The sequence below is a fragment of the Orcinus orca genome, chromosome 10 (assembly GCF_937001465.1).
Source record: "Orcinus orca chromosome 10, mOrcOrc1.1, whole genome shotgun sequence".
Lineage (NCBI taxonomy): Eukaryota > Metazoa > Chordata > Mammalia > Artiodactyla > Delphinidae > Orcinus > Orcinus orca.
Window position 1 is genome coordinate 90527859 of NC_064568.1, and position 138314 is coordinate 90666172.

Below are 138314 nucleotides of genomic sequence, written 5' to 3' on the forward strand. Positions count from 1 at the left end.
GATGTGGGATTGACTGAACTCTCACATGGACTCATATCAAAGGCAAATTCTGAAAGGCAGCTCAAAGCTGAGCAGATCCTAATGTGTCCATATATCTTTGAGATGTGACTCTTCCTCAGCTTTCTGGCAGCCTGCCCAGTTCTCTGAGGGAAACTCAGTTGGCCAGAGTTCACCTGAGTTTATCAGCCTCCCAGGGGAATCTGTTTTCTCTGTGTGCTTCTTTTGTTATTCTGCGGGAACTGGGTCAGCTTTTCAAGAGTGGAAATGTCAGAGGAATAAAGAGGCTCCCTTGAAAAGATCTTTTCCACCACAGAAAGGAAACATCTCAGCATATCCCTTAAATAACAACATACAGTGTGACAGCCTTGCTTCCGACCCAAAGAAAGAAAAGAGGCCGAGAACACTGGGTAACATTTACACACACATCCCTTTGCTTGGGAGACAGCTGGGCTGAGGCTGTGTCATCCCAAACACTGAATTAAAGAAACGGAAACATCAACTCTGTGGAATCTTTTGGATGGCAAACTAGGCTAGAAAGCAGACAAAGGAAGGCTTTCAGCAAAAGCCTAGTTTTTATATTGTAGCACACTTGGAACGTAAGGCTGCTGCCCTGAGAAGCAGGAATCTGTGACTTCTGGGGAGAAGCCCATCCAGGCCGCTGTCTCCCGCAGACCCCAGCACAAACAGAAGGTCCCTGTGGAGGGCAGTGAGCCGTGGATGCGCTGGTCCTTCCAGTTGTTCCAGAAAGATGCCACCACTGGTGAGACAGAGTTCGCCATATTCATTGGGCAGTTAGGAAGATAGACAGCGCAACAGTCTGGCTGAAAGAATCCTAGGAAAACACTGACCGTGAGTTCACCTGCGCTGTGGGAATGGGCATTAAAAAGACTTAAGCCCAATTCACAAACTCATATATGCTGAGCTCCTTCCAAATTACAAAACCGTTCACAATGCCCCCAAGTTTAGCGGCACCGTCAGCCAAATATACCATCACCCAAACAATCAACACGGCCGTCACAAGCAGGATTGACGGTTATTAAGAAACAAGGGGAGGGCATGCCAGTGGTGTTGCTTTCAGGGTCTCAGCCAGTGTTTGTTTTTCCTCTTATGAACCTTGATATTATATGAAATGCAGTATCAGCAAGTCTTCAAAAGCCCCTGTGTGTCAGGATTCTTCTGCTTTGGCAGCAGGGGTTGTACTCAAAAAAATATCCATGTCCACCCACAACGTCCAGTGTAAATACAGTGGAAATGAACACCAAGGTTTCACAGACAGAGCAAATAAGGGAAAACGAAGGAATCTTAACTCCAACTAAGTTCTCTAGGATAAAAAGGGATTATAGGAGGTCATACCAAACCCTGGCCACACCTAGGAGGCAGATCCGGGATGTCTGTTACAGACCTGTGCCCCCTAGGCTTTTGTATCCTAATTTTAGTACCTCCTTTCAAGGTACCTTCATCATTGCCCATCCTTAATCCAAGTCTTATTAATGATGCATGATGTGCTATTACCTCAAGAACTGACCCTCTGAGCATCTGAAGAGTATTTCTCAAACCTAGATTCATGTAAGAACTGGCTGAGCAGCTTTTTAAAAGTAAAGATTCTGGGCTACAACTTCACGATGGGGTAGGATCTGTACTTCTCAGAAGGTCTAGATGTTTGGGAAATTTTGCTGAGTAGCAAGGATGCATCAGAATCATATCAGATCCCGGGACAACAGGAGGGGCGGGACATGGGACAAGGCAGAGGTGGTGGTGGTGGTGGTGGTGGTGATGGTGATGTGACGCTTCAAAAAGAATTCCACGTGATTCTGATACGCAATTCTTCTCCTGCAATCCCCCCTCTATTTGAGGGCTACTAGCATTTTGTTTGGGTTAAAGATGCCTTGGACTACTCCTGACTGCCACTCATGAGCCCCTAGGCTATCACTTTAGTGTCCTAGATGTCACTTTGTAAAATAAGAGCATTTGTCAGTTCAGTGGTTGCCAACTGTCACTGAGCCTCAGAATAAGCGGGTGTATTTGTAACACACCAGTGCCTGGGCCCCGCCCACCCAGTCTGACCCTCACGTGGGTCCCTGGCTTTGGTTATTTAAAGCTCCCCAGGTGATGCTGCTATGGGCGCAGCTCTGGAGCTGACTGCTTACCTGGAGCCCTCCACCAATGATTAGCAGCCCTCCATGTGACGTGTCTGCAAGGCTGTTTTATACGCCACGTGAAGAAAGTAAGCAGCCAGTGCTTCAGTTGCCATTTGAGAAGCTAATGTCAAAAGGAAAACAGCAGTTGCTTTACTGGATGAAGGACGAAGCAACAAGGTGCTGCATGGAGTTTTCTGAGCCACGTTAACGTAGTAACGATTCACGAGCAGGGTGGCTTTTCCCAGGCCTTTCTCATAGGATAACTAAGTCATTCTGATTCTAAATCGATTTCTTTTCAGAGAGTGGGTGGGTATCACAACTGAAGTTTGTTATCGTGTGTGTGTGTGTGTGTGAGAGAGAGAGAGAGAGAGAGAGAGAGAGAGAGAGAGAGAGAGAGAGAGAGAGAGAGAGAGAGAGAGAGATTTTCTTGCTGTAGAATAAGCTAACTCATAGGGACTAGAGTTCCGGCAGGGCCTTAGTATTTTATGTAGCCGTGGTTTCCTGTTAGGACACTAGCAGAGAGTTACTGAGTCCTTAATATGAGCTGTGCAGCGCTCTAAGTGCTTCAACCACCTCTCTTATTTTCACAACAACTCTATATGGTATATACTACTAATAGTCCCATTTTACAGATGAGGAACCTGAAAATAACATTTTCAGGTTCACATTTAACACATTTAAATAACTTGACCGAAGTTATTTAACTTCGTAAATTCTAGAGGCAGGATTTGCCCTCAGGCATTTTGGCTCCTGAACCTTTATTACTAAAAGATTACTTCCCATGTAATCAGTAGTTCAATATTTGTACTAGAAAACTGGTAACAAATGCACAATTTGTCATCACTTTCCTATATCTTGCTTACTCTGAGCAGTTTTCAGTAGATGAAAATCCCAAGGCTTTTTAACAACCAGTGTTGTCCTTGATTTTGTGAAGAGTGGAACGAGATGCACCAGCTGTGGTTGAGAACCTTTTGTGCCTGTGTAACTTGCAAATTTATCACCACTTTCCTGTTTCTATGTGAAACCTGAACCAGACTGCAGAACAGCTGATCCGCTCTTTGCAGCCTCCTTCACAAATCACACCTGTTTTGGAGGCTGCTGGATCCCGCCTTGGACTCCATCCATCCCAACGTGACTGCTGTGGTGACTCAGCCTTACTGAAATCTGGGTCTTCTGGTTATACTTCTGCTGCTGGAAAGCCAAGACAAGAAGGTTCACACACCTTTGTTCACTGATGGAAGCTGTGCTGTTACATTATTTTTCAGTTCAGAGAACTTTAGACTTTAAGGAGCAAAGTGACAATACATACACATCCCTTGTTTCATGAGGTTTTGCTCCATTCTTTGCACTGTGGACCCAAACACAGCCAGCGGCAGCACTAAGTGCACAATTATGCATTTCCTTCTTCTTTTTTTTCTTGTTAATGACACCATTCCCTGTATGTGCCATTAAGTTAAAAACTCCATATTATGCACATTATAATTTTAAATCTGCATGTTTTTCTTGTTTTTTTTATTGTGCAAGTCATAAAATGTGAAGGTGGGTTCTCACTCATACTGAAAGTACTTTTACAGTGTGTAGGGTTGAGCCAGGGTAAGCTGGTTACTGGATGATGTGGGGCGTGGGCTCGCGTGGGCTCGCTCTGTGAGGGGGCAGCTAAAAGAACTTTGCACCATAAAAGTGAATGACAAAAAGTCAAGAGTTAGGCATGTGCTTAAGTGTAAACCTTGATGAAATGTGTATTAATTTCTCTCTTGAGTTTAAGCATCACTCAATGTAGAGAGCAGCTATAGAAGAAATTCACTTCCTATTACCCCCACATTTGCCACTCTTCCTCCTAAATACGGATCCGCTTCCTAATATATATCCTCAAATGACTGAGAGTTTACTATGTTGGGTAAGTTTATTAGGTGCCTTGGAGAGACTTCCCTGGGGAAGAAAACATGTATAAACATATAATCCAGGCAGATATTCCTCAGCATTATATAAAGTTTATTGCATATTCTTTGTATATTATATTACATATTACATGTATAGTTATGGCAGAGAGGTAATAGAGGAAAAGTTTACACTTTCCCAATTTGCCTTTATCTTAGGGTTTTTGCATTGGTAATTTCCCCGAATTGGAATGCTATCTTCTCCCTGGAAGTTTGGATCATGGATTCCTCCTTCTGCCTTTTAGATCATAGATTAAATGTTATCTCCTGAAAGAGGGCTTCCCACCACCCCATTAAGATGAAAGTACTTATGAGCACTCCTCAACACATTCATTATCCACAATCTACTATCGCATATCTTGAGTGATCATTTTCTCATTTATTTAATAGTTTATTGTCTGTCTCCACCTTCTAGACTGTAAATTCCAAAAGAACCAAGACCTTGTACGTCTTATTTACTCCTGTAACCCAGTTCCTTAAAGAATGAGTGCAAGACTGAATCAGGAAGAAATAGAAAATATGAACAGACCAATCACAAGCATTGAAATTGAAACTGTGATTAAAAATCTTCCAACAAACAAAAGCCCAGGACCAGATGGCCTCACAGGTGAATTCTATCAAACATTTAGAGACGAGCTAACACCTATCCTTCTCAAACTCTCCCAAAATATAGCAGAGGGAGGAACACTCCCAAACTCATTCTACGAGGCCACCATCACCCTGATACCAAAACCAGACAAGGATGTCACAAAGAAAGAAAACTACAGGCCAATATCACTGATGAACATAGATGCAAAAATCCTGAACAAAATACTAGCAAACAGAATCCAACAGCACATTAAACGGATCATACACCATGATCAAGTGGGGTTTATTCCAGGAATGCAAGGATTCTTCAATATACGCAAATCAATCAACGTGATACACCCTATTAACAAATTGAAGGAGAAAAACCATATGATCATCTCAATAGTTGCAGAGAAAGCTTTTGACAAAATTCAACACCCATTTATGATAAAAACCCTGCAGAAAGTAGGCATAGAGGGAACTTTCCTCAACATAATAAAGGCCACATATGACAAACCCACAGCCAACATCGTCCTCAACGGTGAAAAACTGAAAGCATATCCAACAAGATCAGGAACAAGACAAGGTTGCCCACTCTCACCACTATTATTCAACATAGTTTTGGAAGTTTTACCCACAGCAATCAGAGAAGAAAAGGAAATAAAAGGAATCCAAATTGGAAAAGAAGAAGTAAAGCTGTCACTGTTTGCAGATGACATGATACTACACATAGAGAACCCTAAAGATGCTACCAGAAAACTACTAGAGCTAATCAATGAATTTGGTAAAGTTGCAGGATACAAAATTAATGCACAGAAATCTCTTGCATTCCTATACACTAATGATGAAAAATCTGAAAGTGAAATCAAGAAAACACTCCCATTTACCATTGCAACAAAAAGAATAAACTACCTAGGAATAAACCTACCTAAGGAGACAAAAGACCTGTATGCAGAAAATTATAAGACACTGATGAAAGAAATTAAAGATGATACAAATAGATGGAGAGATATACCATGTTCTTGGATTGGAAGAATCAACATTGTGAAAATGACTATACTACCCAAAGCAATCTACAAATTCAATGCAATCCCTATCAAACTACCACTGGCATTTTTCACAGAACTAGAACAAAAAATTTCACAATTTGTATGGAAACACAAAAGACCCCGAATAGCCAAAGCAATCTTGAGAATGAAAAACGGAGCTGGAGGAATCAGGCTCCCTGACTTCAGACTCTACTACAAAGCTACAGTAATCAAGACAGTATGGTACTGGCATAAAAACAGAAAGATAGATGAATGGAACAGGATAGAAAGCCCAGAGATAAACCCACACACATATGGTCACCTTATCTTTGATAAAGGAGGCAGGAATGTACGGTGGAGAAAGGACAGCCTCTTCAATAAGTGGTGCTGGGAAAACTGGACAGGTATATGTAAAAGTATGAGATTAGATCACTCCCTAACACCATACACAAAAATAAGCTCAAAATGTATTAAAGACCTAAATGTAAGGCCAGAAACTATCAAACTCTTAGAGGAAAATATAGGCAGGACACTATATGACATAAATCACAGCAAGATCCTTTTTGATCCACCTCCTAGAGAAATGGAAATAAAAACAAAAATAAACAAATGGGACCTAATGAAACTTCAAAGCTTTTGCACAGCAAAGGAAACAATAAACAAGACCAAAAAACAACCCTCAGAATGGGACAAAATATTTGCAAATGAAGCAACTGACAAAGGATTAATCTCCAAAATTTATAAGCAGCTCATGCAGCTTAATAACAAAAAAACAAACAACCCAATCCAAAAATGGGCAGAAGACCTAAATAGACATTTCTCTAAAGAAGATATACAGACTGCCAACAAACACATGAAAGGAGGCTCAACATCACTAATCATTAGAGAAATGCAAATCAAAACTACAATGAGATATCATCTCACACCAGTCAGAATGGACATCATCAAAAAATCTAGAAACAATAAATGCTGGAGAGGGTGTGGAGAAAAGGGAACCCTCTTGCACTGTTGGTGGAAATGTAAATTGATACAGTCACTGTGGAGAACAGTATGGAGGTTCCTTAAAAAACTACAAATAGAACTACCATATGACCCAGCAATCCCACTACTGGGCATATACCCTGAGAAAACCATAATTCAAAAAGAGTCATGTACCAAAATGTTCATTGCAGCTCTATTTACAATAGCCAGGACATGGAAACAACCTAAGTGTCCATCATCGGATGAATGGATAAAGATGTGGCACATATATACAATGGAATATTACTCAGCCATAAAAAGAAATGAAATTGAGCTATTTGTAATGAGGTGGATAGACCTAGAGTCTGTCATACAGAGTGAAGTAAGTCAGAAAGAGAGAGACAAATACCGTATGCTAACACATACATATGGAATTTAAGAAAAAAAATGTCATGAAGAACCTAGGGGTAAGACAGGAATAAAGACACAGACCTACTAGAGAATGGACTTGAGGATATGGGGAGGGGGAAGGGTAAGCTGTGACAAAGCGAGAGAGAGGCATGGACATGTATACACTACCAAACGTAAAGTAGATAGCTAGTGGGAAGCAGCCGCATAGCACAGGGAGATCAGCTCGGTGCTTTGTGACCGCCTGGAGGGGTGGGATAGGGAGGGTGGGAAGGAGGGAGACACATGAGGGAAGAGATATGGGAACATATGTATATATATAACTGATTCATTTTGTTGTAAAGCACAAACTAACATACCATTGTAAAGCAATTATACTCCAATAAAGATGTTAAAAAAGAATGAGTGCCTGGTGTACAGTAAGATCTCATTAAATATTTGCCGGAAGGGAAGGGAAAGGAAGGGAAGGAAGGAAAGCAGGGAGGGCGGGAAGGGAAAGGAAGGGAAGGAAGGAAAGGAGGGAGGGAGGGAGGGAGGGAGGAAGGAAGGAAGGAAGGAAAGGAGAGGCTGAGAACTGAGCTTAGTTATTAGTGCTGACTTGCACAGTCAGGGCAAACTAAGAGATGTGACTTGAGTTACACCTTAAAAGATGTCAGAGGTGTGGTTTCACGGCTGGTAGGAGAAAGAGAAGCAGATTTTCTAGTCAGAACCTCTGAACAATCAGTTATACTGGAGAGAGTATACCCACTGGGTGTTACCCCAAGTTCAGAAGAGCTGTTACAGGCAGTGGATCTGGGGAAGTGGCAGGTTGAGGGGCTTTGGGAAAAGAAACTCAGGGCTTGTGTGAAATTGTAGGGACCAGTGTGAGATGAGGAAGGGGGTGGATTAGGAAGCAAACTGAAGGAGGGATACAGTGGGTGACTGCTGAATTCCCAAGAGGGTTGGAGGTGTCTCTCAGTTACTTGCCTAACACCATATTGCAAAGCAGATTGACAGACGGACAGAAACTCAGAGTTGTCTACTACAGATTTAGTGGAAAATGGGCTCTCACGTCCCAGGCTGAGAAGAGACTATTCTCTTGTATTCTCTGACAAGACCAGGGTGTGCGCAGGGCCTGCACTCCTTTGATCTCATCTCAGGTGGTCTCCTAATCTTGACGAGCTTCTCGGGGGCCCCTTGAGTCTCCCTCAGGTCATTTCGTGGCTGCTCCTCCCTTGATTAGCAACTGTTCGAATCCACCCTTTGGAACTCAGGGCAGGTCATGGAGGCTGGAGTCTTGCCTACAAGGAATGGGGGACAAAAAAAGACCTCCATGCTCGGGAGCCCCATACAGCCCCACTCGGTTTCAGTAGCTCTTGATCATTTGAAAACTGAGGCGGAGAACGGGAAAGGCCTTGAAAGTTTAGATGAACAGTCATGAACTGTTCAAAAATACAGATCTTTAGTGTACACAGAACCTGAGATTGCTTTCAAAATCTTGTCAGCTCCTTTAGGAACCAGGGGTGGTGGTAGGGACTTGCCATTACAGTTAAAAGGTACATGCTCACAGCGGGGTGGGTTTTTATTTTATTTTTCTTTGAATTTTATTTTATTTAGATTTTATACAGCAGGTTCTTATTAGTTATCTATTTGATACATATTAGTATATGTATGTTAATCCCAATCTCCCAATTCATCCCACCACCCCACCACCCCCGCCACTTTCCCCCTTGGTGTCCGTACGTTTGCTCTCTACATCTGTGTCTCTGTTTCTGTGTGGTGGGTTTTTAGAAGTTGTCCTCCTGCTGATTCTCATCTTCAAATCCAGACTTAGCTATTAACCTCTTACCCAAGAAATAGGCCTCCATTTCTTAATCTCTTTGATTCTCAATACTCTCTAAGCAACTGGCCTTCTCCATTGGATTCTGAATTGCCCTCTCCATTGATTCCTCTGTCCCAACTATTTCCTAGCTCGTCTGGAACAGGAGTCTACCCTGGACCATCATTCAGCTACCAGCAGCTTGGGGATATCCCTTAGAATCTCCCCATGTGTACCCTGACTTGGCTCTTCATCTAAACTTGGCAGTTGAGATAGTCATTCAAGTCACATAGTCACCTGACTGTCAATTCCTTCACACATTTCTTTCTGAACCCAGTTTATTCAGGCTACCACCATTTATAGAGTCTATTCTTGTTTCCTTTGTCACACTCCCCTGGACACACAGGGGCCTCTTTTGTTAACAATAGCAAATATCAGCATTGTGTCCTGAACCAGTATTGTCCTTTCTTTATCCCTGCTGTGCAAACCCAGGAAGAGAAAGAGGAAAAAGAACTTTCAAAAAATTCATGATCATAGCAGCAGTTTCTTTCCCTTTTTGTTCTAAGTTTGAAGCTTGCTGCTACCTCACTTGGATTAGAATAAAATTATTTACACTAGCTATATTATATCCTCCAAACGAGGCAATGGTAAATGTCATCTGTGACATGAAAAGTTAATTTTGTGTTCTTCTGAAGCTATCTGGCCTGCTAACCATTGTGCAGGGTACCATTGGCACTGGCTCTGGGTGGGGGGAGGGGAAGCCATACTGCCTCCCACGTTTGGGCCTTGGCAGGTTGCACGGTAGTGTGCACAAGGAAACTGAACCACGTCTGCATGGCTCACTGCTTATCAGGAGCACACACTGGCTGCCATGCTGTAGGGCAGCAAAGGAAAACAAAACAACAATAAAGGGAGGCCTTTGTCATGGATTAAAAGGGTTTAGAAACATCTGAGCCATGCAGTTTTCGAACACCAGCACTGCCAATGACTTTATGACAGAATGTTACAAAATGTGCTAACTGGGTTAGATAGAGTTGGTGGGGCCGCCAACGCCTGTGCTTTGTTAACGGCTTCTTATCTGTGTGAGTGTGTGGATGCACAATTCACGAATAAAGTGACCTTTTGCAGAGTGAGAAGAATAAGGTTAATGACAATTACATATTGCTGCTTGTGATTGCAGCTAAGGGTGTCCCTAAAGACTGTCATTACTGGACAAATTCTTCTTTTTACATGTTGGTTAGTTTCATGTATATTCTCAACGTGTTTCATTAGAAAATTCATCACTGACACTAATAGAAGGGTCCAATCTTTATGCAGAAGCAGAGTAGTTGTTACCTATCTGAGTGTGCTTCAGGGCTCAGCAATGATTTCCTCCCATGCCTTCAATTCTATACCAAGCGATTCATTCCTTTGTGTTAATTGATGTCCCACTCCCAAAATTCTTTCTTTAAAAATATAATTATGTGGTCCTCTTCTTTAATTTTGTTACTCAATTTGCCTCTAAGTGTCTCTAGCTGGATTTATTTCAAAATAGAGATACCAATGTCTGTCTCTCAATAATTGATAAAATAATTGGACTGAAAATCAGTAAAGATATTAAAAATTTGAACAACACTATCAACCAACTTGATCTAACTGACATTTGTAGAAAATTCTCAACAAGAGCAGAATAAACATTCTTTTCATGTACACATGGAACACTTACTGTAATGGACTATATTCTGGGCCATAAGACAAGACTCAATAAATATAAAAAAATTCGTCATACTGTGAGCATTTTCTAATTGCAATGGAATTAAATTAGAAATCATTAACAGAAAGTTCTCTAGAAAATCCTCAAATATTTGGAAATTAAGTAACATATCTCTAAATAATCTAATGGGTCAAAGGAGAAATCACAAGGGAAAGTAGTAATCATTTTGAACTGAATAAAACAAATATACAACATATCAGAACTGGTGAGTGAGATGTCCCTAAAGCAGTAATTAAGGAGAAATTTGTAACACTAAATGCCCGTGTTAGAAAAAGAAGAAAGGCCTCAAATGAATGATCTCAGTTTCTTTCTTTAAAAACTAGAAAGAGAAGAACACCTGAAAACCAAAGTAGAAGAAAGGAAATAATAAAGACCAAAGTAGAAATAAAGAAATAGAAAAAGAAAATATAGGGGAAAAGTTAACCCCAAAACTAGATCTTTGAATGAATTTTTTTTTTTTTTTTTTTTTTTTTTTTGCGGTACGCGGGCCTCTCACCGTTGTTGCCTCTCCCGCTGCGGAGCACAGGCTCCGGACGCGCAGGCTCAGCGGCCATGGCTCACGTGCCCAGCCGCTCCGCGGCACGCGGGATCCTCCCAAACCGGCGCACGAACCCGTGTCCCCCGCATCGGCAGGCGGACTCTCAACCACTGCGCCACCAGGGAAGCCCCTGAATGAATTTTTTTTAATTGAGAAAGTTCTAACCAGATTTATTGGGCAAAAAGAGTAATGACACAAATTATCAATAATAGGAATGAGAGTTGATATCTATATAGAATCTACAAATATTAAAAGGGTACGGGAATCTTATAAACTATTTTATGTCAATACATTCGACAACTTAGATAAAATGAACAGATTCCTTGAAAGACACAAACTACCAAAGCTCATTTAAGAAAAAAATAGGTAACTTGACTAGTCCTACATGTATTAAATACCTAGAATTTGCAGTTAAAAACCAACTTTCAAAGAAATTCCAGTCCCTATGACTTCACTGGTGAATTTACCAAACATTTAAGGAAGAAATATCACCAATTCCACAAAAGTATTACAGAAAGTTGAGGAAAAGGGACTATTTTTCAACTCATTCTGTGAGGCCAGCATTACCTGGTATCAAAATCAGATAGAAATACAAGGGGAAAGAAAAGGTCAATATCATTCATAAACATAGATGCAAAAATTCTAGACAGCGTTTTAGAAAATTGAATCCAACATGTAAAAAGCATCATGATAAAGTGGGGTTTATCCCAGGAATGTAAGGGCAGATTAATATTTAAAACTCAATATAATTCACTGTATTAACAAACCGAAAAAGAAAAACTATAGTGTCTCCTCAATAGACATAGAAAAAGCATTTTACCAAAACCAACATCCATTCCCAATAAAGACTCTTATCAAACTAGAAATAGAAAGTAACTTTCTCAACCTGACAAAGGCCATCTACAAAAAACTTATAGATAATAGTATACTTAATGGTAAAAGATGAATGCTTTCCCTCTACCATTAGGATCAGTGCAATGCTTTACCACCTATATTCATCACTGTAGAATAGAATATTTTTCTATTTTATCTAAGGAAATAAGCAAGAAAAGAAATAAAATCATCCACACTCAGAAGGAAGAAGTAAAATTGTCTTATTCATGGATGATGTGATTGTCTAAATAGGAAATATGATGCGACCTAAAAAAATGTTACTACGAACTAATAAGTGAGTTTAATAAGGTTGCAGGAGATAAGATCAATGTACAAAAATCAATTGTATATCTATACTAGCAATGAACAATCTGAAATTGAAATTGAAAACAATCTGAAGGGACAGGTGGCTAAGATAGCTGTCCTGAGCTCACCTCCTCCCATGGGCACACCAAAATTACAACAATTTACAAAGCAACTATTGATGAGAACAACCTGAAGACTAGTAGAAAAGATCTTCTACAACTAAAAATATAAAGAAGGAACCAACCACAACAGGACAGGTAGGAGTGGTGCAGATCTGGTATAGTCAAGACCCACAAACCCAGGTAGGCAACCCACAAATAGGAAGATAAATATAATTGCAGAAGTTCTCCCAAAGAAGTGAGGGGTCTGAGGCCCATAATGGGCTACCCAGCCCAGGGGTCCTTCACTGGGAAGATGAGCTCCCAGAATGTTTGGCTTTGAAGGCTGTGGGACTTACTTTCAGGGGAGCTAGAGAGCTATAGGAGATAGAGACACTACTCTCAAAGGGCTCACACAAAATCTCACATGCTCCGAGACCTAGAACAGAAGCAGCAATTTGAAAGAAACCCGGGTCAAACCCACTTGCTGATGTTGGAGAGCCTCCTGGAGATGCAGGAGGCAACTGGAGCTCACCCTGGGGACATAAATGTTGGCAGCAACCATTGTGGGGAGCTCATCCTACTATGAGAACACTGGGGCTGACAAATGCCCTTTTGGAAACCTCCCCTCTAGCTTATTAGACCTGGCCCTGCCCACCAGCTGTTTGGCATCAGATCTGGGATGTCTCAGGCCAAGCAACTAGCTGGAAGGGGGATACAGCCCCACCTGCCAGTAGGACTCCCTGAGCCCCCAGCCACCCTGGGGTCCAGCCCTGCCCACCAGAGGGCCCAGGACCCAGCCCCACTAAGCAGCAGGCCAACACCAGATCAGTACCCCAGATCCTGATAGTCAGAAACCCAGGACCTGGCTCCACCCACCAGTAGGCCAGCACTAGCCTTAGGATGCCTTGATAACTGAGCCTGCCTATCACAGGCAAACACCGGCTCTGGGAACACCAAGACCCTGCAACAAGAGACTCTGGGAATCAGCTTTGCCCACCAGTTGGGCCTCACTGGCCCCAGAACCCCCTAGGCCCTGGCCCCAACAATCAATGGGCTGACACCAGTTCCGGGACAACTGGCTCTGCAGCCAGCCACCCTGGGACATGGCTCTGCCAACAAATGGGTCAGCACTAGACACAGGTGCCCCAGGGCTCTGTAGCCAGCTACATCATGACCCAGCCCCGTGTACCAGTAGGCTGGCACCAGGACTAGGACTCCCCTGGTCACGCAGTCAACCATGCCAAGACCTGGCCCAGCCCACCAATGTACAGCAACCTCCACACAAGGCAGGGCCAGGCAATCAACCGGACAGGGGACCAGCCACACCTACTGTCATATCCATAGTAGTCAGCCTGCCACAACAGAAGGACCCAGGCAACCCACATAGAGGGCACCCCTAGAGTACACAGCTGTGGTGACCAGAGGGGAGTGTGCTGCTGGCCACCATAAGATGCCTCCTAAATAAGGCCACTTCTCCAAGGTCAGGAAATGTAACAAACCTACCAAATATATAGAAATAAAAACAGCAAATGAGGCAAAATGAGGTGATAGAAGAATATGCTCCAAATGAAGGAACAAGATAAAACCCTAGAAAGAGAACAAAGTGAAGCTGAGATAAGAAATCTACTGGATGAAACGCTCAAAGAAGAACTCAGGAGAAGAATGGATGAAGATGGTGAGAAAGTAAACAAAGAGTTATAAAATATAAAGAAGAACTAGACAGAGTTGAAGAATACAACAACTGAAATTTAAAAATACACTAGAACAAATCAACAGTACCTTAGAAGATACAGAAGAATGGGTCAGTGAACTGGAAGACAGAATAGTGGAAATCACTCAAGCTGAGGAGGAAAAAGGAAAAAGAATTTTAAAAATGAAGACGGTTTAAGAAACTTCTGGGACAGCATCAAGCATACTAACACTTGCACTATAGGGGTCACAGACTGAGAAGAGAGAACGTGTTTGAAGACACAAGAGCTAAAAACTTCCCTAGCCTGGGAAAGGAAACAGATATCCAGGTCTAGAAAGCACAGAAAATCCCAAATAGTATCAACCCAAAGAGGATCACACCAAGGTATCTTGTAATTAAAATGGCAAAAATTAAAGAGAAAGAGCAAAATATTGAAAGTAGGTAGGAAAAAGCAACAAGTTACTTACAAAGGAACTCCCATAAGATAATCAGTTGACTTTTCAGCAAAAACTCTGCAGGCCAGAAGGGAATGGAATAATATACTTAAGAGATAAAAGGGAAAAACATACAACCAAGAATACTCTACCTGGCAAGGCTATCATTTAGATTTGAAAGACAGACCAAAAGTTTTGCAGACAAGCAATACCACACACACACACACAAATCAATGAAATTGACTTGGTTCTTTGAAAAGATTTTTAAAAAAATTTGATAAATCTTAGGCAGACTCATCAAGAAAGAAACAGAGCCCAAATCAATAAAATCAGAAACGAAAGAAGTTACAACTGACACCACAGAAATACAAAGTGAAATAAGTCAGTCAGATACTGTATGATTTCACTTATATGTGGAATCTAAAAAACAAAAGAAGAACAAACGTAACAACACAGAAACAGAGTCATAGATACAGAAAACAAAGAGTCCAGGTGGTTGCTGGGATGGCGGGCAGTGGTAGTGGGAGAATGAGTAAAATAGGTGAGGGAGATTAAGAGATGCAAACTGCTAGTTACAAAATAAATGAGTCATGGGGATGATACGTACAGTGTGGGGCATATGGTCTATAATAATATGATATCTTTGCATGGTCACGAAGGTGATCAAAATGTACAAACTTCCAGCTATAAGATAAATAAGTACTAGGGAAGTAATATACAGCATGATTAATATAATTAACACTACTGTATGTTACTTTTGAAAGTTGTTATGAGTTCTCATCACAAGGAAAAATATTTTTTTCTTTTCTTTTGTTTCTACATGAGATGATGTATGTTCACTAAACTTACTGTGATAATCATCTCATGATGTACGTAAGTCATATCATTATGGTGTATGCCTTAAACTTGGTCAGTGCTGTATGGCAATTATATCTCAATAGAACTGGAAGAACATAAACAAATAAAATTTTTTTAAGTATTAGATAATGATTGACATGAAGAACCAACAAAAATTATCCAACATGAGGATAATCAGCTACCCTGTAGCAGAAAAATAAAACAAATGAATAACAAGTATAGTATGCTCCAAATGTTTTGAAATTATTTCTGTTTATCAGGACCATTTGTGTGTTACATATAAGACAGATGTCTGGAATGACAGGCATGAAATGTCAGTCAGCTATTTCTGGGTGTTTGAATTTGAGGTCTTTTGTTGATTTCTTTATTATACTTCTTACACTTCAGGTTGCTTAGTTTTAAAAAAGAAGCATGAATAATCTTTTAAAACTATGGTAATTTTTTTTAATTTAAAAATTTCTAAAAGAAATTAGAGTTAGTGAAAAAGATTTAAAATAATTATAAACAATGATGATGTATTTAATTTATACATTGTATATTTGAATTCTAATTAGTAAAAATAGTTTATCTTTTTTATTTCTAGGAACTCATTATGAGATATTACGGAGGTTTATTTTCATTGTCTATGGTTTAAACTTATACGAGTTTCACCTAAAACCTTATAATTTTCTTTCTGTTACTATACATTGTATCTGTTGATTGTGAGTCCAGTTGATTTTAAATACATCCCTGTGTCTGCAAAGAAATTTAGTTATCAATCATTCCAATGAGGAAGAGCCACTTTGGCATAGACAATCAGATAGGACAGTAATATAGTCCAATTGCAAGATGGACCATCGGGAAAGAGAGTTGTGCCACAGTTCTGACAACGTGTTGCTGGAAATTGTGCATAATGCAGACTGAGAGCACATCACTACACTGAAAACTGTGAAGTTAAAAATCAGAAGCTAGATGAGCAGATCAAAGATCAATGATCCTACTCCTCAGTGGGGCAGGATCAAAGCTCAAAATATTTATCTAAATAGTGAAGATTAGCTAAATACGAGGCAGAAGACCCACAGCAATATACAATTATCGTGTAGCAACTGCATGCTTCTCCCCTCAGTGGGGCTCTTCTCCTCGGCACTTTGTAAACATCTGGGATCTTAGTTAAAACATTTCAGGCCCACAGAAACTAAACATAAAAAAGGCTAGGAACACCTAGCTTAGAAGCTTTCAAATGTAGACTGGTATAGATATTTAGTATAACTGTTTCAAATTTAATGGGAAAGAACAAATGAGTAGTAGAATAACAAATCACTCAATCACTTGGATTTGCTTCAAGAGTTTATAGTAATTAGACAAAGACAGAATGAAAAGCCTGGGTGGGAGCTGTCATCATTCCACTTTCGGCATTAGTAACATATCATCGTAGTGCTAAAACCAGCTAGTTCACTCATTCCCAAGTATCTCTAGCTATCCGTATGTACATGTACATCTATATCTATAAATAAATATTAACGTCAATTCAGCAGAATAAGAAAATTTGTCTCAGTGGTTGGTTAGTACCTTGTAGACAAATCAAATGATTGAGTATTTCACAGTTCAACCAGCAGTTGAAGATACAGGAGAGAGTTAGAGAAACAGAAAGACATACACACAGTCAGAATTGTCTACTTCTCTCTCGCAAGCAGCCCAAGATGTCTTGATAAATCTAGCAGTTTCGTTCAGCTTTAGAAAAAATAGTTGGAGAAAGAAAAGTGTTGGGCTGAACAAAGACTACCTAGAGTGGCCATGGAAAGTAAAGCCAGACTACAGAATCCCCGGCCATGAGGCTCCCAGAAGAAAGAATCATGGACACAGAAAGGCTGTGGAAGTGCTCTGATTCCCTTCTAATCTGGCTTCTGGTCATGCTCAGGTCCTTGTCCATGTAATAGTGAAGGTACTGTGATCCCACCTGCACTTAGTGAAGAATCCTAAAAATTTGCTTGAAAACTTGAGATAAATTTGACAGCTTGCTTCTCAATCTTCAAAGACAACATAACTAAAAATACACTAAACTACGAGTTAACGTCTAGAACCAAGATATTGATACAAGTACTGAGTCTGGGATTTGATGGAAAAAAGTAGGCTTTGTTGTTTTGTGTGTGTGTGTGTGGTACATGGGCCTCTCACTGTTGTGGCCTCTCCCGCTGCGGAGCACAGGCTCCGGACGCGCAGGCTCAGCGGCCATGGCTCACGGGCCCAGCCGCTCTGCAGCATGTGGGATCTTCCCGGACCGGGGCACGAACCTGTGTCCCCTGCATCAGCAGGCGGACTCTCAACCACTGCGTCACCAGGGAAGCCCTAGACTTTGTTTTACATTTTGAGAATTCTCTTTGTGAAAGATGGCTTGTCCTAAGACCACACCAGGGATCTGAGAAGGAACCTGGTGTGGGCAAAAAAGACAGAGAGCACTAAGTCACTCGTGGTCCCTGATGTAGACTTACAACTCATGTCAGTAGGGAGACGGCATTTTCCAATATTGGCAATTTAGCCAGTGTTCTAATATGAGCTAATTTTCAGGAGAATGTATTCATTGTTTCAAGCTACTTTTGGATCACAGTGAATTAACATTCCATTTTCATTTCCAAGAATACAAGGTACAATGTTAGGCTGTCTGGGAACTGTCTTCTCATTTCTGAATGATGCCTAAGATTCCACCATTAGAGCACTTTCTCTCTTTTATAATGCTTTGGTCTCTATTGAAATTAGGATATCACTTTAAATATTATATTTCTAAAAAGTGAACCTGACGTTATGTTCTAGCACTTAAAATTCTTCATTTGCTCCTTATTCTTTATGATGTAAAAATCTTATACAAGTCATGTGAGGATCTTTCTGAGTAGAGCCCATGCCTGAGTCCTTACCTTTTCTTACCAGACCTTCCCTTTGGTTTAATACCTTATTCTCCAGTCATTCTGTACTACAAGAATTTTCCTGAATGGATCAAGTTGTTCCAACCCTCTCGTTTTCTCACTTTCTAGTCACTCTGCCTGGAGTTCCCTCATTCCTCTTTGCCTAAAATCTCCTGCCTCAGTAGTTGTATTGTGCTCTCTTTTTGGTGATCATTTCCCTGACTCCTTCAGGGTGATTTAGGAACTCCTTTCTCTACTTCTGTCCTTTGTATATCACCTTCGTGATTTTTTAATATTGTATACCACATATGCTAGTCCACTTCTTATTTCTCCTAAAATATTAAATTCCATGAAAACAAAATCATGTTGTTACATTCAAGAATTAAAACAAGTAAAAATGAAATATAAACTATAATAAAATGGATCTTTAGAAACATGTAACAAAAATAAGTTAACCATGAAAAGTATAAAATTGTTTCTATTAGTCAAGAATAAGGGATATTTGACTCCATATGTCTTCGTTTAAGGTGAAGATGAGATGAGTAAGGTAACTTTAGACTTTTATGTTAAGCACATCCCAGCTCCCATGTATATATAATCAAAAAAAGAAAGATGTTTAATTGATGTGAATAGTCTAGGTGGGGGTTTTAGTTGCAAACAACAGAATTCACTGTGGTTACTCTAAGCAGACAAGGAATTTATTAAAGGGTTTTGAGTAACTCACAGAAGCTCATTAGGGCCAGAAAGCCAGACTTTGAGGCTATACAGCCATGAATAAATACCCAACCACACTAAGGTATCTCTTGTAAAAAAATTACCACTGTTGCTGAGCAAACATGCCTCTTAACACTGGGTACTGGTGCTTCAGAAGCAACAACATTCCTTGTCCCTGAGCTGGGCAGAGGTTGATACTTCTACGCAGCCACTTCTTCATGATGGTTACTCCTGAACTGAAGTCTCTCATGGATGTTCTAATTGGCTGGCCCAGGTCAATCTTTATACCCTAGCTACAAGGCATTCTGGGAATGTGAATTCTACAGAACTTCCACCTATGTAGAAAATTAACAAAATATGAGAAGTGCGCAAAAATGTTGGCAGCCAAAAATGACAAATGTTTGCAGCATTAATCAAATGTTTCCAGGTGACTGTTTTTCAAGGAGCTATTCAAAGTGATCTCCAGCATCTATTCTTCCAGAAGGTATCAAATTATCTGGTAATATCTATGAAGTAGTAGGGAAAGTGCTGCTTATCTAATTTTCTCTGCCATTAGACTGGATTGGGAAAATACTCATGAAGATCTTTCATCTGATCCTTCAAGGCTTTCTCAACAAGGTTGAACACATTTCCAACAAATATGACAGATGAGTATATAACCAGGAGGTTCAGACCATGGAAATTGCCCAACTAACCTCCCTAGAGTGTATATCCCACAGCCAGGTTAGAATTACTGTGTTTACTTTGACTTACACTTGGAATACTGAAGGGAGCTTACTTTGTAAGGATAGGCAAAAGATGCTAATTTGAAAAGCCATGTTAAATCATGTATGCCATCCCCAGATTGAAGGTTTCATCCAGAATCACTTGAAGTTTTTACTGTGACTCAGTAAAGTGAATGAGAAATTTTCTTGGCAATAAGCATCAATATGAGACAATATGTTTTTACAGACACTGCTCATCTCCTCGCCTAGTTGAAAAAATAATTCAACATGTCAGTAGGTTGCCCTAAACTGATTCACAATTTTAATAGCTTTGTTAAGTGTTCTTTTTAAATCTTCATGAACGTCTCAGGTGACAAGGACTTCCCTGTTCATTCAAAAGATTTTGCTTCTGGGACACATCTATAATGCCTGAAACAAATCCTCATTTTGAACCAACATAGCATGAGTCATGTTTCTCATCTATGTTATTTTTCCTGTTATTATTTTGTTCATTATGTTATTCCTATTATTCCTATTTTCCTATGTTATTATTTTGTTCATATGATTTTTCACTAAGTTATCAATATCACCCAGTTTCAATTTCTGTATAGTTATCATCTTATAAAACCATAGTATATTTGTCAAAACTAAATTCTTACATTTTTATTAACTAAACCCAACTTTATTTGGATTTCATGAGTTTTTCTACTAAGCCCTTTTTCTGTTTCAGGATCCCATCAGAGATACCACATTGCATTTACTCTTCAAGTCTCCTTTGCTCTGTGACAATTTCTTTGTCCTTGTTTTCATGATCTTGACTGATCACATGTTTTATAGAATGTGCATCAATTTGGGTTTGATGTTTTTCTCATGATAAGATTGGGGTTGTAAGTTTTGGAAAGAATACCACAGGGTGAGATGCCCTTCTCATCACATTGTATCAAGGAGTATATGATATCAACATGACATCACTGGTGAGGTTAAAATTGGTCAATTAAAGCCTCTCCGTTGTAAAGTTACTATTTTCTGCTTTCCAAACTCTATTCTTTGGAAGTATTAAGTCCAGCCTACTGCCACCTAGAGGGGGTGAACTACACATATGATTTGGAAGTTTTTGTAGGGAAAATTTCTCTTCTCCCCCATTTATTTATTTATTTATTTACTAGCTCATCTATTTGTATCAGCATGAAATGATGTATATTTATTTTATACTTTGGATTGTAATCCAATACAATGCTAGTTATTCTACTGCTCAAATTCGTCATACTTTGGCCATCTCCCTTTGACATGCTTCCACTATTTTGGTTTTTTGTGCACTACCTTAATTTCTGGCATTAGACCATGCTCCAAGCTCATTTTGTATTTTCCTTGACACAGCTCTAGAATCAGCCATTTCACCGATGAGCCATGGTTCTTTTTATTGGAAACTGGTATTTACAAACCAAGATATGGGTGCTGGGCATGTCAATATGTTTTTGAAACACACAGAACAAAATTATACAGAACACAATGTTTTCTTAGAATTTTTAAATTATCAGACAAACACCAGGAGATTAGCCAAGTTCAAAGTAATTTTGAATTCATCAGTTTACATCCTCTTGGTTGTACTTGGGATAATTGTCACTACTTAGTTTTTTGTGATGAATAGTTTTATTTCATAGAGACCAGAGATTAATGGGAAGGAAGGGGCAGAGTATGAGAACTCTGGGCCTCAAGGGGAGGGGAAAGAGAGTAACCAAAGTCCAAGGAGAAAAGGTACAGTCCATGGGAAGAGTGGGGTTGCCACCTATAGCCTTCATGCGTATTTCATGTGTTAGATAGGGCTAGCACTCATCACTGCTGTAAGGATATTTGCAGACAATTCTAGGCTTGTCCAAGGAAAGTAATCAATTCAGGTTTGGGATTTTAGTCTGTTTTAAATTACTGGTTATTTTTCATTAGGATCAGGTGGTTAAGACAAAGGATCACTTTATTATTAAAGAGCAAATTATCCTTATTTTAGCTCTAACATGAGGGTCTTTTTTGTCTCCAGCAAGTCTCTTAATCATCCAGCATTCCTGGTGTCACAGTAACATACTATATATGTTGGCCTGTGACTTGAAAGACCACATCACATAGTGTCCAGCAGGACAAAGCAGGCTCTGCAACTTGCACAGTGTGTGACCTTGAGTAAGTTACAACTCTTTTTAAATGCTCAGATTCCCTACCTGTAAAAAAGATGAAAATAACAGTAAGACCCAGCTCCTATAATTGTTGTGGGGATTAAACTGGAGAATGTTTGTAAGCATTTAGTACAATATTGGGCATGTAGTAAATACTCAATAAAACCCGACAGCTGTTATTATTAAGGGGTTTTTTTTTTTTTCCATTTTAGGAGTCTGTGTTATACAGCAGAGTGAGAGGCAGTGCTCACTCCCTCCTGCGTGGATGCGGTGGAGGCTCTGGGCCTTCCAGTGGACTCTCTCATGTTTTCCCTGCTAAGAGCGGCCAAGTGGCGAGTGTTGAGTTCTCCAATAAGTCAAATACAGAACCTGAATTTTATGCAGAAAATATCAGCTGACTCTTCATGATGTGTTACTTTACATCCTTATAAATATCATGTGACTATGCTTAAAAATTCAGCCCACTCTTCCATAAGAGTGATTTCTAAGTGGGTGGGGGTTATCTAGGTGGTCATTTTGAGCTGCTGCAGTTCTGATGTTTATGTAGGTGAAGCTATATGGATTTTCTCTGTTATGAAATAACTTACTATGGTAATAAATAAAAAGAAGTATCTGTTGCTTTTTTCCCCATTGCACCTGAAAGGTTAGGGATTACTTTTGACGGTATGTGTTCCCTGTGTGTATAGGTGTGAGCATGCCTGTGTGTGCGTATTGCAACATTTTCTAGTCCACTCTTAAGATCTTTCCATATTTTGTCTTAAGAACATTGGCTAACGTTTCAGCTTTCAAGTGGTAAGGGTCAGGGGGCCTGAAATATCTGCAGTGTCCTCAGATAGGTCTGCTCTGGCCAGCTCTTACACATACTAAGAGTGCCTTGAATCCTGAGAGCAAACTAATTCAAAAAGCAGCTATCCCATCCACATTCCATCTGATAGTGTTTTACTTTAAAATGTTAGTTTCAAAGAAACAACTGCTCTCTGGCCTAGACAATGTCAAATAAATTATACTCTTGAACTTGCCACTTATCAACAGCTCACTTTGGTACTGTACAAGTTCAGCCATATAATTTTGAAGAGAACAAGCACTTTGAATTCATCCTTCACTTCTAGGAGGGCACTAGTGGGTGTCCTTTCTGAAAACAAGGAAGAAATACCATTCCACTCACTATCTTCCAGGTTTCCTCTTTAATCTAGACTTATGCCAGATTCTAAGAGGAAATCACTAGTTGCCTTCTAGGTTACTGACTGAAAGAAATGTTTCCAAAGTCTACAACCGAACTGGCTTAAACAGGCAAAACTAATATATGATATTACAGGTCAAGATAGTGGTTAGCCTTTGGGGGCCATTGACTGAAATCAGATACCGGGGGCTTCTGTGCTGAAATGGTTTGTTTCTGGATCTGGGGTGCTGGTGTGTTTATTTTATGAAAATTCATCAAGCTCTGCATTGATGATTTGTGTTCTTTACTGTAGGTATGTCATGCTTTATTAAAAATCCTACTTTCTGTGGTACATCCAGACAATGGAATATTATTCAGCACTAAAAAGAAATGAGCTACCAAGCCAGGAAAAGACATGAAGGAAACTTCAATGCATCTTACAAAGTGAAAGAAGCCAAGTGAAAAAGGCTATATATTGTATGATTCTAACTATATGACATTCTAGAGAAGGCAAAAACAAAACAAAACGACACTGGGGAGACTGTAAAAATAGCTGCTGTTACCAGGAGTTAGGGGGCAGGGAGGGATGAATAGGTGGACACAGAGGGCTTTTAAAGCAGTGAAACTATTCTGTATGTAGATACGTGTCATTACGCATCGGTCAAAACCTGTAGACTATGCAACACCGAGTGAACCCTCTTGTAAACTAGGGACTTTGGGTGATAATGCTTTATCGATGTAGGTTCATCTATTAATATAAGTGCCACTCTGGTGGGAGATGTTGATAATGGAGAGGCTCCACATGTGAGAGGCAGGTGGTACGTGGGAAATTTCTGTACTTTCTACTCAAGTCTGCTGTGAACCTAAAACTGCTCTAAATACAAAATCTTTCTTTTGTTTGTTTAAATCATACACTTATATACCAAATTTCCTTCTAAACAAGAGCCTTTCTTTTTCATATTGAATCTCTCAGACACTTAGGCCATGTGGTACAAAGTTGTGTGAAAGTGATCACAGCAAAAGGATCTTAAAGCCAATTCCTTCCTCTTTATGAAGGGCTGGCGTATTAGAAGTGAACAAACATCTTTTAAAATAAGGATCATTTTACCATTGAGTTATTTATTAATACTCATCATTCAGAGCAGCAAACAGAAGACTGGGATAAATCAACACTTCTCTGTATACATTATTGGTTACAGAATCCTTAGACTTTTGCTTGTTTTATAATGACTTAACATAGTTTTAAAATACCTGGAAGAGAAAGTAGATAGGAAAGTCACCCACTATGCACAGAAGCAGATCAATAATAGCAGTAGAGCATGACACATGCTACGACAGGACAGGGTGTTGTAAGAGCTCCTGGGGGCCCTGAACTAAGCCGAGAGAGAGGTCTTGAGAGGCCTCTTGGGGGTGATGGCACCTGCCATGGCCTTTTGCACAAGAGCTGTAGACTGTTCTCTCAAAACACAGTAACAGAGACTGTGGTGACCCTGTATGCACACAGTGGGTCAGAAAGCATCTCTGTGTCCCCTGTGTGCAATTCTAGTTGGTTTCAAGAAAGATATAGAAAAGTTAGAGACATTGCGGTGATGCGGAGAAGAGTAACAAAAGAGATTAACTTCTATGTGGGGACACCTGTGTTTCCATGTATGAGTCAATGTCATGAATACATCTCTTAATATTTGGGCCCTCAGCACCACTTTCTTCCCTCCCCACCCCAGTCACCAACTGGGGCTGCCTCAATTACTGATGGATAAAAATTGGCAAGCTGCAATTTTGTTTATGCAACATTCTGGAAGAAGACATCCACAGAAGGTGGCCTTAGTGGCAAGACTACTGTTGATCTATGTAGTGAATAGAAGCTAAAATATGAATTTTCAGGTTTGAGAATTTATGTCTATATAAATATACCTTATGTCTTATGATGTTGTGATAGAGTAAAAAGAAATTCAGACTGTTCTTAACCTGAAGCATTTAAAATAAATGTTTGAGGAGAAGATTTGGTTAAATTTTATAAAAATCATGAGAAACAGAATTGACCTGTCTTTCCATGTCGCATAACTCCAGGGGTGCCATGCATCATTTGCCTTGTGTTCAGTACCCCCTGGGGCTCTGCAGTGTGGAGACCCTGGAGATGGCATACATTTGTACGATAAATCTCAGAGTCCTTCAACTAGGGGGCAACCATTGAAGCTGGAAAAATATAAATTTAAGACAAATTAAATAATTTCTATCTAGCACAGCTGATAAGAAAATCCTAAATCTTAATTTCTTAAAAAATTGTGTAGGCTGAAAATATAAAAAATAAATAATATAGTATTGGAATATAGTCCAAAGAATAAAATGAATATCTATGAGTCTATAATGATAACAACAAATGATGGACTAGATAAATAAATAGGGAAAAAGAGACAAATTTTCCTCACAGAAGAATTCTGAATACTATATGTGAATACTTTCCCTCCGGAAAAGGGAGCTTAATTACCTTCCTCTGAAGTGTGGCATGGACTTAGTGACTCATTTCCAAAGAATAGAACATGGGGAATGAAAAAGAGAAACTTTACAGTGGTGAAACCTGGCAGACACAACCTTTAAGTGGTCAAGGTCAACCTCAGCAGTGACAAGCCACGTTGACATCATGTACCCCTAATATCATGTGATGAAACGGGCACCTTATCCTTTGTTTTTCTTTCCCAAAACTTACAACCTTAGTCTAATAATGTAAGAAATATCAGATAAACTCAAATTGAGGATCATTCTACCAAATACCTGACCAGTGCCCTTCAAAAATGCCGAACTCATGGAAAACAAGGCGAGTCTGAGAAACTCACAGACCAGAGGAGACTAAGATGACATGTCAACTCAATGCAATGTGGTCTCTCTAATGGGATCCTGGGACAGAAGAAAAACTGGTGAAATCCAAATAAAGTTGGGAGTTCAGATAATAGTTTTGTAGCAATGTTAATTAGTTTTGACAACTATGCTTCAGTTATATAAGACATCAAAATTAAGGGAAGCTGAATGATTATACAGGAATACTCTGTGCTATCTTTACAACTTTTCCATAAATCTTAAATTATTCCAAAATAAAAAGTGTATTTAAAAATTTATAAATATATTCTAGAAGTATTTATTTAGGTTAATAAATGATAGACACACAATGTGATGTTACAGGAAGCCAGAGATATATGATGCAAATCTTTTATCTTTGGGGGATTTGTCAAGGAGGGAAATCAACCCAGTCAATCACTTATTAACTGTAAGATCTTTCAAAATTTGTATTCTCTTTCCATGACTTCAATTTCTACGTCTTTAAAAACCGGGATGCTACAGTCTACTTTACAGGATTATTAAGTGAATCAAATGAGATAAGACATATAAAATGCACAGTGCCTGGCATATAGAAGGCAATTAATAAACAGTGCTTTCCTTATTTTTCATAATACCTATCCTGAACTATCACTATCAGAATCAGACAGGGTATTGTTTTTTATGTCATGAAACTAACCCCAACTGACAGTTTTTATAGAAGAATATTTTAAGTCTAAGAAGAAAGATCAATACAAAGAAATTTAGTTCTTGAAGGAACTGTTTTAGTAAGACAGACTGAATATACATGAAAATTTCATTTAAAAATAAGTGGAAAAGAAAACCTCTTTAAAAAAGTGGAAATGAATCCAAAATCAACCGAGTGATTAAATGTCAAGGACAGGCAGTGAAAAGTAGAATAAGTCAAAGAAGACTTCCTGGAGGAGGTGAGACTGGGAAAGAGAAAAGGGGGATGTGTGGCAGGTTTGGGGAGGATTACATTAGAGGATGGCAAGTTGCTTCTGAAGCAAGGAAGCTTAGAGGCTTGGGCCAATAACCCATGGGCAAAACTGTGAAAAGTTCAGTGTAACCTCAGTTTTCTCCCTCTCTCCTTTGAGAAGGGCTCTTAATCCCTCCTGGTTTAGCCTTTCTCTCTCCCCTTAGCTTGAAGATCCCTCATGTCACCTCCCAGCTGTTGAGGACCATGCCATGTGGGATGTTATCTAGACTTGCTCATGGACTTCCCAGACCTCTGGCCATTTATCACAAATTATCATCCAGGTATCCCATTCCTGGTGGCTCTTATAGACTTTAGAAGCTAATCTTCATTGTGAATGCCTGAGAATGAATTACTGTGCTTTCCTTCCCAGAGAGCATTTATGTTTAAATATTTGGTAGAGCCAAAAAGACAAATAATTTTACATAGGGACCAAATGTGTAGGTACGTAGGTTGGCTCAAGCCTGGATCAGAGAATGGAAAAGCAATATGGTTAATGACAAGAGAAGCCAGAAAATGAAGAGAGGAGGGGTAGGAAGGCACCGGAAACATTAAAAGTTGGGCAATGTAGTTCATCCAGAAGGGGCTTTCTCCGCCTCAGCACTACTGACACTTGGGGCTGGGGAGGTCTTCAAGGCGGGGGCTGTCCTGAGACCGTAGGACATTTAGCAGCATCCCTGGGCTCTACCCATCATACGCCAATAGCACCTTCCTACTCGTGACTACTGGAAATGTCTCCGTACATTGCCACATGTCCACTGGAGGCAAAACTACCCTTGGTTGAGAACCACTGGGTTAGAGAGTCAGGCTGTTATCAATGTGGATGTTTTTCTATTTGTTGTGTGGGAGACATGGAGTTAATTTCTGGATAATTTCAGAATATCCTGCTCGGACAGTAGTTTGAATCAAATACTCCTAGTTGATTTTTTGCTCTTGTTTTTCTAGGTAGGATCAGTTGATAGAAAGCAGTGAGGTCTTCCATTGGGAGTGTGCAAATTTTCCACACTAACGGGAAGTAGTCACACAGCACCTCTCAGTTTTTTCATCAAAAGCGGCAGCTTCTGGGTGCTCTGTGGGTGTAGTAGAGCTCTAGGTGGAAGGGAGTGGAGACAAGTTCTGGCAAAGCAGATTTTTACATGTGGAGGGGGAGATTCCTGAAAAGCATGCAGTACATCTTCAAGGAGGAGGATGAAGGCACAATGTCATCTTTTAACTCCAGGAGGAAAACATATTTGCAATTAATAAGCAGTTTGGATTGGGCGACCAGTATATTTTAGGGAAATATTGGTTCTTAGGTAGTGTGATCATAATACTCTCACAAGAGACAGACTCTCTTCTGCATGGGGGACAGGATGGGACAGTAAAAGTTGTGGAGGCATGCCAGTGTCCCTCTGTAGGTTTTCTCTTGCAAGGTGTCACCTCTTCTTTTCTTTCATTCCCACCCATATGTGGGAGACCTGTCTTTGAGGTGGCATATGAAAAAGCAGCACAACAGTTTGAGATCTGGGGAAGAATTTTCAACTTATTCTAATTCTTAGCAGGTAATAAGTGTGATGATACAACTCCCCCTACCCCATCCCCTAATGACCTCTGTCCACATTTTATTCCTTTTTTCTTCCCATTCCCTGGGAATTCTTTATATATTGTCACATTATTCTTTATATATTTCTTTTCTTTATATATTGTCACATTATTTATTCGAGATAATTATTGAGTATTTATTATGTGCAGAGCCTGTCAGGCCAAGGACTGCTGGTACCTAGAGACCCCATGCTGCCCTCAAGCCACCAGGCAGTACAAGTGGCCTGGGCAGGTAGCAGCAGTAGGAGAGGGAGGGGTCTGGGAGAGGCAGGCGGGATGCCCAGAGCAGGCTGGCAGCTGGAGATGGGCAGAAGTCCCAGCCTCAGTTCTCTAGCCTGAATTGGGGTCAGGAATCTAGTCCCCTACTGAAAAAAAAGACCTGACAAGGAACCCTCCTGAAAGAACTGGGGTCCTAGGCAACTTATCCATACAGAGACTGAGAAGAATAAGCCAGAGGCCAGTGACAGGGACTGGATGGGGCCAGTCCCCAGCTGGCCACAACCCCAGCTCCTTGCTAAGGGCAGGGACACTCTGATCAGAGGTAAACACCTCTGCTGCTTCTGCTACTGCTCACTAGCTGTAAAGTAAGGCTGATTGCTTCTGAGCTACCTCAGCTTCTGATCTCTGCTTCCAACATTCCAGTGGTCCAGGAGCAGGACTGGTCTCAAGCCTCCCAGAACCCAACATCCAAGTATATCCATGTCCTAAATGTCGAAAAGGCGAGCAGTATAGAACAAAAGAGGAAAGAGAAAGGAGAATGCTGATGGCTTATGGTTCTCAGAACTCTGCTTTCTCAATCACCTGTATCCTTGCATAAGAGTGCTTGGATTATCGTTGTGTGTGTGTGCTTGTGTGTGTGTGTGAAAGAACAACAAGTGATTTCTTTTCTGATATCACATAAAGTCTCACAATATACCTGTTCTCTGAAATAAGTGTTCTTGACCTGAGCTCCACGGCTGGGTTTCAGGAAATCTGTGACTCTGAAACTGTAAGCACTAGTAAATTTTTTTTCTTAGCAGGGAGGTCCTCAGCTGTCTTCAGATCCCCAACGAATCTGTGACCCATGTAGCTTAAAAATAGCTGTGATGTGAGTAGCAGGATCCTGGGAGCCTGATACGTGATAAAGACTTCTCTATTCATGTCACCACCCCTTCTTTTCCTCATTTTCCTCTCTTTTTAAAAGCTCCCCTCCTGAATTTGAATATTCTCTCAAAAATCCACTTTAGAACACAGAGGAGTATATATCAATAATATAGAGTCTGATTCCATCCAAACAACTTTGAACACTAGCATACCATACCAATGGCTTTCATTTACATTATCTTAATTCTCACAACTATTCTAAGAACTAGATGTTAAGTGACTTGCTTAAAGACACACAGCAAGTAAATATTGTGCTGAGACACAAAACCTTTTCCTCTGATCCTGAGAACAGCAAGCTATCTTTTCAACTACCCCATAATCCTGCCAGGCTGGAGCATGAAGACAAAGATCACAGTGATCAGAGATTTACCAGCTCTGTTATATACCACTAATAATTCTTCATAACCACATAAGTCTCTACATCATACCATGCAGTTGCATTTAACTAATACAGAAACTGAGGCCAAGAACGGTCTTTGTCAGCAATGTCAAAAGTGCAGGGGACTAGATTTCTTAATTGTTGTTTCTCCTGAGGCCTTTAAACAAATGACAACAATGGAGAACTGTCACTAAAAGTTAAAATTCAGTGTACAAAAATCTGTGTTGATAATCTCGGAGTTGGACTGTCTTGAATCTCTTTGGACTTGTAGGGACCCAAATGGGCAGGTCTACCCAGCTGAGAACTGCCGCCATTAATCAGATTATTCAAGGTGAAAAAACACTATTGCTTCTATTACCTGGAGACTTCAGACATTTTGTTTTTCTTAAGAGAAGTTTCCTTTGGTCTGGCTTATCTGGATAATCCCCTGGTTCTTAGCTTTGTTTTGCTTGATGCCACTGTGATCATAAAGGATTTGATATTTTTGGAGCAAAACCATTTACAAATATTATGGAAATAGTGCTATGAAAAACCATTTTCAGCAGGGCAAGGGCTTCTGTTAAATAGGCTTCTCAAACACACACACACACACACACACACACACACACACACACACACACTATTAGAGATTCTTTTCCTGTGTGGAAAGAACACCTTTATTTTATCCATAGCCTTCTAAAGCTCCCTTCGCCTCACGTAGGATGCTGCATAATATAAACATAGATCATGTTTATGATCAGCTAATTTTTCCTCTGTTCAGTGATCTCCCTCCCTCTTCTCTCTCACCCTCCCTTCATTTCTTTTTGCCAGTTCAGTGCTTCTAAAAGCCCCAACAAATATCTGAAGAGCTGCAATACCCACTGTAAGTCCTCGTTGTGTTACGAGCTTGTAAGACACACAATGCCAACCCTGCTCAGTAATCTCGTCAAGCCTGCCTCTCCACCTTCCCATCCTCATTCCAGGAGCCTATTAAATTAATGAGATAGAAGTCCGCGCTACAGCGGTCGACATGTTACTGGTGTAGAGCATCGGTGCTGTTACAGTGTGCCTGTTTTCTCTCCTGGGACGTTTAATTTCCGCTTCTCAAATGAGCTGCGAAGCCGTGAGGCCTGGCAGTGCTCGTTCTCGGAGCTCCGTGATGCAGATAATGAGGGTACTGATAGGTGCCTAGGAGACTGTGATGGCTCCAAGCGCAGCCATGGTCTGATAATGCTTTATGCCAGCAGTGTCACAGCGGAACCGCTATCATCCCTTAAGGAATGGTTCATCTTTATGTGTAATACAGCAGCTGTTACCTAAATGGGTAATGGGGAAGCAAAGTAGAACCAGAGAGCTAGTAATCTTTGTCACTTAATAATTTTAAAGTTATCAGACTTCAGTGGCTCCTGCAAGTTCCAATAAAAGTGCACTTGCCGATTTTATGCTATTTGTGGTGGCTTAACTGTAAATTGAGAAATCCGTGGTGCTGTTCTGTGCAGATCTAATTTAGTATAATTTGAATAGCCAAGTAATTAAAATGTATTATAGGTATAAGATGCTGGGATGGTGGAGTGCTTGCATTTAAGAGGAAGATTTATTGGGCTTGCAGCATCCACTGTGAACCTTCTACAACGACATTAGCTAACATCTGTTGGAAAATGTCGAGATGCAGGGCAGAAGACATGCACACAGAATGTATGCTTTCGTGAGTTGGAACAACTAATCGGAAACATGGGGTAGCACTTGCAATTTAATTAGTAATGGGACCTGTGTCTGCACAGGCACACACATGCATGGGTGAGGGGTATATGGGTGTGTGAAGGGGCATGTGTGTGTACTCGTAGGTACATACAAACACGCATCCTTTCTAATTGACTTCCAACTACAGAGAGGGAAGTGAAGTCTGATTGGATTTCAGGAGCAGGGTAATAATACTGGAACAGTTAATACAAAGGATGTCTGTGTTGACACTGTCCCATTAGTATTTCCTGGCAGATTAGTTTGTTTGCTCTGCCTAAATGCACAAGATTATAGGAGGTGAGTTAGTAGGCTAGGGCACTGGATTCTGAAGGCAAGCCAAGCTAATTTCAATCACACCTACAAACCAGAATTAATCTTTGAGGAGTTACGGCACCTGCACTGGCAAAGGTTGAGAGGCGAGAGATTCTAGAAGGCACAGATAGAGCAATTGTCCAGGGGAAGAGGTAGCAAAAGAATGGACCCATAATACTCTTAGGGAATAAATTAACGGACATTTTGAAATCTGAGAACTATTCTCGTAGAGAAGTGTGAGGTATGCCGCCCAAACAAATATAAAACATGTCCCAAGGAAATACTGACCAGGAGACAGTCAAGGTGCTTGCTAACAGATGAGAGAGAGTCAAATGCATGCGAAATACATTGAAGCAGCACTACATATTACATTCTTCTCTTTTCGTCACTGAGTGGTTTGGGCCTACTGTCAAATGTGAGTCCCACTAGGAGAAAAATAACTGGGATGGGATGGAGGAACTGAGGTTCTGGATGGCATTCGACATCTTCACTTCATCTCTGCCTTCCGGATCATTCTGCTATTCTCCTTCTAAATCTCTGGTCAAATGTGAGCAAAGCTAATGAGAAATTTCAGTTCTGTAATCAGCTTCCCTCCAAAGACTGCGCTTCCCCTGCTGAACTCACTTACTGGAGGACCTCAGGCAGTCAGGCACCGGGGGTCCGAAGGTATAAACGTTTAGCTCAAGTCCCTTAAGTCCCCACCTTATTTACAGCACATCTCAGACGATGCAGTCATAGCTGACTGTTTTGAATAAATACATAGATTTTAAACACGGTTTTTAGAAGCACTCTCAGGTTTGTGATATCTGAGCCAAAACCAGGTATCGACACAAGTGTTGGAAGCATTTACTAACACCTGCAGTCTCCTCAGTCGTGTGTCTCTTGGCAAGTAAGAAAAGAAACGCAGATACAACAGAGTCATCAAAAAAAATTAGACTGGTAATGGAAAAATAAAGAAGTTTGCATTTGCCTAATAGAATAATAACACGATGTTCAACATATATTAAAATTGGTGAAAGTTTCTTCAGTATTCATTAGAAAATTGTTAATCACCGTGAGCTCCTTATGGATCCTTATGGATGTGATTAATAAGCTCTATGCAAAATCCACTCAAATTTAGCCTTCTTTAAAGTGCACTTAATATAAAATGTCATATTTTAGGTCAGATCTTCATTTCATTGCCATTTCAATGGGAAGCACTATATTTGTGATTTGAAAATCACAGGAAAGATGTTTTTTCTGAGGTAGGAGTTTGAAAGTCAATATTACCAGCATTTTAAAAAAAAAGGAAGCTAACATCTCAAATGTCTTACTTTTCTCATTTATTCAAACCAGGTTTGAATCCTTTCTGTTTTTGAAAAAACAAAGGTTTTGCTCCACACAGGGCGCAGAGGTAATGATTGTGCATCTGTTGCTGGAATACAGCAAACTGGGAAGAACTAACTACGTGCAATTCAATAAAGTATATTTAGCATATTTTCATTGCACCAAATATCAGCTGATCCACCTCTTATTAGTATAAATGGCATAGATTAGTGTCAGGCATTTTCAACAGTGAAGAAATTACAGGAGTCTGCAAGGCTCATTAGGCTCTGGCTGCATGGTAACGAGGGGCCAGGCCTTATTAATAAGACGAGGAAAAGATAAAACTAAGCTGCGAGGAAAAAAAGGAACAAAATACTCCTTTAAAAATTCTCCAGTATTTAAAAAGTAAGACGACGGCACTGGGTGATTCTTTTCCTTCCTGATTTTCTAGACATTTGTGAAGATCTGCACTGCCCTTTATTTATTTTTTTGCCTTAATGTAAAAAACATTATCCTGGTTCAGTTAATGTCAAATAAATAACAGAAACCGTGTTATTCTAGGCGAGTGAGATGGTTGTCAACTTATGCTTTTGATTAGCCATTCCGGAGTCAAGTTCAGGTTGTGCATTTACACCTCTACTTTCTCCCACCACAATCAGGTAAGGAAGATGGGGAAATAACCTGCCTCGGCTTTCAGAAATAAGAGGATTTCTGACTCCCCCCAGCTTCCACGCCTCACTGTGTTTGAATATCTCGGTGGCAATATTCGAAGAGCAATCCTTCCTTAGAAAGGAAGGTAAAGAAGAGGCTTTGCATAGTGTCACATCCAATGAGGACTTTCTCTGTTAACCCAAAGGTCACTGTGATGAATTCTGATTGGAGAAAAACAACTTCATAATTGGCATTTTGCTTAAATTTTGAGAAATTAATAAAGCCTGACACCAGAGTACAGGGAAAATAAGAGCTACACACAAAACAGTAAAAATAAGGATCTTGGCTAGAGGCCGTGTTGATTCGCAATTGTGTCAAAAGGCAAAGAACTGAGAGCAAAGGAAAACGCTCCAGGCTCAGTACACGCTATGAGATGCTTTTCAAAAAGGGAAAGAGAAAAAAGTTACGTATCTGTCAGAGTATTAAAATACACACACATTCACATACATGCATATATGCACATACACACCCTCACAGTGGAGCAATTTTATTGCACAGCTTTTAAAAGCAACACCAAAATAAATGTAAATGATCAACTTTTAATGTAAAACTTAAAACCGCTCACACTGCACTTCTGCAGAGCCTTTCATCTAAGAATATTTCAATGTTTCTTTTAGGCTACATTGTTATAAAAAGATAAGCTTTACGTTAAAGGAAAGATAACTGGGTTAAAGTAATAGTCTATTGTTGAACAGTCAACGGTAATTAATTTAGAGTTTCAGGATGTTTTGAATCATCCTTCATTAATGTTTATAATATTATCCCAAAAGCTTAAAAATCACATTTCTTTTCTACCCATTTCCCTCCATTCTAATTCATCTATCGATTTCTCCCAACTGTGTTCAAAGTGAGAGTGAAATGACCATGACTCTTGAGGTTTGTTTTGAACCAGCATTATCACTGGCATCCTTCCAGTTCCAAAACACTGCCATGTTTGGTAGGTGACAATTGTAAGGTGAGATGGACAGTTCTCAGCACCAGGCCCATTTTGTATTTGCAGCATGTCTGCACCCTGCGTGCCAACATGGAAATGCATGGATTCTGGGATGTAGAGAGGTGGGTGGGTATTCAATGCCTTCTAACTTCCACTGCCTCAAATTGTTTGGATGATTGAGGCAGTGGTAATTGGCATCTTAATCTGCATTAAGTTTTTTTTTTTAAAGCTTCTTTTCTTTTTTCTACTTCACATGGCTTGTTTTCACAGACCAATAATCGGTTGCAAATTATTGCAGATCTGCAATAATACATTTAGAAGTATTTCCTCCCAGTAAAATTTTGTGTACATACAAAATTATACCCTCAACATATTTGAATATATGCTTATGTAAACACTGTGGTTTTTAGGCACTGGATAAGGCATTTTCTGAGATAGTTAACTCAAATATCTGGGAAGGCAAATTTTAAAAAAATAAGAACTGCATGAATGTGTCCATTTTAATCATACCAGTTTCATCAAGGCAACTTCTGTGAAACAACTCCACAAAAGTTTCTCACAGAGTCAACGTGAAGGAAGCAGTTGTCTCTCTTCTTTTTAATCTTTAATATGGAAACATAGAAATATTTTCTGACCATCATTTTTCCAAGCAGGTTTTACCAACAGAATTGGAATCCGGCTCATGGAAACTTTGAAAATCTCAAACCTCCCAAATCCCCATCATGAAAGAGCGTGTGTATTACTTGATTTTCTAAAGTGAGAAGACATACATTAAAAAAATATTTCTCTTATTGTTACATTTCAGGCACGTTTACTGTTAGCTGCTTGGCTTCATTATGTATCATAGTCTGAATCTACAAATCAAGTATAATTAGACTTAGCAAACTGATTGGATTTCTAATTAAGCTACATTGGAAACAATGCACAATCAGTAAATACTCTGACTAGGTACATTTTAAAGAGCAACTCTTGGGCTTTTTGCTGATGACTAGACACCAGTGTCATTAAATTTGTTGGTGGCAAGCAAATTTTAAAGCTAAAATAGAGGCAATTAGTAAAGATCTTGAAATATTTAATCACGTTTGTCCAATTAGTATGCAATTAGGCAGTGGTGTGGCGTGGGACAGGCATTCTGCTTCTGTGCTTGGTGCAGAAGGATCCCTTTGAAATTTTGCTGTTTAGTTTATTGATATATAAAACGGAAGTTATGGTTGTAATTTCCAATTTAAAAAAAATACTGTGCAGATGGTCTGACTATATATTTAACAATGTTAAACAAATCCAAACAAGGGAAGCATGTTACCTGAAATTACACAGCTGTGATCTGTGAATAAGCTCTGGATCATAGTAGATTACAGCTGTGCTTATCTCAATCCTTGAAACCGCCAGGCATTTTACACTGGAGAAATCTGGAACCTGATAAGCTAGCCCAACAGGTCTTAAAATGATTGGCATCTCCTTACTTGAGCAGATGCGCCCTTCCTGGTGGTTAGCTCAGCTCCTAGGTCTGCACCTCTGAGTTCCAGTGGGTTAAATTTTATGCAGAGGGAGGGATGGGAAGAGATCCTGCAAGAAGTTGATCTGGGAGGTATCAATAAGCTGGACAGCAATGTTACTTGATGTTCTCGTTGCAAACCAAGAGCTCCTATCTACTTAGCTATATCCTTGGGATGGGGCAATGTCAGTGGGAGGTTTGGCATGCCCACTGCAAAAGGAAAGAAGAATGTCCCTTGTTTTAAACACTTAATTTGCATTGCCCTGCCACAAAATAGAGCACTAGTCTCTTTAGTTTTGCTGGAAAGCCAAGGGCATTTTCCTGACATTCTTGTTTGGATGATCTTTCAAAAGGCAATACCATTTCCATTTTAAGAGAAGGCTATGGAAAGGTCACAAGGCCATATGTGTCTCAGGCAGCAGTTAGACCCAGGGCTGACTGACCTCAAAGACACCTGGGAAGTGCCATTCCATGGAGTTGTCAGATAAGACAATGAGGTGATTGTAAGAGAAAACGAGGAACATAAACGGTGGGAGGGGCTGGTTGGGAGTAGGAAGCGGGGCTGGGAGGAGTGGAGGGATGTACTAAGAAGAACTCACTATGTACCCAGGTATTCTGTGGAACTTACTCGGGACAAAGGAATGTCTCCCATTTACTTCTGGGATATTGACTTCATGCTTAGTCAGATTTAACAATCTAAATACCATCTTAACTGGGAAATGAAAAGATGTTTATGGATAAATAAATTTGTCTTTCTAAACCCTGGTAACCTAATAGGGTAAAATATGTTGAATCTCAGGAATCTAAGGAGGGATTTGTGGACGTAGATCCAGTTCTCCTAGGTGCACCGGCATTTCATGTTACCAGATGTAAAATAGTCTGTTGGATAACTTGGAAACCAATGGGAGGAAAACCTCCTAGGTACTTACAAATGTAAAGGGAAGAGTTCAAAAGAAAAGTAAAATAAAAAATGTCCTTGAAAAAAAATGACAGGTGAATTTATGTGGAGGATGGGATTAGAGTACCTAGGAATATAAGACTTTATAATAGGTTTACTGGGAATTTAGTTTAGGAAGCCTTTATCATATTTATTTACATATCTACCTTCTTTCTCTAATTCTGAAGGCATTTTTTTTTTTCCGTCTAACTTTCTGGAAGCAGGTTACAATTATCATAAGTCAAAGCCAGACATTTTGAAAGCTTTGAGTATAATTAAATTTTATACTGAGATTTAATTACATTCTTAATTAATTCTATATTTAGAATTTTCATAAATTTATAATTCTAAATATAGGGAATTCTAAATTTAAAAATTTAGAACATTAGTGAATAAGTTAGCCATGCATTGTACTTCTGTCTTGCTCTTGCCTGAGCAGGAATGGGATTCTAGACTGAAGATGTCTGCTGCTGGGCATGGTCCCAGTGAAGTCTTGAGGGCTAATGCGTTCTCAGGCCCTTCTGCCACCTAAGCTGATAAGGTAGGGAAGATTATGTTGATTTTTACAAAGATGTGGAAGAACGGTCCTTGAGCGAGTTTGACAAGGCAAGTAATTTTGTGCTCGGCATAGCCCTTCTTCGCTTTGTGGGCTTTCTACAGTATTCCTCGTGCCCCCCCCTCGGGGTCTCTATGTTTCTCTCTGTGGTTTTTCTACACCCCACTCCTACAACCTGCTCTTGGAAAGCCTTCTGGATAGGACTGACCAAGTTCAGCAAATAAAAACACAGGATGCCCCATTAACTTTGAATTTCAGATAAATCCATGAATAATCTTTTTTAGTATATAATGGGGCCCATATATTACATGGAATATACTTGTACTAAAAATTATTTGATTATCTGAAATTCACATTTAGCCAGGAGTCCTGTATTCAATCTGGCAATCCTACTTCTGGAACACATTCACACTAAGATATAAGTAATTAAGAAAAGCATCATCTTTCTCCCAAGGACAAGTCTTTTTGTGTGTGTCAATCAGAAACTTAGGCTATAGGTGGATAGCCTAATGTTGAAATTTTAGGCATCCATTAAGGTACTGGTTCTCAATTTTGGTTGCATATTATAATCACCTGGGGAGCTTTTAAAAACTCAGGCCAAAACCCAAAACAATTAAGTCAAAATCTCCAAGGGTGAGACCCAGCCATCAGTATTGTTTAAAGCTCCCTAGTGATTCCAAAGTACAGCAAAATTTATAAACTATTGAACTAAGGAAAGGTTCTCAAGACTGCACATTAGAACCACTGAGAGAACTAAAAAAAAAAAAAAATGCTTATGTCTGGACGCCAACCCCAGAGAGTCTGACTTAACTGGTCTGGGTGGGGGTCTGGCATCCACAGTCTTTAAACCTCCCTGTGAGATAATCACTGAGTTAGAAGACATGCAAAAGGGTCTTTTGAGGAGCAATGGGTCATCCTAGCACTTTATAAATCACACCAGAGTCCTAACGTGCCTGTACATAAAGCTATATGTGATGCTTGGTTCCTGCAGGAAAAGATCCCATCTCTCTCCACAGGATCAAATTTATCTGCTGCCCAATGTAAATCAGGGTCTTATAGTTTGGAGACACTTAGGATGCCCCTGACAGTTGCCTTGGGAAAAAAAATCAGGTGTGACTGTACAGTATTGAAGGCAATTAAAAAAAAAAAAAAAAGAATAAAACTGTATCCTGCTGAGCCAGATGGGTAGATGAGGGAGTTGCCATGGAATAAATGATTATCAGGAGATCTAGACAACCAAAGCGAGAAAGAGGTTGGACATGAAAAAAATGGACAAAGGAAAAAAAAGATTCCACAAAAAGAGTGGGATGGGAATGAAAATATTAAGAAGGATTAATTGAACCCAAATGAAGCTTAGCTTGGTAGGAGATATTTTTGTTTTGTTGTATTTTATTTTTGCCACAAACCAAAACAAACCCTAAGGATGTGATGTGTGTGAGTGACAAGCAGCAACGAGGAGGGACTAGTGACAAAATTGGCTGAAATCATACTAACATATGCTGTTGAGTAAACTCACTCTAGACAGTTGATAGACGTCAGATCCGTATTACTTGTGACCCAATGTGCCCTTACAGCAAAACGTATTTGTCCATCTGTCATAGATTGCACAGTCCAGAAAATGAGAATTCCTCCAAGGCACTGGCCCTGACAAGAGAGTAGCTAGGCTAAAAACAGATGCGGGGGAGGATCCAGAGCAGGTACCAAAGCCCCCAAGAAGAGTGTGAGCAGATCCAGAGCTGGGTTGAGGTCAGGGACTGATGGAGAAGAGCAGAGGCTTACCCCAATGTGTGCACATGAGTACATGTGTGTATTTTGAGGATGATCCCTGGTGACACTCAGCAGGCATTGAGGAGTAGGTAAAAGAAGAAGAAATTGGAAATGTATGCTAAAATTCCAGAGGAAGTTGCTGGGCAGCTTTCTGCTGAATTGAAGCCTCCTTCCAGGCCCCTGTGACCCTCCTCTGAGAGTATGGTCCCACTGCTAGATACAGACGCGGGTCTAGAGGTGCACCAGGATGATTTGCAATGCCTGCCTTGGACAGAGACTCTTTGAATGGAAGTTGACTTCTTCAGAGCCACTGCAGAAGGAGCAGCCTCCAGGCCCATGTTTTGTACCATAACCCTAACCCTTACCCACACTGCCTGTCTCACAGCTAATTGGGACAGGTGTGGGTATCCTACTGCAGAGCAGAAAACTCTCAAATTGGACAGCACCTATAACTCTTCAGAAAAACTTCAAACCGAGTCAATCAGATTTTCTCTCTTGGAAATACGAACTAAGACATTGTAACAAGTATGTTCAAATGGTGGGAAGGGGGACTGCTTGGGGTAGAGCTGGGGCAGGAGACGCCCAGGTGGGTCATGTTTAGGGGGATTGGAAACCTTGACGAAGCAAAGGCAGCAAATAATAGAAAAGAAATAGCAAAAGAGATGGCAGAGATGTGTTGAGAAATGACGAGACGTGGGCAGAAACAGATGATACTGCCTTTCAACGGAGGAGTAGCTGATCCCTGGAGCCTCACTGATTTCTAAAGCGTTTTGCAGTTCACTGTCCAGTTCCAGTCTGTGGGTATCCCTACAACAACACTCTGTCCCCTTTTCTTGTATTCTGAATGGGGCTCTTTTGCCCTAACCACAGGAATCCAACTAAAACAGAAGGGCACAAACTAGTTTGTAGCCCCCAGGGGGAAGAGCTACTAGTAAACAGGCACATGAGAAGAATCCCCCCTCTTCTCAACACCCTTAATGGGTCCCCATCGGACAGGTCCCGAGTGCTATATAGTGGGGCTCTGGGCATCTTCTCAGGACTACTTGTTCTTTAGTTCTTCAGGGCCCCCCTCCCACCATCCTGGCTTGACAGTGCTCTACCAGCTTTCCCCAGGCTTCCAACTACAGGTTGCTATAATTTATAGTCTCACAATAATATTTTAAGCCATTGCTCATTTCAGCCCCAGTCCCGAGTAGAACACCTATCCTGAAGGTCTTAGTAGCTGCAGAGCTGACTCTTGGGTTGACAGGAAAAAAGAAGCTGTCCTCTTGGACTTAACCCTCCCTGTGCCTCACATTCCTTATTTGTAAAATGGGAATCGTAACCATAATTATGAGAAATTAAATGAATTAACACATGCAAAGCATTTAGGAGCGTATCCAGGAAATATTAAACTCAACAGACATAAGTGATTGTGTCCTACGTTCCGTTCTTCTCTCAGGGACTTCCATTCTTTTTATAAACCCGCCTATCTCCACTTCCCTAACTTGAACGCCCATCAGAGGTGAAGCTGTCTCTTTACGGTTGGCCTAATTGTCACCAGCAAAGCCTATTAACAATTCCCGGCAAGTAAAAATAGAATCTGGGTAATAAAGTCTAACCTGTTTTTTTCTCTTCCTTTGTCCTTCTGGTTTAACTTGCTTACAGGGTGCCGCGCTCAGAGGCCTCGGACCTGGCACTTCAGACCGGCAGTTCCTAGCGCAAAATGGCTGCGCCAGACACAGCTCAGCGGGCCGTGTGCAGAAGTGCTGCACGGCACACCTCAACGCAAGACGGCGGCGGGGGGCCGTGTGCAGAGACGCGGCTCCGGCACTGCGATCTGCCCCACCTCCCGCTGCCGGGAGCCCTATAAAGCAGCCCCGCCCACGGCCTGTGGGGGGAGCATGCGCTCTAGAGCTGAGCGCGCACTTCACCATTCTCGGATTCAAGAATGAAGGTTTTCTTTGCTTCTGAAGCAACTCGGTCTCGTTCTGTTGGCTCCAGCAACACCAGGCAGAAGGAGCCTTGTTGGGGGACCGACTAGGAGGCTCTGGAACATGTCTTTGACCAAACACCCTCATTATGCTGCCTACTTCCTCCTTCCCTTGCTTTGTCTCAGGTGTGGAAAGCACTTTAATGTGCTAATGGAGACGATATCCCACCTTTGTTAATCAACCCATTTGGAATTCCAGTGAAGGGAAGTTCAGGCTGCTCAGAGTGGGATTATTTTAGGCGTGAATATCCGAAATGATCATAGAGCTTCACCCCCCATTTAACCTGATGGGAGACTAGAAAGCATGGCCATTGTGTCAGCATCAGAGCTCAGATGGAAGCAGTGTTGATCGGTGTGTCCTATGGTTATTATCTGGGCTGCTAAAAAGAGCAAAAAGCTAAACATAGCAAAATGACTAATCATGACTGAATAACATCAACAGAATCGTAATGACCATTTACTATCCACACCCACCAAAAATAAGGCATTATGCTGACCAGTGTATGCAAATGATCACCCTTAGTCCTTCAACAAGTCTGTGAGGTATATAAATGTTTTCAACTGTATTTTTATCAATGGGAATACTAAGGCCTCAAGAGGTTAAATGACTTTTCCAACAACATAGCTAGCAAGGGATAAAGCCAAGGTCTGAAACCCAGTCTGCGCACCTGTAAAGCCCAAGTTCTTGGCCTCCGTACTGCACGGGACATGATAACCCAAGTGGTTACGACTTGGTGCTGGTTGCAGAATCTCTACCCTGCGTGTGTTCGTGTCCCACGCGGGGGGCCTTAGAATGCACGATAAGGAGAAAAACAGACTTCAGGAATAAACAGAAGTATGTTGAGCTCATCTGCACCTTTTTTTTTTAATGTTCTGTTTTTAAGGACAGCAATAAACAATTGAGCAGATTCTCCTTTTTGGACAGACTGATTCTAAGCTGAAACATTTTGTATATTCTGGGGAAATCCAAAAGGTTCAGAGCAGAGATTTAAAAACAAAGCAGGTCATTGATCAGAAATATACTTAGCTACATTTCATGTGAATTTTATTTGGCTTTGAGAAGTCTCTGTGAATTTCCAGAGGCCTCTTCAAGTAAATGATGGCCCTCTGGAGAGTCATGAAAACAGTCAGGGAATCTTTGTCTCTCCTCCCCCAACCTCTCCACCCCCAGTTGGTACTCCTGTCTTTGCTACACACTTTGGGAAGGGAGAGAGTGATCACGTGCAGTTTAAATTTTATTCATGGAAAAGTATAGTTAAGAAGTAGGTAGCTTCCCTCCTAAGTGTGATGCTTTGTGTAGCTCTGTGGTTTAGTCACCATGCTTCTTTAGTGAGATCTTCCCAGAGGACTGAACACGGTACCCACGAGAACTGTATTTTTTGCTGGTCCAAAACTTTTTGGTGGGGAGATATTCGTGCATCAAACGCAATCTCTCCTGCAGACTACAGTTGCCTGCCCATCTGCGCAGCTGGTGCAGGACTCAGCTACTTTGAAAGAGGAAGGAAAATGGCTTTCTCCTTTCAGCCTCCTCCCCCCAGCCCCCCTCCTCCTGGTGATACTGCTCCCCCTCCCCGCATATTGTACAAAACCACGTGGATTTGCTGAACAGGTCTGTAAAATTAATTATACTGTGAGTGCTTGGTAACCAATGAATTGTAAATTGTACATTATTAAAACAGCATCAGAGCTCTGACTGATCTATTATTCTTTGGGGAATGAACAAAGATAAGAGCTCTATGTGCCATAGAGGTCTTTCTTGCCACCTTCCAGCAGGCATGGAGAGGAAATATCAAGTATTTTTGTTTTGTTTTGTTTTTCTGCCTGCTGAATTAAATAGAAAGTATCTTTTTTTTCTGCCTGTTATTAAATTGTTAAATGTGTCCTCACAGTTCTGTTTGTAGCCTCTAATGAGGTAGTGGGCACTCAATAAATACTATTCCCCAGCAATTGTGATAATATGTATCCATATATGCTCCTGCACAAAAGCAGTGCCATGTCAACCTACTGTGAACAGAAGATATACGATATGACATGGCATCGTAATGAAATAAATTGTTGATATAGTGCTTTTCGGCAACAGCTCAGGAAGAATTCAGAGTAAACAGTAGGAGACATAAAAAACATCGCTGACTATTTGCCAGGGGCCTTGTGGCTTCAGTTGAAATGGAAGAAACGGTTTTTCTTGTCTCTCCCTTCTAGGCACAATAGGATGACCCCTGGGAGTTTTTTGTGAACTCTCTTTTTACTGAACTATCTCCCTGATGCAGAATTTCTCAGCATCTTTCTCCCTGCCATGATGATTCCTTCCAGGTGCATCACACAGTTCTCCATGGAAACTTTCTCTTTCCACAACTGACCGGGCCTGCTGGCCCTGGGAGTGGAACTACCAGTCAGCCTCGCAGCATTACCATTACAAGCGGGCGTTCTAGCTAAGAGAACTGATGCAGGTACAAGGCAAAGCTCATGTCATTCCACCCCCCAAATAAACCAAAATGTTTCTCAACCCACCATTTCAGGAGGAAATAGGATGCCTCAGAACTAGGCTGTGCAGGACCAGATATGCAATTGGTAGGGCCAAAAGAAAATGTCGGCCCCATGCTCAAAAATTCTGAAGAATTTCAAGACAGTGATAGCAAAGCATTAAACTAAGTGTAGGCTCTTCTAAGGGCAGAACCCTGAACAACCCCACAGGCTACACACCCAGGAAGCCAGCCCTGGTGCAGAGGGACGTTTGCTCAATGTTTTGTGAGGGCTTCTGAATGTTTGGTGCACTTTACTGTTCTAGTGGCCTGATTGGGCCATCAGACAAATTGAGGATTTCTTCTGGCTGGGGGAATATACTATCATCCATTCCTTTTCCCACCTGGAGCTACAGTAGGGTCACTTCTCCTATCTCCATGGTCAGAGGGCAGCCATTCTCAATATGAGACTGCCATGGCAAAGAGGTTGAAGGGGAAAGATGTTTTATGATCAAATCTGAAAAGGCTATGGGGGTGGGGGGGAGCTCAGAAAAGCATGAGAGAGACAGAGAAAGACAGAGACAGAGAGATTGCCATAGAAGAGTAGACAGAAATCAACTTCCTGATAGAACATTTATCCTTAGACATAGTTTCTCATGATTTTTCTGAGCACTACATTGTTGCCATCTCCTTGCTCTCCAAAGAACTCCTGTGATTTTGAAGGAAAAGATGGCAATCATTTCTTTTGTTTTATTTTCAGTGAGCATATTCTCACCTATCCCTTCATATTTAGTTTGGCACAAGGAAGCAGGAGAGATGACCAAGAGACATGAGGACAGAGTGGTGACATGCTAACAGAGAGGATTGGGGGAAGAAACCATTATACAAATGGCTTGAGGGAATGATGTAATCACAGCGGAGAGCAGCTGGTGGACAGGTAGGAGGGGGACAGGATGAAGGTGGTATTAATGAGCTGTACCCAGCCCAGCAGGTCTACCTTCCTGCAAGACCTTCTGATTTCTATGTGACCCTGTCACCTTTGTGAGGACGTCAACCTGGCTATTGTCCTAGAAGGACAGACGTGTTCAGCTGGACAGGCATATGGAATGTATTCAGGCATATGTCTTCCTTTTAGTATCCTTATAGCCAGAATTGTATGTGAGTACTTTCGGGGAATAAATAGATCAGCCCCGAGGGACACTGGTCCAGGTGATAAATTCAGTTAAGATAAGAAAAGAAAACCAAACAGAGCAATAGCATATCTTATTCATTTGCTGCTTTTGTTGTAGAAAATGGTTTTTGCTGTCGCCACAGAAGAAAACCAGCCGAAGTGGTTAAAGTACTATTCTAGCCGCACTGGAACAGCCCTTGCTGGTCATCAGAAAACTAAGCCAGAAGGTTGCACCTTCCCCTAGACAGGCAGAAGAGGTTCCTGCAGGCGATAGGCCCTATTTATGAGTGTAGTGTGCCTTAAAATTCAAAAGAGGGCAGCAGATAACTGACACTGCCTGTAGGACCAGGAAAGTGTGTAACCTGAGGAATGTCAGCAGGAAAATCTGCTGGTTTATCAAAACTCACGTCTTGCAAGGGTTAGCTGAGCCAGAAATTTGTGTTTCTGGAACTGTGTGTTTAACGTCGAAGCAAATATTTGATTCATGGGATCTAATGAGCTTTGGTGATGTTGAGGGCAAGTGTGGGCCTATTGCCCACCACGGCAGCCTCATACCACGTTATGTAGTGGTTTAAAACCTGTGATGCCGATGTCAGCAAAGTCAATGCCGAAGTACAGGAGAAATGGCCATGAGGGTGAGGTGGAGAGACTGCCTGTATGCTTTTGCTGCCTTGTAAGTACTTTTGCTGATATTCTGAAATGAGCAGGACGGAGTGTACACAGTCTCTTCCTACCTGGTAAATTCCACAGGGACTGAGATTCCCAGAGTATGGAAAAAAGTGATTCTCTTATTCTCTTTGAGATTTTCCAGCGCTTCCAGAAGAAAGTGTATGATGGGAAGGACAGGCCCCAGCTCCCGGGAGATTGGGGTTTCAGGGAGGCTGGGGGCAGGTGGGGTGGAGAAGGAGAAAATATTGCGGAAGGGGAAGAGGCCGGAAGCACTTGGGTTAAAAGCAAAGCACAGTCCTCAACCCAATCCTGCAGAGTTAAAGTGTTAGGATTTCATCCCTAGGATCATTTCTTTGTGATCCTGTTTCCTAAAAAGAGTGATAATCAGGTGTTGATTCCAAACACAGCCTCCCAGAGAAATTCTTCTGTGTCATTTGGCAGGGACAAACAGTGAACAGAAAGGAATCTTCTTTTTAAAATCAACCGTGAAATGATATTGCAAGGCTCATAATAGTCTTTTAAAAACATTTGACCTGGCTTTAAGTAATTATTTTCATTCTTGATCTTTTTTTTTACGAAAAGCATTTTAAAATCATGTCATCTACCAAGAAAGCATCAAATACGTAAAGAATCTAGAAGATGTTGCCTTTTAAAAGTTGAACCTTCTTTATTTTGAGCACATTTTTGATTTCTAGAAAGCATTAAAGGTTTTTTACTCCATCAGCAAGTTAGATTACACTGTGAAGAATGTCCATTGAGACTTGGGAAAATGCACATTATTTTTTTTTCCATAACCTAAAATTAACAGCTGCTATACTGTCTAGGTACACAACTGATGCTAGACAAAGGGTTTCTGAAACACATGCCCTAAAATTGTGGACTGATTTAATATTAAACGATTACTATGGAGCTGAGGAAATCAGCCCCTTTACAGATGTTGGCAAACAGAGGATTCTCTTCATCTGTATTACAATAAAAACCAGACTTGGCAAGTGCTAACTGGTCTACAGTGATTGTGTATTTCTTTGTATTCTTTAAAATATTGAGGCAGGAGATTATTTTTTACTAGTCTTTCACATGTCATGGAATTAGAGCTGCAAATTGATAAACAAATTGATAGGGTCTCTAGTGCCCCATAGGGTCATTAAGGACTTCTGGGGCTTTTGTAGGTATCCTTGGAGTCTACTTGTAGAATAATATAATCCAGAGTAATCATGAGATCTTTCACCTCAAAATAACTCTAGGCAAAATGATACATTTCTCTTTTCCAGAGAAGTCATCTCTAGAATTTCAGAAAAATAGTTTTGTTCTCCTGAACATAGCTCTCTCAGGAATGACTCCAGTCAATCCTCAAATTATAAATGCAAAAGAAACCCAACAACAACAACTGATGGGAACATACTGTATAGCACAGGGAACTCTACTTAATGCACTGTGCTGTCCTAAATGGGAGGGAAATCCAAAAGGGAGGGGATATATGTATATGTATGGCTGATTCATTTTGCTGTTCAGTAGAAGCTAACACAACATTGTAAAGCAACTATACTCCAGTAAAAATTAATTAATAAAAAATGCAAAAAGAAAATGGCTGTATTTACAAAATTTTCATAGGAAGAAAATGATCCACAAGAAAAAAGAAATACACGTATCACAACAAATAAGAACCTGATAATATAAATAACCATAAATCTATTGAACTTAATAAAGTTAAGGAGACTGCAGTTTGGAAGTCCTGAATTTTGCTGGCAGCTCTGACCTTCCACTAGGTCATCTTACAAAAGGCACATTTTTACATTTCAGAGCCTCGGTTTCCTTTTTGGTAAAGTAAGGACATTTGAATTTACTTAAAAATTCTTATCTTATGATTCACTGAAGTATTGCAGTTGACCCTGATTTCTTTCCCTTGTTGAATTAATCTTGGCTTTAGTTTATGACAAAGCATAGCTACCAGAAATTATGTTAAGCATACATTATAAAGATAGACTTTTCTAAGCTATGAAGAAATAGACAAAGTTTAATGCTGCTTTTAACTTTTGTTTCTCTCTTAAATACCACCTGGAATCCCGTGTACCACTCCAGTGTTTTGTCTTTGGTTTTCAAAGTTGTTTCTCTACCAGGAGAATATTATTACGGTGCCAGATTATTGAGCCCTGAGCATGGGAGTTTATGTGTGGAGTTCCTCCCTCTGCCCCCATCCTCAGCATCTCTCTCAGTCCTGTAGCACTTAGCTATCTATCAGAAAATAGATCAAAAAGCAAACAAGTCTTCCGCCTGACCATGCTAACAGCAAAATCAACAGCTATAAGGCCACCATTTTAATTTCCTGTAAACTATCATCTAATCTTTTTCACTACCTGCAGTGCCTTCTCACCACTGCAGCTCCTTCTTGCTTTTCAGACTCCCACTTTTTCTCAAATCCTTCTTCATCCATCCACATTTATGTCTTCTATATGCAGAGTACCCCTGGGTTATTCTGGAGAAAACAAAATGACAAAGAAAGCAGTTTCTGCACTTAAAAGGTTTAAAATCTTGGTCTCCCTGAAAGGTTTGTGCGTTGTTGAAATCTTTGTCCTCCCTACTGAGGACCCAAGTGCGCACACCTCCCTTGCTCCTGCATGCTTGATAACCCCATTTTCATACTGGAAGAGGGCAAGTACATTTTTAGGCCTTAGAATATGAATAGAGGCAAGAATGATTAGAAGAAAGGAACTAACATATACTGAAGAGTTCATATGGCTGACACTATGTTAGGGGCTTTGCACACATGATCCTCATAAAAACTCTTACTGCTAACTATTGTAACCCCATTATAAAAGAAAGCTTTAATAAGGCTCAGAGAGGTTAAGTACCTTGCCTAAGGCCACACAGTAAGTGGCAGAGTTCAGAATCTAATTCCACAGACTTGCTAGTGTTTCCTTTTATAAAGTTCTTATTCACAATTTTGAAAAAAGGGAAGCTAGTGTCTCTACGCTTTTAAATTCATAAAAATCGTATATAATTTTAGCAAGAAGAAATCTATTACGTGAAATGAAGGTACAATTGTATCGTATCCCAATTTTACACGCATATGGTATTTTAACATTTGCTAGCTATGAATTAGGACAGTTCCAAGGCAAAAACAACAGATTGGGCAAGCCCAATTAGACTGTTTTTCTGCATCATGTTAAAGGCAGTCCCTTAGGATGATGTAATATACTAGGAGAAACTAAATATTTTTTTCTAAATTTGTTTATCCAGAAGAATCTCTTTACCATTAAAGTAATACTGCTCATTGTTGCCTGTGCAGGCACACCTTCTCCAAACATTTTTTGGGTCATCACATAGATATAATGACAGAATGTAATGATTTAGAATGATGTATAAGAGGGTAGAAACTGACCTCTTTCTTTTATGTCTTTCCTTAGAAATTTTAAGAGTGAATGGAATGGGTAAAGCAAAGTAGGTTATTATGAGTGCCTTGAGTCATGGACAGACTGGAATGAGAACCAAGGTGAAGGAGGACTCAGCATCTTGCCTGTAGTCTTGTCCCAGCAGCCGCAATCCACAGTCTCACTTTTGAAGCCCTCTCTCCTATGCATCCCCTGCTAGTAAGAACTTCCCTTCTCCCACTAGATAGTATTCCCATGACCTTTTGTTGATATTGTATTACCCTGTCCTCTTTACTTGATCAGAGCTCCTGGAAAATTGGAAAGTGGTGAAAAAGAAGGAGAAACACACCACGCGTGTCATGACAACAATAGCCGAAACCTACATAACATTTTACAGCTTACAAAATACTGTTTCTCAAAATGGGGTTCCTGGCGGACTTGTCTTAGATTCCCAGGGAAAAGCTAAAATGCATATTCCTTGTTCCCCCCCTATACCTGATGAATCAGAATCTCAGTGGAGGGGAGGGAGGGATGGGTGGAACTCAGGAATCTAAAACTTAAAACTCTCTTCCGATGATTTTTTAATATATACCAAAATTATAACCATTGTCTTATAAAATATTTTCATATATGTTACTGTTTTGTATTGTTCAAGAGCCCTCTGTGCTAGGTCAATATTAATATATACCCATTTTACAGATGAGGTGATTGGAACGTGCAAAAGTTACTTGCCTGAAGAGGCACAGCTAATTGGCTGTAGAGCTCTGAGTAGCACCCAAGTCTTTTGCCTTGGCCACATAGTCTGTGACCCCTCCCCACACCATGAGGCCTCTGTTGAATGGATTTAACAGAGGATATAACAGTGGAGGATAATACAGGGTTCAAATTCTTTCATGCTTTTGGTTTTGGACTTAAAAATTCATCACCAAACCCGAAGTCCCATAGATTGCCTCCTATGTTTTCTTCCAGAAGTTTTACAGTTTTCCATGTTACATTTAGGTCTATGATCCATTTTGAGTTAATCTTTGTGAAAAGTGTAAGCTCTGAGTCCAAGTTCATTTTTTGGTACATGGACATACAATTGTCTCAGTGTCATCTGTGGAAAAGACTATCCCTTCTTCACAGAATTGCCTTTGCTCCTTTGTCAAAGAGCTTTGATCCTTGTTGTAAAAGTACTTTACTTCTATTCTCCTTTTTAAAAGGCAGCCAGGGGCTTCCCTGGTGGCGCAGTGGTTGAGCGTCCGCCTGCCGATGCGGGGGATGCGGGTTCGTGCCCCGGTCCGGAAAGATCCCTACATGCCGCGGAGTGGCTGGGCCCGTGAGCCATGGCCGCTGAGCCTGTGCGTCCGGAGCCTGTGCTCCGCAACGGGAGAGGCCACAACGGTGAGAGGCCCGCGTACCGCAAAAAAAGGCAGCCAGGTCAGTCCTAAATGTAATGACTATTTGTTTAGGATTAGGACCCCATCCTTTTAGGAAGGAACATGAGTTAAGTTGTAGATGAGAATATGACCTAAACCCCCTAAGAGTGAATTGGAACAGAATCCATCCATACTGATGTTTGTGGCCCTGGATTAGAGATAGAAAAACCAGGTTCTAGACCTGACTCCACCATTCACATTTTGGGCTTGTCTCCTTCACTGGAAAACTGGGGGGATATTACAAGACATATGCTTACTTATCATATGATTAGTAAGGTAATTACTAATAAGGTTACTCATCATAGGATTCTGCTTCGAGGGCCCCAGATCATAATAAGGGTAGTGAAACTTCCATCTGGAAAAGGGTTTCCCATTCTGGCAGCAAGCTTGTTCTTTCAGAACTGACTCATGAGGATTCACTGCATTTCTTGCGGCTGATCTATGATACCCACGTCACTTCACCAGTCCCAGAGAGCAGAGGCCTAAGACACATGCAGAGACCTGATCATGCAATCTTCCTGAATACCCCCTGCCTGCGGCTTACGTCCCAGACCCATCACATCCTGAGCCTGTGTAGCCATCCCTCCTAGCCCCATGTTTTCATTTCTGACACTGAGGTGTCTTTGTTTACTTATTCCAGCTGGGATCAGGAATGTTTCTTTCTTTCTTGGAGATACAGGATCCGTTCAGCCTCTCTTCTCTCCTTCTCAATCTCTCCTTCCAACTCCCTCTGCCCAAGGCTGACCACACTCCCTCACTCTCAAGAACACACAGCTTATCTATTTTCCATGTTTAAGGCAGCCAAAGGCTTTAAAAGATAATGAAAATCTCTCAACTGCACTGTTGAGTTGCAAAGAATTTGCTAGATTTGCTGGCACAGAGAGTTACAGGAATGTTCTTCTAGTACTTTGTGGTCTGGAATCCCTGGAGGGTCAGGAAGCTACAGGAAACACAGACATGTGAAAATAATTATACTATAGCAAGGGGTGTGTTGGCTCTTTGGGGAATGAGGGGGAGAGGCATCATATACTTCTTGCAGAAGAGGGGACAGTTGGGTCTCACAGGATGGTGAGGAGGTCAACAACAGGCCTAGACTGGGAGTCGGGGTGAAGGGATCCAGGCAGGGGTAGCACCAGGTACAGAGGAAGGGAAGCATAAAAAAGCGTGCCATTTTGGATGTGGACAGATCAGCCCTACCCACAGATGGGCAAGTTGACTTAGCTGGTTTGGCTGGCTGGGCAGGTGCCCCTCCCCCCACCACCACCATCTTCCACGTGTGTCCTTCCTGAGCCTGCTCTCTTCTTAACACTCAGGAAATCAATCATACTCTGTCAAGACTAGAGAGATAAGCATGCTTTGCCGTCTAGCACCAGCAGGACGAGACCTTCAGTGCAGCTGCAGCATAGACTGTGCTTAAGGGCAGCCAGAAGTAAGGGAGAGAAAGGACTGGTGGGAAATGAAAGTTGAAGGATCCTTCCACCCAGGTCATGGGGGCAGGAAAAGGACCTTGCCTAGCCCTGGGTTCTTCTTCTATCTTACGGTGCAGCTCCAAGGAGGAAGCCACGCACCCCGTGTGCTGGGGGGATCTGAAGGAAGCATGTGGATTGCTGCGCTCATCCAGCGATGGCAGTGACTTTTAGGAACCGAATGGCTGGCACCCTGATCTTGGATTTCCCAGCCTCCAGAACTGGGAGAAATCAGTGTTTGTCATTTAAGCCACCCAGTCTATGGTACTTTGCTATGGCAGCCCCAATTCACTAAGACAATAAGGAATTCGGAAAGAGTGACGTGGTTGCAGAAACCATAAAATGCTGTTTCAAATCTACTGCACTTGAGAGGCAGAGAGGACAAGAAGGCAGTTGGATATATTGGGCTGAAGCTCAGCTGTGAGTCAGTGTAGATGAAGGGGCAAATGAGTCACTGAGCGCTCTGGGAAGATAGATACGCTGTTAAGGGGATATTCTTAATGCAGAGCAACAAATATTTTACCATGCCCTGGTTAAGCACTGTAGGGCATGCAAAGATGAATTCTGCATAGGCTTCTATCTTAAGGAGCCTACTTTGTTTTAATTATGGCCATGGACTCAGGTCCAATATGTACAAAAAGTATTTCTAAGAAGTATTGCTGAAGTAAGGTGTAAAATTAATGTCTACAAGTTTAGGTCTGTTTCCCTGGCTTTCTCTGAGGTTTGACATATAAGTACGTACCCCTTTTGTTTTCATTCTTTTTTTTTCTTCGGATTACTTATGAGATTAAACCAAATTCTAGGATATGATAAACATGAGAATTGATTTACTTGCTCTTTATTTTCTATCTTACTTTATGCTTAAACATAACATGGCTAACTCAGGGCTGTCCAAAAAATGAAGTGTGCATCTTTACGAAAATCTCCAATTTTAGGAATTAAAGTAGAGAGAGAATGGAGGAAGGTTAACACAGTTTACTTACTTTTTAGAGCAAAACACCTTTTAAAAAGATATTTTCCTGTATGTTGGTTAACTATTTTTAGGTAAACACACACACACAGAGACACACACGCAGCTACAGTCTCTCAATTGACTGCTAAAGCTTATGAAATGTGCAGTAAATATTTAAGAAAATGCTTAAAATATTTAAGAAAATATTTAAACATTTAAGTAAATATTTAAGAAATATTCTAAAATATATGAATTTGCATGAAGGACAACTGCAGGACTGCTGTATGCTCCTTTAGAAATTAAACTTTGGAGTAAAAGATAAAATTTTAGAATTTGAATTTAATAGGCATGCTAAAAGTGCTGATACGCACTTTATAGCATCACAAATTGAGAAACGGTAATTTAAAGCAAGTAATGGTATCGTTTCACCAGAAATTTGTATATTTTGCCAATACTTCTGTAATATCTTAGAAAATCTCTTTCTAAAGTATGAGATTTCTTATTGAAAAAAATTCAGATACAGTGGATTCATATAGAAAATTTGTCTTCGGTCTCTTTATTTAAACATTTTAATTCCTCTTTAATCACATTTCAGCCTGTGGCATACACGTAACACATTTTGTTCTTCCCCCAGAAACTGATGTGTTTACTCTTTTATGGACTCAAAGGGGCTTTTCAAATTAACTTCAATTTTTATGGCCCCTTTTTCATATCCCATGTGTGAATTTCCTGTGCAGACTTATGAATGATAGAACCACCTTCAGCAGCTGACTATCGAATTGCTTTGCTTGGGTGAGTATAGCAACCCTTTGGCAATGTGGTTCGGACCCGAGTTTAGCACTTAAGCGAAACTTTTTAGAACTGGCCAGGATATAAATCAATATGAAGGAGGCACCTGAACGCAAAAACACATTTTTAAAAATTCATTAAAAATTTGAAATTATTTTCAATTAAGTTTCTACGACCGAAGTTCATCTCTCTTGAACAAATTAGTTCCCTTTTTAAGAGTTTTCTTTATCTTCAAGTATCTATTGTGTCAGTGCTTAAGGTAGAACTCTAAGTAAAATTACAATTTTAAAACCTTTTGGGCAATGATTCCAATTAATATAATTAATATTTTAGCAAAATGTCATGGGCTGTAATTGAAAGAAATCATCTGGGTCTGAAGAGTACCTACTGAGGGCAGCCCTATTAAGATTAATTCTGAGGTGGGTAAATTAATTTCCTGGACTTGCAAAGCAGCAAAGGGAAGCTTTTCCCTCTTCAGAAACCTGGAGGGGTTGGTCTTTGGCCCTGTTGAGGCCCAAGGACTATCTGGGCTGATTAACATACATATAATTAAAGTGCATCAGCTAGAAAGGCAGAGCCAGTTCTATTTGGCTCCGAACTACTGTGAAATAATTTTTCTGTCTACATTATTTACCGTGTGTGTGTGTGTGTGTGTGTGTATGTGTGTGTGTGCGCGCGCGTGTGTGGGTGTGTGTGTGGCGGAGGGGAGTCTAGTTTCCCTGAATATCATTCCGCTGCCTTCTTGGGATTCGTGCTTCCTCTCCTAGCAGACACCAAAGAGTAGACAAGATTTCCCTAGCATTCAAACTAGATTTTCTTTCCGTTCATATCACCATTTTCAAGACACATTTTTCATCACCTGGTAAGAAACACTGTAAATAATTGAGGTGATCCATCAAGAGACCCATTCTTGATAATGAAAAATTGCATAACTCAGTAGGAGTCAATTAAAAACCACGAACTTCAGAACCCTTTGCTCAGTGAAGATTTATTATTATAGAGGCATTTAATACAATCGATTACGGGGTCAAAATTTTTTTAAGTTCTAAAAAGTCGGTTAAATCTTGACAATAAACTTAAGATTTACACAATATCAAAGTATATTAGTTCTTCAAAATGAAAAGTGTTTTCTTTTCCCTCCTTTAACACAAAATGTCTGAGATGTTCAGGATTTTAAAACCACACGAGAAACAACAATCCACGGCGAGATTTTTTTTTTTCCTTTGTAGGTTTTAAATGATTCTTACTCTTTGGTGGTGCCTATACAATGAAAAGTAGACAACAAATTAAATGAGGTAAGTCAGGATATTTTTCTCTGTTAAACCAAATAGCTGAATAATTAGAACTACCTACAAAATGACTCAAAATGTTTTTGTTACCTGGTTACTTGGTTAGGACACAGCCAAAATTTAATAGAATGAACTATCTTATACAACTGCATATAATTAAGAAAAAATAAACAGTGACTTTGTTTCTTTAGAGACATCCAATGCTGTGTGAGTGGCCAAGGGGAAAATGCCAAGTCTCTCAAATGTAACATGCATAATACTTTTCTTGCCTTTTAGTGGTTTTCCATGGCCCACATATGAAATTAATTAAGGAGCAACACCTATCTTCAAAAATCAAAAATACTTATTTTGAGGTACCTAGTCTCCCAGCATAAGTTTAAAGTGTGCTTAGATTTAGGTGGGATATGGTACTCAGGCCTGACAGACGCCTAACTCCAGCCAACAGAGCACATGTGACTTGCTTCCTACTGAAATTAAACTGCCAAATAAAAAGGAGGGATTGTCCCCTTTCTTAATAACAACGAATGCAATCGTTAGAATTCTTCAGGTTTGGAATTCGAGCACAGCTCTTGTGTTTTCCTCTTGATGTGTGACAAGAATGAGTAATATCAAAAATAAAAATAAACCTCATTTAAACAAGCAGTCCTCTGACTTTATAAGCCTCAACATCAAATACATCAAATTCTAAAACTACCTAAGACCCGTGAAATGTCAAAGCTGAGGGGATGACACGCTGGAGACAGGGGACAGACTTTTTAAATCTTTCAATTTTTTTGAAACTATTAGCATTAACTTTGTTCATTTCTGTTGAGATATTGCCACTTCAACTGACTACGAGAAGCCACATTTCATATTCATATAAATATTTGACTTTGACCTCATAAAAAGTCCCTTGGGTCTATAATACTTTTATTCTTGTATAACCTAAAACAAATCCTTTCCTTTTAAAAATCAAACAGACCACGTTACACACACAGTTGACTATTTACAAAGCACCCAATTAAATCCTACTTAATTCTCTCTCACTCTAAAAATTCCATCTAACTGGTGGGTAGAGTACTGATCACATTAAATGCATAATGCTCACAAGCCCTGAAAGTCCTATCTAACCTAGAAAACACTACCTTCCTTAAAGAGAAAAGAAAGTCTTAAAAATAAGTGTAAGGTTTTGAAGAAATGAGACCAGAAATCACAGTACAAGACAGATAAATCTACTTTAATATTCACATGTAAAAGTTACACATCACAAGAGATTGGACAGTAGTTTAGCAGTTAACTAACATAGCTATAGTGAAAATCATTTTTATAAAAAAATAATCTAGATGCGGTCATCAGAATTTTTGGTCTACTTAATGTTTGAAGATCGACTTTTACCCCTGCTTGAAGGATTTGCCATTATGCCTTTCGAATTTTTTTCTCCCACTGTTGCCTATTAATATTCTTTGGAGGAAGGAAAGCAGAAAGTGTTCATTTCCAAGAGTTTGTCCTTTGGTAGCAAGCAGAGAACATTTTTCATTTCTATGATTTAAATAGTCTGTACAGACATGAAACTTAGTGACATTAAGCTTTAGTGTAAAATAAAGAATGATAAGTATTTTTTCACTTTGATTAAAACAGTAGATTTCCTAAACTCATAAGGATCCAAGCATTTCCCCATCCTGTAAGCAAAATCATTCAGAATCCATTTTGACCTCAGTTAAACAAAAAACACACACTTACTCTTTATATATTACACTATCAAACCCTGTACTTAAAAACTGATAAAGCATATTATCAACATGTATGCTTCAAATACAAAGATTTCAATCTAGGTTAAAGAAAACACATTTGAATGGACTCAGAACAAGTTTATTTTGTGATTAAACATCTCATGCAGTCATGCAGGACCACTAGCTATAACTGTTACTTCCGAGTCTACAGGACACTGGGCAAAACAAAAACAAATTAAAAGCCAGGCCAAACAGAAAAGACATTCAAGATACCAAGAGCTCTTCAACTGAGCTGGAAAATAATTTTCCAAAAGAAATATTCCCATAGATTAAAAAAAACACACTCATAATATTTACAAAAAAATATTTAATTAAAAATATCTTATAATTACAGTAGTCTATTAAAGCATATACTTTCTCACACTTATAGAACATCTCTATATATACACGGTATGAAATGTCACTCAGTTATCTATACAATATGTAACATTCCTGCAGGGAATAGAAAGTTCCCTGCCCCCTTATAATCATCTATTTTAAACAATAGATGTAAAAAAAAAATATCTACAATGCTCTTGTATATTAGTAAAGCTTCAAAACAAAAATTGAGCTCCTTGGTCACAAAGTAGGTTTCTAAAAGTCGGATTTGCTCTTGATCTTTTATCAGTCCTGTCACACTTAAGCTTAAAAGTTTAACTGCACCTCCAAAAAACACAGAAATGTACAATTCACAGCGGTTATAAATGAGACGAAAGAGAATACGTATGTAGAATGTTTATGAACGTGCAAAAAAAAAAAAAAGGATTAAAGTTTTATTTTTCTTCCCTCTCTCTCTTGGAATGACGAGTGAAACGTTTCTAGGATTTGCTGATGTTTTTTTCCTTTCCTCCGGTGGCTTTTTCTCTAACTTCTGCTCTTCCCCCTCCCTTTCTTGTGCTCCTGGCTCGGGCTCAGGCGGCCGCACACCTGTGGAAGAGGAATGAATAGAGGGGGTGTGTGAACCTTCCCGCTGCAGACTAACTGGCGCCACCGACCAAACTCAAGACATGCTTGATCAACAACCCAAAACAAACCACCGGGTCAGACTACACTCGCAGTCCGCCGCCCGGCCAGGCGCCGAGCAGGCAGCTGCGGGCCCCCGGGAAGCCCGAAGAGGGGATCCGAACTCCCGGGCCCTCCCTGCGTCCTCCTTCGTGGGTGTCAGAGTGCGCGGGGGGGGGGGGGCATCGGGCACCACGCCCACGAGGGTACCCTCCCTCGGCGGGGAGAGGGCAGTAAGAGCCCGCCGGTCGCTGGGGGCGGCACGGGGGGTGGCGGGAGCGTGAGCTGATCCGTCTCCATTTAGAGTGAACCCCCAGCTGCTGAAGCTAAGCTTCACTTACTAACTGGGTGGCAGGGAGAGAGGGGGGGTGTCCACCTCCTTGGGAATTTGCCCTCAGAAATGCTGGAGGCAAAGAACGCCGCTGTGGAAGGCGCCGGGGACGGGCGTCTCTGGCGACCGGCCACACAAGAAGGGAAACGCGCGCTCACCTGGACAGCTAGGCTCAGCGGCACAAAATGCTGTCGCCCTGCTTGTTCACCGCGCCGGCCTGGAACAGCAACGAACACCAAGGGAAAGGTGAGCAGGCGCGAACAACGCACTCGCCACGGTCTTCCTTGATTCGTTCTCGGAACCCAGGCTGGACCGCCGACGCCCCCATCCCAGCCTACAGCCCTGGGGACGCCCCCTTCCCCGAGCACAGGCTGGACCTGACGGCCCACGGTGCGCACAGCCCTAGTCCCGCCCCGCGCATTCACCCGGCCTGTGCTCGCTGCACCCAGCCCGCCGCTGGCGGCCCCCGGCGCCGGAGGAGCAGGAGGGTGCAATTGTCATTCTCGCCCCTGCCCCGAGGAAACGGGAGCGCCCGCGTCCCACCACCCCGCCACCGCCCTCCTGGACTCCCACGGGGTCCGCCACGGGCCGGCAGCCGGCCTCTCACCGGGTCGGTGTTGAGCGCCGTGAGCGGGGTCCGCGGCGGCGCGGCCGGACAGGTCCCGGCCGGGTGGTGCGCCGGCGGCGGCGGCTGCCTCAGCAGAGCCGGGTGCGTCTCCAGCGCCAGCTGCAGGTCCAGGATGTAGTCGATAACGTGCTGCAGGATCTCCACTTTGCTCACTTTCTTGTTGGGCGGGATGGTGGGCACCAGCCTCCGCAGGCGGCTGTAGCAGTCGTTCATATCGCACTGCAGGCAGAGCGCCGGCTCGTCGGCCGCCGCCTCGGCCGCCTTGCAGCGCGCTGCCGCCGCCGCGGCCGTCGCCGCCGCCGCGGAGCCGCCCAGGCTGTGGCCGTGCTCGGCCAGGCAGCGTAGCGCCAGCTCCCCGCCGCCGCAGCCCGACGGCGCCTTACGGCCCGAGGGGCGCACCGGGCTCACCGCCTTCATCGCGCGCGCCCTGCGCGAGCGGACCCGGTGGGGCGAGCGAGGGAGGCAGGCAAGCTCCAGGCCCCCGCCCGCGACCGGCTCCGCTCCTCTTGCCTTTGCGCCCCGCGCGCTCGGTCCGCGCTTGGGGCACCGCGAAGCTCCCGGCGATCCCGCGCCCAACAATTGACAGGAGGGTCGCTCCGGGTTTTGCGAGGGGATCTCTGCTCAATGGGCGACACTCGGCCGAGACCAAAAGGCAAGAAAAATCAAAAGCACCGGAAGGAAAGCAGCCCACCGGGTTCCCTAGTCACTCCCTTCGGACCTCCAACCCGACCGCCGCCGCTCCGCTCCCCCTAGCCCAAGGTTTCCCCGCTCCGGTAACCGACCCACAACCGCACCTCCGCTACGCTCTCGCACGGCCCGCCGCGCAGCTGTATTTATAAGCCGCGCGCCCCGGGGGCGGGGCCAACGCGTTGGCCGTGTCGCCGGGCGAGGGAGCAGAGCTGGGCTGGGCTCGCGGGCGGGTGCGCGGAGGGAGGCGACGAACGCTGGGGCTCCGGGAGATGCTGGGGGGCGGGAGCTGGGCAACCCGAGTGGAGGGGTGGGCGGGGTTCTGGAGTGGCCAGCCAATCAGAAGGACGGTGCCACCTCAGGGAATGGCGCTCGGGCCAATGGGAAGGGCACTCCATTCCGTCAACGCCGTGGGTGGGGGCTCTGAGAAAAGAGAGCTGGGTGGGAGTCGGGCCAAGCTGGTGAGTGCCTTAGGGAGGGGAAAAGAGAGGGAGAAGTTCCTGCGAAGAACTGCGGGAATGTGCGGCTGGAATTTACTCTATCCCCGGCTTAGGCGGCTGAGGGAGCGCTGGGCCCTGCTCGAGGCTCTCCTGTCACTCCGAACAGCGCGGCACCCAGGGACCTTCCGCCACCCGTCACTCCATCCCTGGGATTCCAGCGCCTTAAGAAGGACGCTGTTCAAGAAGGCACGTTCGTTCTCCTCTCTATTTTCCCCCTCCATTTCTTTATTCGCCTTTTCACAATTGCCGAAACCATAATGATGGAATGGAATGCGGAGGCTTTCCGTTCCTGTTTTTAAAACGTTAAAGCTTAGGGGGAAAGAAAAAGAAAAAGAAGGCTAAATGCAGATTTTTGGTGAAGGGACGTGTAAGTAAAACCAAAACGTCGTAGGGTTTTTCTTTTACCCATCTAGATGCAAAAGTGGGCTCAAGAAATGTAGTTGCCTTCAGCATTAAATTAGGGCACGTAAATATTAAAAATGCATGGGCACGGAGTATTTAAAATTTCACCATGACATATAATATTAATCTGTTTTATGTAAAATTCATACCTGTAACTTAATGTAGGCCATTAATGCACTGCTTCACGTACCCCGCTTTAAATAAGATACTGAGAATGTCCAGAATCTCCTCCTTTTGCAACGAAGCATTAAAATTCACACTTCCAGTCCCTGGAGTCCTGCTTGGGCCCCACCCTGCAGAAAAGTCTGCTAATTAAAGACGTTTCTGTGTTAGATTTCTAATGGGAAAGCTGTCCTTCAATGGCTCAAAACAAAATTGCACAATGAACTTTGATAGGGCCTTGTGTGTACTCTGCAAGAAAAACTTGAGCCCTTCAGATAAGAAATGAGCATAAAAACTCTGTCAGTGGGGACATGAATTTTGTGTGCCTTTACCCTGCAAACCTCCCACCTTTAGACAAGCTGGGAGATGAATTAACTCAAGAATTTTCTTAATTTATATACATGATATGGATTGATGCCTTCATTTTTATAGATAATTGAAAGAAAGAGATATGGACCTCATTTCTTCTTGTCTACCCTCTGTAAGGAAACCCTCCCTTCCTTCCCAGAACAGAAATACCTGAATCAGGCAGGAATTTTGTTTAACCACGTGGGTACTTTATGACTATTGCATTGCTATTTCCCCAGAGCACATTCCTTTTTCCTGATGAAGTGAGGAGTGACCTTTTAATGCTGGTTTCACAGGTAGATGCAACAACCCTCCTCTCCCCTAATCCTTATGCATTAAGGCCTCCGATAATTGTTGGGAAGCGAGTGACAGTCTCATTTACTCATGAGCATACCTAGATGGTCTACATACACACTTATCAAGAAAAGCAGAATTAGAAAACCCAAAAGAAGGCTCTCTTCTAAATACAGGCATAGTTTTATATAGGCTTAAATTGATATAAATACACACAGAGTGAATATTGTCAATTTTGATAGAAAGCTGGGCAAGGGAGCCCTGCTGGGTGTAAGCTATTCCCCTGGAGCCAATCACATCAGCATAGGTGATAATAATAAAAGGATATATGTACAGATGTTTTGTTCCATTGATTTTTTTTTTCCTCCTTCCTAGAGTTTAAAAACTGCTCCAAAATTTAAAACCTAAGATTATTCTCTGCTTGGCAAAATGTAAGTATGCTAATATGCCTAGGGCACACTCACACTTCAGAACTTTACGTGTCCTAGGTTGCTTAAAATTTAAGTTTGAAATAGGTGACACAAAGGGACAGTCGTATCCATCTTTTTGGACTTGGTGAAACCTCAGAGAGCCATGCCCTGGGTGTGGCCAGTGCCAGATACCAAAGTTTCAAGTTTTTGGGGGGTTGCTGTGTGTGTGACTGGCTTAAAGTCAGAAAGACTGAGTAACTTTGGGACTCTGGGGGGTAAGTTAAAGGAATGTACTCTGGCCACATGATCAAGAACACCCAGGAAAAATGTGATCTCCAAATCCTGCCAGCAGAGGAGGTAGAATCAGTTATTGTATCCCTCTTTGTGAAGGTGGGAAGGCAGGAAGATATTTAAAAAAAAAAAAAATCAAAGTTCTACATAAAACACGATACAGTGGAAAGAAGGTATACATCCTGTGCTTTTTGGCCCAGGAAACGAGAGTCCTAGGAGCTACACAGCGTTATGTTTTTGATTTTTAGACACAGTCACTTACATGACGTCAAAGCTAAAGTCATGAAAGACTCCAGGCACTGATAGTTCAAAACAAGAGGTTACTCAGCACTTGCCAGCTTTTGGAAAAACCTTACAAGCGACATTATTTCTGCCGTGTAGAAAAAGAAATTCAGTTTCCCACGACTCTTCCTTTTACTTCAAACTGCTTCCCTCGCACTTGTAAAAGTAAGGCAGACCAGCCAAAAGCCCTTTGCCGTGAAAGTGCTAGAGACTCCCAAAATGTACCTCAATGGGAAACGGGGGTGAAATATTCATAGGAGAATTGCTAGGGAGTCCTGGTGACCAGAGTCATGTGTACACCCCTCCTCCAGACAAAGGGGTCTGCAGCCCTTTCTGGGGTTGCTTTCTAGATGCTAATCAGACCCTCGCTGAACTGCAACACCCAGGCTCTTAGAATTCACAATCGCCCTGTGTTTACATGAAGCAAGGGTATCCAAGCATATTGTGCTATTCAGCCCAAATGCCTTTTTAGGACTTGATACTTCTTTCTCCATGGCCTGCAGTGAAACAGTGGGTGGGCTCAGGCACACAGATAAACATGAGCGTTCCCATGCCTTGGTCCCTCTCTGGATGTAAGTGGTCACTGCACAAGGCACATGCATTCGTTCCGGGCATAAGAAACCCCTATGTACGCTGCTGCAGGAAAGTCCCTTGCTCCAAAAGAGTAAATTGGGCAATGAGGCAATTCAAACTCAAGGCTGCTTTATCTGGTACTAAGCATTACAGACTTACTTGTGCTACCCTTGGACTGCTGATACCAGTCCCGGAAACGCTGATGACCTCTTGGTTTGCCCGGTCTTGGAAAAGGCTTATAGGAAGAGGACTTTATATACTGAACATAGCCGGGCAGTTGTGGCCATCAAAAATGCCTACTACAGGAGTTTTGAAAGGTAGTCTGTTGAAATAAGATGTAGGTGATTTTTTTAAAAGCTCTCTTCGGACTTCCCTGGTGACGCAGTGGTTGAGAATCTGCCTGCCAATGCAGGGGACACGGGTTCGAGCCCTGGTCGGGGAAGGTCCCACATGCCACGGGGCAACTAGGCCTGTGAGCCACAGCTACTGAGCCTGTGCGTCTGGAGCCTGTGCTGCTCAACAAGAGAGGAAGCGACAGTGAGAGGCCCGTGCACCGCGATGAAGAGTGGCCCCCGCTCGCCACAACTAGAGAAAGCCCTCCCACAGAAACGAAGACCCAACACAGCAAAAAAACAAAAAACAAAAAACAAAACCTCTCCTTAGACAGATTAAGGACAGAAAATGAGAAGACAAAGGTGTCATTTGTTTTTACCTTAAGAGTCATCAAGAACATGGGCTCAAAATCAGCCTGGGCTCCAGTTTTGGCTCCTTGATTTACTAGTTTTATATCATTAAGCTGGATTCTTAAATTCTTGTGCCTTTATGTATGAAATGAAGATAAAACTATCTACTTCATAAGGTATTTATAATATATATGCAAACTTATATAAAGTTTTTAGAGCAGTGTCTGGCATATAATGTGTGCAAAAAATGTTAACATTTATTATTGTTTTTGGTAAATAGTTCTTCCCAGTTTGTGGCTTGTCTTTTCATTCACTCAGTCTTTTGAGAGCAGAAGTTTTTAATTTTGATGATGTTCAGTTAATCAATTTGTTCTTTTAAGGATCATGCTTTTGGTATTGATCTAAGAAATCTTTGCATAACCCAAGGTAACAAAGGTTTTCTCCTATGTTTTCTTCTAGAAGTTTTATAATTTTTAGGTAGGGTTGGTTTCACAGTCCTGCAACTTATTCACTCACACAGGGTCCTGCTCATAGAAGGGCCCCATGCTTGGTTTAATGCTCTGCTATTAGCATTTTGAAATTCTCAGTCATTTCTGAACAAGGGGACCTGCATTTTCATTTTGCATTGGGCCCACGTGATATGTAGCCAGTGTTGGTTTTATGTTTAGGTCTATGATCTATTTTGAGGTTACTTTGGTATGTGGTTCAAGATATGGACTGAAGTTAATATTTTTTGCATATGCATATCCAATTGTTCCATTGGACTGCCTTTGCACCTTTGTCAAAAGTTGGTTGTATGTATGTATGGGTCTATTTCTGGCCTCTGAATTCTGTTCTGTTGGTCTATTTGCCTATTTTTATACTCTGACCACACTGTCTTGATTACATAGCTTTATAACGTCTTGAAATCAGGTAGTGCTGATTGGCGGATCTTCCAGCTTTGTTCTTTCTCCAAGTTGTTTGGCTAATCTGGAGATGCTGCATTTCCATATGAATGTTAGAATCAGTTTGTGAATTTCTTCAAAAAAGGACTTGTACCCAAAATATATAAAGAACGTATACCCAGAATATATAAAGAACTCTTAAAACTCAATAATAAGAAAACAAACAACCCAGTTAAAAAGTGGACGCAAGACTCGATCGGACAATCCAGTTAAGTAAGATATGCAAATGACGAATGAGCACATGAAAAGATGCTCAGCATCACTGATCATTTGGGTCGCGCTTCAAAACTACAATGAGATACCACTTACACACTTGTCAGAACACTGCTAAAATTAAAAAGGCTGACCATACTAAATACGGGTGAAGATGTGGAACAACTGGAACTCCCTACACTGCTCGTGGGAATGTAAACGGAGAAAAATCACTTTGGAAAACAGTTTAGCAGTTTATTAAAAAGTTAAACGTACACATATCATATGACCCATCCATTCCACTGCCAGGCATTTATCCAAGAGAGATAAAATCATATATCCAGGGGCCACGAAGGGACATGAGAATGATGGATGTGTTTATTATCTTGATTGTGGTAATGGTTTCACTGATATATAATACGTTGAAACTTATCAAGTTGTACATCATATCTATATCTATACCTATTGTATGCCAATTATATCTCCATAGAACTATTTAAAAGTATTAATTTTAAAAATTAACGTTAGGATCTCAGAAGAGTCCCTTCCATGAATCCACCAGGGTTTGTTTTCTATCTTCCATAACTGGGCATTTTATAGTCTCAGTCTTTCTCTTTCTTTTAAACTCTGTATCAAATTGCTCTCAAGCAGGCATTTTAGGATTAACTGAATTCTGGTGAGATGCCCTCCAAAGCAGGCATGAGACATATACTGCTTCAGTGTATCAGCTGTCATGGTTATGCATGAACATATTCAGTCACTTGCCAGAAGTGGATTCTGCTAAAACCACATCCACTCCTCCCTGTTTTGTATTGTTCTGATGTGACAGGGATTTGAGGTTCTGAGGAGGACTCAGCCTGATTATTTGAAATACTTTTCCCTTTTGCAAAAACTAAAGCTATGTTCTGGACTCTCATCTCCATGCTTCACCCCGGTTGTGACCTCTTCTGTCTCAATTACCCCAAATTAGCAGCTGCCGTGGGACAAATGCACACTGAGTAGAGAAGATAAGCAGCCTCATCGTTCTGTTTTCAGGATGGCCTAGGATTTTTTTCCTCTTCACCATTTCCTTCCCAAGAAAATAAACAATCTAACAGGATTAAATGCATTCATTTCCAGAGCAGGGAGCAAAAATTCCCAATAGGCACCATATTTTTGCCTTTAACATCCTATGGCTCAATCTGTAGCCTCAGCTTCTCCATCTGGCAAGAGAAGGGATTTACAGGGATGGAGTGAGGATTAGCTGCTTCGAAAGCCCCAGAGGAAAGGCCGTAAGTAAACAATAGGGGGCAGTATACTTGCGCATAATAGATACTCAATGTCCATTAATGTCTGTGCCATTATTGAAAGGGGCTTGTAATAGGTAAAATGGTTATGAAGATGCCAAAGAGACCAAGTTCCTGCTTTAGCTTATCGTTATGCTTTAGCCTTTTGAGAAATTCAAAACAAAATTTATTTATTCGTTTGTTTGCTTATTTATTTATTACTTAAAAATTCGTGCCAATAAATTTATTTATTTATTTTTTGCGGTACGCGGGCCTCTCACTGTTGTGGCCTCTCCCGTTGCAAAGCACAGGCTCCGGACGTGCAGGCTCAGCAGCCATGGCTCACGGGCCCAGGTGCTCCGCGGCACGTGGGACCTTCCCGGACCGGGGCATGAACCCGCATCTCCTGCATCGGCAGGCGGACTCTCAACAACTGCACCACCAGGGAAGCCCTAAATATTGATCTATATATTCCTCTGCTGCATTCTTTCTTGGAGCAGGTAATAATGTGAGACTTTGCCAAGAAATGTTCTGCTCACAGCACAAATCATTGCTAGACTTAAGTGATGGAGGGGTTTCATTATATTTCCCTTTCTTTTAAAGTGAACACAAAATAATCTCAGAATATAGAAAGAGCACAATTAAATGTGTTTTAACTACTGAGAGGAAAGATACCAAATAAACAGTAATTTGCTTCACATCTTGGAACTGAATGTTGAATAGGAATCCATCACAGCAAATCTGCCTTTGCTGAGAAAAAACCCTCCCATTTTCTTGATATCTAGGTCAAGGTTCCTAAGAACAGATACAATGTTCAAGAAACAGTTGAATTGGGGCTTCCATGGTGGCGCAGTGGTTAAGAATCCGCCTGCCAATGCAAGGGACACGGGTTCGAGCTCTGGTCTGGGAAGATCCCACATGCTGCGGAGTAACTAAGTCCGTGTGCCACAACTACTGTCTCTGAGCTCTAGAGCCTGCGAAGCCACAACTACTGAGCCCATGTACCACAACTACTGAAGCCCGTGCACCTAGAGCCCATACTCTGCATCAGGAGAAGCCACTTCAATGAGAAGCCTGTGCACTGCAACGAACAGTAGCCCCTGCTTGCTGCAACTAGAAAAAGCCTGCGTGCAGCAATGAAGAACCAACACAGCAAAAAATAAATATAAATAAATAAATTTATAGAAAGAAACAGTTGCATTATTTTTACCCTGAAGAGGAATTTTGGAGACATTTTTGTAGAACTCACGCAGTTGTCATTGGTTATTGGATGGCTCACAGTGTCAGCGAACTGTGTACCTGCGGTGGAAAATGAGTGTGTGGAAAGTAGATGAACAGCATGAAAACTCACTTGTATGAAGAATAATTAAACGAGTACATTTTTCTCCTAGTGCAACAAAGCACCAAAGGAATTAAAGACGCAGAATTAAAGGAAAGAGACTGAGTTAACTTTGAACTTTATCAGCGTTGGTAATTGTATATAAAAATAGTTCAGTTTGAACAAACCATCCCTTTGGGAGGGATTACAGGTAGAACTATTTTCTCTTGAATAAAATTAAATGATATTATAATCTTAAATGAAATATTTTTTCTTTTTTAAAAAATTTTTAAATTTAATTTTATTTATTTTTTTATATAGCAGGTTCTTATTAGTCATCAATTTTATACACATCAGGGTATACATGTCAATCCCAATCGCCCAATTCATCACACCACCACCACCACCGCCCTGCCACTTTGCCCCCTTGGTGTCCATACGTTTGTTCTCTACATCTGTGTCTCAATTTCTGCCCTACAAACCAGTTCATCTGTACCATTTTTCTAGGTTCCACATATATGCGTTAATATACGATATTTGTTTTTCTCTTTCTGACTTACTTCACTCTGTATGACAGTCTCTAGATCCATCCACGTCTCTACAAATGACCCAATTTCGGTCCTTTTTATGGCTGAGTAATATTCCATTGTATATATGTACCACATCTTCTTCATCCATTCATCTGTCGATGGGCATTTAGGTTGCTTCCATGTCCTGGCTATTGTAAATAGTGCTGCAATGAACATTGGGGTGCATGTGTCTTTTTGAATTACGGTTTTCTCTGGGTATATGCCCAGTAGTGGGATTGCTGCGTCATATGGTAATTCTATTTTTAGTTTTTTAAGGAACCTCCATACTGTTCTCCATAGTGGCTGTATCAATTTACATTCCCACCAAAAGTGCAAGAGGGTTCCCTTTTCTCCACACCCTCACCAGCATTTGTTGTTTGTAGATTTTCTGATGATGCCCATTCTGACTGGTGTGAGGTGATATCTCATTGTAGTTTTGATTTGCATTTCTCAAATAATTAGTGATGTTGAGCATCTTTTCATGTGCTTCTTGGCCATCTGTATGTCTTCTTTGGAGAAATGTCTATTTAGGTCTTCTGCCCATTTTTGGATTGGGTTGTTTGTTTTCTTAATATTGAGCTGCATGAGCTGTTTATATATTTTGGAGATTAATCCTGTGTCTGTTGATTCGTTTGCAAATATTTTCTCCCATTCTGAGGGTTGTCTTTTCGTCTTGTTTGTGGTTTCCTTTGCTGTGCAAAAGCCTTGAAGTTTCAGTAGGTCCCATTTGTTTATTTTTGTATTTATTTCCATTAGTCTAGGAGGTGGATCAAAAAAGATCTTGCTGTGCTTTATGTCAAAGAGTGTTCTTCCTATGTTTTCCTCTAAGAGTTTTACAGTGTCCGATCTTACATTTAGGTCTCGAATCCATTTTGAGTTTATTTCTGTGTATGGTGTTAGGGAGTGTTCTAATTTCGTTCTTTTACGTGTAGCTGTCCAGTTTTCCCAGCACCACTTATTGAAGAAACTGTCTTTTCTCCATTATATATCCTTGCCTCCTTTGTCATAGATTAGTTGACCATAGGTGGGTGGGTTTATCTCTGGGCTTTCTATCTTGTTCCATTGATCTATGTTTCTGTTTTTGTGTCAGTAAAATATTGTCTTGATTACTGTAGCTTTGTAGTATAGTCTGAAGTCAGGGAGTCTGATTCCTCCAGCTCCGTTTCTTTCCCTCAAGACTGCTTTGGCTATTCGGGGTCTTTTGTGTCTCCACACAAATTTTAAGATTTTTTGTTCTAGTTCCATAAAAAATGCCATTGGTAATTTGATAGCAATTACATTCAATCTGTAGATTGCTTTCGGTTGTAGAGTCATTTTCACAATGTTGATTCTTCCAATCCAAGAACATGGTATATCTCTCCATCTATTGGTATCATCTTTAATTTCTTTCATCAGTGTCTTGAAGTTTTCTGCATACAGGTCTTTTGTCTCCCTAGGTAGGTTTATTCCTAGGTATTTTATTCTTTTTGTTGCAATGGTAAATGGGAGTGCTCCCTTAATTACTCTTTCAGATTTTTCATCATTAGTGTATAGGAATGCAAGAGGTTTCCGTGCATTAATTTTGTATCCTGCAACTTTACCAAATTCATTGATTAGCTCTAGTTGTTTTCTGGTAGCATCTTTAGGATTCTCTATGTATAGTATAATGTCATCTGGCAACAGTGACAGTTTTACTTCTTCTTGTCCAATTTGTATTCCTTTTATTTCTTTTTCTTCTCTGATTGTCATGGCCAGGACTTCCAAAACTATGTTGAATAATAGTGGTGAGGGTGGACATCCTTGTCTTTTTCCTGATCTTAGAGGAAATGCTTTCAGTTATTCAGCATTGAGAATGATGTTTGCTGTGGGTTTGTCATATATGGCCTTTATTATGTTGAGGTAGGTTCCCTCTATGCCCACTTTCTGGAGAGTTTTTATCATAAATCGGTGTTGAATTTTGTCAAAAGCTTTTTCTGCATCTATTGAGATGATCATCTGGTTTTTATTCTTCAATTTGTTAATATGGTGTATCACATTGATTGATTTGCATATATTGAAGAATCATTGCATCCCTGGTATAAATCCCACTTGATCATGGTGTATGATCCTTTTAATGTGTTGTTGGATTCTGTTTGCTGGTATTTTGTTGAGGATTTTTGCATCTATGTTCATCTGTGAATTGGCCTGTAGTTTGCTTTTTCTGTGAAATCTTTGTCTGGTTTTGGTATCAGGGAGACGGTGGCCTCATAGAATGAGTTTGGGAGTGTTCCTTCCTCTGCAATTTTTTGGAAGCGTTTGAGAAGGATGGGTGTTAGCTCTTCTCTAAATGTTTGATAGAATTCACCTGTGAAGCCATCTGGTCCTGGACTTTTGTTTGTTGGAAGACTTTTTTTGTGTGTGTGGTACGCTGGCCTCTCACTGTTGTGGCCTTCTCCCGTTGCAGAGCACAGACTCCGGACACGCAGGCTCAGCGGCCAGGGCTCACAGGCTCAGCCGCGTGGGGCATGTGGGATCTTCCCGGACCGGGGCACGAACCCGTGTCCCCTGCATCGGCAGGCGGACTCTCAACCACTGCGCCACCAGGGAAGCCCTGTTGGAAGATTTCATTACTTGTGATTGGTCTGTTCATATTTTCTATTTCTTCCTGGTTCCGTCTTGGAAGGTTATACCTTTCTAAGAATTTGTTCATTTCTTCCAGGTTGTCCATTTTATTGGCATAGTTGCTTGTAGTAGTCTCTTAGGATACTTTGTATTTCTGTGGTGTCTGTTGTAACTTCTCCTTTTTCATTTCTAGTTTTATTGATTTGAGTCCTCTCCCTCTTTTTCTTGATGAGTCTGGCTAATGGTTTATCAATTTTGTTTATCTTCTCAAAGAACCAGCTTTTAGTTTTATTGATCTTTGCTATTCTTTTCTTTGTTTCTATTTCATTTATTTCTGCTCTGATCTTTATGATTTCTTTCCTTCTGCTAACTTTGGGTTTTGTTTGTTCTTCTTTCTCCAGTTCCTTTAGGTGTAAGGTTAGATTGTTTATTTGAGATTTTTCTTGTTTCTTGAGGTAGGCTTGTATAGCTATAAACTTCCCTCTTAGAACTGTTTTTGCTGCATCCCATAGGTTTTGGATCATCGTGTTTTCATTGTCATTTGTCTCTAGGTATTTTTTGATTTCCTCTTTGATTTCTTCAGTGATCTCTTGGTTATTTAGTAACGTATTGTTTAGCCTCCATGTGTTTGTGTTTTTTACGTTTTCTTCCCTGTAATTCATTTCTAATCTCATAGCATTGTGGTCAGAAAAAGATGCTTGATATGATTTCAATTTTCTTAAATTTACTGTGGCTTGATTTGTGACCCAAGATGTGATCTATCCTAGAGAATGTTCCATGCGCACTTGAGAAGAAAGTGTAATCTGCTGTTTTTGGATGGAATGTCCTATAAATATCAATTAAATCTATCTGGTCTATTGTGTCATTTAAAGCTTCTGTTTCTTTATTTCTTTCATTTTGGATTATCTGTCCATTGGTGTAAGTGAGGTGTTAAAGTCCCCCACTATTATTGTGTTACTGTCGATTTCCTCTTTTATAGCTGTTAGCAGTTGCCTTATGTATTGAGGTGCTCCTGTGCTGGGTGCACATATATTTATAATTGTTATATCTTCTTCTTGGATTGATCCCTTGATCATTATGTAGTGTCCTTCCTTGTCTCTTGTAACTTTCTTTATTTTAAAGTCTATTTTATCTGAGTATTGCTACTCCAGCTTTCTTTTGATTTCCTTTTGCATGGAATATCTTTTTCCATCCCCTCACTTTCAGTCTGTATGTGTCCCTAGGTGTGAAGTGGGTCTCTTGTAGACAGCATATATATAGGTCTTGTTTTTGTATCCATGCAGCAAGCCTGTGTCTTTTGGTTGGAGCATTTAATCCTTAAGGTAATTTAAGGTAAATATCAATATGTAATTTAAGGTAATTATCAATATGTATGTTCCTATGACCATTTTCTTAATTGTTTTGGGTTTGTTTTTGTAGGTCCTTTTCTTCTCTTGTGTTTTCCACTTAGAGAAGTGCCTTTAGCATTTGTTGTAGAGCTGGTTTGGTGGTGCTGAATTCTCTTAGCTTTTGCTTGTCTGTAAAGCTTTTGATTTCTCCATCGAATCTGAATGAGATCCTTGCCGGGTAGAGTAATCAGAGTAATCTTGGTTGTATGTTCTTCCCTTTCATCACTTTAAGTATATCATGCCACTCCCTTCTGGCTTGTAAAGTTTCTGATGAGAAATCAGCTGTTAACCTTATGGGAGTTCCCTTGTATGTTATTTGTTGTTTTTCCCTTGCGGCTTTCAATAATTTTTCTTTCTCCTTAATTTTTGCCAGTTTGATTACTATGTGTCTTGGCGTGTTGCTCCTTGCGTTTATCCTGTATGGGACTCTCTGCGCTTCCTGGACTTGGGTGGCTATTTCCTTTCCCATGTGAGGGAAGTTTTCGACTATAATCTCTTCAAATATTTTCTCGGGTCCTTTCTCTCTCTCTTCTCCTTCTGGGACCCCTATAATGCAAATGTTGTTGTGTTTAATGTTGTCCCAGAGGTCTCTTAGGTCTCATTTCTTTTCATTCCTTTTTCTTTATTCTGTTCCACAGCAGTGAATTCCACCATTCTGTCTTCCAGGGCACTCATCCGTTCTTCTGCCTCAGTTATTCTGCTATCGATTCCTTCTATTGTAGTTTTCATTTCAGTTATTGTATTGTTCATCTCTGTTTGTTTGTTCTTTAATTCTTCTAGGTCCTTGTTAAACACTTCTTGCATTTTCTCGATCTTTGCCTCCATTCTTTTTCCGAGGTCCTGGATCATCTTCACTATCATTATTCTGAATTCTTTTTCTGGAAGGTTGCCTATCTTCACTTCATTTAGTTGTTTTTCTGGGGTTTTATCTTGTTTCTTCATCTGGTACATAGCCCTCTGCCTTTTCATCTTGTCTGTCTTTCTGTGAATGTGGTTTTCCTTCCACAGGCTGCAGGATTGTAGTTCTTCTTGCTTCTGCTGTGTGCCCTCTGGTGGGTGAGGCTATCTAAGAGGCTTATGCAGGTTTCCTGATGGGAGGGACTGGTGGTGGGTAGAGCTGGCTGTTGCTCTGGTGGGCAGAGCTCAGTAAAACTTTAATCCTCTTGACTGCTGATGGGTGGGGCTGGGTTCCCTCCCTGTTGGTTGTTTGGCCTGAGGCAACCCAACACTGGAGCCTACCTGGGCTCTTTGGTGGGGCTAATGGCAGACTCAGGGAGGGCCAAAGGAGTACTTCCCAGAACTTCTGCTGCCAGTGTCCTTGTCCCCACGGTGAGCCACAGCCACCCCCGCCTCTGCAGGAGACCCTCCAACACTAGCAGGTAGGTCTGGTTCAGTCTCCTATGGGGTCACTGCTCCTTCCCCTGGGTCTTGATGCACACACTACTTTGTGTGTGCCCTCCAAGAGTGGAGTCTCTGTTTCCCCCAATCCTGTCGAAATCCTGCAATCAAATCCCACTAGCCTTCAAAGTCTGATTCTCTAGGAATTCCTCCTCCTGTTGCTGGACCCCCAGGTTGGGAACCTGACGTGAGGCTCAGAACCTTCACTCCAGTGGGTGTACTTCTGTGGTATAAGTGTTCTCCAGTCTGTGAGTCACCCACCCAGCAGTTATGGAAATTGATTTTACTGTGATTGCGCCCCTCCTACCATCTCATTGTGGCTTCTCCTTTGTCTTTGGATGTGGGGTGTCTTTTTTGGTGAGTTCCAGTGTCTTCCTGTGGATGATTGTCCAGCAGCTAGTTGTGATTCTGGTGTTTTCACAGGAGGGAGTGAGAGCACGTCTTTCTACTCTGCCATCTTGGTTCCAGGACCCAGACAGTTTGTATATCACAGCAAGGCACCAGACTCGCTGCTCTCTGGCTTCCTGGATTCTTGCTGAAGGCAGGCCAGGATGATCAGATATCAAGGGTGGCATAGTGGGGGATAAAGAATCTGAAATATTTTTTCTTAAGACAACTGTTTGACCAAATAATCTAAAAATTTGATAAAGCCCTAGATAATACTTGGTCTGATTGAACCATATTTACCATTTTAAAAACATCTTGTTCATTAGGTCAACATTAAGGTATAATTCTCTTTGCATTATGATCTAAAAAATGAGTAAAACACATATTATCAGGAAAAATAAGACAATTACTGTGACAGCATTGTAAAAATGCTACATATATTGTCATTGAGGCTTCTGGGCATAAGACTGGAGTTATATGAGATCAAAGAAACTTCTTGAAAATACTTTAACATTGGTCATCCACCCATTGTTCTGTCTTTATCAGGAATCTACAACCTGTACTACATAAAATGATTTTGCCCCTTGGTGGATTATTAAATGGCCATTGTCCATCAACAGACTTCCCAGAACTGCCAACTCTAACTTCTGGTGAACATGGTTGGAAGAACGGTAATGCTTTCTTTTTATCCATCTGCTAGAAGCATCCTCATGTACCAAAGAGATATATGCTTAAAACCTCTATATTAGAATTATATCAAACCCAACTCTCAGCTTTACTTTTTTTTTTTTTTTTTTTTGCGGTACGCGGGCCTCTCACTGTTGTGGCCTCTCCCGTTGCGCGGAGTACAGGCTCCAGACGCGCAGGCTCAGCGGCCACGGCTCACAGGCCCAGCCGCTCCGCGGCATGTGGGATCTTCCCGGACCGGGGCATGAACCTGTGTCCCCTGCTTCGGCAGGCGGACTCTCAACCACTGCGCCACCAGGGAAGCCCAGCCTTCCTTTTAAGGCTCTCTGTTAACTTATCCTTCTCCAAAACTGTTTCAATTCAATTCAGTTCTATTCAAGTCAATCCTGCACACATATGTCTTGTACAGCTATCGTATGACAAGGCTGTGTTCAAGAAAAATAAGCCCCTTATGTACCTCATGGAGCTTGCTATTTAATGGAAATGGTTTAAACAAATTAAAAATTAATTAGTGCAGTACAGTGCATTCTGCGCAATAGTACAGGCATGGATGGGGCACAGTGGGAGCAAAAACCAAAGCCTGAGTCAAAAAGGAAACTTCAAAGAGGAAGAGTTACTCAAGCTGGATCAAGAGTTACCCAAGTTACTCAAGCTTGAAAAATGACTTCGTCAGTGGAAGAAGGCTTTTCAGGCAGTGGGAAGACTAGTGCAGAAGCTTGGAGGAGTGAAGCCCCAAGGGTGTCCCTTGTTCTCTCTGCTTCAGTCCAAACACTCAACTTTCATTTCCTTACAGTCAGCTAGTACTTTTCTTCCTCATCTCATGATGGTCATCCCATCTAAACCAATTTCCACTCTTCTTTCTTCCAATCCACAGCCACCAACTCTTTCAAAAACCACTGTAGGTCTTAGTGCAACCTGATTTCTTCATCTGGGAAGCCATCTGTTATTCATTCCCTCACTATAATTTTTTTAGAGTAACTTTATTCATTTTCCATTTTATAATAAATGTATATACAAATTGCAGAGAAATTCCAAATATAAAGAAAAACATAAAGATGAAAAATAAAGGTCATGCACAAACCCACACCTAGAAATAACCACTGTTTATATTTTATTGTGCATATTTCCCATGAATATAAATATTATTTCTTGAACAGAGACTTTAGTGTGCAATGCATACTTCTTGGAAATCTAATTTTTCACTTCATATGGCATGGATGTATTTCCATGTCAATAGTTACTTGTCTTTGTCATAATTTTTATGGTTGCATAGTGTTCTCTTATATGCACATGCCATGACTTATTTAACAAACTATTATAGATATTTTATTATTTCCAATTTTTTGCTGTGTCCTCTTATCACATCAATAGTACACGACAGTTTGCCTTTGTTGGCACGCTACTGTGCAATTCTCCTTAAGCTATGTCAGGATTGTGTGTTTTATTTTATTTTATTATTTATTTTATTTTTTGCCACGCCTCATGGCTTGTGGGATCTTAGTTCCCCAACCAGGGACTGAACCCGGGGCCCTGGCAGTGAAAGCCCCAAGTCCTAACCACTGGACTGCCAGAGAATTCCCAGGATTGTGTGTTTTAGATTTTCAACTGTCAAAAGCATCTTAGAGGAAAGGCCAGTTCTTCCTTCTCTTTTGCTACTTTTTATAGGTGGTAAAGAGTTATTCACATAGTAAGTGCTCACAGGGCTGCTCAGGGGCACTGGCAAAATCTACCAGGATGACGTCCTGGTGAAGGGCTGGTCAGAGGTGACCTTCAGATATTGCACATACTGAGAGTGTGGCTAGCCTGTTGAAATGAGAGAGAGGAAGGGTTGGAGCAGAGTAGTGGCAGATCCACCAGGTCGGCTGACATCCCAGGAAGGTTCTTGTCTACTTAGCAAAAAACTTTAGGCAGGCTGCTAAAACTTACGAATTTGCTGGGGATTTCTCAAGTGACGGAAGTGGTGGGAAAGAGAGGTCCTAGGGGTAGAAAAACCTCTCATTCCTTTCTTTCAACTCTTTATTTTCTTGCTCAATTATATCCTACAGCCAGAATTTAAGTACAATTACAAACAACTTTGACAATGAAGTTTATGTCCCCTCTGCACAGCAACTAATCACTATATTCACCCACATTGACCCAAACCTTTTTATTCCCCTAGGGCTACACTACCAGCCTTCTGTAGTGACCACCATAATGTACTCCAATGGCAAAAGGTAAACCACCCATTCTATTGATAAAAATGTAAAGCTGGAATAAGTAAATAGAAAAGGCATTTTTAAAATGAAGGTTTTTTTTTTGGACATTCAGGTTCTCATTCATTTTATTGAACAACCAAACACAGAACTATGTAACTTAAGTAGGTATAAGGTCCCATTCAACAATAAGAGTTTAGAAAGGGTTGTTATAATAATGTATAACATTATACACTATAACTTTTTTATTTTGGCAAAATCCATCTTGGAATACAAACGTCCTTAGTATAAAAATGATTCTTCATTTTCTCAATTGGAATATGATAAGTGTTTTAACTTGTTGTTGATGAGACAACACTTTTGTAACCCAGGAGGTCAGAAATCCGTTATTTAATTTCTGAAGGGACAGGAAAGAACAAGAGTGGAGAACTCTTCCATCATCCTGCCGTAACATGTTTGCTGAGCCATCAGGCTCCCGGGGCACCTTTATATCTGCCCTGCTGAAATGAAGAAGAGTGGTTAGCATCTTATTGAAATGGTGGTTCTAAGATATTTATGGCAGGTGTTGTATGGGGCTTCTTCCTTCCTTTGGTCTTGGATAACCTAAAAAAAGCGTCATCTGTCTTATGCCTTGATAAAGTTTAGAATTGTTTCCAAAAATGGGAAGAAGTAGTAGTCACAGTTCTATCTCTGTTCTCGTTACTAAATACCTAGACAATTCCAGACTTTCAGGGTCAGTAGACAGGTGCAGCCTGCAGTGTGGTAGCCAGCTCCAAAGACCATTTCTCAATAGTCCATCACCTTGCTAGTGGGATGGTACATGGCAGAGGAGGTAAATTGGCTGAAGATCTCCCTGTTAGTTCTTGTTCCCTTGTCATGAGTAAAAATCACATGTCTTGAACAGTATGGCTTCTTCTCTAGGCCATTTCATTCTTATAATTCTACCATGGTTGGAATACACGCTGAATAAAGGCTATTTTGTAGCCAGCAGAACTTGGATTAGTGATTGGGAAGTCTGTGGGTACTAATAGAACAAATAAATATCTCTGAACCAATGTTTCAGTGACAACACAGAAAAGAAAATACAAAGGTTGGGGGCAGGAATCCAGGTCTGACATCTAGGAAAGTAAATACAAGGAGGCAAAACATATGAGAGAAGGTATTTTGAACCAATTATCTATTTTAACGAGAGTCTCTGGAACGTGATATAAATATTTACTAGATAAACACGTAGAATTACCCCTGTATTCACGTACTTAAAGCAGAATATAATGATCTGGGTGGGAGGTTGGGCTGGAAATTATCTAGGTCCCTTCCAAATGTAAATTTCTATGATTCCATGGCATTCTTACATCACTGTGCGTGCTATTCCCACTTCATTTGCAATCTCCAATTAGCTTTGCAATTATAGTTTTCGTAAAATGCTTCACTGGTCTTCACTTCTAAATGCCTAATACCACTTTACTACAGGCAACAAAGAGATAAACAGGCACCTTGGTGATAAAGGTACTTGGCCTATATCAATAATACTAATATTTCATCTTGCAAGAGATTCAGCACTTGTTTTAAAACATGCCGTTTGCTTTGCGCCTCTGCCTTGTACGTTACCATCTAGCACAATAGTCTCATCTACAACTTGGAAGATATTTATATTCACGTAGTGGCTGTTTTTGAAATACAAAGTATGGCTTTGTATTATCAATACTAATTTCCGTACGTCATCCAAGAAAACTCGTCTATCCTATCACAGAGATGAATTCTGGTTATCTTCCACATTTTTATTGACTTTTTTCTAGGAAGTAGAGTCTATGTAATTCTAAAAAGGATTTGCAACATATACAACAGTGCATTGTCAAACTCAGCCTTCTACTTAAAGCAGGGAAATCAATAGCCATTCCCCTATAACTATATGACTTGGAGTTCACAATTTAGGGAAGTGCATGCATTCACTCTCTTATCTCTTCAAATACCTAAGGTACCTGAACCTGAGGAGGCTTGAAGCTATTGTATTATCATTCATTCGTTATCTATCACCTTGTACTTGGTCCTTCTGTATGTCCCCTGGAGATTTAAACTTTTATAATAATAATAATAGTAGTAGTATAATAGTTATTGTATGTATATTTATTCTGATCAATAGGTTCTAGAGAATTATACTCTGCAAATATGGGTTACTTTAAGGATGTCGTAAGATAAATCTCTTTTACCATCTTAAAAATCACTGGCAAAGTGAGGGGATTGATAAAATGCTAGGGATTGAAAGTAGACTAACACAGGTTCCCAAATGTTGGTGTGCAAAACAATCTTCTGTGTACTTGCCTGAAATACAGATATCTGGGAACCACCCCTAGTTTTTCTGCTTCAGGTGATTCGAATGCAGTGATTTAAGGATCACATTTTGAAAAATACTGGTGTCCTCAATAGTAAGTATAATAATAAATTTAAAAAAGCAAACACTGTATATATGAAATTTCATCAAGTCTATAGGTAAAGGTAGATAATTCAAGACATGATTTTTTGAGTGTTATTTGTGCAGACATCACAGGAGGTGACACACTATGAATGGAAATGAACTGCGGAGGGAATAAAGTGGAGATGCATGTTGGTGATGATGATGTGATAGCATATAATACCTACCATTTATTGAATTGTGACTGTATTCTAGGCACTGTGAAATGGCTTCACTTATAGGTATGTCATTTAATTCTTACGATCCTGAGAGGTAGCACCTCAAAATGAAGGACGGAGTGAAATTATTTAGCAGTTGCAATCAACAGAGTAAATGTAAAATAAGAAAGTTAAAAAAGCAAAAAGTCAATCAGAGGCAAAGAGATTAATAATCTCTATAACTATATAAATATCTATAAATATACATATATACTCACTTTCAGAAGTCTAATCACTAATCATTCATGTGCATGCTATATTTAAAGCTTAGAATTAAGCCAGGGATGGTTAAGGGAAGAAATTGTCAAAAAGTAAATACAAAAAGAACCACAGCAGGGTAAACTAGTTTTCCAAATATAGACTCTTAGGAGTGAAAGGAGGAGTGGAGTTTCCCCAGCCAAGTTTCACTTTGGAGGAGAACTCCCAATACAGTGTAACCACCAGCTTTGGCAACTTTGGCAGGGCTGTTTATCATAGGCAGCAAAGGGGAGGGTGGAGCCCTTTTTCTGACAATGAAAACTCTTCCCAGAGTTCAGTGAGAACAACGTGAGCTCATTCCTTAAAAGATCTCAAAATTCAACAGAATTGTAAGTCATGAAAAACATAGTATTAACTGTAGTACTTTATTTTAAGACTGAAGTTACATATAATGTATTCTTTTTTTTTTTTCGGTACGCAGGCCTCTCACTGTTGTGGCCTCTCCGTTGCGGAGCACAGGCTCCGGACGTGCAGGCTCAGCGGACATAGTTCACGGGCCCAGCCGCTCCGTGGCATGTGGGATCTTCCCGGACCGGGCCACGAACCCGTGCCCTGTGCATCGGCAGGCGGGCTCCCAACCACTGCGCCACAAGGGAAGCCCTAATGTATCTTTTTATGAAGTTGAACTATGTAACTTCTGTAATGTTATCTGAAGATAAATCGAAAGGTACAGTTTCAGTTATGCAAGGTGAATAAATTCTAGAGATTTACAGACAGAAGACAGCATGTTGCCTGTAGTTAACAATACTGTATTACATACTTAAGAATTTGCTAAGAGGGTAGATCTTAAGTGTTCTTATCACACACAAGAATAACAACAACAACAATAATAATAATAGTAAAAAAGAAAGCAGGAGGAAACTTTTGAAGGTGATGAATATGTTTATGGCATAGATTGTAGTGACAGTTTCATGGACATATACTTATCACCAAACTCATCAAGTTGTAGACATTAAATATTTACAACAAAAAATAAAAATTAGCCTTGGAGAAGTGCTCAGACTTGCAGCCTAATCTGGCTGCAGTCCTAACTCTACCACTGACTGGGTGAGACTCAGGTAATCTTCTCCCCTATAGCTTCCCCCCATCTGTCAATGCAATAAGAGGCTAGAACCGCTTGATCTACAGGGTTCTGCCCAACTCCAATAGTGTATGCTTGTGTTTAATTAATTAGTTCATTTGGGGTCTTGTTTTCAAAAAGAGTTATGTTGTAAGACTCCGTGATTTACCTTCTCCAAGAATAATAGCAATGCCCTCAAGCTATTTTAAGCAAGGGTCAATGGGATACTGAGAGACATAGGGGGAGAGCCGCTGGCTGCTGTGTTGACACCATTCTGTACACAAGGACAGAGGTACGCAGGAGGTTACTGTAATAATCCAGGCTTTGACTGGGCTGACTCAGCAGACGTGGTGAGAAGTAAATGGATATATTTTGGAACTATGGCCTGTGGGTTGTTAGAGGAAAGAGGAGTCAAAATTTTCTGTAGTTTTTGGTCTTAAACAACGGAAAGGACAGAGTTGGCATTTACTGATGGTCGGGCTGGGGGAATGACAGTTTAGTTCTGCCCATATTAAATTGAAATGCCTACTAAGGATACAAACTGGACCCAAATTGGACCCAAATTGGATATCTGAATCTAGAGTTCGGGGGAGATGTTTGCACTCGAACTATAAGTTCGGGAGTGATTGTCTCCACGTGAATGGTATGTAAAACCACAAGACTGGATAATGCATTCCAGGGAGAAAGGATAGCTAGAGAAGGAGGTCCAAGGATCAAGTTCTGTGTCACTTCAATGTTCAGAGGTTGGGGAGATGAGGAAGAAACAGAAAAGAATGTGAGAAGAGAGACCAGTGAAAAGGGGAAGTGAAGGGAAGAAATAGTTTCAAAGAGCAGGGAGTGCCTTAGACAGGTCAAACGCTCTTAATATGGTACAGGCTGGAAGAAGCCTTGCCTGCAAGGGAAAAATCCAATAGCAATGGAAACTACCTTATCGGCCTCATCTTCCAGGTACAGCAAGCATAGGAAAGAAGGAAGACCTTAGGAAAGAAGGAAGACCTTGTACCTTGGTACAGCAAGCATAGGAAAGAAGGAAGACTTTTTAATTAGATATATTTAAAATGTGGATAGGAACATATCAATCTGGGTTTAAAAAATATATATATATATATGTGTGTGTGTGTATATATATATATATATATATATATATATATAATCACCTGTTTCCAAATTCAGTCTGCTAGGGCATCATGTAGTGATTTCTTCCAAGAAGAAATTTTATTTTTCTGTGTTTTCAATGATGCAAACTATCCCAAGAGCCTACTTTCCAATGGGAAGAATGCACTGTCAAAGGATTTTTTCAAAAATCTCTAAGTGAAAAAAAATGTTTTCCTTCTTTTTTTGTACTCATCATATGAATGTATTCCTGGATTTCCTTGTAAATAAGATACATGAAATGAATGAATGAGCTCTAACATAATGTCTATTGATTAAGGGACACATTCTAGGCTCAGTTTCTCACAGTGCTTTGCCCATAGCTTTCTGAGCAGTCCCTTCAGCCAGCACCTTTGACACTAAGATCTGTCATTTAGAACACCTCTTATTTGCTACCCTCCTTTCAGCTCTGACTACCCCAGATCAGGTGTTTTCCAGGTGGTCTGTGAGGGCACCGTATGTTTTCACTTCCTCAACTGTGGGCAGGAAACAGCTCTGACAGCTACCCAGAAACTCTGGTTATGAGTCTAATCTCCTCACTTGTCCAGTTGCTTTGTAGGAATCAAATACAATTTTTCATGATTACATCATTCCCACTAGCCCCTCCTCTATTTGATCCTTTTTGCCTGTGGCTTTCATGATCACATTTATGAGGATAATATTTCCTCACATGCTCAGAGAGAATGCTCTTCTTAGTGGCTTTGGGGAGAAGAGGCCCCTTTCCTGGCCTGTGGTCTTGGAGAAGAGTGACTCAATAACATCACCATTAAACTTACATTCTCTACAGTGTAGATTCGCTAGTTTTCCTAATTATCTGGTATTTCAAGTCAATGGATGTTTAAAGGTTTTGGTTTTCAATTATTCAGATTGTATTTGTATAGGTACGCACCATGCGAGTTACCCAGTGAAACATGCTGCCTGCTATGTTAAGTTGTGCACTGTTTACTTGACATTACCTAGAAGCATCTGCTTATCATCACATAATTTAGCATTTTATTGTTTCCACAGTCACCTTAAATGCCATGTAATGGCAGTACATTGAATGTTTCCTTTTCCCCTTATTTACCACAATAAAGTATTATTTATACCAATAAAAACAAAATAATTTTCTGTCTTTATTTCCTAAATGTTCTACAACAGACATGAATTATTGGAACAACGAATAAAAAGAAAAAGAAATACACCACCAAAGAATTTCTACTGTAAAATTTTTTTTTGCTGTTCTTTGTTTAGTGTTATTACTAAAGGATTATGGATTAATTCCTAGTGACTTTTCTAGCTTAATGAGGGATCCTGGGAATATCAGTTCTGGGTGAAGACAATAAGCATAAAAAACAGGATACATATGCCTTTCCCCTAGAATACAAATATAAAATCCAACTGGTCTGGAAGGCAAAAAGCAGCACAGAAATATATTTATGAAGGAAGCCATAAATATCCTGCATTTTGGGGTGCCTGAGTCATATCAGGTTGTAGTGTTACATCATGAGGCAATCTTTAAGTGAATCTGATTTCTCTGTAGGTGATATATATGAACATAATTCTTACCGCTCCAACTTTTTTTAAAAATAAACTTTCATTTGGAATAATATTAGATGTACAGAAAAGTTGCAAAAATAGAACAGAGAGTTCCCATGTACCTTTTACTCAGTTTCCCCAGATGTTAACATCTTTCATAACTATGGTACATTTGTGATGATTAAGAACTTAACCTTGTTATATTACTATTAACTAAATTACAGACTTGACTTGAATTTAACCCATTTTTCCACTAACGTTCTATTTCTTTTCCAGGAGCCAATCCAGGATACCAAACTGCATCTAGAGCTCCAACCTTTGAGGAAAATTAGGACCAGTGTTAGAGCTATAAAGACCTCAGATCTAATGGATAGAGACTTAGGTTTGGAATCAGGAAGAATAAATAGAAATAGCACAGATATAAGCCTTGGAAAAACCTTAACTTCAAAGATGTAGCCATCATTATGTTTTACTTCAGGCAATTTATATATCTGATGGAAATCTCAGGTCATCTGGTATTCCCCTTTATTGTCAGAATTTAGCAAGGGCTCTTTTAAGTCAAAACATTGAAAACCCTATCAACTGTGATACACTCCTGGACTTAAGCAAAGGGCAGTATCAGAGATTTAGCAGTATCATCTACATGAAAATGTGTATATAATCTTCTGAGATATAGTTATCTTCATACCTAGTTACTATCTTATGTATCTTATCTCCTTCCAGTTTATCCCTTATCCCTTGACCTGTAGCTACAGTAAGCATCACAATGTTTCTTTAGTTTGTTCATTCACCCAAAACAGGTATTGAGAACTACTTTGTGCTAAGCCCTGAGCTGAGCTCTGTGGACCCATTAGTCTTTTGCATGAACCCAGACAGGATAGCCAGGCTTTATTGTACAGTGGATAAGTGCTAATAGAGGTATTCCCAGAGTGCTGGGGAAAGAAGCATAGAAGACATGCACGGAGAAGAGGAAACTCATGCAAAAGACATGGAAGCATGAGGTAGCATGGCCTTTTGAGTGTTCATGCCTTGCCTGGGAAACATGGCAGGGACTGGAACTGGATGTGTGGTTGGGGGCTTGGGATGACAAAGACCTTGGATGCCAACTGAGGGGTCTGAATTAATCATGCAGAGGATGGGGAACCAACAATCAAATTTTGCTTTGGAAAGATCAGTGTAGAGAATGGATTGCTGGAGGAAAGAATTTGAAGCAGGGAAAGCAGAGGGAACTTATGGGGCCGTGTGGTTTATGCAAGAAACTACAAAGCCCTCCTTTCTCTTCTCTGCTTGACCAACATCTAAATCATCCATATAGGAATAGGTTGAAATGCTACTTCCTCTGAGAAGCCTTTTTTCCCTACTCCTCAGGACACACATAGTCACTCACTCCTATAGCTCTTTACTCATAATTTAATTATAGTATTTATCACTGAGTGTTGTATGGATTGCTTGTCGTGTCTATCTCCCTACTACAGTGAGTTTTATAGGTCAGGGCCCCTGTCTTATTCATCTTGGCATCTTTAGCATTTAGGACAGTGCCTTGCACAGGGTGTCTGCTCAAATATTTGATGAGTGAGAGACAGAATGAACATTTGCCAATCGCGGATAGAATGCATGAGAAAGTTGATCTTTCCCCCCAAACTGAATATTCACTATTACCCAAATTAATTTTTGCAAAATTCCATGCACGATCATTTAATTAGTCCAACTGAGGAAACAAGGAAATGAGACTCAAAGAAGAAACTGTAAGTCTTTAAGCAATTGATATAGATTAGACTTGCTTGGTCATGATTAGATAATCAAAATTTGTGAGTTAGCAAGTAAAAAAGAGAAATGTTTATGGATGCAAACTCATTATGGAATATATTATAAAAATGAAGTTGTGTGGGCTTCCCTGGTGGCGCAGTGGTTGAGAGTCCGCCTGCCGATGCAGGGGACGCGGGTTTGTGCCCCGGTCCGGGAAGATCCCACATGCCGTGGACCGGCTGGGCCCGTGAGCCATGGCTGCTGAGCCTCCGCGTCCAGAGCCTGTGCTCCGCAACGGGAGAGGCCACAACAGTGAGAGGCCCGCGTACCGCAAAAAAAAAAAAAAAAAAAAAAAAAGAAGTTGTGTGATCTACCTCAACTGTATTATGTGGACAGAAATATCTTTAGTTCTGAGGGTTATTAGTGGGGGTAAGCAAAATCTCTGTTGCTGCTGGGTGCTAATTTTCTGGGAAAAGAACTCGATTTAGCCTATTTGGGTCTCTGTTGCCTAACTTATAGTCGCTTGAACCGGGGGTCACAAAAGCAAATGCCTAGAGGGGCCAGGTAAGTAGCAGAAATGAACAAAGGCAGCTGGTGCAATAAAGTAGAATGTTGGAAACACTTGTGAACTAGAATCATGCCTGACCCATCTCAAAGTGACAGCCCTTACTCTGATTCAACAGATAGCTGACATGCAGGAACTTAGGGTCAGTTTGCTGTAGGTTTTTCTTTTTTTTTTTGAGAAGCCAAATATCTCAACTTTTTAATAGAAACTGTATTTTTACACTGACAATAAATTTTAAAATGATTGATACTGTATGGGTGAATTCTCTTCCAGCAACCACAGCATAGATTGTTTTGGACCAACCTTTCCACTGAGAGCAGCTAGAGAAGCTGGACTAAGTATTAAAAAAAAAAAAAAAAAAGTATAAAATCAGTGCAAAGCCAGAAGACTGTGAAGAATTGTGAAGTCAAGATCTGGGAGAGGATTGGAAGTCCATAGAGGTGAACCTGGTATTTGGGTCCACTTTTCTCTCAAATGTGATTGCTGATTCTGAAAGCTCTGGCTGAGATGGTGAGGACTGAGAGCTTTGGACACAGACACATGGAGGTAGGGGCCCCAGAATTGGATGTAGTGTTAGCCAAGGAGTAGAGATCTTGGTAAATGTCTCAGGCAGTCAGTTTGGACCCAGAAGGGCTATACCCAGGAATAACAGTGAACTAGAAATAGACCGATTCTCACTGAAACCCAACTTCAGATGGCCTCCATTTGCTGATTAGATTAAGGAGGTTAGGGGTTATTAGTGCCGCTAACCTAGCTGTCTGCCTATAGCATATGCACCTTCTCTCTGGAGGCATATAGCGTCATACAAAATCTCTTGATGATTATCATATACAGCGTCTGATGATCAATAATAACCAGGTAAACAAGGAGACAGGATGTGACCAAAATCCAAAAGAAAAATGGACAAGACAAACAGAACCACATGGGATCCAGATAACGGAGTTTTCAGATACAGACCACCATTCCTATTTTAAGAAATTAAAAGACAAGATGAAAAGTGTCTTCAGAGAACTAGAAACAATAACAATGAACCAAAAGAAATGTACAGAATTAAAACACTATCTGAGCCATAAAAAACAACCAGAATATTAGATTTGGAGCACTGCTCTAAACATTGTGAGTGCAGATGTAGCATGAATGGTACCAGTGCAATAAATTGAAGATTGTCCTGATTTATAGTATAGCATAAAGCATTTGGCAGAAGTAATGAAATCTTTCTTTGTAGACCACAAAGCATAGCAAAGATTATAGATATCAAAAAAAGTTGAGAGAACTGATGAAGTTCCATTAGCTTCAACAATGACTTGGACCTCCAGTAGCTTTGATACATGGGAATTAACCTATCAAAACCTCCAACCCCAAATCATACCTGAAAAGTTTTGACAGGAAAATGCTGAGAGATAGTATGGTAGGTTCCATAGTCTATAGAATCAAGTAGATCTAGGTTTGATACCTGGGTCTGCTTCTTACTGGGTGAATGACCTTGGACCAGTTACTAAACTCTCTGAATGTCTCATGTCTAAACTATGGATAAGAATTGATCTATTGAAATTGTTGAGAAAATTAGAAAATGCATGTGAAATTCCCAAGCACAGTAGAACCATAGAGTTATTGGCACAGAGATATCTCCACCCAATCTTCTTTCCTCTCTAAACCACCTAGAGCCCTTTCCACCCTGTTGCCTCCCATCACATGTATTTCTTCATTCTCTCCTCTTCTTCATTCCTCTTATTTTATTTTGGGAGAGAAATAGAATCTACTTCATGTAATTAATCATCATCTGGAATTAATATATTATCTTGAATATATTTTAATATATATCTGGAAGTGAGTGTATTTTAAAACATCACTGATTTAAATATATTCTGAAAGTACAAAAAAAATTGACCTTTTTACCTTTCTCACAATATGTCCAGAATAAAATATGAGTGGGAGTTGCCTGTTCAAACTAAAAATCTATTAGACTTTTTTCCTCCTTGCCAAGGAGAGAGGGTTACAGCCTTATATTTGTGTGGTTGATAGCCTCCCTTGTGATAAGCAAGACAGCTTAGCAGGGTCCTGAGTCATCAGCAAGACCCCCAGTTGCTTCAGTCACTGCACAGAATGCTGGCAGAGGAAAAGCTTTTGAATTCATTATCTGAAACCTTTATTTTTTGGCTATCTTTTCTTCCACACCTTCTTCCTTTGAGTGTACATTTCTACTATACCTTACCATATTGATATTGACAAATATCATGAGCTATGCAAAAAAATTGTTTTCAGTTTATATTCCAAATTCTTTTGAAATACCCCTCTGGATAAAATGCTATTTGATAAGTATCATTTGCCAAGAGACCTGCACTAAACTAAAAAAACATATTAGACAACAATTTTTATATAAAAATATATGAGCACATTCTATTTTCAGTCTATGTACTTCAAATATTAGTACTTAGGAGAATTGTAACATGTTTGCTTCCTTTCATATGAAAAACAAATTTAACCTTTGTTCTTTACTTAAAACTACTTGGATGTTTTGTACCTGATCTCTGTTTATGTATTTTCTGCCTCAATTTTAACATCTCACTATGAAAAGTATGGTTTTCTTCCAGGTTAACATCAGAAAAATGGCAATATTCTTAAAGAATGGAATTTGTTTTATTTTCTGTGCTAAGATACTAGGTAGTCTTACAATACTCTTTCTAACTGTCAGGACAAACATTGTTGAACTGGATAGTCCTACAAAATTTTTTTTTCAACTTAAGCAAACAATACATTTTGCAGTTTTATTTATCATCACAAGAAAAACATTCTCTCTTGCTACTCTCTTATTGGAAAGAAATATTAATTTAATAATTATGTTATGCATTGATCGCTTATTAAAACCAGGTACTGGGGATATCAATTAGCATGACCTGACCAGTCCCTGCACTCAAGGCACTCATGGGTCCAGGTGCCCTGGGCATGTCCAGCTTTCCAGAGGTTTTGGAGGAGACATTCTCACAGGTTAGTTTGTTTGTGTTTTTCTTCTCTTCCTCTTCCTCCTATTCCTTCTTTTAAAAATAAACTTTAGTCTTTAGAACAGTTTTAGATTTACAAAGTCATTGGAAAGGTAGAGAGATTCCATATACCCCACACTAGCTTCCCCTATTATTAACATTTTACCTTGATATTATATATATAAATGTAATTTCCAAACCAATCCTGATACATTGTGATTAACTAAAGTCTACACTTTATCACATTTCTTTAGTTTTCATTTAATGTCCTTCTTCTGTTCCACGATCCCATCCAGAACACCACTTTTTATTTAGTTGCTATGTCTCCTTAAGATTCCTCTTGGCTGTGGTGATTTCTCAGACACTCCTTGTTTTTAATGATTGTTAAAAGGTTTTTGTGTTTTTTAATTGACGTATAATTGACTTACAATAATATTAGTTCCAGGTGTACAACATAGTGACTTGATATTCTTATACATTACAAAATGATCACCATGACAAGTGATCTTTGATAGTTTTTAGGAGTAGTTTGTTTTGGTCTGAAAAATAAAAAGACAAAAATACTTGATCATAGGCTGAGAATCACATCTTGTGATTATTTTTCTAGTTGAAGTAGAACTCCCACTCAACTAGACAGTTCTTTGGTGAGGGCTGTGCAGGGTTTATTCAGCACCACTCCTGGGTACTTCATCATTGCCTGTCATGGGGCTCTTTGCTAAGCTCACTCACTGGGCACCTCCAGGCAGCAGCTGTATTTCAGATCATTTTCCTAACTCTGGGCAATGATGTTTGGCCTCTTTGAACCTTTTCCGGTCTACCTCAGCCTCTCCAGATTCCAAATATTTCTTTATGCTTAAAGTCCTAATTGCTTCTTTTAACTAGCAACAGAATCCAAATTTTTATCAGCAGAAATCTTGTACCTCCTTACTCAAGGGCAGAGAGAACCCAGTCTTCAAAAACCACAATTGCCTGGTGTCTGCTTCCTGGAGAGGAGGGGGGTTGTTTGCATTCCATCTTTCTTCCAGAACTCCTAACAACTTCTAATGCAGCGAAGAAAAGACAAAACAGGTGAGTTTACATTTCAAAGTAGATTGAACATTCATACTCTACTAGACATAATCACAGTGGCAGAGTTAGCATTGTTAACAGAGGTGTGTACAAGATGTCTCTGTACACACGGAGGAGCTAACGGGAGGGAGAAACGAAATCCACTGCTTAGAAAAAGGAAGAGGGGTGAGCAGGGGGATCAGCAGAGACTATAAAGCTTCTCATAGGTAACGTCTGAGCTGAGTCTTCAATAATGTGTGGTGGGCAGTGCCAGCATCTCAGATAGAAGCCCAAGCAAAGACACAAGGGCATGAACAAGGGCATGTTTAAGGAACCGTGAGCAATTCTGAACTGGTGCAGTGCGAGTGGTAGGATATGAGATGGGAAAGGTAAGCAGAAATCAATCAGACTGGAGAGTGCATTTTTTGCCACTCTAAGGTCTAAGATTGCTGTTGAGTGCTGTGAGGTTAGGTTACCTTATTGGCAGAGCAGTGTGGTTTAAGATCTAGACGGGAAAGGGTTAGGATAAGAAGGTTGGAAGGGAAGAGATCAGGGAAGAGATCTATCATCCCAAAGGGGACCATTTGGTAAAATGGTAAAAGAGCACATTTAAATCTCGACTTTTAAACTTCTTAGCTTGCGGAGCCTGTGGGTTGGCTAAGAGTTGGCAATGTAAGATTTAAGACTAGGTTATATGAGAAACTGAAAACTTTGACTGCCTGGACTGAGAAACTCTTTGGTCAAAGAGGAGTCCAGGAGGCTATTTGCCCTCTAGTGGCAACCACAAAGTATTTTCTACTTTGCTAGAAAGAGGACTAGAATACACAGTACAGAACAGATCATTTGGAAGCTAGCGCTTAACTGTGCTTCATGAAGCTCTCTGAATTACTACCTAGACTTGAATATCTAGCTTAATACACAAGCCTAACATGAATTAGTTGAAACAGAGAAAAAAGATGTTTAATAATAAAAATCTATCATACATACCACTAGGTTATATCACTGTCATTGAAATTATTTATTGCCATGTTCTAATATTATGCTTAATAGATAGGAGTGAAGATTTTTTTTTTCAGTGTCTGCCTTCTATCTGTATTACTTTTTAGGGAGTGAAGATTTTTAAGTGTAGAGATTTTATTCTTTTAAATGTACAATGTTAGAAAATGTTTGGGGGTACAGAGATGTGTCCTTGCATATCCAAGAGTCTATTTTAGGTTCTCTGACTGTTCACTTATACTCCCTTTTTTTTTTTTTTCTTTTGGCCCTGCCAGTGGCTTGTGGGATCTTAGTTCCCCGACCAGGGGCCTGGCAGTGAGAGCACCGAGTCCTAACCACTGGACCGCCAGGGAATTCCTGATTGTTCACTTAGATTCTACACTTGCCATCTAGAGAACTTTGGCTACTCAGTTGAGCATTATAGAGTTTCCAGTTCATGTCTTTCTTTTTCTTTCTTTCTTTCTTTTCATATAAATGGTTTATATTCTCTTGAGGAACTCTGGGTGTTTTAAAGTTTTTAATCTTTAAAATGTTTAGTCTGTTGAGAAGTAATGCTTTCTCCTGCCTTTGCTAAAGGCATTTCACAGAAACATTTCATTATTTATTTATAAGGGTAAGTCTCCAGAATAAGGTAACATTACCATTGGCCTACTGTAGCCTCTGCACACATGAATACATTCATAATTGATGGAAGGGTCTATGCTACTGCTGCAGTTAGAACAAACCTAAGGTCAGATCTCTGGGAGAGCAAATCCTGTCATTACTTTTGTTACAAAATGAATAAGGGGCATAAGTTTAAAATTATCTAAAAGGAGACATGCATGTCAAGTGGGTAGGGGAAAGAGAAGGAAGTGTGGGAAAGAGGAGAGAAAGCAAACTGAAGAAAACAAGTCTAGAGGACTATTTTGAGCCATGCCTTGCTAAGAAAGGATTTTCGTTTTCTTTCTGAGCTGTCTCTTGTTGGGGTAGGTTAATGATTGACCGCTATGTTAGCCATTTTTGCTGGCAGTTAGGCCCTCAGTGAAACTGAAAGTCTTTGAGAAACAATAGAATTAAATTGCCTTAGGAAATTCTGATCAGATGAACATCGAACAGGCAGGTGAGGTTTCTCCTGGAATGCTTCTGCCCCAGGTTGCCTTCCAAATTATCTCATTAGAGAGCTCTCCTCCATACAATGGATGACTAATGATGAGGATGTAGAGCTATTGACATAGGAAGATATTCACCTGTGTGTAGCTAAGGGGAGTCGGGGAAGTGAGTTACAAAATATATGCATAGTGTACTGCTATTTTTGTAAAAAATATATGTGTGTATATATATGTATTTATATACATATATTTATACATAGATATTTGTGTATAGAAAACCATCTGGATTTACTCTGAATGTTAATAAGGACTGTCTCAGGTTGGTGAGATTGTGGATAATCTGAGTCCCCCCCCCCTTTTTTAGTTATCTGTATTTTTTTAAATAATTTTTTTAAAAAGGATATAAATGTTTTATTAAAACAGAAAAGATAGTTACACTGTAGGTAGATAACTGAAAATACTCATGTTTATGTGTGTATATATGATCTGGGTTTAAAAAAATTATTCAAAATCCTTCAGGAATTTGAAAAAATAAAGATGAAGGCTAATCTGATTTTCGAATGGCATAGACTTTTTATGTGTTAAAGGAAAGTGACAAAAAACATAAAATATTAATTTATTTTATCACATAATTTTTAAAGCCTCTGTAAGTTTTTAGGTGGAAATACTGTTGGAATAAGGATTAAAGATACATACCAAACTCAGATAAAATATTTACAATATACAGGACCAATTAAAAATGCACAGCACAACACCTGGAACAAGGTAGAGGTTTAATAAATATGAGCCATTATTATTATTACTTATATTAATAAATATGTGCCATTATTATTAGTTATATTAATAAATATAAGCCATTTATTGAAAATCAGTAAGAAAAATAAAAATTCTTCAAAACTGGACAAGTGAAATGAACAAACAAGTCCCTGATCATGCAGTGGCGAATGGAATCAAATTTTAACTATCTAAGAGTTATAGAAATGCCTGTTAAAAAAAAAAAATATATATATATATATATATATATATATAAAACCATTCTTTACCTAGTAAATGAACAAAGATTTATAAAAAAAGAAAAAAATTCACTTCCAGTGCTGGCAAGGTTTCAGAGAAATGGGTACTTACTTACTATGCAAGTGAGAATATGAATCAACACAAACTTTTCAGATGGCAATTTGTCAGTAAATATCAAAACCTTAAAAATATTTACGCCTTTCAATTCAGCAATCCCATGCCCAGGAATTTAGCTTAAAGAAAGAGTCAGGAATGTTAAATACACTCTTTAGAGACCGAGTAATTTCACTTGCAGGAGTTTATCCTACAAATAAACTCACACGTGTAAAATGTCACAGATACAGGGTTATTTATGCAGCTTTGTAATAAAAGATTGTAAACAACGTAGGTCACCATCAATAGGAGTAAGATAAATAAGTTATGGTACTTCCAGACAATAGAATATTATGGAGGTATAACAAAATGAAAAAGAATGTGGCCGATATAGAAAAAAAACCTTGCAATATTTTAAAATTAAAGTTACAAAACAATGTAAAAATGTGGAAAATAAGAATCTATTTCTCTTTGCTTGTATATTCATAGAAATACTCTGGAACGGTACACAAGAAATTAACAATAGCAACTTCTGTGGGGTGTGAGTGGGAAATTAGGCAGATGTAGGACAAGAATGAACGGGAAAATTCTCTTTCATCTGGTTTTTGAACACATAGATGCATTAGATTTTTTTTTTTAACTGAATGAATTGAATTTTTAAAAATACAGAATGCAGCTGTAAGATGGTGTGGAAAAGTCAAGTACCTTTTAAATGTCCAGACTGAATAAATAAAATACCTTAAATTAATTGTGCTTATCCTTTCCTCTTTGAAGACAGAAAAATTGCTTTTCTTTTCTTGGCAGCCTCATACCTGAAAAAATACCTGCACATAGTAGGTACTCAATTATTTTTTGGGAAATGAATGAATCCATGCAAGTTTAAAAGTTAAGTTAGTCACCAAAGAAAAAGCCACAAGGACTTTTCACTTTCTGGATTATTTTTTCAGCAAAAACTAAAACTTTTTCGAGAGAAGACTGAAAATAAAAGTTCCACGGGTCCCAGTAGGTTTTTTTTTTTTTCTTTGTGGTACGCGGGCCTCTCCCGTTGCGGAGCGCAGGCTCGCTCCCGACGCGCAGGCTCCCGACGCGCAGGCTCCCGACGCGCAGGCTCCCGACGCGCAGGCTCCCGACGCGCAGGCTCCCGACGCGCAGGCTCAGCGGCCATGGCTCACGGGCCCAGCCGCTCCGCAGCATGTGGGATCCTCCCGGACCAGGGCACGAACCCGTGTACCCTGCATCGGCAGGCGGACTCTCAACCACTGCGCCACCAGGGAAGCCCCCCAAGTAGGTATTTTACGTACTTACCTCTTTCATCAGCTGTAATCCTAAAGAGGCTATTAATGTAGATTGTTAAAGCTAAGATAAAATAACTATAAGGCAACACACTGCCACACTATGGTACCATATAGTTTCATAGACCGGCTTTATCATTTCCATCCAATAATGTGCCAAATCACTTTTCCTTTTCTTGCCAATGAGAGATATCAGGATATGTTCACAACTAAGCCATGACAGTAATGAGGGATAGAAGACATTGAGCATAGAGAATGTGCTATAAACCATCAAAATCCACCACAAAATCTACCAAGTATTAAAAATGATATTGTAGCTACCGTATAATAGTTAGCACTAGGAGAAATGTTCAGGAGCAGAAATGAAGTCTCTGAAATGAGCTGCTGACTATATATTAGGATTAGGGATTCTCAACACTGGCTGGACATTATAATCACCTGGGGAGCTTTTAAAAATTCTGATGTCAGGACTCTACTCCCAGAGAGTCTGATTAAATTCATGTGGGGTGGAGCCCAGGCATTCTTTTTTTTTTTTTTTTTTAAGTTACTGGGGTGATGCCTATGTGAGTCAGGTTTGAAAAACATTGGATTGGAATATGAGAAGGATGGAGGGAATTCTCTTACAGGAAAAAAGATGACTTAATCAGCTGGTTTCAGGCATTATAACTTATATAAAACCAAAATTTTTCAGATTAAATCTTTCCCTTTATTTCCTCATCTCCCAGACCTTATCTGAAACTCCATGCTTCGACTATTAAATTATTTCCTATAGGTCTGTCTCTCTTGCTTTCATTCTTCCTTCATATTTCCACTTTGCCCAACAATAACAAATGGTTTTCCTTCCGTCAAGAGCTCTGCTATCTACAGAATGTATGCAATCTACAATTTTCCGGTTGGCTTCCACTCCGAGCTCTGCCATTACCTAATGGAATCATTTTGCTACTCAGTTTCCTCATCTGTAGCAAATTAGTTGGGGCTAATAATGTCTAAGGTTCTTTTCAGCTCTAAAATTGTAAATTCCCTATTTCATTATCATACTACCCATCCCCCAGCAGCAAATATCCAATCTCATCTTTTGTAGCTCTCCAAAATATTTCTTAATTGAAGTCAAACAAAATCCTCTCCACTGCCCTACTTATTTCTTGCTCCTTTCCCTCTAGTGTCTGTCGTTATTTATGCTGTTTCTTCTCCTGAAAGTGTTTTTATTCCCCTCAGCCTGTCACATCCTCAGACACTTGGCTCAAACTCACCTCCTCCAGAGGCTTTCAGGAAATAACACCACCTTACACCCATCATATACTTACTTAAGACATGATTACTACTTTGTAGTGTAGACGCTCTTTACTCAAATTGTGGTGCATGGGCCAGCAACACTTGGACGCCTGTAATACATCTGGAATTGCAACCTGCACCTGAGTCTGCATTTCAACCAGATGCCGGGTGACTTGAATGCACATCAAACTTTGAGATGCACTGGTCTGTAACAGCTTATTAGCGTCTTCTTGTGGTTTCTAGTTTATTTCTTTTTTTTGTTTTGTTTTTTTTGTTTGTTTGTTTTGCAGTACGCGAGCCTCTCACTGCTGTGGCCTCTCCCGTTGCGGAGCACAGGCTCTGGACGCGCAGGCTCAGCAGCCATGGCTCACGGGCCCAGCCGCTCCGCGGCATGTGGGATCTTCCCGGACCGGGGCACGAACCCGTGTCCCCTGCATCGACAGGCAGACTCTCAACCACTGCGCCACCAGGGAAGTCCTCTAGTTTATTTCTTACTTGCATATCTTTAAAGATTTTCAGGTCAGAGATCCTATCTTCTAACTTAAAAAAAAATTCAACCAAAACTTCTAGTACTCACATACTGAGTTCAGGCACCCTGAACTGTTCGTTGAACATGCAAGATCGTTGTGTTTACCACAATGGAATAGGAATAGTAAACTCAAAATTTAGTTTTAATGGTTGATAAATACAATGATGGGCTTATAGAACTCTAGGGGTCTTAAGAGAACATCTCACGACGTCTACTCCTTTTACAGATGAAGAAACCCAGAGAGGGGAATGACTGCAGCAGATTGAACATCTTCTCTAACGTTCAGGCCATACTCTTTAGTTTTCCAGTTTCAGTAACGATGCATCACCACTCTTGACACCACCAAAAGCCAACAAGTAAGCACCCAAAATAGATGTTTAGGAATTCAGGGGTATTCATTTGACGCAAGCCTTTACTCAAAGATTATTTGCTCTTGCATTGTAGATTATCCATCACAATTTAGATCGCTTACCCTGTCTGAGAGAGTGCTAAACGCTGGGGCTGCTAAAATAACCATGACCCAGTACTTGGCTTTCTGGAGGTCACTGTCTAATGGACAGCAAGACAGGGCAGAGGAAAAACAAAACAAAAGCACTGAAAAATTGGAGCCTTCACCTTCTAGACGCTTAAAGACACTGTATAGTACAGCACAATGCAATAATGGAAGAAAACGCAGTCGGCTCCAGGCCTGAATCATGAATTTGTTACATTTCGTTCTTCCCTGTACAATCTTAAACTCTTCTGAGCCCTCTGATTTTTTCTTTTTTTTTTTTTTTTGTGATTCCAGCACAATGCAGAGCATACAGTAAGGCCGCAGTGAAGCAATTCAACACTTTCAAAGTCCACTTTATCTACCAGGACAAGTTTTATTTTGTTTTCCCTTTTTTAATGAGTAAATGGCATAGTCACAATAGCTGGAAAACAAGTCCTCTCTAACCGTACCAGGCCCAGCTCCCGGGCCTCCCTGCAGAGCGCGCGCTGGTGGGGGAACTGGCACAAAGTTAGGGGTCCCAGCGGCAGCCCCGGCGCGAGGAAAAGGGAGCGCCAGCCCAGCTTCGCCAGGAACGCGCCAATCGCCCCGGGACCGGCGGGGCGGGACGGAGCGGAGCGCCTCCCTGCGCCCGGGCCGCGCGGCTCCCGGCGCATTCCAGCACCCTCCTCCCGCGCGCCGCGCTCTCTCCCCCGACAGCTGATTCATTGGCTCGGCCGCCCAGACTGCCTGGCGCCGGCCGCGTGACGTCACCCATTCACCGAGCCCGCCTCCCCCCCTCCGCTGGCGCCGGCAGGGCGGTCGCCGTGACAACGCCGACGCCACCCGGCGCAATGACTTCCAGCTGGAGCAGCCCCGGCAGCCCGCGCGCTCTCTCGCTCGCGCTGAGCCCAAGAGCGCGGGGGTGGGTTTCTTTCATTCTTTCTCTCTCTCTCTGTCTCTTTCTCTTTTTCCAGGCTCCTGCGGGTTCCCCCTGCCGGGAAATGCACTCTCTCTAGTTTTCTAGGGCTCTAGTCCCAATCTCTTCTGAAGCGTGCTCGCAGCCTCCCTTCTCCGTCGCGGTCTCCCTGGGCTCTGTGTTTTGCTGGGCAGCATCCCATGCTAGGCTCGGCAGCCCTATTGGCGGTTGGGTTCAGCCCTTGCAGCGCTAACACCTGCAGAGTCAAGACTCCTGCCAAAAGGCGTAGAGCAAAAGGAGGAAATATTTATTGCCGGAATAGCGAAAATGGTAAACCTCAGCTGTCTTAGAGAATGCCGGGGTAGGTGTTGATTATCTCCCACAATCACAAAACAACTTTTTAATAAGAATTTGCACTATCCCCTCTTAAAACGTAGTGCTTCTTATTTTGCTTTTAAATCAGACTTCACGACAGTTAGGAACTGAACGCTTCCAAAAGGATAAATCCTTCCAGAAGAGAAAACAGATCTGGGAAGTTGTAGTGCTGTAAATTAGAATGGAGGGTGCGTGAGGGTCGTATTTGGAGGGAGCGAGGTTAGGAGAAAAGGAGAGAGGGAGGGAGAGAGAGAGAGAAAGGAGGAGAGATGGAAGAGGCCGGTAGTTTTCGAAGTAAGGCAAATAGTTCAGTATGCAACCCACTTCCACCCTCCCCCCCCCATACAAAAATCTTTAAGCCCTGAAGGTGGCGGAGGTGGGTGTGGGAGGGCGGAAGGGAGGGAAGTAGTTAGCTATTGACCAGGGTTGGATGGAAGGTAATACCTTATGCTGTATTTCACTTTTTTTGGACAAACCTCTTGCTTCAGAACAGCTGCATTTTTGGAAGTAAGTCCACAGCTGAGAACTAAGCGAAACCCTCCCACGGATAGCATAAATTTGCATTGCCGAAGCTGCTCATCTGCGGGATTCTTGAGCCCAGAGGATACAAATTCCCTTTCTAGCTCTTGCAAAAATACCTCCAGTAAAAACAAGCACTTTGGCCCCTTTATGAGTCCAGATTTCAGCATATCCATCTTTGCTTAATTTATTGTTTATATATTTGGTTCTGTCTTCAAACGGATTTTAAACCCTTAGAAGGCAGAGAAGGACTCTTTCCTAAACTTTCAATCTCCTGACCCAATTGAATAGATACACGGTGAGTATCTTTTCATGATGGTGCTAAGGAATGATTACTAACCACACTAGGCACAGTTCTGAGACTACTACGTGGTAGTTAATGATCGTTAGTAAAAATAACTAATATATTAGAATTCACGTTCAAGATTGGAATATTTACTTTTTACGTTTCCCAGGAAACTGCTGGTAGCAGTCAGCAGTTTGTTAAATTATTTTTTTTAAACCCTCGAACTCATTTTGTTACCCATCAAAAATGAGGAGTTAGTGAAACATTAATTTTCTAAAATTGCTGCATATTTAAATGTGATTGTAATTGCTCCTTAGCGTTTGAAAATTGTAACATCGATACCAAATGCTTTAGAATCAAAAGAACAGTCTATTGGGGTTGGCATTTTTGTATAAAATGGTCTATAACATAATAGATGACTGATTATCCCATCCACATTATTTGGATTCTCTTAAATGCCAGGTTTCAACATTGTGGGGGGAGACCCTCAAGAGACCTAAAATAGATTTGCATATTTTTCTTCCTTCCTATCTTCAACTAGACTTAATCACAGGTGTTTCAGTCCCTGTAGTTTCAGTAATAGCATGAGCTGCCAGTGGTTCCAAACCTTAGCCATACTTTAGAATTACCCCATGAACTTTTAAAAAATACAACTGGCTAGGTTCCTTACCTAGAGATTTTTGTTTACTTGTCCTGCAGTATGGCCTGGACATCTATTTTTTTTTTTTAACTTTATTTCGAATTATAGATTAACAGGAATTTGCAAAGATAGTACAAAGAGGTTCCATATATCCTTTACTTTGTTTCCACCATTGTTTACATTTTACATAACTATAGAACAGTTATAAAATCAGGAAATTGACATTGGTATAAAGTGTTCCTATAATTCTGTGTCTTCTCATCGCTTGCAGATTCTTATAACCACTAGCACAGTCAAGACATGGAACTATTCCAACACAACAAAGATCTTCCTGGTGTAGTCCCTTTTTAGTCTCCTGCCATACACACACACCATCCCTTACCCTTGGCAACCATTTGTCTATTCTCCATCTCTATTATTTTGTCCTTTTGAGAATGTTATATAAATTGATTCATACAAGCTTGTGACCTTCTGAGATTGGCTTTTTTCATTCAGCGTAATGCCCTTGAGATCCCTACAAGTTGTTGCATGTAACAATAGTTTATTCCTTTCTGTTACTGAGATGTTTTTCATTATATGGATGTATCACAGTTTAATTATTCACCTATTGTAGGACATTGTGGTTGTTTCCTTTCTTGGGGGCTGTTCTAAATAAAGCTGCTATGAACATTCATGTATAGGTTTTTCTGTGGATATGAGTTTTCATTTCTCTGGGATAAATGCCCAGGAGTGTGATTGCTGGTTCATATGGTAAGTATATGTTTAGTTTTTAAAGAAACTACCAAACTATTTTCCAGAAATGCGGTACTATTTTACTGTCCCAACGGTAATGCATGAGACAGCCAGTTTCTCCCATCCTTGCCAGCATTTTTTATTTTAACTGTTCTGATATGCGTCCAGTGATTTCTCACCATGATGTTATTAATTTGCATTTTCCTAATACTAGTGATGTTGAACATCTTTTTATGTCTTTATTTGCCATCCACATATTCTTTTCAGTGAAATTTCTCTTCATGTTTTTTGCCCATTTTCTCATTAGATTGTTTTGTTTCTGTTGAGTTTTGAGAGTTGTTCATAAAGTCTAGATATGAGTCCTTTATCAGACATGCAGTTTGCAAGTAGTTTGTCCCAGTCGTTTTATACTCTTAAAAGACTCTTTTGGAGAGCAAAGTTTTTAATTTTGAGGAAGTCCAATATTTTGATTTTTAAAAATGTGTCATGCTTTTGGTGTCGTGTCTGAGAAATTTCCACCAAGTCCTAGATCTTGAAGACTTGTTCCTATGTTTTCCTTTAAAAGTTTCACAGTTTCACAGTTTACATTCAAGTCTATAATCCATTTTAAGTTAATTATTATATAAGGTGTGACATTTAAATCAAGGTGCATATTTTGCCTGTGAATATCCAATTTGTTGAAAACGACTGTCTTTTCTCCATTAACTTGCTTTTGTACCTTTGGAAAACTCAGTTGGTAGTATTCGTGGGGGTCTATTTCTGGCTTCCCCGTTTTGTTCTATTGATCTATATATCCATCTTTCCATATACACCACACTGTCTTGACAACTGTGGCTATGTAATAAGCCTTGAAATTGGGTAGCCTGATTCCTCTGATATCATTCGCTTTGTACGTTTTTTAAAAGCTATTCTAGTTCCATTCCTTTCCATACACATTTTGGAATAAACCTTGCTGGGATATTTGATAGGAATTGTGTTAAACTGTATATCAATTTGGGAAGAATTGACAACTTTACTAAATGGGGTCTCCCAATCTAGGAGCACAGTATGTCTCTCCACTTATTTAGACTTTGTTTGATTCCTTTCCTTAGCATTTTGTAGTTTCCCTACTGGTTTGCCTACTTCTTTTCACCTTGTCTTCAGTCATTTTATGCTTATTTTTCACAATGTGTTTTTAGTTGTACTTACGAGAAAGACTAGGGAAAAGCACTTCTGGTGCATCTTTCTGGAAAGACCCAATGTTTTCTAAAACCACCATTGGTGATTCTAAAAAAGTACAGCCAGAGTTGAGAACCATTGAGCTATATACTCTTTGTGGTACATTGTAGATTATGAAGGGGTCTCAGTAGCTGTTTCTGTTAGATTTGTACCATTTTCAAATTATTTTAGTATAAGTGGATTTTCATCTTTCCCAACAGAGAAAATACTTTGACGGAGGGAATAATACCTTCTTATTCTTTGGAAGGCAGCTGAGACTGGTGGCATGGACAAGACTTCTGGAAGCAGAATATCTGTATTTTAATGAGATTTGGGGTAAGGTTCTTAGCTTTTTAAAAGCCAGTAAAATTAATTCATGGTTTTTAAGAGTAAATATACGTAAAAGATGTATCAGAGAGCAAGACTAACAAATGATATATGTTTAAATATTAGTATTTCTTCCCATTGTCATACTCAATATAGCACTTATACAGTGATTATGCAAGCTAAATACTTGGGCTGGGTGTTTGAGCCAGAGGGCGTACCTTGGAAGTCTCTTATTCTCAGGCTCAGTAACAGCCAGAAAGGTAGTTATAGGGAAGATATCGTTATAAATATATTATAAAAATGTGGATTTTTAAAAATTGATCCAAAGCGGAAAGTATGGTAGGGTAGTGGTTTAAGTCAATAAGAAAGACTATTGACAGTACAAAAGAGAGGTAAAAGTGATTGTAATGGGATTGAATAGGGAAGGCAGTAGAGCACAAACAGTAAGTGAAAGGCTGGAAGAAAGTTAGAGGTTAAGGGCCTGGAAATTTCATTAAGTAAAATTCTTCCTACTTCTCTTTACTTTCTCATTTTCTTTTGAGAGTTTCTTCCTTTCTTTCTTTTCTTCCTCCCACCTCCCCCTCCCTCCCTTCTTCCTTTCTTTCTTTTCCTCTCTCTCTCTTCCTTTCTTTCTTTCTTCTCTTTCTTTCTTCCTTCCTTCCTTCCTTCCTTCCTTCCTTCCTTCCTTCCTTCCTTCCTTCCTTCCTTCCTTCCTTCCTTTCTCTCTCTCTCTCTCTCTCTCTTTCTCTCTTTCTTTCTTTCTACCTAGTCCTTAAATGTTCGTGTGATGTGAGGTTCTGCACTCTTCTTCCTTTATGTACTGACCCTGGATAATGTTGTCCAATTCGAAGCGGTATGAAAAAACTAAAAGATTCCAAATGTATGTCTTTAGCTCAGATCTCTCTCTTAAATCCAGATTCATGGATTGGGTCTCTAATTATCACTGGATATCTCCAATTAGATGTGCCGCTGGCTGTTCAATTTCAACAGGCCTAAATTCTCCCTCTCATCTGTGTTCTCTGTCTCATTAAACAGCATCTCCATTAATTCAGATACTCAAGCCAGAAACTCAGGCATCATCTTTTCAAGCAACAACCAACTATTGATTTTTCCTTTAGGAATCTCTGAAAAATTGTATTGAGTACTGAGGGGAGTAATGTTGGAAGAAGGCCAGAATATGTCAAATATGCCAAAATATGAGAAGAAACTGAGAACCTAACCAGTTTCAAAACTAATATTCCCTAAGACTATCTTTATAACTTATGAGGTACCTGATGGAGTTCTTTTAGCAGCATCCTTAGTGTCTAGAGCAGTTATTGCCAGTATTTGAATTTTCAGTTTCATATTCTTTCTAGAACTTCATATCCTCTTATTATTATCCTTATACAGCAAGGATTTACTGTATAACACCGGGAATTATACCCAATATCTTGTAATAACCTATAATGGAATATAATCTGTCAAAAAACAAAACAAAAATGAATCACTATCACTATGATGCACACCTGAAACTAACACAACATTGTAAATCCACTGTAACTTCAATTTAAAAAAGAAAAAGAGAGAGAGAGAGACTCGGACAAGTTAGAAGTTTAGTAAATACCAAAAATGCACCTCTAGCACTTATCCCATGGCTCTAGGGTGCTGATGTACACCATTATCAGTTGCATGAATCGTCTTGGCAATTGAATGTAAAAATTCAGTATGTGTATTTCCCTTGTAGTGTTTTAAAATGTTTGGTTCTGAAGAACACCTGTTCCCCTCTCTGCCTCATTCTGTCTCTCTTTCTCTCTGACTCTCTGTTTTTCTCTTAAATCTAGGCAACAAGAAAGCATTCCCTCTTTTTTGTAACTTAAAAGGTTTTTAGCAGATCTAATTTATTTGAAAAGTTCTGAATACTGACTCCTGGCAAAACGGAACTCCATAGTCTAGTTATTATAGAGGCATTTATATCAAACCTAATTCCTTTATGTCTTCCTTATTAGTATGCTCACACTCACTCACTCACTCTAGGACTGCATCTCCTACAGTCATATAGAGTATATCACAGCTGAAGGTTAGTTTTATACTGTAATGAGGAAGCCCTGTCTGTTAGATATGAACTGGGGCTACCAATCTCATAACTGACCACTTGCTAACATTAAACCAATGCTAAGAGTAAAGCAGAGTGATAGAAAGGAAATCTAATTTATTGTACATGTTAATGAAAAAAAGATATATCTATGTGTACATATATGTGTATATGTATGTATTTTCTTTTTCTCCTCCACCTTGCTCCTTATCCACACGCCTCCATGGAGTGTTCCATTCATTTGTCACCAGAACTAGGTCACATTTTTGTCCCTTAGACTTAGTGGGAGACTTCCAACCCATTGTGCTTGGACTAAGTAGAATGTTACCCTATAACCATGTATGAAAAAAAAAAAAAGAAAGAACTTTACAATCATTTGAAACAATGCCAATTATTACTTTTAAAAAGCTACCTGCTTTCAATTAAGCAGGAAATTATCTAAGAAGCCACTTAATTTGCTTTGGTCTGTAGTCCCACCACTGCTTTATGCCGAGTGGAGCATGAAATTAAATATGTAACAACTATCCTAATGGTTATGTCTCAGAATCCAGCATTTTAGCATCTTAGGTACTTGGAGTGGTGATAGATACAAAAACATACAAATCAAAGAACAGGACTGCACTGAGTTTGAGAAAAAATACAAAATAGTATTAATGTCCTCTCTGTGTTTTATATATTTATATATGTTATGTATATATATATATATTTTTTTTTAAACTAAGTTTTTAAAAAATCTTCTATTAATTTATACATACAGGAAGGGTAGCAGTGCCTGTATGGAAAAATCTCTCTGACTTACAATAAAATGCCACCTTTCTCCCCATGGAAATTCTTATACTAGTTTCTTGGATCTAAATATAATATAGATTATACAAGGATATATTAGAGGAAAAGGTCATAATGAATTTTCACCATTTGGTGAAGAAATGCTAATACTAATCCCTTGTTCGAGGTATCCATCTTTGCTAAGAGCCAAGACTACATACTGTTTGCAATGGAGAAAGTGTTTATGTCGACATATAAGGGCACTAGTTTATGCAAGAAATGTTAGGAGCTTTACTAAAATGACACTTCAATCAGTACTTAACAATGTTTTAAATGCTAGATGGTTCTCAGAGCCTCTTATTTATTTAAAACATTTTTTACAACTTTAAAACTATTTTTATACTAGATAAATCTTTTCAAACACTAATCATATTACAAGTAAACATTTAAAAAATCTCTGTATAAATGCGGATAAAAGCATCCTTGTTCTTTTGTAGGTTGTATCCCAAACCAACCCTTTTCTTTCTTTCTCTTTTTTTAAACTAAGTTAGGCATTCTGGCAGTTTTACCAGGAAATTTTGACAAATAGAAAATTTGACTGGTTATCTTTATCCCCCATGTGTGAAGCAGGACAAGTTTGAGCTGAGATGGCTGGCAAGGTAACAGAGTTACTCTGAAACTCATTTATTCAATGCTAAAGATGCCTAATATTCTAGTTTCTATCATTGAATCTCTCCATACTTGATGATATTGTTAAAAACATTTTCCTGGGCTTCCCTGGTGGCGCAGTGGTTGAGAGTCCGCCTGCCGATGCAGGGGATACGGGTTAGTGCCCCGGTCCGGGAGAATCCCACATGCCGCAGAGGGGCTGGGCCCGTGAGCCATGGCCGCTGAGCCTGCGCGTCCGGAGCCTGTGCTCCGCAACGGGAGAGGCCACAGCAGTGAGAGGCCCACGTACCGCAAAAAAAAAAAAAAAAAAATTTTCCTGTTTTATTAAACTAAATATTATCTATAAAAATTCTCTGAGAAAAAAACATTTATGGGGCTTTGGTATTTTTCTAGCACAAAAAGTTCTCTTGCATTTGTTCTTCAGCTTTTTTTTGTTTTTTATCAGAGAAAGTGCATAGACCTTAATCCCAGAATCCTTGCATCAGAATCTGTGCCACCTGGAGAGAACTGCTGAAACTCTCTGAACCAGGTTCCTATAAACTGCAACATTGTTTTATGTGTACAATGGGAATAGTAACTAACACAATTGTGAGGATTGCTTGGGATGATGTAAGAAAAGCACCCCTTAAAGTGATTGACACACAGTAGGGCCTCATTATCAAGATTTAAGTGGCTCCAATTAATTGGTGGATCATCTCAGCTTTTTTTTCCTAGCTTCTGTTCTGCTCTGGCAGGTCTTTTGACAAATACTTCATGTCTGTTATTTCATTTACTCCCCCCAACAGCCTAATGAGCTCAGTCTTATTATTATCCCATTTTACAGCTGAGGAAGTCAGAACACAGAGACTGATGATAGCTTATGCACTATTTCAGACAGACAGAAGCAGGTAAGGGTGACATTTGGAGTTCAAGAGGCCGTTTTGCCTGAGACTCTGCCAAAAGTTTTCCCTCCTAGTAGGACCTATGTGCCTGCAAAACATTCCTCCACTTTGATCATGCGTCTTTTGACGTGGAATATTAGTGACCGAGTAAAGGATAATGATGGTTCTAACACTACTCTGTTGGGCTTGAAATGGACAGAGTTCAGCATATGGAACTTGTTCTCAGCAAAGCCAAATCTTTGCTATAACGAAAGATATTATAGAACTGTCCAATTGCATTTATTAGACAGCACTGAAATGCAAATGTAAAGATAAAAATAAGTGCCTTTCTATAGCTAGGGGTGTGATTTATTTATACACAAGGGGGTTTAATTAATTAATGAGTGGGGTCTCATGCACATGCTAATGAATGATGTGTGTGTGGTGTAAGAGATTGTTGTGCTAAACTCAAGGTGCTCCCTGCCAGGAAGTAGATCTGTATATTATAATTTGTACGTGTGATACTACACCTATGAAGTCAAGAAAATGAATTAATTAAATTCACAAATGTTTGGTAGAGCGACAATTTTAAGAGTTAGCCAATTCTTTAAGAAATACTTAGGGGATAATGCTTTACTAGGAGATACTTGGGCAATATTTTAAAATTCTCAACGTGGAGGAAAGATATTTAATTGAAAGGAGTGAATCTAAAGAGAGGACCTAAAATAATATTCAGAACCCTGCAATTCACAAGTCAAAACTGGTCTAATTTAGGTTAGAGTAGAGATGTCATTTGGTCTTAAGGATGTGGGACTAGCCTTTACCTATCTAAATAATCACTCCTGAGAGCCTGATATTTCTTTTCATGGGAAGTTGCATGGAAAATAGAGCTAGAAAATGAAAATGTATTTGGTTTCAGGGAGCAGTAACCAATGCTCAGCTAGTAAAATGTACCAGATTTTCAAAATAAATGACCCAAATCTTAGGGTTTTGTCCATCTACATGACATGCCTTCTGACTGAGGGTCACAGGGAACCAAAAACTTTTCTCTCTAGCCATTCCTAGTGTCCTGTGGCTGCCATGCCACAAAGAAAAGAGAAAAAAAGAGAAACAAATGAGAACAGCAACACCAAGCTATGTTCTTGTGTGATTTCTGTATAAGTTTTCTTTCTCTCTTTACTTTCTACTGGACACACACACACACACACACACACACACACACACACACACACTCTCACATACTCCTTTTCTCCGACTTAGCAGGTACGAAGGGTAATCAGCATGTGTGTATGCTTGTTGAACACATATCAAAAAGCAAACTCAACTTGAAGGCAAGGAAAGGAGAAAATACAACTACTTAAGCTCTGCATTTCTAGAAGAAAATTAAAATTACAATTCTGGGGCCAGCTTCTCAATTTTATTTGAATTTACTCCCTGCCTGTGTTTGAATGCTGGCCTTTTCATACTTAGCAAAGTCTAAGCATGCAGTGAATGAGCAGAAAAAGATCATGAAAGGGACTTCTCTTGGGAAGTCACAAAAACAAAACATTATTGTAGAAATACTAGAATGATCATCAGCACATTTTTCTTATCTAACATTCTATGGTTAGAGAAACCCAGATTCAGCTTTCTGGTTTGGTACATTATGCTCTATTATGACTCAGTTTCTTATTTGTCACATGGGTATAGGAATATGTCTTTGCAATTAACAGGAATGTTATATAAGGTGAATGAGATATCATAATGTTTAAAACACAATACATTTTTTTAAGCAAAGAGAAGTGTTATGAAATATCATTAATCGACACTGTTAAAATGATGGTACAAACCATAAAAAGAATATCTTGTTTATAAGGCCCTAGGAGGTAATGTTCTAGAGCACTTAGCTAATTCTCTAATCATACTGGCTCTTAGGAGCCTAGTGTAGTCAGTGCTCAAAAGTATATCTTGAATGAGTGGAAGAACTAATGAATAAAAGAGTGACTATTTCAATTTTCACTTAGGGATTAAATAATTAAAGGCCGTGGAAAAGGGGTGGCAAATATGTAGTATGTGTACCACTTGTCCAATCTCCTTTACTAATTTTATTGCTACTACCGAAGGTAACTTTAGAATCTTTCTGAGTACAGGACCCCAATATATCCCTATCAATCAACTGGAGTTCATGTGAAAGAAAGTGTATTTGCAATCCTGAAATATTTAGAGAGATTAATAAGCAAAAGGGCAGGGTTAATAATGGGCATGACACTTACCTGGGGCCTATTAACCCTGGATGATCATGAGTATTTATGTTCAAACATACCAGGGCACAGAAGAGTCAAAAGAAACAAATTTTTCACAAAAGAGATGTCACTTTTGTGATGGAATATGATCATGTGTAATCTAGTGTGTGACAAGTAGAGAAAGTATGTTGATATGAAGATGATTAAACATAGAAATTGTCTATAATTTACTAAGCAATATTATTGTTGTTGTTATTGTTGTTAGTAGAAAGGGTGGGAATGAGGAAAGAAGGAGAAGAAATTTCTCACTTTTTCTGGCAGTGTGTGAGTTCAAAGCAAGGATAGGCTTAAAATGAAGCTTTTTTGATTTCAAAGTATTCAGTTAGGTTTATTTATTTATCTACCAAAAATCTGGGTTTATATATAATTTGTGAGTACTGTGTGTACACCCAAAGTAAAGATGTGCAATTGGTATGGGACATACAAAGATGGATAAGATTGGGTCCCTGAACCCGACCATGCGAGCACCCTGATCTTGGACTTCCAGCTTCCAGAACAGTGAGAAATCAATTTCTGTCGTTTATAAACCACGCAGTCTGTGGCATTTTTGTTATAGCAGCCCAAATGTCTACGACACAAATAAATACTATTAAAATTAAAGGTAGGGGAGATTTCTTCCTTGTGGAACCAGGGTGTGGATTAGAGATAGTTTATAATAATAGCACATAGGTTAGGGCTTTAAGTAAAGTATATACAATCCGTCTATTTATCCACACACACACACAATATTTTTTTATAGAAGTGTAGTATACACGCAGAACTGTAGTGTATGGCTTGAAATATTTTCACAAAGCATACACAACCCTATAATCAGCATTCAGATCAGAAACTAGGCCATTATCATCTGGTGTATGATACATCCTGAGGGTTTTTTCTTTTTTCTTTTTTAAATAAAGCGTGAGGTAGGAATTGATTTTTTTTCTTTGCATAGGGTGTCAATAATTTCAGTACCATTTGTTGAAAATATTTTCCTTTTCCCATTGAATTCTCTTGGCATATTTGCCAAAATCAATTGACTATATAGGTATGGGTCTATTTCTACATTCTCTTCTGTTCTTAATGGTGCCCTTTGATGAATAGAAATTCTTAAATTTAATATATATATATATACACAAATGTAAAAATATACATACTTTTACAGTTAGTGCTTATCGTGTCCTACTCCAAGGTCATGAAGATATTCTCATGTGTTTTCTTCTAAAAGGTTCATTGTTTTACCTTTCACGTTTAGATCTACAGTCCCTCTGGGACAGGTTTTTGTGTGTGTATAATATGAGGTAAGAATAAAGATTTACTTTTTTCCATGGCTATCTAATTGACCCAGAACCATTTGTAGAAAATTCTATCATTTCCCCAGTGCATTGCAGTGAGTGGCCCCTTTGTCCTAAATCAAGTGACCTCATATGTATGTTTCAGTTTCTGAATTCTATTCTGTTTTCTTGATATTTATGGCAATCTATACTGTCTTAATATATCTTTATAATAAGTCTTGATATCTAGAATGTAAATTATCCAGCTTTTTGTTGTGGTTCAGGATTGTTTTCGTGATTTTTGCCTCTTTGCCAAAATTCATTTGTCAATTTATATATATATATGGGTCTGCTAAGGATTTAAGTAGGATTGTGTTCACCTATCACTAAATTTGGGAAGTATTGTTAGCATTACAATATTGAGACTTTCAATTTACGAACATGGTATAACTTTCCATTCATTTACATCTTTTAACATAGTTCTCCTAGTAATTCTGTAGTTTTCAATGCAGAGGTCTTGTAAATTTTGTGTTTTTTTAGGTTTATACCTAGGTATTGGATTTTTTTTGGGGGGGGTATGCGGGCCTCTCACTGCCGTGGCCTCTCCCGTTGTGGAGCACAGGCTCTGGACGCGCAGGCTCAGCGGCCATGGCTCACAGGCCCAGCCACTCTGCGGCATGTGGGATCTTCCCAGACTGGGGCACGAACCCGTGTCCCCTGCATTGGCAGGTGGACTCTCCACTGCTGCGCCACCAGGGAAGCCCAAGGTATTGGAGTTTTTAAACATTTGTGATAATGTTTTCATGTGTCAACTTGACTAGAGTCCACTAGACTAGTCCTTCCTACACTGGACTAGTGATTCAATCAGACACCAATGCTGTGAAGGTATTTTGTGTATGTAATTAGTTATTGTAATCGCTGGACCTTGAGTGAGGGAGATTACGTGGATAATCTGGCCCTCCTGGGCCCGACTGTATCAGTTGAAAGGACTTAAAGTCAGGACTGACTGAGGTTTCCCTTTCAGAGAGAAGACATTCTGCTCCTGGATGACGGTGTTGGCTTGTGCCCACGGAGTTTCATTCCATTCATGATGCTTCTGTCCTGATGGCCTGGCCTGTGGATTTCTGGCTTGCTGATTTAGCCCTCATAAATGTAAATCAATTTTCTGTAATAACTTATCTATCTATCTGTCATCTATAATCTACCTATCTGCTTATCTATCATCTATCTCCCACTGGTTCTTCTTCTCTAATGGAACACTGACTGATACGGATTTTGATACTAGAAGTGGTTCCAGAAGAACGGGAGCTTAAGGATGAGTTCTCTGAATTGGTACGAGGCCGTCCATGGAATGATATAGCAAAAGAATTACTCAAATTATTGCCATTGTATGTCCCTGATCATATACCACTACCTCAGAAAGATTAAAATACTTTACTCAAGGTCACTAGATACTGGGGAGCAGAGGGGCTCTAAGACCAAGGTCTTAACAGCTATGCTATGCTGCCTCCCCATAAAACACTGGGATTTAATTAGATATAAATTAAAGCTTTAATATTCATACTCTGTGTGATGCTAAATGTCTAAGCATCTTTTAAATGACTTTCCCCTCATTTTTGTGTTGTTGGGAAGAATATACGGTTTGGGGGATGTTGGATATGAGGAAAAATAGAGTGGGATGGTCCAGCATTTTCTGATAAGGTTTGGAATATTTTGTTCTATTCAAATCCTCATCTACTCATTTCTCAGTGGCTCAATTTCATTCTTCTGATGTCAAAGACCATATGACTTTGCTCATATTCAGAAGCCAAAGAGATTCAAAAGCCAAAGAGAATGCATTTAAAAAAAATTTTTGCTTGTTGTTTACAGCTGCCTAGTATTTATGAGTCTTCTCTTCTCGGAAGTGAGAATGAGCTCTGGTGGCTCTAATGGACTTGATTTCCTTGGTCAGCACGGGCAGAACATTTTTGCACAGAGGTTTGCAGGCATAATACCTGCTGCATTTTAATGTTTACGGAGATTGAAGGGATGTGTGAGCTGAATGCACCCTTGGCGAACCTCAGTCCTAATCTCTAAGGGAACCAGGAACTGAATGAGGTCTCCGCCACCTCTGAGCAAACACATCCAGAGCAGACCTGGGAGGGATCAGGACCAGACAAGCTTGGTCCCCTGGAGAAATGTTTGGTCTTTCTAATCCTAAAGTATGGGGTTTAATGGAGTATGGAGAATCCGTTAGGAAAAGAACAGCCTAAAGAAAAAAGAGGGAGCAAGGAATGGCAAAACTGGGTTCCACACTCCAACCAAATTTAAAGAAAAAAATGTATGGGAGTAGAGAAAACACAAACCCAAGGATGCAGCCAGGAGGGACCAGGGAGAGAGACAGCAGTGCCCATTCTGCTTTTCGATATTGCATCAGAAACATTTCTGGCTCTTTCTGTATGCCTCAGATATAATAAACTTGAGGTATTCTCTTGGGAGAAACATTTAATTAATTAAGGTGCATTTTTTGCTGATCTAGGAATTTGCAGAAGGCTGTGAGAGTATTTGTATTTTCATATCTCCCACAAATCTAGCGAGATGGAGTTGTCTTTCCCATTTTCCAGACAAGCTGAGTCCAGTGACTTGTCTAAGAGCCTCAAGTAGCCTGAGAGAAACATCTCTTGACCATTTCTCAAGTAGGCACTTGAGGAAATCATGAGCACTTATATTTCCAAAATACAGTTTTGTGTGTCTTTTCGTTTTTCTGATTATCAAATAGTATTTTGAGGTAGGCAAGGCAAAGGTTGTGATGGAAAATGTGCCTGGCTGAAGAAACCAAGGCTCAGAGAGTTGGAAGACACCAATTTTCAACCTTGGAAGCCAGAGATCTTGGGCCACATCCATCCCACTCCCCACGCAGCACAGAACTACTTAAACGCTGGGACTTTCACCTCTTTGCCTTTACCAGCCCCTCTCCCTGAAATATCCACCTCTAACTCCAACTCCTGAGCTAGATGTGGCTTCACCAGGAGCCTGGAGGGGATCCTCCACCCTATAACCATCGGGCTTTTGGGAGAAGGCTCAAGGCTCAAGGTCACAGCAGCTGGAGCTGAACCTGGGCTGGTGCCTGTGTGGCTCACATCCACCTGGAGCTGCTGGAAGAGGAGCCTGCAGGACGCCCACCAACTCAGAAAAAGTGACTCTCCTTCCAGGGGGCAGGGAAAAAAAACTATTTTGTGAACAGTAATGTAAGAACAAATCTGACTCCATATTGGATCTATTCCTTTTCCTTTAACCTTTGTGCTTTGTTGCTCAGGCTTGGGCATGTTGGCTCTGCCCCTTTTGTAAAAGAATGTTGCCTATAGCCTGAAATATATGGGATAGCCTATTCTCAGGGCTCTGACCTTTAAGAGTCCGTTCATACAGAGATAAAAAGCACCACAACAGAGAATAACATTTGTCTTGTTGGAGGTTTACAGGAACATCATGACCTGACCTACTTGGACAGCTGCAAGATCAAAGGATTCTGACGCCAAGAAATTTGCAACAACTAACCACGCCCTCCCTCACCTTGCCTTTAAAAATGCTTTGCTGAAATCCTTTAGAGAGTTGGGGTGTTTTGGGCAGGAGCCGCTTTTCTCCTTTGCGTGGCCCTGCGGTAAACCTTCCTCTGCTGTTTGGCCTCACTGTGCGTCATGGGGCACATGAACTTGCGTTCAGTAACAGGAAGCCCTTGATAGGCTTACCGTGTCCTACAGGTTCACCAGGTGAAAGTAATCCAGCCGTACTTGCCTTTGAGAGGTCCTCTGTTTTCTTCCTTAACAGAACCATCTGCTGACCAGTCTGCGGTTAAATGAAACATCCGCTTTGCTTTCCTCTACCAATGGACTACAGAGAGGTAATAATAATAGTTGTCATTGATTGAGTGCTTCCTAGGCTAGGAAGTGATTTACTTATATTGCTTCATTAAGACCTTATTTCAAAATTACAGAAGGGGAAAACGAGACTAGGCAAGGTAAATGGAGGTGCCTGAAGTTATCTACTTAGTAATGAGCCAGAGCAGGGCCTGGGCATGCCACGTAGAAGTCTGATGCTTCTTAATTCTACCTGCTTTGAGCCAGGGCAGGAAGGAAGGTCATTTAATACGGTACTTGGAAACTGGTTTTGCCCCACTAAAGACGCCGCGATTGAACTTTCTCAGGGAACAAGCCCGGTCCTGCTTGCCTTCTATTAATTACCTGTGCAGACAGCCTTGCACTTTAATATTGCCTCACACCTGAGACTCTCCCAAGGTTATTAGACTGCATCCTAAGGTGAGGAAAATTCTTTCTGAGCATTAGTGCTTAACGGTCTTCAGCTCAAAGCAACTGAACCACTTACAGTGTTCTGTTCTGGGCCCCAGGAAAATAAAGATAAATTAGAACTGTCCCTTATTCTCCAGGAGCTTTTAGATTTGGAGGGACCATCACCTTCAAATGAAGCAAATAGACATCCTAGATAGACACTAATATGTGACAATAAATAGAATAAGTAATGCAAATAAAAGAGAATTGTAAAAATGGGACAAAATGTACTGTATAATGTAGAGCAATGATCAGTCGAAAAATATCAGGTAGGATTAGAATAGTACCAAGGAATATTTGGTAAGTGTATTTCCTCTGATATTAATGGTAACTGTCTGAAAGAGATAATTTGTTCCACAAGAGGCACATTAAAATAGTGTTCACATTGTCACTTAATTTAAATATTTTCGATAATGGATTTAGGAAGAGGTGGTCAAGAAAAGCCAATCATACAATTTAATGTTTCTGAGTAAAGTCTGATATAAAGTATTGTTTCTGAGTCTAAGCACTTAATAAATGAATACAAAACATTAATTCTTAGGATAGTTATTGGTATGTACTAGGAATTCACCAAATGTTCGATATTATTGCTATTATCTCTTCGATGAAGCAATGGCTTGTGTTTTAGTTAGTGGTTCAAATGAATGTTATATAATGTATAATGTTTGGTGATTGAGTTTGATTTCACACAGGCTGTTTTTAATTGCAAAAAATTTTTACCTTTTCCATTTTGTATTTTTGTCAGCAAAAGTAGAGTATTTTGGGAGAAATGCATAGCTTTGTAGCTCGGCTCAATAACTATACCCCCTCAGGTATTTACTGGTAGTTACTTCACAAATCCGTACATTTTCAAAAGAACAGATATCCTTTTAAGTAATTCAAAAATGTTTTCTAGGTACTTGTTTATATTCAAAGTCTGTTATCTTGCATGAACATTCCCCAAAACATGCACCAGGCATTTTTTTCATATTTTGAGTTGTCAATATGAAATGTTCTTAAAATTTCCCACAGCATCAGTTTTCTTTGTAAGCAATTTTTTTTTTTTTTTTTTTTTTTCAGTAACGCGGGCCTCTCACTGTTGTGGCCTCTCCCGTTGCGGAAGCACAGGCTCCGGATGCGCAGGCTCAGTGACTGTGGCTTACGGGCCCAGCCACTCCGCGGTATGTGGGATCTTCCCGGACCGGGGCACGAACCCGTGTCCCCTGCATCGGCAGGCGGACTCTCAACCACTGCGCCACCAGGGAAGCCCTCTTTGTTAGTTTTTCAACACATTTCTTATGCTTTGATAACAGATAATGTCTTATTCTGCAATTACTTTCAAGAAAATGACTTGTATAGTTTGGTACCTTTAACTCATATTAAAACTACGCTAGGGCTTTCCTGGTGGCGCAGTGGTTGAGAGTCCGCCTGCCGATGCAGGGGACACGGGTGTGTGCCCCGGTGCGGCAAGATCCCACATGCCGCGGAGCGGCTGGGCCCGTGAGCCATGGCCGCTGAGCCTGCGCGTCCGGAGCCTGTGCTTCCGCAACGGGAGAGGCCACAACAGTGAGAGGCCCGCGAACCGCAAGAAAAGAAAAAAAAAAAAAAAAACTACGCTAATAAGCTGGTTGTCACAGGGAACTATCTTTGTGTCAAACTGAATGTAGCATTTGAAGAAGCCAATTACAATGAGAAAGGTTCCATACCTGAGCAATACTGATATTCAGTTGTGGAATTACCTGCCCAGGTAGTATTCCCAGCCATTGTTGTCTTGATGAAATGAATTGCATTTTGTGGAAGCTGAGCTATTCGGACCATTACTTCCACGGTGAGGAAACATTTTTGAAAAGTTCTTCAATAATAAGAAAAACATGAACTAAACAGGTAGATGTAATAGAGTGGAACAAATTACCTATCATGATAAATTTGCTAGCAGTCCCTTCCTTGGAAAGGTATTTGTATGTGTTATTTGCATTCCTTTCTGTATACTTAAAGGCCATATTATGAAAGTAGTACATTCTCATACAAATTTGGAAATTGTTGAAAATAATTAAGAAAAGAATCACCAACCTATTCACGGACAATCCCTGTCAACATTTTTTATGTATATCTTTTGATTTCCTGTGCATATTAAAAAATCATTGCAGTATGTATGTATTGTTTTTTATCCTTTTGTCTGGCTTTTCTAGAATTTCATCTAAAGGGAATATGTAGTCTTTTGTGTCTGGCTTCTCTCACTTAACATAAGCCTCTTGAGAACATCTATGCTATTGCTGAACAATATTTCATTGTAAGGATATACCACTAATAGTTTATCCCTTCATCAGTTGATGGGTATTTGAGTTCTTTCCAGTTTTTGACAATTATTAATATGAATAAAGCAGCTCTGAACTTGAGTACAACTCTTTGTATGGTCACATTTTCATTTCTCTTGGATAAGTACTTAGGAGTGGAATTGCTGGGCCATATTGTATGTGTGTATTTGAATTGATAAGAAAACCTGCCAATTTATTTTCCAAAGTGGCAGTTCTATTCTGCATCCCCACAAGCCATGCATAAGAATCTAGTTGCTCGACATCTTCACCAACACTTGGCATCTTCTGTTTTTAGAAAATTTTCTTTCTTTTAGCCATTCTAGTGGGTATCTAGTGGTTTTAATGAACATTTTTCTAATGACTATTGATGTTGAAAATTTTCATGTGCTTATTTGTCTTCCTTGTGTCTTCTTTAGTATCTTTTGCCTTTTTTATTGGATTGTTTGCTTTTCTTATGGAGTTATAAGAATTTTTAATATAGTCTGAATATAAGTCCTTTATCAGATATATGTTCTGCAAATATTTTCTCAGTCTGTAGCCAACCTTTTCATTTTCTTAGCAGTACCTTTGAACAGCAAATTTAGCAAATATTTTCAGTTTTGATGAAGTCTATTCTATCAAGTTTTTCTTTTTGAGTCCCAGTTTAAAAATATTTGCCTAACCTAAAGTCAGTAAGATTTTCTTCTAGAAGTTGGATAATTTTAGGTTTTATATTTGAATGTATAATCAATTTTTTTTTTGTTTTTTTTTTTGTTTTTTTTTTGCGGTACGTGGGCCTCTCACTGTTGTGGCCTCTCCCGTTGAGGAGCACAGGCTCCGGACGCGCAGGCTCAGCGGTCATGGCTCACAGGCCCAGCCGCTCCGCGGCATGTGGGATCTTCCTGGACCGGGGCACAAACCCGTGTCCCCTGCATCAGCAGGCAGACTCTCGACCACTGCGCCACCAGGGAAGCCCTATAATCCATTTTTGAAATAATTTTTAGATGTGACGTGAGTCAAGTTTTACCTTTTTGCATATGGATATTCAATTTTTTCTTACACCAGTATTGACAAACAAAAACCAAATGGCTATAGATATGTGAGTCTCTCTGTGGATTCTTTATTGCATCCATTTAATTTTCTACATTGACACCATAGTACACTTTCTTACTGTAGCTTTTCAATAAGTCTTGAAATCAGACCATGTTAGTCCTCTAAATTTGTTGTTTTTCCAACATTGTTTTGGTTATTCTAGGTCCTTTGTATTTATGCATGAACTTTAGAACCAGCTTTTGAACTTTGTCAAAAAAGGATTTTTATCCAGAATGTAAGAGGAACTCTCAATATGAATATGTTTTTTACCTGGAGTGGGGCTGGAGCACCTCTCTTTCAAGCTTATCCTCTATTCCTTTAGCACTTCTGTCCAATGCAACTCTAGGTTGTTTGTACAAATATGCTCATTATGTTAGAAGTCCTAGCCTATTTCAGATAGTTCTTAAAACATTTAGAAATGTGAGTACACTTTTGATGCTGAGTCCTCGATCCTGAAAGTAATGGGGCATGTCAGGCCATAAGGCAATCAGGATCCCAGTGTGTCACATTAAAAATAGGATGGGTCTTTTTGAGCAGATGCCAGATCTAGATTCTGCTAATCATTGCTGCAACCAGAAGTCAAAGGATTCTTTCTTGCACAGGATGTACAAAGAACTGCAGTTCTTGTAGCCACAACGTGGATACCCAGAGCACTCATTATCAGCCTTGAGAATATAGAACAGTGTTACAATGTCCTGGCCTTCATGGCGGCAGCTGTGGGTATGGTCCTCTCTAAACTGAACCTTTGTTCCTCATTATAGTTATATTGTTCCAGAACTTGGACCCATTTTTTAAGCCATCTTTTTTTAGTGCTTCTCTCTTGTTGGATTCTTTTCCTACAGATAGAAGCTACCAGTTTTTTTTAGATTTTATGCCGTGCTCTGTTTAGAATGCGTATTTTCAGGCATATATCATATTTGTCGATCAGATCTTGACAATTAAAAGGCATTTAAATGATTAGATTCTGATTATCAAAATTCAAGCCCTTGAAATAGGACGCCCGAGCTAATGCATTCCACATTCCAGCATCTCATTTGCCGATCAATGTATTCATCAGAATCAGTGATGAGAGCATATTATATACTTGTCAAAGTAAACTTATTAAAAATACATTAGTTCTAAATAAAATCTTATATTGATTTGTCATTTCTTTTATTAATAGAAAACTTTACACCTGCTCTCAAATCCTCAAATCAAAAGGTATCTGTTTCTCAAACAGATTGAAGTTCAATGATGAGTACAATTTCTCTGTGTGTGTGGGCGAGAGGATACTAGCTCATCAGCATGCACCACTGGCATGCCTTACATTCAGAAAAACAAAGATGAGAGCAGCTATGGAGAGCAATTGATATTCCTGCACAGGTTGGAGTTGATATGCAAATGGATAAACACAATGTTACCATTCTCAGGAAGCTATATGAAATCACACCAGCAGAGGTTTGATACTGTATTTCCTTCTGTTTTAGCTCTGTTGTCATTTCAGAAACTGTGAAACTAAGAATCTCTAAGAGAGGTATTAAGGGATTCCAGCCCCCAGCAGAGAACTATGTAACAATTAGCAACCACAGAAAAAGTAAACAATGAAGCATGTAACAATACAAGGAGGGTGTTACAAAATGGATTTACAAATGCTGCTGTGGTATTAGTTCAGTATGACTTTGTTACTCACTATTATTAACATAGTGCTTACTGACCTTTTAAGATAATGTATAAAATGAACTGGTCTAGAGCTAATTAGGTAATAGTTTCTTTTTTTTTTTTTTGCGGTATGCGGGCGTCTCCCTGTTGTGGCCTCTCCCGTTGCGGAGCACAGGCTCCGGATGCGCAGGCTCAGCAGCCATGGCTCATGGGCCCAGCCGCTCCGCGGCATGTGGGATCTTCCCAGACCGGGGCACGAACCCGTGTCCCCTGCATCAGCAGGCAGACTCTTAACCACTGCGCCACCAGGGAAGCCCAAGTCCTTCCCTTTATTAGGAAAGAAAAATCTTTAAGTAGCTTGTCCAATTCCTTTGTGTTTGTGTATGCGAGAAGCTCTTGCAGACTTTCTCTTAAGCTCAGTGGCCTGATCAGGATCTCATGGGCACTGGTCACATGGCCAACCTTAGCTTAAAGGAGGCTAGAAAGCCAGTATCCTGATTTTTTGTCTTTATAGCAGGAGGAAAGCAAGACAAGAGAAGGGGATTTGGGAATGGTTGTTGTGTCTGCCCCGACTGATCTTCTCATTTCTCTGTTTATTCAACCTTCAAGACAGGCCCACTGAACTTTTAGCTCTTAATCATTAGCTCTTCATAGTTTTGCTCCCTTATGCTCTTGGCTGTATTTTTCTGTGCATGTGTTTTTTTTCCTTAGTATTTCTCCATCATTGATGGGATAAAGTCCCAGTTCCAGATCATAGCATCTGAGACCCTTTGTGCATGGCCCCTACCCCCCACTCCAGCTACCTCAACTTCTGTTTCCTCAAAGATGCTGCTCTTCCATCATGTGGACTCTCTTACTGTTTTCTAAAAGTGGCATTCTGTCTTCAGGCCCTTGTTGCCTCCAATACATAACATTTACCCATTATTCAAGATCATCTCAATCAATATTTCTTCTGGGAAGCTTTCCCAGAAGGCCATCCTTCTGATTAGTACTGACCATGCTGCGTCATAATGGTTTTTTCACATTCCTACACTCAAGGATTTCTTGGTCTAGTGGGACAAAGGGAGTTGGGAACAGTGCCTGGCACAGGGTAAGCATGTAAAAAATGTGCAGTGTAGGAGACTGAAAGCCTGAGGAAAATAACTATCTTTTAGTTTTTCCCTCGCAACAGCCTAACACGGTTAATAATTAATGACCCAAGATAAGTTGTTAGAACAAGCTAATTTGATTAGTTGATTGAGCAAATGGGCAAAAACCATTTTTTAACCTTATAGTATCAATTGAAATTAATCGTCATTTTGGCTATTATATAAGTTACCAATTGCCCTGTTCACAATATAATGAACATGATAACTCTTTTCCTATCTCCTCTCCCAAGTATGTGCTATGTGTGTTGGTGTGACTTTATTACCTGTATTTTTCTTTCTCTGCTTCTAATTTCTCCACCATTAGTAATGGCAGTTCCACATCCCTCATTGTTCATCTGTTCATGTCTAATTAATATTATCACCAGGTATAAGACTCGTCTCTGCCTCAGTGGAACAGGGGCAGTCTTTGTATAGAAAGCAAGGATAAATCTAAGGATTCTCACACAGAAGTCATTTAACATTCATAGCACTGACCTCTGGTAAGCAGATTTTGTGTGCAGTGCCATGAAGATTCATTGAGGGGTGAAGAATTATTTTTTTTTTCCCACAGTAAATAACCTGAAGACTACTTAGTTCCCTTACAGACTTTTCATTCCATTAAAAAATGACAATACTGAATTCGCATCACCTAATACATACTAATATGGATCTCAGAAAATTCTCAGATTTGTTTTACCCTTTCCCACAGGATTTGAGCATCTACAGAGCATCTGTAGAAGTTGACAGAGACTGACCATCATGTAATACTGGTGAGTTGGCTGGCTTGCTAGGAGATAAGAGTCTCTTCAGTATAAGAAGGGGCACCTGAATCCTGACAGAGATAAAGATTTTAAAAAAATTATATCTTTAGATACATATTTATTTTTATTGAGATATAATTGACATATAACCTTGTATTGGTTTTAAGTATACAATATAATGATTTGATGATTTGCAATGATTTATATATTGCAAAATGATTACCACAATAAGTTTAGTTAACATCCATCACCACACATAGTTACAATTTTTTTTCTTCTTTTTGGTGATGAGAACTTCTAAGATCTATTCTCTCTTCAACTTTCAAATATATAATATTGTTAATTATAGTCACCATGCTATACATTACATCTCTAGGAATTACTTATCTTATAACTGGAAGTTTATACACTTTGATCACCTTTACCTTTTCTTACATTCTCCTCTTTATTTTTATATTCGTAATATTCATACACTTTTATGTTTGAGCATCTTGGAAATACAAGCCTGTGAAATGGGGCTCACTTAGGGCCATATTAGATAGTAAAAACAACAACCAAAACACCTCTTCTGCCTGTTGATTTACTTTGGGCCATTTACAGAACAAAATTGGGAAGCAGGTGAAGTTTTACTATCCTTATTCTTTCAGTAAACACTTATATAGTGGTCACTGGAAAAAAAAAACACACATCCTCTGGGGATTAGTCAGATGTGAGATTGAAGCCATATATTGGTTGCATGACTTTGGGGAAGTTGTTTAGCTATTTAGAACCTTGGTTCCTACATCTAAAAAAGAACTGGTAACCCTTATCTTAAGGGTTGTGAGGCTGGGACACTCAAGGTAAGTACTCAATAAATGCTGCCCATTACTGTTAGTATTATTACTGCTGTTACTGGCTCTAACGTGCCTCAAGAACTATGTGAGATAAGGCACAGCCCTTCCTCAAAGGAGCTTTTTACTTTACTTGGGGTAGAAGACCAAAAACAACTAATAATACCATGATACAGCATAATTCTAGGGCAGTAATAAAGGTATAAACAAAATGTTACAAGATGAGACAGTGGGTACATTTGGACCACATGGAGACATCAGAAAAAAACTCCGTGACGAGGAAGAATCTGTGATGAGCCTTCAGAAATGAGCAGGCTCTTAGCAGAGAAAGGGGGAAAGGGACTGATTGGCATTACCCCAGCCTGCTCTTCCTTTAACCTGTATATGCTTACAATGGCTTCCACTACATTCTTCCTCCTTTTTGTACCCAGTACCTGCCTCCGAAAACAATACAAGACTATTGTTTGAGGGGAAGCACTCTATTATTACATTTGTGTGTAACTCTTGTGTGGAAGTCATGTGGAAGGTTGTATGGTTAAAAGGTACTGTTGTTTTGTGTTCTGTTTGTAAAGGGCAGGGACCTACTGGATTTAAGTGAGAACCAGTCACCTTGAAAGGAGTGTCTCAGGCTGGACAGTCAGAAACCAGAGAGTCAAATCCAGGGCAGCTGCAGGATGATTCTCTTGGTTTTACGCATGAACTTAACCAGATATTGGCGAGGTACTCTCCTTACAGAATAGGGTGGGTATGGGGAGTTAGGAATCCCAAGCAACTTAACCTGGAAGCTGTGGGCATCCTTTGGGGCTCTGCGTGATCCAGGTGTATGTGCCTAAGGTCCTGCACACCTGGGTTTGGAGTCCAGCTTTGCCATTTACCAACGGTTGATCTTGGGCGAGTTATTAAATCTCTCTGCACCTTGTTGTACCATTTATAAAGCGTGAAAAATAAAAACTCCCTTATATGATTGATGTGAGAATGAAAGGACATAGCTCCTAGGCATGGAAACCTTCTAGACAAAGAGTCCTAGACTGTTCGTTCTCTTTCTTCCTTCCATTTCTTGTTTCCTCCATTTCCCCTGCCCTCATCAGCATTGAACTTTAATATAGAATAAAGACTTGAGTATTCTAGTCAGTATCAGCTATGCTAAGAGACACTGAGAAAAGAGGTTTTAGTCATGCGTCGCCTAGAATATCAAAGGGGAGCATGGCGTTTCTGGGGGTCAGCATGGGGGTGGCTATGGAAACTGAAAGAAGAGAACTTCAAAGAGGTGAAACTCTGGTGAAGGGTGGGGTGAGGGAGAACCAACACCCCGAGAGGCCAACCTTCTTCACTAGGATACTGTTCTTCCAGTGCTGAGTTCTAACAGCTCTACATTGTAATAAGGAGGAGCTACCCCCCTACGGATATCCATCCCTTAATATAAAAATGAGTAAACACATAGCTTCTTCCCAGTGACATTTTGAAATGAAAAACTTTGCCCCATGTGAAAGGAATTTTAGGAATTCTTAGGCAGTTTGGGAAAATTTCAGGGAGCAGGGGATGAGGACAGGCTTGGGTGACAGGGACATTTACTCTAGTCACTGGACTTAGAAGTTAGACATTTACTTGACCTAAATATAAGTGGCTTTACCGTGGTGGGGCAGAAGACCAGAAATTCCTGTATTTAAATTGCTCAGTCTCATTCGATGAGCCATGATGAATGATATACACTAGCTAATTTGAGTGTCTTCTTACAGCCTGGCCTAATAATACTCTAACTGACATCATCATCTCTCAGTATTTAATTCTTCTTTACTTGGGTCTGCAAATGCAAAGTGAAAAAGAGAAATGAGGCCAAAATGCTCTTCGGCACAAATATATGAAGCTAAAGTGGATTTTGGCCCAAATGATCCAGAGCATTGTCTCCATTATCTGTCTTTTTAGCCCAATGGAGACAAGCTGTTGCCCTAATGGGAAATTAGGGATCAAGATGGAGCTAAACCTGGTTTGGAACTTGAAATGTGAAAATCACGGCTCTTTAGGGAGGAAAGCTGTATTAAAATTCAACTTCTATTTGACACCTATATATCTTAGTTTCATGTTTGTGATGGCCATCTCGCAAGCAATGTGCACATATCGTTCTAAATAACTAGATATAGGTGGTCTGCAGATGTTTGTGAGGGAATCACTTTTAGTTCTGTAAATGGTACTTATGGATATATGACAAATCTATTGGGTTAGAGTTAGGAGGCCAACTGATTTGCAGTGATGCATGCATTGCTCTCAAAGTGAAAATCCTCAGCAGTGCTGAATGTACTTGGTCTTAATGCTTGTCTCACTAGTGACACTGGTGAGACAGATAAAAGGATGGTATTGAGAGAAGCGTGACATGAGACAAATATGTAGAAATATTGTTGCTTTTTGATATTAGTAATACTGTCCACAGGTCATTGTCTGCAAAAGCACTGACTCAACTCAAACTCACCAATAGTATCAGGAGAATTCTGGTCTCTCAGAATTAGCATTTAGGATATTTGCCTCATGGTTGAATGTCTTAAGTTGGAATTTAGGTAAGTTTTAAAAGCTGGAGACTTTTCTGAGATAGATACAATAACATTTTCAAGTCCACGGTTAAACAGTGGTCACTACACATCATATTCCAGGTTGGCTGAACTAGTGTTGTAAACAGCGTCAGCATCACCTCTGTATTCTAAGCCATGCTAATTGTGTTGTGCCGTTGAATGTTCATGTCTGAGTTCAGTATTCTCTTTGCCTTCCTTTGCTTTTAGAATGCACATGTACAAATTGTCAAAATCTTTCTCATTCTGTTATTCATTCTATTTCATTATTAAGTCTATTGGAAACAAAAATATGCCATTGTTATTGTGATCAAAACAACTGGTTCCACAGCTTGATAGTTACATCAGTCTTTCATGCAGGTGGAGGTGGAGGCTGAGTGAGTGGGTAAACCTATGCAATGAGAAATGTGTATGTGTATGTAATCAGATGCACATCTCACAACCAACAAATAAAAAAAACACATCTAAAAGAGAAAGAAAAGAAATGACACATATCTTGGTCAGCGCTAACTTTACCTATTTCTGCTGACTGCATTGTTTAAACTCTGTGCGAGAAAGCTCTGCCCCCAAGAATTGCTCAATACCCAGCACAGAGGACATTGTAATGGAAAAACCCCCCACATCGACCCCTGCTGAGGGGGTTGAGTCTAGCAGCAAAAGATGATAGTATTGATAGTCAGTATCTCCATATCATCCTCACATAGTCATTGCTTCCTTTGCTAGATAACAAGCAAGGCAAATTTCTGGATACATCTCTGAAGTTCTAGAAGGCTTTTCAGGGTGATGCAAGGTTGAAAACAAATGCACAGTTGGCAATCAAGGAGAATGGAAAAACAAGAATGAAATGAATGAATGAACGTGACAGAGTGCTCTCTGTAGTCAGGAAGGAAGAGCAATTCATATGAGCTTTCATTTCATGCCAGCTTCTACGTCAAGTTCCTTTCATTCATTTCACATAATCTTCACTACAACCAGGAAACGAGGCACGGAGAGGTTAAGCACCTGTCTGACGTCATATAGCCAATAAGTGGATCGTCCGATCTGCTGACTTCTTCACTTCGATCCAACTGCCTACCCGTAGTTTAGGGTTGGCATTTATATAGTTGATTTCATGCAGTACCTGACGGTAACACAACAGATGGAATGTTCTCGGATCACAACAAAAAGTCAATGAAGCTTCCTTCTGGTTCTACCTGCTAGGAAGTTATCACTGAGTGTCAGGGTTTACCCATCAGAGACATCAGTGAGCATGTAATAGGAAAATTTCACCTGTTGCAAAAAGCAACAAATAAAAATGGTCAAACTGGGAAGAGTGGTTTCTTTGTGTTATGTTAGAAGGTCAGAAGTGCCGGCATGTCCTTAGTGAGCTCTGCCGTTCGAATGTCTTTCAGTAACATCGGCAGGTCATTGTGTTTCCACGATTACTTCTTTCTAAGCAGTGCATGGTATAGTCATTGAAATACCCTTATTAATTCCAGGCAAGTTTACCATTATTGCAGAGTTTTTCCTTGTTCTATTTGATATTTCCTAATTAAGAATACCAATATGCAGTTTATATATAGCTTTTCATATTTACTCCATAGCATAACTTACTATGAATAGTATATTTTCAGCTAGACCCTCCTCCATGTCTATCATGTAAAACAAACAAAAAATCATAAGAAGAAAAACATGCCAGCAATGTGATCATTTTCATTAACAGTGGGCCTCTCTGCTTCTGTGTGATTGAGATGCAGTCTGTTTCTGTTGCACCTCTCATTTACTTCCAAGAAACAGTCCCAGTTGTCTAAAGAGTCAACACCTTCTGACAGGCACCATCTGGTCAGCCATTCATTAACTCCCACGGTGCTGCCTGTGAATTTGCCTCTCTCCCTGTGACCAGTGACACTGTTGAGAGCTGTTGTGGCTTAAAGCAATATTGCTTCCTTATCTGGATCATCCAGGCATCACCAACCATGAGTCCTACAGGCAATGTTCTACCTGGCATGTGGTTTTGTTATATCACTAAATGTAATACTTAATGACATTTTGGAAATTTAAAGTTGATTACAAATAGCAAAAGAATTAAAGTTTTGAAGAGCGAGTAGGTCATCGATGAAAATTTTTGTTTGGTTTGAGGATGGAAAACAATGTAGAAAATTCTTCTTTGGGAGTACTTTTTAAAAAAAAATTCATTAATTTATTTATTTATTTTGTGTTTGGCTGTGTTGGGTCTTCGTTTCTGTGCAAGGGCTTTCTCTAGTTGCAGCGAGCGGGATCCACTCTTCATCGCGGTACACGGGCCTCTCACTATCGTGGCCTCTCTTGTTGAGGAGCACAGGCTCCAGACGCGCAGGCTCAGTAATTGTGGCTCACGGGCCTAGCTGCTCTGCGGCATGTGGGATCTTCCCGGACCAGGGCTCGAACCCGTGTCCCCTGCATTGGCAGGCAGATTCTCAACCACTGCGCCACCAGGAAGCCCCTGGGAGTACATTTTCTGAGAGGTGATTAACAAATAGAGAATCATGAGCTAGATTCATTTTCAGCTTACACTTAAAACTCCCTTTTGCTTTCTTGCTGTTGTTTTTTACTTTTATTATTCAGTTTTTCTTGGTTTACATCCCTGTACTCAGAGGTCACGTGGACTAATAGAACGAAGAGAGAACGTGAAGACACTGCAAGAATTTAAGTAACAACTTGTTACTGAATGTTTCTTAATTCTGGTTTTATCATTTGACAGTGGGACACAAGTCCCAAACCAGCTCTTCCAATCTCCCATAGTTTCTAAAGGGCACAGTTTCTATGAATATCAAGTAAATAAGCATGTGAAAAAAATAGATACTTTTCCACTGAGCATCTATTTTGAGATACATAATATTACAGATGTTGGGGTACCAAAGTATAAGACAACTGGCCCACAAGGAGCTTGCAGTTCAGTTGGAGGGATGGACACAGAAACAAACAAAATGTGACAAACCATTAAGATTCCCCGAATCATCAAGGTCTGAGGAGCCCTGATAATATGAGAGGAATCCCACAGAGCGGGAGGGGGTCTTCTGGGCAGAGGGGACAGCATGTGGAAGAACGGAGGTGAGATAATGTGGTCCTTTTGAAACCTTTAAATAACTAAGACAATAACAGTTTTGGCAGAGGACCTGGCAAGACCTGAGCTATAAGAAGGGTCTGGTTCATGAACAGCTACGTATGCCATGCACAGCCATTGGCTTCTACCCTGTGGACAACAGGAAGGTGTCGGGGAGTTTTAAACAGGGGCATGAGATGATTGGAAATGACGTGAATGACTGTCGAGGGTTGTTTGAGGAACGATTAGAGGGGACTGAGCCCGGATGTCAGAAACCCAGAAAAGAGTCTAGTACTTGCTAGAGATGCTGAGAAAGGAACTAGAAGAGTGGCAGTGAAGGTAAAGAGGAAGGGAACCATCAGAGGAATTGAGTATGCAAGAGCAAGGCTCGTGGTCATTGTAATTAATCTAGAAGATCCAGTGTCAGATAAATGTTCCATCATGTCTCAGGCTCATGTGTTTTGAATTCATTTTTTTCCCCTTCTAGTTTTCATATAGGGAAGATTTTCTTATTTATTTTGTAAGAGTTGCTTGATCCATCACGAGTCTTGGAAGGATTCTTCTGAAATTTTCGATGCCAAGAACGTTGCCAAGAACATCACATTTATAGAGTAATTCTCCTCCCAAACTTTGAGCTCTATGAGAGGTAGGAACTAGGTTCTCTTATCCTTTGTTGTATCCTGAGCACAGTGTCTGCCATGTCATAGATGCTCAATAACTTCTTATTGAATGCATCAATGATCAATTCTGTAGTGCCACACAAACAAGATGCTCTGATAATCATAATAGTTGAAAACATTTGTAGAGTTCTTTTTTTTTCCCTCCCCCCCCCTTTTTTTTAATTTGGTTGCGCTGGGTCTTAGTTGTGGCTTATGGGCTCCTTAGTTGCGGCTCGGCAGCTCCTTTGTTGTGGCATGCGAACTCTTAGTTACAGCATGTGGGATCTACTTCCCTGACCAGGGATTTAACCTGGGCCCCCTGCATTGGGAGCGCAGAGTCTTAACCACTGTGCCACCGGGGAAGTCCCTAGAGTTCTTATAAGTACCAAGCACTGGGATAAATGTTCTTTGTGTGCCTTGTCTGATTTAATCCTTATAGCAACACTTTGTGGGTGTTGTTCTTATTCCCATTATACAGATGAGGGACGTGAACCTTAGAAGTTACACAGCTGGTGAGTGGCAAAGCCTTGGCTCTAATCCTGGGTTGTTTAAAGGCAAAAACCCGTGCTCTAAACCACCATGCTGGATTTAATGACCCCTTGAATGACGTGAATTCTGAAAATGACAATTTAAATAAGTTAATCCTTTCTTTCCTCCTTCCATTTCTGTGTCTTTCATTCCTGGATTGTTCATATCATTTCTCAATACATATGCCTAGATTTTACAGGCACGGATGCTATCTTCCCTTCCCTCTCCCATGCCTTCTCTCCTTCCACTTTAAATGATGACATGTAGTCAAGGTATTGAAGCAAATGGGCTGAGGGGTTAGATATATGGGTCTCCATCCCAGTGGAGTGATGATCTTACACATTTTCCTCTCTAGCCTCTCTCGTGTGGTGTCTGAGTCTTCGTAGATGCCTCCACTTCCTCTCTCTAGCTCCCCGTATTTAATTCCCCCTTCACCATCCCTACAGGTTGATGGCTAAGGTGTGGGTGTATGTAGCACTTGTAGGGAAAGTCAGATAACAATAGATACTAGTAGTGATAAGAACAGCCAGCAAGGAAGGTCAGCTCCTTGAGGGTAGGGACGAGGTGTTATTTATCTTCTCCCTACATCACCTAGTTCACTCCCTGGCATGTAGAGGCACTTGATAAACATTTGCTGATATACCTAAGTGTGTATATATGTATGTGAGCCATCTTACAAGAAAACTCACTGCCCTGTTTTATTGTCTGTGCAATGTAATCAACTCTCTTCTTTATACATATATTCTTAACACAGTATTGAACGTCAACATGTTCAACACAGATCAATGAGCATTTTTTCCTTTCTCCTTTTGTGGTCTATCTCCTTCCTAGTGAATTTATTCATTATAAACAGGGAACCATTACAAAAACAAACCTTTTACAAGTAGCAATGCAGATATGGAGGCTTCCTCCCCTTTTTGGTCTCAAGATGAATAGCTGTACATACCACGTAGCTTCCTTGGTAAGCCATCTTTTCCTTTCAGTGTGTCTCTTTCCTTCTTTTAAAGGCTAATAATGCAATATACATGATTTTAATTGCAGAATTTGGTAATGTACTCCAATTTTACAAATACTGTGGCTAGTCTTAAAAAAAAAAAGAAAAACGTTTGACAATAACTTGCACTCTGCATTCAAGAATGTCTCTTATTTGTGACATCAATTCCCCTTGTGCTTTGGACTTTGTTTTTTTTCCATTTCACCTCCAAAATTACATTGAAAACATCTGCTAAGGACTTATTTAAACAGCTAGTTAATGCTTTATAAAGCTCAGAGGGGCACCCATCTGTTCCGGGAGCATTCTCTTCTCTCAACAGCTATATCATATTTTCTACCTGTCTGACAGCTGGTTTTGTCTCAAAACTCTTAATTTCTCTCTATCAGTAGTATACACTTTACATTAAAGTTTATAACTGAATTTTCCTCATCTTGCTTTGCTCTGAACAATCAAGTTGTTTCCTTCTTTTTCTTACGTCTTACTTAAATCTTTCAACGTTGTTTTAGTTTTTAGAGCCAAGATGTCCCTCCTTCAATCTTCGTAACCAAATCCAAGGCAGAATGTAGTTCTGATGGATTTCATCTCCAGCATCCTGGTCCTTGCACCACACCACCACGCTCCCCCCACAGCCCACCCTCAGGTACAGGACCCGACGCAAAGCCCTTTGGTTTACATCTGCTCCACGGCGATCATTGACACATCCTTACTAGGGAATGCGGGCCCATCCCAATATCACCCTCCATCATACCTCCTTGGACTGTTTCAGCTTTCTCAGGAGTGATGCAGGAACCAATCCTCTGTGTCGCCTGACGGAGGGAAACCCATTTCCAGATCTTTCTATGGTCCCTTGGAAGCCCCCCCACCCCCACCCCATCTAGGCTGAGAGGACAGAGGAAGCTCTCTCTTCCCCTCCACCCCTTTCAGGTGGGCAGACTCAAGGCAACCACCTTCTCCACTGAGTCTCTTAACTGTTTCTCTCTCTCTCCCCTTTGTCCATCCTTTTTATATTTTCAAAATAAGTGATGGGGCTAAGGAGGTACAGTACCAATTCTCAGAAATTTCTTTTGTAAACTCTGGGTGTGGGGAGCTGTTTCATACTCTTTGGGGTATCTGATATCTAAAGGGTATCAACACCTCACTTGAAGAGAGATATGAAGAGTCCTGATTTAACTTCCAGTTACACTCTCCTGACTGCATTATTTTGTTATAGTGGCAGCAATTCAGATGCAGTAATTTGTGTTCTGCCCTTATTACAGAACATCAGATGGCATCTTGCAGCTATTTATCCCTTACATACTCAAAGATGAATTTACCCTATTGGCTTTTTTTTTTTTTAACGCTCAAGCAGAGCTAACAGTCCTCTCATTCTAGACCACAGTCTTTCTGCCCAGAGCCTCCATATTGCCTTCCCAGGCTGCTCTGAGCTGCTTCCCAGGACTTCAGAATACTCTTTGCTCTGTATGCCCATTGGTATTTTTTCCTAATCATGAAAAAATTGTTGCTATTATTATTGTTGTTGTCGTAATTGTTGTTTTCATATGTGAGGAACCTAAGAATTAAATTCCCATTTACACCATTTTTTTTTTCTGACAGAAGAATACTAATTTCTTCAACCTTCTCTATACATGTCCTCTTCTATTTTCCTCCTGATTTCCACAAATATCCTCTAAGAGGCAGCTACACTCTTGGTCTTCTTTCTTTTGCCTCATCAAGTAGAGAGGATGCTGGAAGGAAGAGGTACATCACACACTGCATACTGACTTAACCCTTAGAGAAGTTTATTTTGGACTGAAATTGGGGAGTTAAGAAAAGGCTTATCTGACTCAGATTTGCCATAGAACACTTGTTATATCCCTTGGTGTTTGATTCCTTCTCAAAATAGAGTTCCTGTGTCTCAGAAACCAAGCATAGTTTTCCATTTGGTCCTCAACCAAAGAAAATACTGTCAGTTCCAGGGAGTCAAATACAAGATTGTCTGTGCCAGTCCATTAAAAAAAAATTATTCAACTGCTATTATTAGTAGATGGCAGTTTCTAAGGGCAAATCCAAAGAATGAAAAAAAAAATGTGTGCAGTTACTTTGCGTTGATGTAGTCATGGTTATTTTTGTTTATCAAGGAGGAAAAAAAAAAAAAGACTACTTCTTGTATGTTCTATGCACACACACGATGGGAGCCATATTTCTCTGTAAACAAGTGTGCCAAGAAAGCTAGCTGAAAAGCAAGGGCTGGTAATAGACCTGGACGGTTACCCTCTCGCTCTTCCTGTGCTCGTGAGATTCTGGGTCCGTGGACTGGGAATTTTGCAGTTGTCTGGGCATCTGATGACCCATGGAATTTTAGGCAGGTGTTTCTTTGTGACCCGGTTATTCCAGCTGTGCAGTGAGTGGCAACGATAGGAGTAATGGGTAGTTTATTAGCAAAATGGAGTCATTGTTGAGCAAGGTATCTGCAGGAAAAACTACAAGGAAATTTAACTGCTAGAAGTGAAGCAAGTCTATTTTTTATTTTTAAAGAGGAGGCCCAAGGAGAGCGTATTGTGGAGAAGGAAGTCCTGGTTATCTTGACCATCCTCTGCTTCCCTTGGAGCCTTTTGTTCTTCTGGTTTTCAGAAAGTCTGAGACTTGTTTTAATTCTTCCTCTTCGTTAAAGCACCAGTGGAGGGCAATGTCCTCTGAGGGTTAGCCAATACCAACACTAGGTAGCCCTCTAAACAGCATTAAAGTTTTATTGTGTGCTCTTGCAGATACGAGGGCAAATATAGGAATTTCTAGTGATAGAACGGCAGTTACAAGGGGTAGGGGGATTTCCAGCGCTCTCAAACTCATAATTGATCACTTACACCATCTACTATTAAGGCCAGTCTTGGATCCAAGAATATATTGAAAGATGGTGATGATTTCACTGGCAAGCACTGGCAAACTCTGGAATATTCTTGTCAGAATTAAAAGCAGAGATTCTAGTTTGCTCATGGGTTCGTGGGTCGTCCTGGTTGGAACTTTTCCTGGAGATCCTTTAGACTTTTACTTGATGTCCTGTTTCTCTGGCAAGGCATGATATACGTTTCCTTACTGCTTTCTGAAGCTCCGGAGCATCTGGAAAGGCTTCCTCTCCTTCTCATCAATTCCTTGGAAGGCGCTTAGTAGCAGTACCAGGGCATTTGTTTTCCTGCAGAGCAGATGGGGGTAGACAAGAGCAAAACGAGCTTTCCCACGTTTTTCAGTGAGAGTCAACAAGTCTTTCCATCCTACTTACTCCCTGCACTTTAAGCCATTGTTTCTCATAAGAGATTTTTATAATATCGAAAGCAAGGCACAAAACCAAAATTTGTTATGTATAAAGAATAGGTACTACAGGATCACTCCTCACTTTGAGAATCAGAAGGTGTTTTTCTGTGAGATAATGTGGATAGTCTCCTGCCTATGTAATGGCTTTGCTTCATCGTCTCTATCTGGACAGATAGCCACCTTCCCTGCTGAGCTGCACAACCCAGAGCGATCACCTTCTAACATCCCTTCCTCCCACTATCACATACCTACCACCTAGTCATGGGCTAGTTTGTGTTGTTACAGTTTTTACCATTTTACATTGTATTGGATACGCATTGTAACTTCCTGACATTTCTGCAGGGTTTTATTCTTCTGGTCAAACTGAAAGTCTGACAACTGTGATGTTTCAGTTCCCTACTTGGCTCTCAGCCTTGGACCAGTCACATATACACGTACAGGTTCCCGAGTAATTTCTTTAGCATCCCTGACATTCTCTATCATGAATGTTAAAAAAGCAAAACACAGTTGCTTAAAGGGAGGATATGGGATGAACCCAGCACACCAGCACTGAAGACATGCCTGCAAGTACCCAATGTGGACCTGATTCATGGTTGGATTATAACATGGCCCCATGATAGCCATCATTTGGTGACCTGAAATGGAATAACTGCAAACAGTAGCATAGAAAGAAACACTTTAAGCACACCTGGAGCATACTTTAAGGACACCATACACCATCAGCTGTATGGTGATGGATGGAAACTACATTTTTGGCGGTGAGCACGCTGCAGTGTATACCGAGGTAGAAATACAATGTTGTACATGTGAAATTTATATAATGTTATAAACCAACATTATCTCAATAAAAACAAAATGAAAACAAGCTCATAAAGAAAACCCAAATAAATAACTTATACTTGATCAAATCCTATCAAATTTACCTGTGTACAATGTGGAAATAAAAGTCAGTTATGCATTATTGTTTAACCCCACATATAAAGGCAAAGTCATCAGTGTGATAAGGAAAATTGTGTATTTATGTATCATCTGTTATCCATTGTCTGTGGAGGATAAGAAATCTATGTTGCCCTCTATCATTCTCAATTGACTATTTGGTTCACTTAAATGTATTCATAAGAGATTCTTATAATATACAATGCAAGGCAGGAAACTGGTATTCATTGCACGTCAAGAATAGTATTAGGCACTATGTTATATGATTTCAACTTGCATTTCATTTTTGCAAGCATGGCCTGAGAATAGATATTGTTACCTCTGTTGTTTTCAGAAGAGAAAAGCAAAACCCAGTGAGGTTAAATAATTTATCTATAGCTATGCTTGGGGAGTGCCAGGACCAGGGTTCAATGCCATGTCTGTAAACTCCAGAATCCATTATTTCCCATTACTCCAACAAAAGCACTGGAGAAATCACAAATGTTTACGTGCCAGACTTAACAAAGACATTTTTAAGGTGCAAAATATTTTTTAATAGAAGCAGTAATCTTCAATTAAAGAAAGAAATTGATGTGTCGATAATAGATTAATTTCCAAGACCTGATGGCCATTAACTGGTTTAGTATTTATACCCTCTTCTTCCCTAACCCCCCACCTTTGCCCCACTCAGGCTGTAGGAACCTCCCCAACTTTCTATTTGTGTTTGTCCCACTGAAACCCTTATCAACGCTGGGCCTGCTTCCCCCGTGCCTTGTGGATTGGCTCTTAAACATAGAGCAGATTTCTTCTCTGAAGAAACTGAACAGTAGAGGTTCAGACTCAGAGAAACCAGGCATTATCATGGGTGAGGGTGAGGCAGTGGATTGGAAAGAGGGTTTTGAGCGGAAGTGTGCCTAACGATGCCTAGCCCACAGGGCTGGCTTCTCAGACACAGTACTCAGGAAGGCCCAGTGCTTGACTGAACACTCTGCTGCCGCCATCTTGAAGTTCTTAATAGTTGTATCTTTGAACTTGTGTTTTGTAAGTGAAGTTCGATGGGATGGTGGAGCATGATTGTGAGCAGAGGAGATAGGTGCAATGTGCACGTCCATGGTTCTTTGCTGCCCCATTCGAGAATGGTGTTTGCAACGTCCCATGAGCACAGAATTCCAATGGATCCAGATGCGTGGTAGTTGAGCAAGCCTCAAAATGAATTCAAGGTAAGTGTGTTAGTCTATAAGAGAGGACACTGAGGCACTGACAGACCCCAAGGGACCACGCTTTCTGTTTAAATCAGAACTAGGGCAATTGCATTCTAAGAAATATGGCCACCGAGGATCCCTACCCCACCCTTTCTTACTCCTGTTGCTTTCCTGTATTAGCCAAACCACCTACAATGAAGACGAAGATAAGAAGGAAAGGGAAAGATAGGGCAAAGCCATAGTTCCTTTTCCTTCCAGCTCTAACTTACTCAGCAGTAAGGTCATGGTAGAGAATGTTGGTAGAACCTATCAAGAAGTGAAATGAAAACAGCTGTATGTGTGTGTCCAGCCATTGTTTTGGTAAGAATGAAATATACATGCAAGTACACACTATGCAACAAAAATTATGTAATTTTAGTGATTCTGCCTGAGTTAAATGTTCTTATAATTGCATGTAAAATTGGCATTGCACAATATAAAGATGAACAGTAAAATTCATGCTAATAATGTAAAATTTTAATTTTTTTTACTTAGAACAACTTTAAGTAGCAGCTAAAAAACAACGTGACCAATTGAGAGAGAGACTGCAGAAGAGGGGGAAAAGCTTTCTATTTTACTAACTTTAATGGAATTTTTCCTGCTTTTGGAACAAAGGGCCCACATTCTCATTTTGCACTGGGCCCTGTAATTCATGTAGTTGGCCCTGGCAGAATGCTTGCCTCTCCCTGAGGGTCAGCAGTCAGGATTTTACCCTGAGGAGGGAGATTGGTGGATTCTACCCTGGAAGAAAAGAACTTCCATGAACTTAGGAGTTTACCAATATGCAGTGAACCTTCGCCCCATTCACTCTAAAGAGAAACCTACGAGGGTGTGGGCCCTCCCACGTGCACTGGATTTCCCATCGGTGTTTGGCCTCACTCTGTGAACAGATGGCCAAGGACCTGCAAACATCATCACAAAATTTTCAGCCCTTTCATCATCCTGCTACCCTTCTCTGACTTAGAAGATGCCCTCCTTCCCAATTCACCACAGGTGTAGACCTAAGTAATTACAAATAGCAGATGCAATTTTAGTAATTGCATTACTTGTCTGAAAGCGGTCTTCATAGAAAATATAACTTTAGGTGAGCTTCTCAAGAGTCGGTGTGCATCAAGAACAAAACCCTTGCAGATAGCTGGTGAGCTGTGATCAAGTGAAAAAGTCAGTCTAAACTCTACATTTAATGCAGTTGATGAAGTCATTAATACCAAGTTTTGGAGAAATATGTTCATGCTGGGCATAGAGGAAAAGGATTTAAACAGGTGGCTGAGATATTTGGGGAAAAGCCCAATTGATTTTAAATTGCAATTCAGAGTGAAGAACAGAATGTTGATACTAGCAGTGTCTGGCAGGCAGCTCAGTGGAATATTAGGTTTTGCTAGAATCAGGCTTCATACTAACCTGACGAGGCTCATTTCTGAAATTGGAAATCTGACAGAGATATGGGAAGCAGTGTATGCATGGTTATATCCTGAAGCTGAACAAAAAATAGTCCTTGACCATCCACCGTCCTTGGCTGTCTACAGGTGATTTGGGGGTGCGGTGGGGGGTGGTATATGGGAAGAAAAGCAGGAAGATTTATGATCCGTTTAAGAGAAATGAGACGTATTTCTTACCTTTAAATAAGTTAAACAGAAACTTTCTGGGAGGAGGGGCATCTTCTAAGTCAAGTGATCCAACTGGCTCTTCTGCCTCTTGAATCTTATCTCCGTTGTACCCGCTGCTCTGAGTCTATTCTGTGGGGCTATACAGAAAAATGTAACCCTCTTCCCCATGACAGCCCTTCCCACTTTTGAAGGCAGCTACAGTGTGTTTTGTAAACATCTCTTTTGAGGATCAGACAGCCGTCTTTCCTTCAGGCTTTCCTCATCGCAAAATTTTCAGCCCTTTCATCATCCCGCTACTCTTCTCTGACTTTGTTCACTTATCAAAAATTTATTGTGCACTAACTACAGGCCAGGCATGCTTAGAGCTAAAGTACCAACATAAATAAGATATAGTTCCTTCCATGAACGAGTTCTGGGGCTAGTGGATGAGACAAATGAAAGAACTATATGCTGTGATAAGTGCTACAGTACAGATATGCATGGAAGATATTATGGGAGAATAATTTGCTTTTTTGTGCAGAAGCAAATAATATGTTTCAGGAAGGGTTTGACTGGTGCAGAGCAGAGAGGGCCTCTCGTATCTTAGAATTTAAAAAATCTCATCCGTAACTCTATTTATGGGCCCCTTTTCATACCTAATGTTATTTATTTATGACTTCTTTTTTGATCTCTTTTTCTTTACTATACTCATCAACAATTATCTATTTTATTGGTTCTTTTTTTGTTTACATCTGCTTTTATTCTTATCAATTTTTTCTACTTTTAAAAAGTGAGTTTTCTATTGTTTCTAGCTTTCTGAGTTCATTAATTTTCAGCTTTCTTGAGCTCTAGTACATTCTTTTAGGTCAACACATTTCCTTCGAAGGAAAGGAAAGTTAGCCACACTTCATAGGTTTTGGTGTAGAAGGTAGTTTTGTGGTTGCTCAGTTATGACCAATTTGTAAAGTTAGGTTTATCTAACCCCAAAGTTCTCCCAATGACTCTTCAGATCCTGTCACGCAGAAGCCCTGCACAGAGTCTGAGGTCTCTGCTAAGAGGAACTTGGAATGGTCACCCCTGCAGAGGGTCACTCCCCTTGCAGCATCCCTTTGCCCTCCACAGCCGTTTTGAAAGAACAGCAAAATCCCCCCTAATTAGGGCAGACAATGAGGGGAGCTGGCAAATGGGTGTGTTTTTCTTAACCGTGTTGCCCACATGAGGAAATGAGTTCTGGAGAAGGACCCCTTGCCAGAACAACTCGTTAAAACAGGAGCATGACACGCGGCTGGGGGCTGGGCGTGTGTAAATCCACTCTCCTACTCATTCAGAGCAGGAAAGTTCAGTGTGAGCACAGGTTAGCCTCATGAAGCTTTGTTTCACGTGGATGCCTGCTGGGCTGGCGGTTAAGAAAATGTTGTAGCCCATCTACTACTCCCTTCCCCGTCTTTTTTTTTTTTTGCAGTACGCGGGCTTCTCGCTGCTATGGCCTCTCCTGTTGCAGAGCACAGGCTCCTGACGGGCACAGCCGCTCTGCGGCATGTGGGATCTTCCCAGACCGGGGCACGAACCTGTCTCCCCTGCATTGGCAGGCGGACTCTCAACCACTGCGCCACCAGGGAAGCCCGCCTTTTCTTTTTAAAATAGCCTTTTCTTATCAACCTTCCTTCAGGACACAGTGGTTTCATGCTCTCCTCATCCACTTCCCTGTACAAATTTGCCCTTAAGAAAAGATCTGGAAAATCCAAGATATAAATAATTGATAATATACTGCCTGACTGAGACTGACATTCATTCTAAAGGGACACAAAACCTTAAGTTAGGGGAAATCAGTGTGTATTTGTAGACTTTTCATCATCAGTGGAATAAGGGACGACTTGGAGGCAGTTGGAGATGCAGACTCTGCTGAGGATGGGGGCTTGACTAGTGACTTAAATGAGCAAAGAGGACTGGGTGTATGTAAAGCAGTGGTTCTCAACCAGGGAATATTCACCCACCCAGGGGACATTTGGTAACGTCTGGGGACATTTTTGTTTGTCCTAACTCGGGTGAAGGTTACCACTGGCATCTAGTGAGTAGAGGCTAGGGATGCTGGGCTGTCCCCCACAGCTAGGAATTATCTGACCCCAAATGCCAAGAGTTCCAGGGTCGAGGAACCTTGGTGTAGACTGACATAGACTTGATAGTGACACTGGCCCCCATGTTGGAGAGATGGCAGGAGAGCTTCAGTGTGCCAGTTGGAGACCAACCACCTTCCCTGAGTAAAGGAATTTCACCTACTTAGCAATCAAGAGTACTGTCCTACGACCCAGTACAGACCGATCTGACTTCTTTGGAGAATTCTGAAAT

The 138314-nt window shown here is 40.4% G+C and overlaps 1 protein-coding gene and 2 long non-coding RNA genes across 4 annotated transcripts; 2 read left to right on the forward strand and 1 right to left on the reverse strand.

Moving 5' to 3' along the window:
* Window positions 1-56396: 56396 nt before the first annotated feature.
* On the reverse strand, window positions 56397-59805 carry ID4 (inhibitor of DNA binding 4). Of its 2 annotated transcripts, XM_004273533.3 has the most exons (3): window positions 58890-59803; window positions 58441-58499; window positions 56397-57876 (listed from the first exon to the last, which is right to left on the reverse strand). In XM_004273533.3, the coding sequence occupies exons 1-2, from the start codon at window positions 59325-59327 to the stop codon at window positions 58455-58457; spliced, it is 483 nt and encodes a 160-aa protein (XP_004273581.1). In that variant the 5' UTR covers window positions 59328-59803; the 3' UTR covers window positions 56397-57876; window positions 58441-58454. The 2 variants fall into 2 exon arrangements, with proteins under 2 accessions (XP_004273581.1, XP_033290717.1); XM_033434826.2 differs by lacking the exon at window positions 58441-58499 and having other exon boundaries at window positions 58890-59805.
* Window positions 59806-61679: 1874 nt separating this feature from the next.
* Window positions 61680-79792, forward strand: LOC117202688 (uncharacterized). The gene is made up of 3 exons (XR_004485165.2): window positions 61680-61734; window positions 76429-76483; window positions 78828-79792. It is a non-coding gene; the product is annotated as an uncharacterized LOC117202688 (long non-coding RNA).
* A 16035-nt stretch (window positions 79793-95827) lies between these two features.
* Window positions 95828-120323, forward strand: LOC117202689 (uncharacterized). Its single transcript, XR_007479906.1, has 5 exons — window positions 95828-96093; window positions 101096-101210; window positions 110123-110250; window positions 112903-112975; window positions 120260-120323. It is a non-coding gene; the product is annotated as an uncharacterized LOC117202689 (long non-coding RNA).
* The last annotated feature ends 17991 nt before the right edge of the window (window positions 120324-138314 follow it).

What these genes read in the sequence shown, in the direction of transcription:
- ID4 (XM_033434826.2), bottom strand. Translation starts at nt 59,327, where the DNA reads ATGAAGGCGGTGAGCCCGGTGCGCCCCTCGGGCCGTAAGGCGCCGTCG. An exon ending in CGGCGCTCAACACCGACCCG is followed by an intron (nt 57,877 to 58,889) that starts GTGAGAGGCCGG and finishes CCTCTTCCACAG; the next exon opens with GTGTGCGGCCGCCTGAGCCC.